This window comes from Crocodylus siamensis, chromosome 1, assembly GCF_052110815.1.
Source record: "Crocodylus siamensis isolate JL-2025a chromosome 1, ASM5211081v1, whole genome shotgun sequence".
NCBI classification, from domain to species: Eukaryota; Metazoa; Chordata; order Crocodylia; family Crocodylidae; genus Crocodylus; species Crocodylus siamensis.
The window spans coordinates 301,300,312-301,444,490 of NC_143395.1; the positions used below are offsets into that span (position 1 = coordinate 301,300,312).

Genomic DNA, 144,179 nt, shown 5'->3' on the forward strand with positions numbered 1-144,179 from the left:
GGAAGCCCACCAGTGCCTCAATCACCAATCAATTCTAAATACCTATAATGTTTGGTGTTTGATTTTGGGTTTTTTTTATCATGGAAAATCAGAGCTCTGCCTGCTTGCTTTGCTCATCAGGATGCGGATCCAGCTGCAACTATGCCCCCCTACTGCTTTGAGCCCCACACTGCCATGATGTATGGCAGCAGCAGGTGTGGTGGTGAGGGGTTGTGCACCCTGCTGTTGCCAGGTTGGCAGGGGGCACCTCACTATGGCAGCACAGGGGTTGTGGCAGCAACATCAGGCTTCCCTGCTCTGCCCTACCTTGTTGGGCCGTGGAGGCCCCAGGGGGAGACCAGCAGGGTGGGGAGCCTGAGTCTGTAGTGGGCAGCCCATCCCGCCCTGTGCACAAATCTGGGGGGCACCCCATGCCTCCCCAGGGAGTGTGTGCAGCTGCGGGGAGCCAGTTCCCCAGACTAGCCACCCGTGGCCCTGTCCCACTTCCTGCCTGGACCCTGCAGCCACATACAGCCCTGGACCTCAACCCCCTGGCTGGGCAGCAGCCCCATCCCCAGTCTTGCCCAACTCCCTCCCTCACTATGAGGGTCTCAATTCCCCCTGCCACCCAGATGTACCTGCAGGAGCTGCTCTCTAGGCTGCCTGGTGGCCTCTGCCTGACTGCCCTCCACGCTGTATGGTGCCTGATTGCCCTCTTCCTGATCCCTCCAGCCCCTGGCAGGCTGGAACTCTTCTGCATTAACCCACTTTCTTTTTTTCCTTTAAAGGAGAAAATCTGGGTTTTCCTCCTTAAGAAAGAGAAAATCCAGGTTTTTAAAATGAGAAAAATCTGGGTTTTACAATGTTTTTTCCATCATGAACAGGAAACCGGGATCCTTGGTGATTAGCAAAAGTAGTATAAGGGGGATACAGCCCAAAAGGTTGCAGTAGCATTTTCTAATTAGACACAGGAGTTCTGACTAATGAATTTGCCTAGACTCCTGCGACACTTTCCTCTGGTTTTTTTGCCCTTTGCAGTCCCTCTTTGTAGGCAACTTGCAAAGGTTGCCAGAGCATGAGACTCCACAGTGGGCATGCACTGTTACTGCTGCATAGTAATAAAAAAATACCGTGTAGTACGGGCACACATTTACATGTGCACACTCATACTGCACAGTAACTATGGCGACTTATGCTGACTTAGGACCTGCATGATGATGCAGGTAGCAAATTTACTCCTGAGTAGTTACTGCACAGCAAGTAGATGCCATACTATGCAGTAACCCTGCTTGTATGGACTGATTTGGGAGTGACTTTACTTCCAGGAACCTCAAAACTTTTGGGGTGACTTTACTTCTAAGTTGGTGCATACACAGTGTTACTGCACTGTAACACCTAAATGTGTAGGCACCAGTCTAAAAACTGTGTGCTGCACAGTAAATTACTGTGGAGTAAGTTACTGCGCAGTAAATGCATGTGTAGACATGCCCAGTATGCAGGAAGGATGGTGACCACTGTTTAGCCTCTCCATGCCTAGTCTCTATCTCTCTACTACATGCAAGACATTACAAAGCCATTACTTTGCCTGCCCTCTATCAAAAATACAGCAAGGGCAGAAGAACAGTGGATCAGATTCTGGCTTCCTTCTTCAGGAAAGAAAAGCTATAGGAAGTTCTCATTTTGAAACATCCTAAGATAAAAATGGCATTGTATGGTTTAACACTGTTCCTTCCAGAGGTAAAAGGGGTTTCTTGTTCATAGAAATCCATTTTTAACAGAATCCAACTCAAAATAACATTTATTTAAAAAATATACTACCTTTTGTTCAACATCTAGTGTTTGAGACTATTACTTCTGTTTTGTTTTTAAGCAAAGGTGCTATATTATATGGAAGAGCCATAGTAATTTCAGCAATGGTTATACACCATGAAACTAGTTTACTGAGAGCATTGAAAATAGCAGGTACTGATGGCAGAACAATATGAGTTGGTCTACAGAGTTTGCCTTCTGAAATCCATTAGGTTCAGAATAATAAGTAAAGAAACATGTTTTCAGCATTTAGCCTACAGAAGTCTGTAACATATTTATAATTCTCCAATTTGCATTGGGTTAATAGGAGCTGAGTTCTTCTGGAGTACCAAATTGGCAAAGAAGGACTGGTTAGGAGTGTCAGCTCTTTCCCTATTATGTGTTTTTTGCCCATGTGAGACATGAGGCAGATTTTGAAAGCTGAGCTGGAGGGTATCAAACCTCGAGGTAGACCAAGACAAGGATGGGAAGATGATGAATAACCCAAGATACTGGTACAACATACATGCACTTTACAAAATAAATGTGGAAACAGGCTGCATGAATTCATGTTTTCTCAGAAGATCACAAGGTTGGAAGTCTTTTTAGTGTAATTTGGCCTCACTGAAGTTCCTTTCACTGGGTATAGGTAGCATCCTGTTGAGCCAGTTATCCCATATCCGAGGCAGTCCACAGGCCTTCCATACACCAGCAGTGGAAAAGAAATTTGGCTTGCTGACAACTTCCTCATTGTGGCAATCAATATGCTGTCTAAATTGAATGTTTTTTTTCCCTAGTCTTTGTTAATGGATTATTTAAAGTGGGCTGGCCAACTTGTGGCATTCATGTCACAAGCGATATGAGCAACTTCTGTTTGGGACCCATGGCAGTTTGGGGAGGAGGCAGAATCACTGTGGCAGATTGGGCAGGGAGCAGAAAACAGAGCAGGACATAGGACAGGGAGCAGAAAACTGAGCAGCAGTTTGGCAGGGGAAAAGGTTCAAAGTACCACTTGGGGAAGGCACAGGCTTAACTTGTGGCATGCCTGCGGGCTTTAAATTTGGCTCATCAAGGGAAGGGGAAGAGAGGGCAGAGAAAGGTTTGGACCACTAAACCAAGTGTCACAAGAACAGCTCGGCCTAAACCGACGACGAGTAGAACAAATACCCAAGTAAGCAACAGGGGCCCAGGTAGTACTAAGATTAGGGGGACATTGCATGCATCTTCAGGAGGCCTCAAATGCTTCTACACTAATGCTCATAGTATGGGGAACAAGCAAGAGGAACTTACCCTCCTGCTAGCTAACACCAACCCAGACATAGTGGGGCTCACTGAAACGTGATGGGACCCAACGCATGACTGGGCAGTGAATATCAAGGGCTATAGGCTGTGCAGGAGGGATTGAACAGAGAGGAAAGGTGGGGATGTGGCGCTGTACGTCAAGGAGAAATACACATCCTCAACGAGTAGCAGTGGGTCAGAGGAGGGGCACACTGAAGTGCTCTGGGTTAGAATACAAGGAAGTCGAGGGGAAAGGGACTTAACGGTGGGGGTCTACTACAGACCACCCAACCAAGGGGGTCGAACTAGAACGAGAATTCTTAAGTCAGCTCACAGCAGTTAGGTCAAAGGATGCGGTCATCATGGGTGACCTAAACTTTCCAGACCTCTACTGGGAAGAGCAGTCAGCCAGGTCTGACCACTCATGTAGGTTACTAGCCCAAATGCAGGACTCCATCTAACCCAGGAGGTGCACAGCCCCACCAGGGGAGATGCCTTGTTGGATCTGGTCCTGGCCATGGGTGACGACTTTGTGACGGGTCTGTGGGTGCTCAACCACCTGGGCAACAGCGATCATTGCCTGCTGGAATTTACCATCCAGCGCAAGGTGGCAAAGGCCTGCAGCAAGGCAGCAGCCCTGGACTTCAGGAGGGTGAATTTCAATAAGGTAAGGAGAATAGTCAGGGAAACACTGAGGTCCCAGAGGGGAGGGGAGTTGGGTGTCCAAGAAGAGTGGTCATTCCTTAAGGAGATGATTCTCCAAGCCCAAAGGGAGGTAATCCCAACACGGATCAAAGGGGGCAAGAGTGCGCAAAAGCCCCCATGGCTCATCAAAAGCATATAGGAATATCTCTTAGCTAAAAGGGAGGCGCACACCCAATGGAAGGGAGGGGCCATCACCAGGCAGGACTATACCTTGGTTGCTCGGGGCTGTGAGGGGGCGGTCAGGAAGGCCAAGGCAGAGATGGAACTGGGACTAGCTTCCCAGATCAAGGACAAGTCCTTTTAAAATATGTAGAGGGTAAAAAGAAGGTACTGGGTAACGTGGGGCCTCTGCAGGACACGCTAGAAAATCTGGTTGTCACACCAGACAGCAAAGTTAACCTATTTAACAATTTCTTTACTTCCAGAAGGGAGGAATGGGCTGCAATCAGACCTGGACTGGTTACAGGGGTGGGCGGATGAGAACAGGATGGGTTTCAACACTGACAAGTGCAAGGTGATGCACCGGGGGAGGAAGAACCAGCAGCATACCTATAGGCTGGGGAACTCGCTTCTCATCAGGGCAGAGGCAGAAAAGGATCTTGGAGTCACTATTGATGCCAAGATGAACATGGGCCAACAGTGTGGGGATGCAGTAAGGAAGGCCAACCAGACCTTGTCATACATCCACAGATGCATTTCAAGCAGGTCCAAGGAGGTGATCCTCCCCCTCTATGTGGCACTGGTCAGGCCACAGCTGGAGTACTGTGTCCAGTTCTGGGCGCTGCACTTCAAGAGGGATGTGGACAGCACTGAGAGGGTCCAGAGGAGGGCCACTCGCATGTTCAGGGGGCAGCAGGCCAGGCCCTATGAGGAGAGGCTACGGGACCTGAACCTGTTCAGCCTCCACAAGAGAAGGCTGAGGGGGGATCTAGTGGCCTGTAAACGAAGTAGTCAGGGGGGATCAGCAGGCATTGGGAGAGTCCCTGTTCTCCGGAGCACTATCAGGAGTGACTAGAAATAATGGTCACAAGCTGGCAGAGTGCATATTCAGACTAGACATCAGGAAGCGCTACTTCACAGTCAGGGCCTCTAGGATCTGGAACCAACTTCCAAGTGAAGTGGTGCAGGCTCCTACCCTGGGGGTCTTTAAAAGGAGGCTGAATGAACACCTTGCCGTGGTCATTTGACCCCAGTACTCTTTCCTGCCATGGCAGGGCATCGGACTTGATGATCTGCTCAGGTCCCTTCTGACCTTACCAACTATGAAACTATGAAAAGGACTGGCCCCGATTGATTTAACCAAGCACTTGTTATTGCCCCTTTAATTTTCTAATAAAGATCACTACAGTACAATTAGATAGTTTAGGTGAGCAGTAACCTACCATATTTGGAGAAAAAACTTGTCAATAGATTGTTGTTGTCTGGAATGCTAAGGTGGATACAAAAGTGGTTGCTTCTGGTAAAGTATGCAGAAAAAGCTGTCCAGTATAGTTAAGGGTTTTCAAACATTAAGTTAGAGTATTTGTAAATTATTTAGAGCAGTGGTGCTCAGACTTCTGGCCCCGCAAGCTAAATGAGTCCATAGGCCAGATCTTGTGAGTGAGGTTGGTTTGCAGACCGGATTCTGCAAATGTTATCTGGCATGATGGATCCGGCTATGGCAGGACCTTGTGGACAGTCACAATTAGACACATGGAGCCATGTCATCTGGCCCGCAGGACTCCTCACAGCCTGGAAATTTGGCAGTGGGAGAGTGATGGCAGCATTAGCTGCCACAGATCTGGAAGCTGTAGCAATTAATGCTTCCAACAGTTTTTCATCAACACATTTCTAGACCCATGGGAAGCCCTATGGACTGGGTGACATGTCCATACAAGCCAGAGGTTGAGCACCACTATTTTAGAATATCTACAGTATAACTCTCATAAAATGATGTTGCTTGGAATACCATTTCAAATACGACATATTGGTACCATGGTGGTAAAGTGAAGAAAATAATCAAGATGGTTTGGTAGTATTGCAAGTGGTATGTGTGTATTTTTGCTCACATACGTAGTTGATCAAAATAAGTATGGTACAATTAAAATTGTCTCTAGAGCTGTAAATTGTTTTCACCTTCCAAAAAAACCCCCAGTTTCCTTAATCTGATGTTTTTTGTAAATAGAACTGTGCACTAACTGTATATGCATATTTAACCTGGGAAAGTTGCCTGCACAGATGTGTACTCTTATTCATTTCAGTTTTTAATGAGTCTTTGGTACAGCTGGTAAGTAATTTATGTTGGCCTGTGACACACATTACAATAAGATGCAATTAACCTGTTTCTTTAAATAGTAACCTGGCCACACATCCAGGTCAATTTACAGTGTGATAATATAGTGAACAAGCCACAAAGCTATTTCACATATAATATGTAACAACTTTGTGGCTCATTTATATTGTACCTTTAATTGAATGGGTGGCCAGCTGAGGCTGACCCATGTCAGAGCCGGTCACTCTGCTGAGTGTCAGGATCTAGCAGCACAAGGCGTGTCTGGGAATGGAACACAGCTGTCCTGAAAGCCCGGTTTTAGGACACGTAAAAAAACCCCATGTTTGTTTCCATTCTTGATTTGTTGATTATGTAAATTTAAAAACAATCAGCCTATGGCATTAGAAAAGTCACGTTTTCAGTACTGAGGCAAAAAAGTAGAGATTTTCTTATGCAGTCAGCAGTTAAAAATCCACCCACAAATACATTTGAAGACATTAGTTTGGTTTTTCACATCTCATAGCTTTCATCACTGAATCAGATAATCTGTTTTGGCATTTAAGTGATGTGTTTTCAGGAAGATTTGGGATTGAGGAGGCATTGTAATTGAAATGAAATTATATTCATTGGTAATACAAAGATAAGAGTCATTACAGATATTTCAGGGGATGATTGAATAAAGTTCAAGCTTGATAAACTGGAGAAACTGGTTGATACCAATGAAATAGGACTGAATACAAAAACATATCAAAGGCATTTATATCTCAAAAATAATCAAATGTGCCAATACAGAGTAGAAGAATACTGGCTAGATGATTAGCTCTTGGACAACTTTTAAAAGCCTTGTTATGAGAGGGACTTAGTTCTGAATCTAGTGTTGACTACATATGTTGCGTTAGGGCAATTCAGTTTAATATTTGTATCTCATCTGTAAAATGAAGAAATAGTTTTCTGAGTTCCTGGTGCACAGGCCCATTCTCAGCCCATTAAATACTGCCAACAATAGCCTCAGTATTGGTTAACCATTTTGCACGATTACAAAAAAAGAAGTGTTTTAAAGCATGCATGTATTTATAAGAGTAGTGTATAAATAAAAGAAGACAGGTAAATTGTATTATACCTGACTGCCAAGGCTGCAGTAGGCAGCTCCATTCAGCTTTTGGGAGTTATATATACCTTTTAAAAAGAAGCATTTAAAAGTATTTTTGTTCCTCTTTTTCCAGGGTTAGCAAGGCTCCCTAGTGCTGAGGAGAGTTTTATCCTATGGGAGTGCCTCTCTGGGTATTTCTGCACTACAGTTACAGAATAAAACTAGTAGATAGTAAATTTAAAACTACCTCAAGGCAGTTCTTTTTCACACAGCATGGAGTTGTGGAAGCTGACAGTTTAGTCAGATTCAAAAAGGAATTAGACAAAATTCTTGGAGGAAAGTGGCATCAGTAGCTATTATTAAGTAGCATGGGAGTTAGGGATACAGCCTCTGAATCCAAACTTCCTAGACCTTAAATGTTGGAGGCTGCAAGTGAGAGGAACAGTGAAAAAAACCCTCATCATACTAAGTTCACTCTCTGTTTCAGCATCGACCCTCTGCCAGTGACACAGAATACTGGGCAAGATGGGTCTGTGGTCTGACCCAGTACATGGCAGTTTTTATGTTTTCTGTTGTGTTGTTCTTATGTCCCTGCAGCTTATGTGGAAGTGCCTAAGCTAGCTGATAGCAGTGTACTCTTAACCATAGAGCTAAGTGCAGGCTAATTACCCAAGTGTTTGCCCAGCTTCTTGGGGTGGGTTTGCAGACTGCTGAGCTACACACTGCAGTAGCTACACTGCTAGCAGTATCTGAGCTAGCTTGTTCAAAGCTGCAGTGATGCATGGACCTGTGGTATAGTACTTCTAAGGTTGTTGGCAGAATTTGTTTTTTGCATTTGTATTTTTGTACAAATACAGAGCACTATGGAATGTGTCCATGTGCACAGCCCCCTGGCTGAAACGCAACAGAGATGCCACAGAGGTGTGCTCTCCAGCCAGGGGTTAACAGGGTACTGCTCCGTAGATCCCATCACCCCCAGGGGTGTAACAGTGCTAGGTCTTGCTGGTGCTCTGGTAGTTCTGACAAGACCAAGCAAAAAGCACTTTGGCAACCACAGAGCTAGTAGCGGGGTCCCTGCAGTGCTTCTTAACTTACTCTCTGGGTAGCCTATTGAGGAGCCAGCTGCTCTCTCTCTCCCTTCCCCTGAGATAGTGGGGGTCTGCGAGACTTGTACACATGTTCAATTTGATTTTGAAAAGTTTCACATGACAAAGACGGTTGTTTGAAACAGCAACTTTTTTTTTGTGGATTTACCACTTTTGTGGCAGATCTGCCATTTTTTTATTCAAGACAAATGGTGTGAACATAGGGATAGTAGCTTTTTGCTACACTGAGGGCATGTCTACACATGCCTCTATGGCACCATTGTTACTGTGCCATCATTTAGTACTTAGTGCTTGTACAGCCTGTACTGAGCCATGCCAGTGGCATGGTTATTTTTAGCTGCTATGTTGCTGTAGCAATGCACTATAGCAAGGGAGTGCATTGCTATGGTGATGTAGCTGTGGCATCATGGTTTGTGCCTGTTGACACTGTCACTAGCGCATTGCTATGGGAACATAGTGTCTCGGAGATGTGCCTACTAAGGAAGTATATAGTGCTACAAGTGTAACATCTGTCAACAGCTTAAGTCCAGCCATTTCATGTATTCCTTCTGCAGTTCACTTAAATTTATGCTATTTCATATGCTAATGCTGAAAGAATACCACTCTACTTATTTTAAGATGAAATAGACTTAATGTACATGCAAGCAACCACAGGATGTGTGTTAGCAGGATTTAGGAACTTGTCATGGTAAGTATATTTTAGGGGAAGCCAAAAACAAGGTCTGTAACCATGTGAAAAAGTTCATCTCCGTTTGCTCTCCCAGTTCTTTTCTAGCTCTGTAAACTGCCCTATGAGCTCTCTTTTATTGTTTCACACTAAGATTGCAGTTTTTCTTATTCTTTTCCTGTGAAGAATACTAGCTTGCAATGAATAGTTTTAGCTAACATTGAGCCCTTTGCACTATGCATTTCCAAAACAGAAACTGAAGAATAATAACTTCATACCCATGACTGCAAGCAATTAGCAAAAATTAGAGCCAAACATATTTCTTATTGAGATGTCTGCAGTGTTCACAAATACTTTATGATTGAGTCCAGATGACAAAACAAACAGACTCACCATTTTTTAGACCTAGTAAACATTTTTCTGATAAAGCCATATATATTCCAAATTGACTCCTCTCTCCACCCACCTATATACATTTTTGTTGAGGTGAACATTTCATTTTAAGAATCATTTTTATTAAAGTTTTAAATGAAGCAGAAATTGAACACACACTGTTTTATCAAGTGCCACTGTGTCAGCATACATGTAAACTATGCAAGCATTCAGTTTTAGTTTGCAGTCTTTTGCCTGTTGAAATCACTAGGAAGTTACTTGCTGCAGTGTGTTCATCTGAGGATTATTATTTGAATATGAAAACCTATTAGGCAGAAAGGGGGGTGAATTTGTACATGGTTGGCATTTGTACATGGTTTTCTAACTTTGAAAATATTCTGATAATATTCTAGAAAATGTTAACATGTGTGAAGTAATCCACAATTGCAAAGCTGTTTTTGACATTATTTTATTTTGAAAAATACCTTGTGCAGTGTGTATTCAACTAACTGTAATACTGATGCTGTTAATCAGAATTTGTAATCCACTTATTTAGTCATGCAATAACATATGTAATACATACAGAACACTCCCATTTTTAATGATTTAAAATCTCTTATTTAACGTATGGCACAAGTCCTTGTACATTGATGCACATCCTACATTCTCATAGTCTTTCTACACACTTGACAGCTCACTGCAGTTGCACAGTTCTAGAACACTGATATGAAATATTAGCCCTGCTGAAATAGAACAAAGTTGTTCCATTCATTTCAATGGTCAAGGGTTTCATCTATGAAGTTATAGTACATAACCATTGTAATTCTTCAACTATTTCACTTGCTTGTAAATTAAGTAAGATCATGAAACTCAAATATTCAATGAAGAAAAGAAAATCTTATGTCAGTTAATATCCAAAAGGTTTCATACATCTCAGCTCTTGATCTTGGTTAGCTACACACATTCAGTAACACCAACACTCCTAGAGATTTTCAAATCAGCGGTTCCTTTTCTCCCTTGCTGGATTTGGAGAGTTTGAAAAAAAAGGATAAATGATGTGAATGGCAGAGAAACACAGAACAGTAAAGCTACTATGCAACATTGCATATTTCACAAAATATATTTTGCAAGTACAGCTCTTCTCCTTGTTAGGAACTTTAAATATCTTTTCCGCACTCAGGGCAAAGGATGTCATCCCTTTCTGTAAGGAAGCCACGGCCCACTAGTGAAAGAGAACACTTCTTACAGTTAAAGCAATCGTTATGCCATTGGCGTTCTTCAAAAGAGATATACTTGGTTCCTCCAAGTCCTATGCAAAAACCAAAAAAGTCTGTTAGGGAAAAACCATGAAGGACCAACACTCAGGTAATTTAGTGGAAGAATACTGTTTGAGAGACTGCTGCTGAAAAGTTATGTAAGGGACTAAAATAAATGTTTCATGTGACAATTCTATTACTATTTAATTCAACACTGCCATCCTTATTTATGGTGAGTAGCATTTTAATCTTCAGGTGTTCCTATGTCTTTCAACTGTACTGCCCATAGAATAGTAAAATGGGCAGAATTGTACCATCAGTAACAGGCTTGGTCCTTACCTGAACTGGGAGTACAATTAGTCATACTAAAAGTAAGTAAGACTGTACTATACTAGATAGGACATACACACGTCTTGAGAAGTGTTTAATCATCGTTCAAAAGGGAATAAATGTTAACTTTTTTACAAGATATCGCCAGACTGTATTGTCAGGAGGGATCTCAGTAAGGTGAAGGAAATGGCCTAAACAAACACTTTAGAGTGGGGTTCTTCAAGAAAAGAGGCAATATAGAAGAAAGTACAAAAACATTTGAGAAACGGGGATGAAGGGCACATTGAAACTGGCATCACTGTTAGATGAAAGGAGTTGAAGGCCCAGATTTTGGGAGGAGGTACCTGATGATGCCTTGGAACTAAGGACACAGAGCTTGACTCTCCAGCATATAAAATGCAGTTCGTAGAATCATAGAAAACGAGGGTTGGAAGGGACCTCAGGAGGTCATCTAGTTCAACCCTTTGCGCAAAGCAGAACCAGCCCAAGTAGATCATTCCAGCCAAAGCTTTGTTGAGCTGGGTCTTAAAAACCTCCAGGGATGGAGAATCCACAACCTCCCTGGGTAACCTGTTTCAGCATTTTGCTACCCCATAGTGAGAAAATGCTTCCTAATATGTAACCTAAACTTCCCTTGTTGCAACTTGAAGCTGTTGCTCCTTGTTCTGTCATCTGCCACTACTGAGAACAGTCCAGCTCCATCCTCTTTTGAACCCCTCTTCAGGTAGTTAAAGGCTGCTATTAAATTCCCTCTCAGTCTTCTCTAGACTAAATAAGCCCAGTTCTCTCAGCCTCTCCTCATAAGTTATGTCCCCCAGGCTCCTAACCATTTTTGTTGCCCTCTGCTGCATTTTTTCCAATTTGTCTACATCCTTTCTGTAGTGGAGGGCCCAAAACTGAACATAGGACTCTAGATGTGGCCTCACCAGTACTAAATAGAGGGGAATAATCACTTCCCTTGGCCTGCTGGCAACACACCTACCAATGCAGCCCAGTTCTTGGCAACAAAGGCACACTGCTGGCTCATATTTAACTTATTGTCCACTGTAACCCCCAGGTCCTCTTCAGCAGAGCTGCTGCTCAGCCTGTCAGCCCCCAGCCTGTATCAGTGCATGGGATTGTTCCATCCTAAGTGCAGGGCTTTGCTGCACTTGTCCTTGTTGAACCTCATAAGATTTCTTTTGGTCCAATCCTCCAATTTGTCTTGATTACTCTGAATCCTAGCTTAACCCTCCAGTATATCCACTACTCCCCCCAGCTTGGTCTTATCTGCAAACTTACTGAGAATGCACTCTGTCATCTTCCAGGTTGTTGATGAAGATATTGAACAAAACCAGCCCAGGACCAATCCTTGGGGCACTCCACTTGATAGTGGCTGCCAACTAGACATTGAGCCATTGATTACTACCCTCTGAGCCCGATGCTCCAGCCAGCTTTTTATTCACCTTACAGTCCATTCATCCATCCTTTACTTTCTTAGCTTGCCTGTAAGAATGTTGTGGGAGACTGTATCAAAAACCTTGCTAAAAATCAAGTTATAACCACATCACTGGTCTTTCTGCATCCACAGAACCAGTTACCACATCATAGAAGGCAATCAGGTTGGTCAGGCATGACTTGCCCTTGATGAATTCATGGTGACTGTTCCTAATCACCTTCTCCAAGTGCTTACAAATGGATTCCTTGAGGATCTGCTCCATGATTTTTCCAGGGAGTAAGGTGAGGTTGACTGGTCTGTAGTTCCCTGGATCTTCCTTTTTCCCTTTTTTAAATATGGGCACTATGTTTGCCCTTTTCTAATCATCCAGGACCTCTCCTGATTGCCATGAATTTTCAAAGATGATGGCCAGTGGCTCTGCAATCACATCAGCCAACTCCCTCAGCACCGTTGGGTGCATCCCATCTGGCCCCATGGACTTCTATATGTCCAGCCTTTCTGAATAGTCCCTAACCTGTTCTTTCACTTCTGTTGGCTGCTCAAACTGCTGCCTGGGGCAGTAGTCTGGGAGCTAAACTTGCCTGTGAAGACTGAGGCAAAGAAGGAATTGAGCACTTCAGCCTTTTCTGCATCTTCTGTCACAAGGCTGCCTCCCCTCTAATACTCCTCCCTAGTTGTTTGTCCAAGTTTTTATTTCTTATAAGCTTCCTTTTTGTGATTTAGTTTACTGAAAAGTTCCCTGCTAAGCCAAGCTGGTCTTCTGTCATACTTGCTAATCTTCCTGTGCATCAGAATGGTTTGTTCTTGCACTCTTAGTAAGGCTTATTTAAAGTACAGCCAGTTCTCCTGGACTCCTCTCCTCCTCAGACAGACTTCCCAGAGGATCCTGCCTATGAGTTCCCTGAGTAAGTCAAAGTCTGCTTTTCCTTAGGCTGTTGTTCTCCAGCCTTCCTTTCCTCAGGTTCTTGAACTCAATCATCTTGTGGTTACTGCTGCCCAAGTTGCCATCTACTACTATATTCCCCACTAATTCTTCCCTGTTTGTCAGCAGCAGGCCCCTAATTGGCCTCTCTAGCATTTGTACCAGGAAGTTGTCCCCAACATTCTCCAAAAACTTCCTGGATTGTCTGTGCACTGCTGTGTTGGCCTCCTTGAAGATGTCTGGGTGATTGAATTCCTGCCCGCCCCCCCCTCCCCATGGGAACCAGGGCTTGCGATTGGGAAACTTCCACTAGCCTCACCCACCACTTCTTCCTGGTCTGGTAGTCTATAGCAGACTCCCACCATGACATCCCCCTTGCTCTCCCCTCTGACCCAGAGACTTTCAACAGGCCTATGTCCAGTTTCATACTGGAGCTCTGAGTCAGGTGGCCCCAGCGAGGTTGACTGTCTGGTCCCCTCTTGAAGATTTTCAGGGTAGGCGATTGCACCACCTCTAGAGGGAGCTTATTCCACGGTCTGGACACCCTAACTGTGAAGATTTTTTTTCTGAATTTTGAGCCTGAAATGGTCTTCCTGGAGTTTGTGGCCATTACTCCTGGTTTTCCTCAAGAGTGCTGTGGTGAACAGTTGTCTGCCAAGCCCCTGATGTACTGCCTGGATGTAGTGGTAAGCTGCTACCAAGTTCCCTCTTAGACTTCTCTTTTTTAGGCTGAAAAGTCCCAGGTCCTTCAGCATTTCCTTGTATGGCTTGTCGTGCAAGTTTCTGATTATATGGGTGGTTCTTCTGTAGACTTTCTCAAGCTTTACCATGTCCTTGTTAAAGTGTAGTGGCCAGAACTAGACACTGTACTCCAGCTGCAGTCTCACCAATGCTGAGTAAAGCAGAAGAATCACTTCCTCAGTTTTGCTGGAGATGTATCAGTTGATGCATGCCAGAGTATTATTTGCCCTTCTGGCTACAGCATTGCACTGACGGCTCATATCCATACTATGGTTTATTATTATCCTTATGCCCCTTTCATCCATGGGTCAGTTTCGTGCCACCAAGCCTATAGGTGTGTAGGGGATTGTTCACCCCCAGGTGGAGCACTTTACATTTCTTGATGTTGAACTTCATCTGGTTCCAATCCACCCAACTTGCCAGCCTGTCTAGGTCTGCCTGTATCTGTAGCCTATCTTCAAGCATGACCATGCTTCCCCATAACTTGGTGTCATCCATGAACTTGGCCAGTGAGTTTCATAGATTTCATAGACATTAGGGCTGGAAGGGACCTCGGAGGAGCATCGAGTCCAGCCCCCTGCCCAAAGGGCAGGAAGTCAGCTGGGGTCATAGGATCCCAGCAAGATAAGCATCCAATTTACTCTTGAAGGTGTTCAATGTAGGTGACTGAACCACCTCCAATGGCAGGCTGTTCCAGACCTTGGGGGCTCAGACAGTAAAGAAATTCTTTCTTATGTCCAGCCTGAAATGGTCTTGTAGTAGTTTATGACTGTTCAACCTCGTCATCCCTTGAGGCGCTCTGGTGAACAAATGTTCCCCCAGATCCTGGTGGTCACCCCTGATAAACTTACAGGTAGCCATCAGATCACCCCTGAGCCTGCCCTTTTCCAGGCTAAAGAGCCCCATGGCTCTCAGCCTGTTGTCATAAGATCTGTTTTCCTAATCTCTGATCATGTGCGTGGATCTTCTCTGGACTCTCTCAAACTTCTCCACATCCTTTTTGAATTGTGGAGCCCAAAGCTGGACGCAGTATTCCAGCTGCGGCCTCACCAAGGCCGAGTACAAGGGGAGAATGACGTCCTGGGATTTGCTTGAGAAGCATCTATGGATGCAAGCCAGCATTTTTGTTGCTTTACTAGCCGCAGCATCACATTGCAGGCTCATGTTCATCTTGTCAATGATGACCCCCCAGACTCTCGGTTTTGCTGGAGATGCATCAGTTGATGCATGCCAGAGTATTATTTGCCCTTCTGGCTACAGCACTGCATATCCATACTATGGTTTATTATTATCCTTAGGTCCCTTTCATCCATGGGTCAGTTTGGTGCCACCAAGCCTATGGGGGATGTGGACAACATTGAAAGAGTCCAGAGGAGGGCCACCCACATGATCTGGGGACAACAGGGCAGACCCTACAATGAAAGACTGAGGGACCTAAACCTGTTCAGCCTTCACAAGAGAAGGCTGAGGGGGGGACCTGGTGACCGTCTATAAACTCACTAGGGGGGACCAGAAGGGTTTGCTGGAGACACTGTTTCCCCTAGTGTCCCCTGGCATAACAAGGAATAATGGACACAAATGATTGGAGAGCAGGTTTAGATTAGACATCTGCAAAAACTACTTCACAGTTAGGGCGGCTAGGAGCTGGAACCAACTTCCAAGGGAAGTTGGCTCCTACCCTGGGGATCTTTAAGAAGAGGCTTGATGCCTACCTGGCTGGACTCATTTGAGTCCAGTTTTTCTCCCGCCCAGGCGGGGGGTTGGACTTGAAGATCTACAAGGTCCCTTCCAACCCTACTTCTATGATTCTATGATTCTCTTTCTTCCGTAGTGCTAGCCAGTGTAGCACTGCCAAGCCTATAAGGATGCTGCAGGTTTTTCTTCCCAAGGTGGAGAACCTTGCATTTTTCAGTGTTAAACACCATCAGGTTCTCATCCGCACATTTGCTGAGCCTGTCCAGGTCAGCCTGCATCATCCTCCTGTCTTCTGGTGTGGATGCTTTGCCTCAAAGTTTGGTGTCATCAGCAAACTTGGCCAGTCTGCTTCTGATTCCAATGTCCACATCATTAATGAAGATGTTGAACAATATGGGTCCAAGGACAGAGCTGTGGGGGACCCCACTGATCACAGGACACCATAATGAGTGACTTCCATCAATTACTACCCTCTGGGTCTGACCACGGAGCCAATTTTCCAGCCAGTTCTTCACCCCCACATCCAAATCATTGATAAAGATGTTCAAAAGCACTGGACCAAGCCCCAATCCCTGAGGGACACCACTGGCCACTTCTCGCCAGGACAATACAGATCTTTTCATTAGAACTCTCTGAGTCCTACCCTGTAGCCATCTCCCTACCCACCTAACTGTTGCACAGTTAAGCCCACAATCCTCCAATTTTCTTGAGAGAACATTGTGGGATACTAGATCAAAGGCTTTTTGGAAATCAAGGTATACAATGTCAAACTCCTCTTGCTTATCCAGGTGGCGAGTTACCTGATCATAAAAGGAGATGAGATTGGTAAGACAAGACTTCCCTGTGATGAAGCCATACTGGCTGTCATTCAGAATCCTACCTTCTGCAAGCCTATCGCACATAGACTAATTAATTTTTCCAGGATTTTCCCTGGGATAGAAGTTAAGCTAATTGGCCCATAGTTACCGGGGTCCTCCCTCCTTCCCTTCTTGAAGAGGTGGTGCCAAACTGACTAGCACCACAACTGAAAGGGGCCTACAGGTAATAATAGACCATAGTATGAAAATGAGCCATCTGTGTGATGCTGTAGCCAGCAGGGCAAATACTACTCTGGCATGCATCAACGGATAAATCTCAAGCAAAACCATGGAAGTGATTTTCCTGGTTTACTCAGCATTGGTGAAACTGCAGCTGGAGTACTGCATCCAGTTCTGGGGGCTGCACTTCAACAAGGATGTGGAAAAATTTGTGAGAGTCCAGAGAAAAGCCACCCATATGATCAGAGACTTGCACGGCAAGCCATATGAGGAAAGGCTGAGGGACTTGGATCCCTTCAGGCTAAAGAAGAGAAGGCTGAGAGGGGACTTGGTAGCAGTTTACTGCTATATCAGGGGAATACATCAAGGGTTCGGCAAACAGCTGTTCACCAGGGCACCCTTGGGAAAAACCAGGAATAATGGCCACAAACTCCTGGAAGACCATCTCAGGCTTAACACTAGGAAAAACTTCTTCACAGTTGGGGTGTCCACACTGAAATAAGCTTCGTCCAGAGGTGGTGCAATCACCTACTGTGGAAATCTTGAAAATTGCTGGCGTCACCTGACCCCAATTGGTTTTCCTGCCTAGTGCAGAGGGGCTGGACCAGCATTACCTCTAAGCTTCGTGGTGCGCGTGGCCATGCAGGTGCACCTGGCAGCATGGCATGAGCATGCCTGTGTGGCCACGCATGCCACAAAGATTAGAGGGAATGCTGGGCTGGATCTGATGAACTTGCAAGGTCCCTTACAATCTATGACTCTATGAATCTAAGGTGGGCACAACATTGGCCCTCTTCCAGTCCTCAGGGACCTCTCCGGAGCACCATAGGTTTCAGAAGAGTTTTGCCAGGGTTTTCGTGATGACTTTGGCCAGTATCTTCAGCACTCTCAGATGAAGTTCATCCAGGCCTGCTGACTTATATATGTCTAATTTTTAAAATTTATCACGTACCAGTTCTATGACAATAGTAGGAAGGCGGTCATTCCTACCGTGCTCATTCTGTACCCTTTCTGGCATGATTTTCCCTTTGGCCCAGTGAAATTCTGAAGCAAAGTAGTCATTCAGTTCATTTTTCTTTTGAATGCTAGTATCCAGCTGTTCTGAATTGTTGAGCAATGACCCCACACTCCCATTTGTTTTCCTTCTGTTCCCAATGTACCTAAGGAGGACTTCTTGTTGTCCTCGATTGCCATTGCTAATTTAAGTTCTGTCACCACCTTAACCTTTCTAATCTGTTCCCTACAAGTGTGGGTTGTTGCTGTATAGTCCTCCTTGGGCCTGTCCCAAGCTTCCACTGTTTGTGCACCTCTTTCTTCTTTTTTAAGAGGGCCATGATTTTCCTGTTTAGCCAAGAGGGTTCCCAGCCCTTCTGCTACCTTTTCTCAGCATGGGAATGGACTTGCTTTGTGCTTCAAGGATCATGTCTTTTAGGAACAACCTCTCTTCATGCACTCCTTTCGCCTTTGGTTTCTGGTCCCACAACACTTCCCCTACTAGTGACCTGAGCTGTTGAAATTTGCATTTTTTAAATCCAAAACTTCAACCCTGCTATCTAATTTGTCTGCCTTGTGACAGACAGTGAATGTGATGGTTTCATGGTCGCTGTTGCCCAGGCCACCCTTTATTTTTAAGTTGGTCACCTGGTCGTCAAGGTATGTAGAAAAAACATTTGAAGCCATGTCTATGGCCGAATCGCTGATTCTCCAAATCAGCATTGAATCTTCAGATTCAGATTCGGCTGAATTGAATCAGGGACAGTGATCTGAATCAATGAATTGATTTACTGTCCCTGATTTGGGCCGAATCTGATTCTGAATTGAATATGGCCTGTTTCACACACCCCTACTGCTTATCCCACCCAAGGTAACTTGCTGTGCACCAAAGTGCATGTGGCATGGGCATTCCCTGGGGACAAGTAGCGTCAGTGCAAAGTGCACTACCACTACTCGTCTCCAGGGAACCGAATGTTCACACTTGGATATTGCAGGAAAGATGCAAGCAAATAGGCAAGCAGTAAAAAGGTAAGCCTGGAATAAAGCAATGTCAGTAAGACATAAAAGAATGTGAGAAAGAGTTGTGGCCCAGAACCTCAATCGTGGACACTGTAGCTCACATGTGTAAAATGTTGGTTCAATGTTATAGTTGTATATTACCAGCATTTCCCATGAAAATCAAATGGAAAGAAAAAGAAATTAAAATTTAAAAATAATTCCAATTTTTTTCAGGGCTCCAAAGATGTAATAAGTAAGATAGTTTCAAAATTCAATATTTGATATTTTTGAGAAACATGTTGGGGCTCTTCATTAGCATTCATTTGGTCCATTGCTAACATGAATCTCTACATTTCTAAAACCGATGGCAGCAAGAAACCTACCACTGATTGGGTTGGTGCATCCAGCACACTTTTTGGCATAAAGGTTGCAGAAGCAGCTCAGGCAATATGCAAATTCATCCCGAGAGGTAAAACGCTGTCCAGACAACTGCTTCTTACATCCAGTACAAACAAAGCACTCCTTATGCCAGGGCTGCTCCCGGTAAGTAACCCCTCCTGTAGTGATGGCCTGTTTTATTGAATGTACAAAACAAAAAGTTTTGTCAGGTTCCCTTCTTACCAAGAATGACCTTCTTGTTTAAAAAAATAGTAATAGTATCTGGTTAATGCTGGCAGGAACAAATTGAAGAGCCAAGCCCTAGTTTTGGGTTAGTATTCTCCAATATTTTCCAATTATATGAGCAATCCCCCTCATTTTAGACAACTTTCTTGCTCTAGTCATTTTTAATCTTGCTCAAATATAACCTATTTGTTCCTAAAACCTTGTTTTAACCTTCCTAATATTTATTTACTTATTTATTTTCCACTCTTTTCCTTACACACATTCCAGCACTGGACTCGACAATGTTCCCTCACCCAATCTTGCTGGTGATAAAAGAACCTCTGTCTGTCCTTATCTTTCATTCTCAATATAACATTTTATTTCAAACTGAGCTGTAAATTCCACTTCTTTCTTGCATCTCCTTGTCACAGATATTTTTTACTTGCAAGAGGAGTCCTTGCTCATTCAAACAATCTCACTGAGCTCAATAAATGTCACTACATTGTGGACACAAGAACATTCATAAGACAGACTTGCAGTAGCAGCTAATAAATTTATTTCTTCCATTGGTTTTATTTTTAACTCCTTCGCATATTACACAAACAAATAGCGTGCAGACACTCACTGATAAGTGTACTGGCTTTAAGAATTTTTGTTCCAGAAAATATATACTGTATAAACACAATCCATCTTTCCTTTTACCTTAAATTTTCAGGATGAGCTATTTTAAAAGCATTCAGCATTGGACCTTTCCAAATCATAGAACCATAATAAAAAGAACTGGAAGTGGCCTCAGGAAGTCAGTAGTCCAACTTACTACTCAGGGCAGAATTGCCACTGTTTAAACAATCTTAGCCAAGTGTTCATCTAACTTGCTCTTAAAAACTTCCAAGAATAGAGATTTCACAAACCTCGGTAATCTTTCAGGGCCTAACCACCCTCACAGTTTGAAATTTCTTCCTTTTATCCAATCTAAATTTTCCTTGTAATTCAAGACTACTATTTCTTGTCCTGTCCCCTGCAGCCAGAGAGTAGTCTGGTACCACAGACCAAATCAATAGCAATGTGATTATTGATTCTGGTAGAAGAAAACTAAGTCAGTACAGAGTGCTTTTGAAATCTCTCTACATATTTTTCCTATGCTTGAGGCTAAAGGCCCCATTCTAGGAGACTTCTCATAGCAATAAATGTTTTTGCTTGCTGTGGTGTTTGCAGGATTGGGCCCTTAGGTTGTACAGTATTTTGTAGGGTAAATTGGTTTTAGCTTTTATATGACATTTCTTGCTCTCACACAGGACAAAACAAAACATTTAACTGCTTCAGAAACCTGAATTACAAAATCACTACCTTCTTGCACTGGACACACTGCATGGCAAACTGTTTTTCATAGCAGGGTACACAGAAGTTTTGATTATCTTTAGGAATGAAACTCTTTGTCCCAATAGGCTGTTGACAACGATGGCAGATAAAGCAGGTCTCATGCCAGCTGTTACCTTTGTACTCCATTTTGCGAGTACCTGTAATGAGATCAAAACACAGAATGAAGCTAAGAGCTTGGCTACTTTTACCCATAGCTTGCATGTTTGAATTGGTTCAGCTCCCTACTGCAGCATAATGGTCAGTGATTAGATATAAAATCTTACTCAGTTTTTCAGTTAGCATCACAAAGGGTTGGATACTGTTTGCAGAGTATGAGTATTGTGAGCATAAAAGAGACGAGTAGCTATTACTAAAAAAGAGAGCCTGTTACACTTTGCCTTCAAGTGGGAATGTATTCATTACAAATTCTTCTACACAGGAGGTGTAAAATATAAAGTGTTAGCTTCAACCAAGGATATAGAAGTGAAAGTAAGGTTTTTAAAATTTATTTCTTCCCTCTGAATCACCTTTGTCTTTGTCCCAGATATAGCCTCAACCAGGTAAGTCTAGTGGAAAGGGTAATGATTTGGGTTCCTGACATCACCTAGTAAAACCCTCTTTTGCAATAAAATAGAGTCACTGGTTGGGTGAGAGAGCAGACATCCTATCTGTTATGTAGTCCTGTTTCTGTCCCCTTGCAGTCAAAAGTTTAAAGTTGATTTCAAGTAGTGCAGCATCTCATCATGTGCCAAGCCATTAGCTTCATGACTCTTCACTGTTTCTCTGAGAAGGGAGGGGGTCTTCTCATTGACTTCAGTGTTATTTAAGCCATGCTTTGTGTTGAGAAGAAAAAACTTAAAGGTCTTCATTTTTGGAGTCATCCCTCTGTTAGCTAGAAGAGCATATTTGTGAAAGATAACACTGTTTTTTAAAGTGTTCTGGGTATCATAGTAAAAAGACATCGCCATGCCCCAACTAAAGCAAACATTTCAGAGGTGAGTTGTCAGCCATTCCAGATATCACAAATATTTGAGAAACAAGCAAACTTCTATAATTTTTGACAAGGTCAAAATATATCTCCAAGATAACATGCTGACAGTTTACATTGCTTTTGATGCTTGGAACAAAAATCAATGAAGCATAACATTTAAAAAAATAGCAGCTTGCAGATATCAGGCCTCTGGTTAAAGTCCAAATTCAGCTTTTAGATAGTTGGCATGAATGCCAGAAGAATATTTCCAAAGGCAAAATCTGACCAACCTCTCTAAGACATTTAGATTCTCTCTCCCTTTAGTCATCATTTCAAGTCTTTCATTTTGTCTTATTCTGTGCAATGTGCTCTGAGACATGAGATAAAGCCAGTTTAAAACATGTAAAAATAAAAGAATGATTGACATGTAGCAGCATGACAGATGTGAATGGCTAATTACCTTTCTACAATGACACACATGAATGTGGCCACATTTTAGTAATACACTATTTTAATAAGTCTAAACATACACGTAATTTTGAGAGTAGGCAAAGTAGCAAAAGGCTCACTCCTTTATGCAATGAAACACTGGTCTATAAAAGACAGGAGAACTGAAAACTGAGTAGGGTTGGAGGATAGGGTGAAAGGTTTATTTTCATCTCTCTGATGCACTGGGTTCTAATGGCAGGTGATAATGGCAGTAGTGAGGATCATTGCAGTTGTGCATCCATCTGAATGAAGTCAGTGGGAGCCAGGATAAGGAACTGCACAATCAGGTACTTAACTGCCATCATTCCACATGCATGTCAGCAGTTTTACATAATTTAAACTGAACATTCAAAGAAGAAAAGTATCAACAACCACCCTACCACCCTGACATGTTTCCAACTTCTTGTGTCTCTGTGTTAATCCATACTTCAGTCATTCAGACTACTAATCTATCCTTGCTCCTGTGCTAAGGTAGCATGTTACAGAAATGGGAAGTGATGCTTCATGTAAAGGCTTCTAGAGACAATGCTACATAGGATGGAGAGTTACTTAGTTGTCAAGTGGGACTCTGACATTAACTGCCTGCACAAGGTAGTCTTGAGTACCACTTTGTGGTTGCATAATTTTGTGATGGACTGATTTGAGTTCCTGACATCACCTTCCTTTCTGGGTCACCTTCTTTTCTGCAATTTCCTTTTTGGGTCATAAGATTGAACACCATGAGAGTACTAAAATGAAGTTAACAAAGATGGCTTCCCTTAAAAATGACAAAATTAGCTATAGTTTTCAAACAAAACCACTGCCAGTAGTATATTTACAATCCAAAACAAAAAAAAATATCTTGCTGAAGAGTGGAAAGGAGTGAGTATAGAACCTGGAACAATTTTGGACGTCTGATGTTAAATATATATTCATTATTTCTTTCCTGTTTTATCACTCAAAACTCTCTAAATATTTGACAAGACCTGTCAGGCATATAGGTTTTTAGATGAATGATATGAGAGCCAGCTTGGAAAAGATTTACCAGTGCCAATTATCATTGCCAGGCATACGTATAGATTTCTTAAATTTTTAATTCCAGGCCCAGCTTCTGCCTTTTAAACCTTTAAACTAGCAAAGTCTGCTACAGCATTGTAAAGAAGAAAGGCATATTTTATTGTTCTAGTGCTTTAAATCCATGCTTGAGGCAGCTAAAAGCCACTTGTTTCTTAGAGGCACTCGTTTTTTAAACTTGAAGGAAATATTGCACTTTTATCTTCAGAATCTTTGTTCAACAACATTTTTAAGGTGGATTGGCAGTCTTTTCACTAATAATTAAGAAGTGAAACTGGACATATCTAGCTTCCAATTTAGCATTTTAAACGAAATATTACAATTACAAATTTCTATCTGGTCTAGGGGATATCTTAAAACACAGGTTATAATATTTTCTGCTAGCCTGCCAGATCATGCCTTAGGACAGACAGTGAAGCAAAGAAATTAGTTACAAAGGTGAATTTTGATGTTTGACCTCGCCTTCTCTCTGTCTGAAAAGCAGTATCTCCTAACCTGGCATAATAGTCTTCTTGCACTCATTGCATTTAGAAGAATACTCATTGGAGTAGCATTCAGTACAGAGTAGATGTTCCTCTTTTGCAGCAAAAGGTTTGTCGACCAATGAGTTCTTGCACTGAAAGCAGTGGAAACAGGTCTCGTGCCAGTGTCGGTCCTTGTAGGACAGATCCTGTAGAAATCCAAAATCACAGAATAAACAGAATGAATAGTTTGCACAATTGGAAGCTGGGAGAATGTAAACACATCCAGGTCTGAATCTTAGCCAGGATTTAAGGCTTATTCTTACAGATCAAGAAAATAAATTGTCCTGCTAAGATGAACTGATTTTGCTCTGGTTACACAAGAGGGCTAAAGACAGCTTTATCCCTTTTTTGACAGGCTTTTTAAAATTCAAGTTCATTTCACTTTTTGTAATGCTTCAGAGAAAGAAGTAATCTCCTTTAGATATTTCTTCTCTGAATAAAGTCCTGTTTTCAAATAAGAATGCATTGACATGCTAAATATGATACATTCTCAACTTGGTTGAGAACATGGTCAGAATCATCACTGTTGCTGTCTAGAGTTTCTTTAATATGATAATTTTACCATGGGCTTACCACAAAGATGGGACATCACATCACTTCTGTAGCTACCAATCCAAAACACTCTGATGCTAGGACTGGCATGGGTATTTCAGTTCCAAAGGTAATTTGTCAGCAGAAGGAATTATTTCAAAGAGTGGTTGTTCCAGAAAAGGCCAAAAGGAAGTCCATAATAAAGATGACCCATACAATTTGTCACATCCAGCATCTTTGGATCTCAGATAAAATGGAACCCAGATCCAAGCAAACCCAATACAATAAAAAAGCTTCACACTCTTCAGTAAATGAGACAAAAACAGAAACTATTCATCTCATCTCTTCCAATTCTGGAGAGGGTATTTGGCTATTTGGAGAAAATGGACCTGAACTATTAAATCAACCCCACACAAATGGGCTTTACAAAACCCACACCACCCTTGGTTTCAGTGATTCTTATTCTACTTTAGGAAAGGACTAAATATGGGATATTTTGCTTTTCCAATTATGACAATTCTCAAAATTCCTGATTTAACCATTAGTACATCAGATGTTTTACCAATGTCATTTTCTGGGATACCTAGAAACATTCTGCTACTGTAAATACAATGTGTGTGACAGAGATACGAGTCAAATAACATATGATGCAGGGCAACATGACTTGCTCCACTCTTATGGGTGCTGTGACAGAAAAGTTTAATGTTGTTCAAAGGAAAAGGGAAGATTAAATAATCAGAATATCTAACCTAATATGTGCATTCTCAGAAATTATAGTAGGATCTGTGTAGTGAATTAGCAAATTAACCTTTTGGTTTCCATTTAAAGATTCATGGATAATTTGACTAAATTACTTGTACTAAATTATTTTGCTGATCTTAATAGAGAAGAACAAAGTCTAAGATGTCAGCATTTTTTAATCTGTGAGGCAGAACATTAACAGTAGCATTTAGTGAGTTTCATTTGAACACCTGCTCTGCCCTCCCTCCCCTCAACTCCTTCAATTTATTTTCAAGTCATGATTGAGGATGTTCGTGTTTTTCCGGCTCTGAGGTCATGCTCTGAGGTATAATACCCATTGAAGATCCTATTTCACTTTTTCAAAGACTTATTCATTCAGCTTTCTCTATTCATGTCAATCAAAACCTTCTAAAACAGCCTGATTTCTCCTCATGTATCAGATATTTTTGAACATCAAAATAAAAAAACCTCGTTGAAAAGATTAGTATTTACATTTATGTTTTTAAAGGAAGTTGAACAACCTAATCCTGATCTCAGAAGAAAAATATTTTTCATGGAAAACTGCAAGGCTAGAGTCAACTAGGAACATTCCAAAATGAAATATTTGCCTGCTGGAAAATGAAATGACAACAGATCTGTTTTTCTTGATTGCTTATGAAAGTGAAAACTATTTTAAACATAAATTATTATTTTTTCCAGTTTCCTTTTTTGCTATGTTGCTATGTTTCCTCCAAAATTAGTAATCTAATGGTTTGCTTTTTATTTGTATAGGCCTCAATAGAAGTATAAGTTTTTCATGTTTTAAGAGAAGAACTAATAGATTATGCTTATTCTTTGCTGTAACAGTTTAGCAATCTTTGGTCAGAAGCCTCTGAGTCATAAATGCTAAGCAGAGTTAAGTTTAATGTTTAAGCCTAGGTTTACAATGCAGCCATTGGTGTGATCTACAGCATGTATATTTATACCGGAGCTAGGCAGAATATGCCTAGGTTAATATTTCTAGTTTTGTAGCCACAGCACCATGGGCTACACAAGCCTACTTGTGACCCCATGTACTTACTGTCAGTACTCAAGTTGGCTGGATGAAAGCTAGCTCAGGTACATTTGTATGTACTAGTCACACCTCTGACTGCACTGTATTTAGAAACACAACTTAAACACAATCTAGACATAGCAGTCAAGAGAAGACTCTGAGTTATGCTTCAGCCTCATGTGCAAACACAATTTTATGTTAAATTATGTCCAGACATTATTGCAGTTCTTCCATAATGTACAAATCTAGGGTTAAATTATGTCCAGACCCTGACTAATTCCTAACCTAAACTTAGAGCAGCCTCTAACATGCTGTAATTTATAGTGGCTGCTCACAACCCAAAAGAACTGTTTCAGTGTTCATACTCCCTACACATACTCATACCATTGGTTCACATTAGTTCACACATATACATACTTATACTATTAGTTCACACTCCCTACATAGGTGTGCCAGAAGGAAGTGACAAAAATCACTGGGTGACTATGTGACTAAGGGATTTTCTGGTATTTTGGAAGCTACGCTTTTCCAGGCTAAAGAGTCCCATGTCTCTCAGCCTATCATCATAACATCTGTTTTCCTGACCTCTGTTCATGCACGTGGCTCTCCTCTGGACTCTCTCAAGCTTCTCCACATCCTTTTTGAATTGTGGAGCCCAAAACTGGACGCAGTACTCCAGCTGCGGCCTCACCAAGGCCGAGTACAAGGGGAGAATGACGTCCCGGGATTTGCTCGAGAAGCATCTATGGATGCAAGCCAGCATTTTGGTCACTTTATTAGCCGCAGCATCACATCGCAGGCTCATGTTCGTCTTGTGGTCAATGATGACCCCCAAGTCTCTTTCTTCTGTAGTGCTATCCAACGTAGCACTGCCGAGCCTATAAGGATGCTGCAGGTTTTTCCTCCCAAGGTGGAGAACCTTTTATTTTTCTGTGTTAAACACCATCAGGTTCTCGTCCGCCTATTTGCTGAGCCTGTCCAGGTCAGCCTGGATCACCCTCCTGTCTTCTGGTGTGGATGCTTTGCCCCAAAGTTTGGTGTCATTGGTGAACTTGGCCAGTTCGCTTCTGATTCCGATGTCCACATCATTAATGAAGATGTTGAACAGTATGGGTCCAAGGACAGAGCCTTGGGGGACCCCACTGGTCACAGGGCACCATGATGATTGACTTACATCAATTACCACCCTCTGGGTCCGACCACAGAGACAATTCCCCAGCCAGTGGACTGTGGTGGACCCAAGGCCACAATTGGCCAGTTTTGCCAAGAGGTGATCATGGGATACCTGATCGAAGGTTTTTTTGAAGTCAAGATATATGACATCAATCTCTTCTCCCTTGTCCAGGTGATAGGTCACCGGGTCATAGAAGGAAATGAGATTGGTCAAGCAAGACCTACCCGCAACAAACCCGTGCTGGCTGTCCCTCAGGATGTTAGCCTGGGCCAGTCAATCAAGGATGGCCTCTTTAATAAACTTTTCTAAGACCTTCTCTGGAATAGAAGTCAGGCTGATGGGCCTGTAGTTAGCCAGATCCACTTTCCTCCCTTTCTTGAAGATAGGCACCACACTGGCTTTCTTCCAGTCTTTGGGCACTACACCAGAGGTCCAGTAGTTTTCAAAGATCCGTGCCAGAGGCTGGGCTATAATGCTCACCAGCTCCTTGAGTACCCTGGGGTGCAGATTGTCAGGGCTGGATGACTTGAAGGTATCCAGTCTCTCAAGGTGCTCCTTCATGAGGTAAGCATTAATGGAGGGCAGTGGATCTCCCTCACCTGGACCTCCCTGTCCCGTAGCGGGCATGGGCATCCCATGGGACTAATGAAAGACCGACACAAAGTACCCATTGAATAGGTTGGCTTTTTCCTGTGCATCGGTTGTCCCATCTGGTTCAGCAGGGGTCCAATGTTGCCCTTGCTTTTCCTTTGGCTCCCCACATATCTGAAAAAGGACTTTTTGTTGTCCTTGATGCTCGAAGGTGGTTGGAGTTCAGTTGCAGCCTTAGCTTTCCTGGTTTGCTCCCTTCAGGACAAGACAAGTGCAGAATATTCCTCCTTGGAGGTGAATCCCATCCTCCATCCTTTGTAGGCCTTTCTTTTTAGCCTCAGGAGGTCTGCTTGATCTCTGGAGAGTCAGGGGTGCTGCTGTGCCCTCTTGCTGCCTTTCCTCTGAGATGGAATAGAATTTGTTTGTGCATTGAGGATCACTCCCTTGAGGAGCAAACACTCTTCCTGAACTCCCCTCCACCTAGGGTCGTGGTCCCTTAGGGCCTCATTGACAAGCCTCCTGAGCTTGTCAAAGTCAGCTTTCCTGAAGTCAAGGACTTCAGTGTTGCTGACTGACTTGCCAGCTTTACGGCGGATGGTGAAGGTGATCAGCTCATGGTCACTGTCACCCAGCTTCCCATCGATCACTAGGTCACCGATTAAGTCATCCCCAGTAGCCAGCACCAGGTCGAGCAGCGCTTTACCTCTTGTTGGCCTGTAGACTTCGTGAGTCAGGTAGAGGTCATCCACGCATGATAGGAAGCTTTGCGACCACTCAGATTTTGCTGAGTGGGCTCTAGTACAACTTAAAATATATATAATGGACAATGGCTTGCTTTTTCCTTTGAATTGGGTTTCAACAGAGACCCATAGGAAGAAGATTAGAGAGGTTTTAACTGGGACAGCAAATGCATATATTTGTGTTCATGAATTAAAGTATATTAGCCATCTTACTTGTTGTGATGATTTCCTTAGAACTTAGGGGGAATAGGGTCAAACTTTGTATATTGCATGGATTTTAGATAAACATCTCCTGTGACAGAATTCTTTGGCAGTATAGCATACTAGCATTCCTGCATCAGTAAGGCACTCCTATTGTAGGCATAACCTGAATGATTACTGCTAAAACTAAGACCCTGATGCTTTAAAAATGTACAGGTAAGTGTTCTAGGGTCTCCCCTCCATTCTTCCTCACAACACAGTATACCAGTCAGATTTTTAACACCAAAGGAAAAGAAAGGGTTGCAGCTCAGCAAAGGTATAAGGTTCATCTGAAATATTAAGTGAAGCTTTCTGTTCCAAAAAATATTAAATTTTTCCCTTTTCTGCTTACATATTACTAGGAGCTACTTACTGTGTTTTCATTGTATATTTGAGATTGACTCTGCTGATCCATTTTGGCCCACATCCTGGCACAGTAGCTTTCCACCACAGTTCCCTTTTAATTTTGTTCTTGTGTTATATAAAGACACATCCCCTCCTCCCCTCCACTAAGCCAGCTAGTGGTCTTCATTAGAAAGGTGGGCTATTATATGTATTTCCTGAATTCATAATATTCCTTGTGCCAATGAAACTCCAAAGAAACTATTAAAAATGTAAAGAATGCCAAAATCAACCCAAAGTCAAATTTAAGCAGTTAAGCAAACAAAAATATAATAGATGGATTTCCACAAGGAATGTTAAAGGTTTCAAGCAAGCAAGAATAGGAAACAAAAGTTGTACTGGGGAGACACAAGGGACTCAGGCGTTAAAATGTGAGCCCATTTCTCTTAAAGAAATTATACTCTTTCTTATGAGACAATCTTAGGAAGCTGTTGGCATATGGATAATGTGCAATGCCTCTTGAGAGAAACACCAGTGCATTTTTCTAATGTCTCCTAGCACCTCTCAGCACGCAGTAGATGAAGTTTTAATCTGCCTGTCAGGGTTTTATAAACATCAGCTAGAAGTGTTTACAGTTAACATGGTGGCGTTAGGCCAGATGAAGTATTAACACCATGTGTTACCATTTAATTAAATGTGTTTTTGTGAAAACCAATATTTAAAAAATGGAACAAATCTGTAATTTCTGAATGATAGTCATACTCACCCATGGAAGCACTGTATGGTGATTGCATTTAAAACAAAAGGTTATTTTAAAATCTTGCAAATGAGGACATTCTTCAGCTTACATCTTCTCATGTATTTACCATATACTGCCATTAATGTTGTAATTGCAATGCAGTGTAGATATATCCAAACTAAATAAATCTCATATAGCTACTGTAGCAGGATGGAGTCCTAGGGTCACCATGCTGCCCCTAGGTCCCCTCTCTGTACCATGCCAAGTGTCCCCCAAGCACCCTCAGAATCTTGCCCGCCACGTCTTTGATCTTCTAAATCATAGGAAGGCTGCCCTTCGTCCTCTTGGCCACGGTTCCTGCGGTATGCCGGACCAGTGTTTGGTATGGGTGTTCAGGTACACCCCCACCTCATGGGTTATGCGTGGCTCCAGCCACCCCTATACCATGCCCCAGGCATTGCTGATGGACCAGACGTTTGTCTGTTTCTCTTGCCCACTCTCTCTCTGGGGCCTTTCTGCTGCCCGCTACCTCTCTGGGCCTTCTGGCTGCCCGCTGCCTCTCTGGGCCCTCTGGCTACCCACTGCCTCTCTGGGCCTTCTGGCTGCCCACTGCCTCTCTGGGGCTTCTTGCTGCCCACTCTCTGGGGCTTCTTGCTGCCCACTCCCTGGGGCTTCTCGCTGCCCACTCTCTGGGGCTGGGGCTCTCACACTGTCATGGTTCCCCTATAAGGCCTCCTCTGTTCCCTTATAGCCTCACCTGGTCCTCTGGTCTAACAACATAACAAAACACAAGCCCCTGCACTATAACATACATTCAGGCCTGACAGCTAAAACATCGTCTGTGCCACACCACAAGTGCTCCCTCGCTCACCCATATCACAAGTTGCACCCACATTCAGGCTTTTCCACTCCTTCACTCAGGGCAGCGCTCCTCCCTTGGTTGCCAGCAGGCCCACTCCTGGCCTCCACCTGTGGTTTATACAAGGGCCAGGCCCTGCCCCCTTCACGTCAGCTCCACATGCAGGTGTTGGCTACTTGCTTCCCCTGGTTGCCCTGGCAACCAGCACCTGGGTCATGGTCCCGGCTCACCCAGTAGCAGGCACCTTACTGCCCTGCTACAGTTACCAAGAGCAGCCTACCTGTGGAAGCCCCAAGCTCAGCAGTGGGTGTCAAATACATTTAAGAAGCTGGGTAAATACCTGGGCATTACGTCCATGTTGAGGTCTGGGCTTCCATGGCTGTACTACTACCAGTACTTGGTGTAATTAGTTAAAGTATAGTTCAGGTATGTCTATAACATGGGCATGAAAATCATATTGCTTCACGAGCTGGATGAGTGGCACAGGGCAAGTCCGTGGTTTAGATCAAACCCACATATTTCTCCCCTCTCCCTCTCCCTCCCACCTCCATTCTCAATCTAGCACACATGGCTTATGCTCTGGGACCCATGCCACACACGGTACCCATCCCAGCCAGTCTGGGATCTGTGCCACAGACCCTCTATTCCTCCCTCACTGGCTGGTTTGGAACTGCGCTGCATGTGGTTTGCTTCTGAGACCAGACTGGCCAGGATGGGCACTACATCTGGTTTAGGTCCCAGGACAGAAACTTCATGTGGCACCTTCTTCCCTAGCTAGTCCAGGACCCACACCACATGTGGCACAGTTCTAGACTGGAGAGGTGAGGGACTGCAAGTAGTGAGGATCTCAGACTGGCTGGGGTGGAACCACATGCAGTGTGGGTCCCAGGACGCTGCATGTAGCACAGATCCCAAATCAGCCAAAGAGGGCACCACATGCAGTACACATCCCAGACCTTGTGTGTGGGTCTGCTTTGGCAGCATGTGGGTCAGCTCAGATCCAGGGGCAGCACAGAGGGCTGGATGACATGGTTCCATGGGTCATACCCAGCCCATGGGCTTTATCTTTGACATGCCTGGTCTCTCCCACGCAGTTGTAGTGAGGGGCAGTTTAATAGGTGGTGCTCTGCTTCAGTGCTAGAGACCCAAAGTCAAATTTTTCTCTCACTTACACTTTTGGCTCCAGTGGAGTTACCCCTGACATTCAACAATATAAGGGTAAGAAGAATCAGGCCTCCTTGCTTTTGCATTGTTGTGTGGTATTTTACACCTACACTCATACCTGTGGTAGTATTGTACACCTACTTTCCTCAGATGGAAAAGATTATACAATATACAAAGTGGTTTAGAATGAGGCCCTTCAGGTCTTGCTCCTGGCTCTGGTTTCTCACTATGTGGCTTAAGAATCAATATGCTGAGCCACTTGGCCATTGAGTACAGGAAAGTGCCTTGCATGAAGTAAGAGTGAAATTTTTGCTAGTTCCAGAAGCATTCCTGGTTCAGTTCCCCCAGCTTAGAAAAAAGCCAGTGTCGCTGACAAAGGGCCAACTGGGAATATTAGAAACGATAAACAAATGGATTGCCTGCAGACTACACCAGTGAGGGGGAGGGTCCTACTGGAAAATACCATACACAAGTCCTGATTCTTCCCTCATTTACAACACACCAACTTAACTTCAGTAGAGAAACTCTCATGTGGTAAGTGTACAATTTATATCAGGTAAGAGAGGAAGAAATGAGGTATAAGTGAGGAAGAACTGGGCCCATAATATGTTTATTAAATATATAATTTTTTACTTCTGAAAACCTATACCTGTATCAACACTACCTGAACATGGAGATAGGCTCCCTTTCAATTTTTATTTTACATGTAACAGATACAGCCATGAAAATCAGCTTAATTCCAAAGCCTGCAGTACAAGGCTTGTCAATATTTTTATTTTTATGTTTCAGAGGGAAAGATTACTCTTTAAAGACTATGGTCTAGTCCTACAATTAAAAAAAGCCAAAATAGCAACAATATTAGAGATTATTTATCTGTTTAATTATTCTTTTCGTTTACTTAAGAAATCTTCAGTGAAAACTCCCATTTGCTTTATATGTACTTCACAAACATAGTTTTGTATCTTTTCTTTATTGGTTAGAATATTTCAGTTAGAATATTAAAGTGCTGTTACATATTTTTGCCTGCCATTAAAGAGTGTCTTGTTTAAAAATACAGAAGAAAACTATATTGAATAATACCCTTACTCCCTAAATCCATAAATCTGAGTTGAAAAGTTCAGCCTGATTAACTCATGAATACTTTGTCTGAGATTTGTTGAATACAGTCCAAGTTTTGGGATTCTTGAATGTCAACACATGGAAATATCTTCTCAAGGGATTAGACAGAGACCTTAAAACAAAAGTACATTCTAGAATGGGTTAGAAATATGATTTTTGTTTTATCAGGTCAGGCTGTTTTCCTTTCTTATTTTGAATCTTTATGAGCTGTAGGAAAGTTGGCATGGAACATACGTCTATTGCATCCTTTCTCTGCCATGTGTAATTAAATCTTCTTACTTATTTAGAGTTTTATTAAAGGGGTTTTCCCACTTATATTCTAATGAAGTGGGGTGACAAGGGAAGGGTAGAAGAGATCAGAACTGACCTTTCCCAAATCCAGCCTCGAACCATTTTTTAAGTGCAGTCTAATCACTCCAGTCCTTACTAGGTGCTTTGACCCTTGGTTTGCTCCCATTTTCCCTCCTTCCCTCACAACATTCCTTTTTCAGAACACTAACTAGCCTTCACTTCCCTAAATCTGCTATCAGTAATGGCAGCTATCCAGACTGCTTATTACTCATATAGACATTGGGAAGACTCTTATGGTTCATGATCAGGCAGTCTGGACTGGGAAAGAGTCTATATGAATGTCTAAAGTAAGCGACATAACTGTTAAATACTAAAATAGAACTGAATAGGATCTGTGGGCCTATACCAGGGGTGGGCAAAATACGTCCCGTGGGCCAGATCTGGACCATTCTATCCAGCCCGTGGGGCCCCTAAAAAAATTTAGAAAATTTAAATTTATCTATCCTTGGTTCCTGTCATCTTTGACAGGAGGACCCAAGGGAAGCTCTGGAGAGCTCCTGCAACATCAGGGCCTACCTGGCCTCACCTCCCTGCTGGAAGCCCCAGCAGGGCCTTCTGGCCTGAGACCATGTAGCTGCCCCAGTGTGGGAAACTCAGGTAAGGGGGGCAGGTGGGGAAGGGCAGGGGACTAGCTTGTGCTGAGCGCAGGGGAAAAGTGCCCCCTTCCCGCCCCATGCCCAGAGCTCCCTGCTGCAGCCACTCATAGCCTATGCGGGGTTGCCCTGAGCAGGGACAGGCAGCCCCACATGGGCTGCAAGAGGCTGCAGCGTGGGGCACCAACCACGGGGTGGGCGAGGGACCGCTTTTCCCCCACACTCAGCACAAGCTTGTAACCCGGCCCCACACCAGCTCCGTGTTTGCCTGTTGGGGCTGCGCCACATCAGCAGCAGCTGCTCCCAAAATAATTCAGCATAGTATGGTTCTGTAGCCTTGTGACTAGGGCACTCAACTGAGAAGGAGTCGTCTTAGGTTTTGGTCCCTGTTTCGGGAATCCATTTCATAGATTTCATAGACATTAGGGCTGGAAGGGACCTCGGGAGATCATCGAGTCCAGCCCCCTGCCCAAAGGGCAGGAAGTCAGCTGGGGTCATAGGATCCCAGCAAAATAAGCATCCAATTTACTCTTGAAGGTGTTCAATGTAGGTGCTTGAACCACCTCCGCTGGCAGACTGTTCCAGACCTTGGGGGCTCGGACAGTAAAGAAATTCTTCCTTATGTCCAGCCTGAAACGGTCTTGCAGGAGTTTGTGACCGTTCGACCTCGTCATCCCTTGGGGCGCTCTGGTGAACAAACGTTCTCCCAGATCCTGGTGGTCACCCTTGATAAACTTATAGGTGGCCATCAGATCACCCCTGAGCCTACGCTTTTCCAGGCTAAAGAGTCCAATGGCTCTCAGCCTGTCATCATAAGATCTGTTTTCCTGACCTCTGATCATGCGCGTGGCTCTCCTCTGGACTCTCTCAAGCTTCTCCACATCCTTTTTGAATTGTGGAACCCAAAACTGGACTCAGTACTGCAGCTGCAGCCTCACCAAGGCCGAGTACAAGGGGAGAATGACGTCCCAGGATTTGCTCGAGAAGCATCTGTGGATGCAAGCCAGCGTTGTGGTTGCTTTACTAGCCGCAGCATTGCACTGCAGGCTCATGTTGATCTTGTGGTCAATGATGACCCCCAAGTCTCTTTCTTCTGTAGTGCTATCCAACGTAGCACTGCCGAGCCTATAAGGATGCTGCAGGTTTTTCCTCCCAAGGTAGAGAACCTTGCATTTTTCGGTGTTAAACTACCCATGCAGCCCTTTCTATAGTGTATATTAAAGTCATGGGATAAAACGTAGGAACAGGGCCAGAACACCTCCTTGCTGTGTGACTTAATCATTAAACTGCAAAGTCAAACTCATTCTCTTTTCCTCTCTCTCTGGCACCATGACTTTTGCTTTCCTTACTACCTCTTGGTGCAGTATTAACAAGAAGGTTGGAGAATTCAGTTACCTGTTCTCACATATAACATAGTGATTTGAGCATTATTGTGTAAGATCATAGAACTGTAGAAAATAAAGGTTAGGAAGGACCTCAGGAGGTCATCTAGTACAACACCCTGCTCAAAGTAGGACCATCCTCTACTGTGAAGATGTGAGATGCTAGTTTGAACCTCTTCAGGCTGAGGAAGAAACTGAACCCAAGTCTCCTACCTCATAAGCTAGTGCTCCAGCAATGGCACTATTCTATATAAAAGTTGGACGCAATTTCACCATACCCACTTCCTCTGTCTCCTGGCAATTGTGTTTTGAAAGAAAGTGACTACAACTGCATTTTGTGAGGGATCCAATCCTGTTGGTTAGGCTTGCTCTGAAATCTCTACTGGATTGACCTTTCCAGGGGAGCTAGGTATAGTTTTTGGAATCTAATTGGGCTTAGGCCTAAAATAGGGACTGAGCTATGAGACAGATAGCATGGGCAGCTACAAATAAGTGTGGGGGACTGGTAGAGATCTAGAGTACTGCAGAGGGTGAGGGAGCAGTGGGTTCAGTCTGGGCCAGCAGGGGAGGCGGGGGTGTTTATGCCAAAGTGTAGCCTAGAGTGGCTACCCATTAATGTGACATGAGCTGTGTAACATGGATCAGAGAGAATCCTGCCCTGGAGTGGCATAACTTTAAGCCACCTAACAAGTGCTTAAAACTAGTTTCAGGTGTTACTACGCAGACAATCCAGGTGTTAACAGTTCCATGAGGCACCCAAAATTACCAGGTAACAAGGCCCTAACAAGGGCCAAAGAGGAATGGGCAGTATCAAAATTCTGGGCCAAAGCACTTACCAAGGGATGGTGAGTGCCCTCAGTTCCCACTGATCTACAAGGAGGAGCTTAAATTCTCTATCAATTAATTAACTGATTAATACGATGTTATGGGGCAGACACTTTTCACACAAAGGCCATTCTGTAAATACCTGGGGAGAGCATGTATTTAGTCAGTGACTGTAGATGTAAGGAAAGCAGGAGGGGCAATGGTCCCAAGCTACTATTTCCTTGCTTCCTTTGGCACGGTACCCTCACAGGGCTTGCCCTCACCCACAGTATGTTCCCTAGGGGTGTGTGAAATGGCACCATTCCATTTTGCCTTTAGTTTCAGTGGTTCAACGGAACAGTGTTTCATCTTGAATTTCATTTGAAGTTGAAACAGCTGCTCTGTTCTGTTGAAACAGAAAGGCTATTTTGAAGCTGTTTCGAGTTTCGCAGGGGATGAGAAATCATCCCAGCTGGGCTGACTTCCCATCCCCAGTGCTAGATCGCACCGGGGATGAGAAGCAGCCCACCTGGGCTGTTTTCCCATCCCCTGTGGTACATGGCACCGGGAAGGAAGGCAGCCCAGCTGGGCTACATCGTGCTAGGGCAGGAGGCAGCCCAGCTCGGCTGCTTCCCAGTTTCCCGTGCTACATTGCACCAGGGGTGGGAGGCAGCCCAGGTGGGCTGCTTTTTGGTCACCCACGCTACATTGCTGCCTCCTGCCGGATCTTGCACTGGGGATGGGAAGTCAGCCCAGCTGGGCTAACTTCCCATCCCCAGCCTATGGTCAAAACATTTTGACTTTTGAAACATTTTGACTAGCCTCATTTTGTTTCAAGGCTATTTTGAAGGCCTTTGTTTCATTCTGATTTTGCTGTTTCAACCTCAAAATTGGTTAGAACAGAGTCAGAATGAAACGGCCAGCAAAATTTCACACAGCCCTAATATTCCCATCTCCCCCAGCTGGGCTCAACCCTACCTACAAGGGCACCTGTATACAGGTTGGGCTGCCTCAGGATTCTTCCCTGCCAGTATAAAAATCTACCTGCATTCAATGCAAGGAGCTGACTTATGCAGTCCATTCTGACAGAGGTTATATCAATGAAAACTGAGTCCAGAGTACCTTGCAATCAGCACCAATTGGTTTCTTGCATTCCTCGCAAGTGTTGGAGTAGAGGCTTTCATAACATTTCACACAGTATGGGTTCTCCTCTTTCAGTATGTACTTCTTGCCAAAAAGGGACTCCTTGCAATAGTGGCAGTCAAAGCGTTCAGTCATTTTGATGTCTGAAATCCTGGTGGCCTATCATAGAAAAAGAAAACCAGCAGATTCAGAATAAGGTCTTATTAGTACATTAACACTGGAATCCAGAACTCCATTAAAGGAACAGCTTCAGACCTACTATATAGTGCACTGCCTTTATTCAGTAATTTAATGCCAAGCAATTTCAACACCATTTCTTTTAATTTATTAAATTAACATATAAGGGAAAATGGGAATATATAGGCTGCTGTGCTGAACCAGACCTGTGGCCACCTACTCCAACACTTTCTTTGACAGTGTTTAGTACTAGGGGCTTCAGAAGAAAATGCAAGGATTCTCATAACAAATAATATAATAATCTGGGGGAGTTTGCATCAAAGATGGCATTTAGAACATTACTTTCATAAACTTTCTTCAGTTTTTGCAGAATAGCCTTGCATGGTGAACAATTTGGCTTTATTCCCAGTCCTTTTTTCCAGTAGCAGAGTTGAATGTTTCTTGCTGTGAAGAATTTTCAAATTATTTTGTGGATCTTATCACTGAGCTTTCTGCATGCATAGAAATAGTTGAGTCAGGAATGGCAGTGCAGAGGAACACGTGATCTTTTTTATGCAAGTTGTGGCCAATAGTTTTTGCGAATGCTTGTCAGGCTGCAGCCTAGGTTATGTTTCTCCTGGATGCTGGGATCTAGCAAGGAGATGCTGGTTTGTTATGAGAAATGACTATCAATGCTTTCCTGTGGGACAGAAAGATTCAGGCTCCTCTTAAAATCAGACTTCAAGGCTCTTTGAGAATAAACTTATTTTTTTTACTCTGACAATTGCACTTATAATTCACTTTCTAGTCCTTCCTTATGAAGGTGACTCTAGAGAAGATAATAGAAAATCAACCTGAGTAGGATACATAGTCCTCAGGTCTCTTAGGCTAGGGACAGACATTACACATAAACCAATTTAAATGATCAGAAACTGGTTTAAACCTGTAACAGAACAAATGTTCACTGCACATAAACCAGTTTGAAAATGGCTGAAACTAGTTTGAGATAAACCTAGTTGAATGTAGTATCAGACTTAACTGATTTGGATCAAACCAGTTTATGCAATGTCTGTCCCACACCCCTTCCTGGTTTAAGTTAAATCAGAGTCCTCCAGCATCCCAGATGTTTTGCAACTTTGGGAGGGCCCCACCCCACTGCTCCCTGGCTGCAGCTCTGGCAGACACTGCATGTACAGTGGCATCTGTCTGGATTCCTCCTGCTCCCCCCCCCCCCCACTCCCTGCTCAGGCAGGGATTTCCCCCTCCCCTCTGCCTTACACAGACACCTCTCAGCATCAGCTAGCATACCACATGCTGGCTACAGTACGTGCTGTGGGAGACAGGACAAAGGCAGATAGGACAGTGTTGGCTTAGGGCTTTTTGGAGCTAATTATCAGGTAGCTGGTAATGTCCCTCCCTTCCTTCCTTGGCTACCAGCCTCACACCGTCCACGGGCTGTGCCTCGATCAGAAGGACTTGGGCCCCCCGAGAGCGGCACCGGGGAGTGGGTCTTCTGTACGCCACATTTCCCGCGCCCCACCGCGGGACGGGGATTCGGCGCTGGGCTCTTCCCTGTTCACTCACTGTTACTGAGGGAATCCTGGTTAGTTTCTTTTCCTCTGCTGACTAATATGCTTAAATTCAGCGGGTCGCCACGTCTGATCTGAGGTCGCAGTCGGCACGCGGGGCGGGCAGGGGCTGCCTGGTGGGGGGGCCACTGCAGGCATGTATCTGCATTTCTTCAGTCCAGAGGGGATGTCCGTACAGTTACAAATTGGCTTAGCCTAGCCAGGTTAGACTAACCTGCAAAGATTGAATCAATTCAGGCCCAAGCTTTTTAAATGGGCCCTAGCCTTAATCACCAGTCGTTTTGGTTTAGGCTTGGTTATATAGACTTTGTTGAATGTTGTTGTTTTATATCGTTATTGTAAAGAGAGGCATAAAGATCATAGGTGGCATAGGGTTCATTTGACCCCTGCTGACTTCCAACGCTTTGGGCAGGGGGCTGGACCCAATGATCTTGCGAGGTCCCTTCTAGCCCTAGTGTCTATGAAATCTATGAAATCTATAACATAATAACGTAAGTATACTGTGTAGCCCAGTATCCTGCCTTGACAGTGGCAGAAGTGGATGCTAGAGAAAGAGCACTGAACTGGACAGATCTGTAATGATCTGTCCCCTATTAATTATCCACCCTGGGATTCACTGTTATTGGTTTAGAGATGACATTGGAAACATCACTAACTGTCCTGTTCAACAGCTATTAATACTTCTATTGTCCATAAATCTGTCTAGTCCGTTTTTGAACTTGGTTATGCTATCTGCTCCTGTTGCCATGAATTCCACAAGTTAACTACCATATTTACTTGAATACAAAATGAGGGTTTTTTCCCCCAATCAGCATAGAGGGAAAAGCTCCTCATCTTACATTCATATACAAGGAAATCTCACTAAATTCAGTTTCTGTCATTAAATTGCTGCCAAGAGCAATGTGTGCTCAGTAACAAAAAATAACTATAGAACTGAAATGCAGCCAACACTAAATGTGACTATAAAACACACGGCCCATATTGGACAAACTTACTGATGGGAACCTTCCTTTTTTTGGCCTTTAAAAAAAATGGGCAGGTGTTCCTGTCACAGGGAACTGGCACCAAGCCTGAAGGTACTAGAATATCAAGCCAGCACTGGGAGAGCCAGAGCCAGCCCTGACACCTTTCCCTTGGTGCCAAAAATGCTTGATTTTAACCAGAAGGCCAAGATACTGATCACAAGGGTAAGTTAGTGCAGCTCATCTGAACAAGACATATGATAGGGCCTATTGTGCTCATTCCCTCCCAGCACCAACTCTTTTTCACTCAATGGTGAGCCACTACATGGAATACATTTTAGGTGTATCTACATGAGACATTTACTGCACAGTTGACTAATTAACTATGCAATAAATATCTTGGTATCTACACTAATAAACACCACAGCAGGGTAGTACTTGTAAATACAAGTAAAACCCTGCTATGGAGTTTTTTTCATGTGCAGCAGCACATGTGTAGATGCTTCCCCAGTTGGCTGGAGCACAGGGTGCTCGCTTCCCCAGTTGACTGAAGCACAGGGTGTTTCAGTGCAGGGCTAGCTGGCATGCAGCCCTTGTGCTAAAGGACCTTTCTGCCTCAGCCAGCCAAGCTGCAGCACATGGAGCCCAGTTGGAGCCTCACTGGCCTGGCAGGCTGACCCTTGGGACTCTGCCAACCTGTGCTGCTTCAACTGGGTTGCATGTGCTATGCATGAATAAATTCTGAAACAATATGCATCAGAGTTTATTGTGGGTGTTAATTGCATGTGTACTTGTGTAAGTGGTTATGCCAAAATAGGCTGTGCTGCCACACTCTGGAGGTCCTGTCTCTGGTGGAACACCACCTATGGCCATGCAGATTTAGTCTTGGAGAGCTCTGCTCATGGGGTATACCCCTCGACTCACCTGCCATGCTTTGATCTTTACAATTAGAGGGAGGGTCCTGAAGTGTCAGAAACAATCCTTGTAAGACACTGGTATGGCAAGTGTTCTTTGGGTCCTCCTCCCCTTTCACCTCTTCCATATGCCAACTGGGCATCAAATTGTAGTTCTAGCCAGGAGTGCTTGATGCACGGGATCTGGGCCACTAGCTGACTCCTGGAGCAGCTTAGGTGACCATGCTTGTCACATATGCACCAAGTGCCTTTTTTGGTATCACAACTACAGGTTCACGAAAATTATCATTAATTCATAGAGACATCACCCCATGCACATCTGTCATGGGAATTCATTAACTTTCTCAACATATAAATAAATCAATTCTTCAACCCCTGACGAATTCATATACTTCTAAATCAATACTGCCTGTAGCAGTAACTGATTGGGGGTGCCAATTGATTAGTAGGTCCACCCTCTCCCTGATCAGGGTACTTGTACAATTTCCAACTTAACTTCAAGCAACAGAAAAGAAATGGTGTCTTCTAAGTGCCTAGGTCTCCGAGTCACTCATGCCTTCTGACTCACTTGCACCTTCTTTTCCTATGGGTCTGTGTATAGGGGTCCATGCAGAGCCTCTGCCATAGCTTGCTCCTGCTGCCCCACTCCTGGGAGTTGGAGCTAACCAGGCGGCTGAAGTTGGTCCCATCTCCTGCTTGCCTCATGGGAGCTGAAGTCTCGCTGCTGCAGAGCCCCTGAAGCTACTTCTGTGTTGCCCCGTTCTTTCCTGCTCACCTGCTCAGGGCACAGGCTTATGATGTCAGCCATGATGTGTGCACCAATCCACATCAAGCACGAATTTATGAAATGGGGCTGCTGCTGTGCATGCTGCTCTGTTGCTGGCATCACTGCTCTTGCAGGTAGGGAACATCCATTTCTTGCCCTTACTGGGCTTATGGTTGCTCTTCTCAAGCAGTCAAGCATGCCTCCCAGGGTTCTCCCGTGCCAGTATCAGGATGTCTGGCATTGCCCAGTATCACACATCCCCACATTTACATCACCTTGTGGCATATTCAAGACTGTGTTGCCACCTTTACCTCATTCTCGGTCTTCACCCACAGGTTGTTTCTCCATGTTCTGGGCGGTGTCCAGACCTTTGCACTTGGACAAGAACTCAGCAACTTTGTTAGCAAGTCCTGATCTGTACCCAATTGTAAATCTGAAAGGTTGTAACTGGCACACACCTGTTTAGGCTACACTTCTCTTCCCTTTTCTTCATTTCCTCCTGGCAGATCCCACAGTATTGAGCAACTACTCACTAGCCCTGAGCCATGGGGTTGCTTCAGCCTCCTCTCCAGTCTCTTCTCTTAAAAGGATGTAAAAAGGATTGGCAAAGTAGTCCGAGCTGCAGAGTCTTTGATCTGAAGCTTTAATCAGCCAGCCCTATCTCTTCTTATCTTATCTAGCTGAGCAATTTATCTGTGATTGTAGAGATCATATCAGCTTGTTGAACAAGAAGCATTGACTCTTTATTACTCAAGTTCACAACCAATGGTTCTTGTTGGATGTCCAGCACCTTCTGGACCTGCAGTAACACCAGCTGATGAGAATGCTTTGTATGTTACTCTGGGCCAGAGGTCTGAGCATATGAGCTTCTCAATGGGCATCATCCTCTTTCCTGCTTTGACTTTTAATTAGTGCAGGGTGATCACACCTTAACACCATACAGAAATACAGTTTAAATATGTACAGTTGCCTGTTTATGAAGTACTGTTTATCCATAAGAAGCACATTACCCCCATGCTTCTTAATTTGCAGTGTTTATCAATTGTTCTGGAATGAAAATTAAACTGGATTTGACCTGTAAAGCCCTAAATGGTTCGGGTCCTAATAACAACTGTGGCCTTCTCTCTCTCATGTGTACACCCAAGCAGCAGCAGTCAGCTGAGGTTCTCAAACTTGGAGGCTTCTGCTTTAAACAAAAGGAGGCTGATCATAGGGTATTTTTGGCAGTGGCCCCATAAGGCTGGAGTTCATTTCCCTCCACAATTCATATAGTCTGCAAGAGCCACTTCGGGGGTTTGCTGTGAGATTCCAAGTTTTACTTCTGGTAGGGAAAATCTTAAGGAGGACTGAAGGGGAAAAGTTTGTTTTGGTGGATACAAAGGGTTGTTTATGCTGTTTCTGATCTACTGAACTGTCTGTTGTAAATTGCTATGTGGACGTCTTTATGAATGCAAACAGATTAACAATGGGTTAGCTCCTAAAGACTTTTACAGACCCGTGGCAGAAGAAATGGAAGACTACACTTGGAAGAAGGTTTTTGTTTAGAATAAGCCTACAGCCATTAACAGTAAGGAGCACCAGATCAGCTGTTTTGCCTTTGCAGAAGAGAGAGGACCTCTTGTTTCAAAAGACAACTGGAGTGGATACATCTGTGAAGGATGCAGCCTTCTTCAAGGAAATAGGACCTCTCTGAGAAACGGTCACAAGGCCTCAATTACTACCTTAAGTACAGTGGGGAGTTAAGATAGTAGAGAAAAGGAGGGCTGAACATTTTTGTCTTTCCTTGTGCTGATTCTCTTCACATTTACACCCATGTAAATAGGGAATCATTGCACTGAAAGTAATGGAATTACACCAACACAAAACTGATGAATGCAGAGAATCAGACTGGAGCTGTGCAAGACCTATATCCAATTTGAGACAGAAGTTCGTAGAGTTTTACCCTTTTACCTATTAGTTTCTCATAGCCCTCAGAATTCTAGCACAGATGTGGGCTATAAAAAAGTGAACAGCTTCCCTAGGACTACCAAGTACCAGAGACAAAGTGCAGCTCCAGAATCTTGCAAAGCTGAGGTTTGGGTTCAAGCAGGATTCACATCCCCAAAGCTCAGGAAAGATAGTTTATGTAGATCCCATTTTTACTCAGTGGCATTACAAAATTATTTGCAGCTTTTCCTATTAAAGGAAAAATTAAAAGTATGGGCCTATCCAGTGATAGGGTAGTAATGCAAAGGAAACTGTTTGTTTGCAATGAAAAATAATACTCTCAAGCTTAGCCTGTGGACTGAGTTTCTGCTGGTGAAGAGGCCCTACGCTGTGGGTGGGCTGAGACCACTTTGAAGTAAGTTAATGAAATTGCTTCACTGTTTATCTAGCTCTCACTCTTTCCATCTCATCACTGAATGTATGGTCACTGACACATTATTGTTCACTTACTACTATCTCAATGGTAATTGTAATAACAAAGTTTACATTCAATAAAAATTAGTCTCTTCCTTATCCTAGTAGTAAACCAGAAATTGTTCATCCCATTATAAGAACTTCACATTTACAATAGGTCAAATATCACATCATGCTTCAAAAGAGAATAGAAATTCTCAGACAACCTTTTTCCTTTTCCACCTGCAAAAGACATAGTCAGTGCAGCATGTCCAGAATGTAACTGCAATTTCTGCCCTTCTCTTGCCAGCAGGGAAGTGATTACACAAAATCATCAAAGGATGGTCCACTAAATTAGCTTCAAAATTTGCTTCCTTTCCATTTTGCCTCTAATGAGTTCATCTGAATATAAGTAGTTACTAAAAATTAGACCACCACATTGAAACTCCCCCCCCCCAAAAAAAAAAAAAGAATACTGATGAAAGGCAGCAGGGGAAATGTCCTTACCATAAAAGGCAGGAGTCCAATTATATTTGAAGAACAAAAGCTGCTAACTCTTGCTGAAGTGGTGCACACAGGTATGAAACAAAATCTTAGTCTCCCTAGAGTCAATGGGAGTTTTTTTCATAGGGGCCATTTTCTTCATAGGGGCCAGGATTTCACCCTCAATCTGTAAATTATGCTATCAACCAGCTGCACAGAAATTAAGTGGTCCTCAGACACATGCCTACGAGGAAGCACACACTTACAACGGACATGCCTTTGGATGGGACGTGTGTGTACGTAGAATTTTTTCACTCTGTTTATTTTTCTTTAACTCAAGAAAGAAAGATTTGTGTCTGGCAGCTCCACTAACATAAGCCATGCAGGTCTACAGCATTTGGAAACAATTTATGTTAATTTTCTGAAGGCTAAAGTGTGAAGATTTATGTTGTCCTTTGTAGTTTTGAACTAATGGTTTGAGCTGTGAATCTTACTGACAAGAGATGTTTATTTTCCTGTAACTGAGCAGTTATTGCTACAATCATTATCTATCATCTTGTTGCAGCAACTGCAAGCAACCCTTCCAAGTTCTAATAATGTTTCCAATCAAGGCCATAATGCCATGCAGGCAACCAGCTAATGTAATTTATTTTTATTTTACTTGAAGGAGAGATTAAATATCCTTTTGTCCATAAGCATTAGCATGGAAAAAAGTGCCCAGGATAAATGGGAATCCACCTGCAGTGCAGTGAGAGGAACTAATATGATGTATATTTACAGTACAAAACTCAGGGGGGGAGTTTCTATGGAGATGACAAAATGATGGGTAACAGGAGATAAGAACCTACATGGCTTGGAGTTCTGACTGCCTATGGCATGGCAAGGGCTGCTTTGCCATGCCTAATTCTCAGGAAGACTCCTTTGACCAGGAGTCAAATATATATCAGACCAGGCAGATTTGTACTAGCAATAGATCTGTATTTCTGTATTTTCTGGGTTTTCATGGGACTAATAGTAGTATTGCTTCATTCAGCCTGGTTCTAGGGCTTTCTGTATCAGCTGGATGGCCCTACCAGGAAAGTTAGTCTGGTCTTCAAATCTGCAATCATGAATGGCTCAAATGTGGTTACATTAACTACATCATGCCATACATCTTACCAAAAAAAATCCCCACACACACTGCCATGGTCCCACACTAAAATCCATGTCTTGGAGATGTATGTGCATGTTTGCAATTAATTAATTGTGTGGAATTTACAGCAGTTACCTGTTCCTGCTTCCACTGTCCTGTAGTGTCATTTTAATAGGATTCCTTTTCTCATGTGACAATCAGTGCCCTATAGTTTTCCACTGAATCTAGCAAGAGCATCAGAAGAGTTAAACTACTTTGGGCTAAACTGTGCCCTTCCATATGTGGGGAGAGGGTGGAAGTGTCCTTTTCTGCTTGATTTACCTGCACCAGCAACTCTGGCACTACCACACTGAGCAGCTATGTCCGGAGCCACTTAAGGATCAAGGTGCCAACTAAGGTCAGAAACAATGAGCAGACAAGCCAGGTCAGAAAGCCAGGAAGCTGGGGGACGAGGAAGAGAACAGAATCAGAGAGTAACCCAGACTGAGAAGGTCATGTAGACTATATAATTCCTCCTGTCCTGGATTGTTACTGGGGATGGTGGAGGCTGGGTACAGTGTGGGAAATAATTCTTTATGAACGAGCTTGAATAATGACATGTGAATTACTGGGTAGAACTTCTTGGGGAGTTGTAATTCAAAGGCTACCAGGTTTACTTGTTGGGTTATGTGGAAGAAGGGGTTGAGGAAGTGCTAATTCAGTTTCTGTGAAGTCCAGTCTGTATGGAGGTGTTCAGTCAACAGCCACATTTTCTGCTCCACAGAGTAGGCAGGCCCTGGCTGGTGGTGCTGGTTTGCTTTCTGCCCTTAGGCCTTTTTGCCTTTTTCAGGTGTTGCTTTGATAGCCCCTGGACTTTCTGAAATATGGCATATGGTTGTCAGAGTTTGTGGGTAAAGTGGGATGCAACTGGGGGTGGAACCCATAATTAGCAAAGAAAGGGCTTTGCTTGGTTGAGTCCAAGTTGCTTTAAGAGAATTCTGAAAGTGTTAAGAGTGAGACCAAGTGTCTTGGTGAAAAATAGGGCAACAGCAAAGGCATTGTTCTAAGAGCAGATTGGTCCCTCAGCCCATTTGTCTGGGGATGGTAGGCGATGCAAGATGGTAGGTGCAGATTATAGTAGGAGTAACTGGACACTCTAGTTATGGTTTGTGTGTGGTTTGTTTTGTTTGGCAACCAACAAGTTTCTGCTCCAATTCAAAATCATCCAAAAGTTGTTCAGTAAGCACCAGGGTAACTTGTAAAGACAGAAGCCACAGAAGATATAAACACAGCCAGTTCAATACCGTATCCAGCACAATTTACAATATAATTAACTGAGATTTGTTATAAGAATGACTAGATTATATGCAGATTTACATATATTTCTACCACTGCAAAAGAAACCTATTTACATAACCCAGACTATGAAACTTAATTTTACAGTGGCAAGAAAATTCACAGGTAAGTTAAAGGGTCTAGGATGATGCCCTTATTTAATGCCTCCTGATGCTTTCCCTGGATAAATAAGGCTGCAGTTTATCTAAGGTGAGGATATCAACTTCTCAGCAACTTAAATTTAGAAACCTGTATATATTAAGGATACATTTAAACAGAAAATCAAGGGGAAAAAGAAAACAAATGGTACAAAATGAATAAAATCCATCATCATCTCTTGGCCGTACCAGGCAGTGGTACCACACAAACAAAGAAATGAATGGTTACAGATTTAATTACACCCTTACCAACAGATGTATGTTCCTCGAGAAATAGATTGATTTATTTTATTGTTATGCAGACAACCAGTATAGTCCCCAAGCAAACAGATTCAAGGATATAACCAGACACCAAGAGAATGCCATGTGGTACCACACACTGAGAATTCTAGCTTTTCCCATGGTTCCCATAACACAGTCCATGAACTAGGAGCAGAACAGTTTCTTACATACTTCCTAGCTCATCCTTTCCAGAGAAGAATAGAGGCATACTAAGAAGCAGGCATGGAGGAGATGCACATTATTACTCAGCCTGTCCTACAGAAAAGTCCATCTGGGTTTCTCAATTTGATACTTTTTAATGAGTTCACAATGGCCCTGGCTACCTAAGTTGCTTACACCAGTAGTCTCCAAAGTGGGGTGCACAAGATGATCCATTGGGGTGCAGGAAGAAAACTGCTTGCATCCATAGATGCTTCTCGAGCAAATCCCAAGACGTCATTCTCCCCTTGTACTCGGCCTTGGTGAGGCCGCAGCTGGAGTACTGCGTCCAGTTTTGGGCTCCACAATTCAAAAAGGATGTGGAGAAGCTTGAGAGAGTCCAGAGGAGAGCCACACGCATGATCAGAGGTCAGGAAAACAGATCTTATGATGACAGGCTGAGAGCCATGGGACTCTTTAGCCTGGAAAAGCGCAGGCTCAGGGGTGATCTGATGGTCGCCTATAAGTTTATCAAGGGTGACCACCAGGATCTGGGGGAACGTTTGTTCACCAGAGCGCCCCAAGGGATGACGAGGTCGAACGGTCACAAACTCCTGCAAGACCGTTTCAGGCTGGACATAAGGAAGAATTTCTTTACTGTCCGAGCCCCCAAGGTCTGGAACAGTCTGCCAGCGGAGGTGGTTCAAGCACCTACATTGAACACCTTCAAGAGCAAACTGGATGCTTATCTTGCTGGGATCCTATGACCCCAGCTGACTTCCTGCCCTTTGGGCAGGGGGCTGGACTCGATGATCTCCCAAGGTCCCTTCCAGCCCTAATGTCTATGAAATCTGTGAAATTAGAACTTCTATTTATATTTATTTTTTATCTAAAAAAATAAGAAAGAAATTAAGCTTTACTAATATTTAATATACGGATTGACACTGGTGTCCTCACTCGATCCATATGTCAGATGGTCACATGTCACGTAGTACACGAGTAGTACATGTATATAATTTACAAATAAATAAATATACATATATTGGGGGTGCATGCTCAAAAATTTTTTACTGATAGGGGTGTGCGATCAAAAAAGTTTGGAGACCACTGGCTTACGCAACTCTCCTGATAATCTGGGAATCAGCAAGCACAGCATTATGTACATTTTTTATGAATGCTGGTTATTTTGCTGTATCAGTGAATGCTTGAATATCTGTGGAATCCACCAACTGCTATCTAGACTTCCAGAGCAGATCAGGGAGAATGGAGCGCTGCAACATCTTGATTGCTTATGGTCAAATGGAAGACTACAGCTTGAATGAAACCAGTTTTACTATAGCTTCTTGGGAGCAGGGGGAGGAAGGGACAGTGAAGGGGGTCAGAAAGCAGAAGCAAGACAACAGAGATAAGAGATACACAGTTTGGTCTTAAAATCCAGAAAATTTAAGGCCTGGTCTATTTGAGTTCTGCTGCCAAAAAAAACGAATGCATCAACACTCAAAGTTGTTCTAGGGTGCTGGAACCCCATCTTTATGGTGGCAGACTCTCACTTCTCTGTAAAACGAGTCCCCTACTACCCTTTCCCTGGCAGCTGGTAAGTGTACACTTGCCCATTTTGCAGCTACAGCAGTCCCTTAAGTAGCTCTTGCCATTCTGGGGTGCACTTTCCTGGCACGGCTGCTGTAGTGGATAAGCCAGTAGCTGTGCAAATATGATGGGCTCTGGTGGCTTCTCTGGTGGCTGCTGTCCACTGCTTGACCTGGTGGCAGACAGTATAGTGGAGAAGAGGCCTGAAAGATTTGGGAGTGAACTGAAAATGACTCGGACAAAGGGAGCATGGACCAGGGAGAGGAACAGAGGTGCCATCTTCTATAGCAGAGGCTTTCTTTTTAAATGAAGAAAAAAAGATTTTGCCCACACAACAAGGAGAGACTTAGATGCCAAGGTTCAGAGGAAAAGCCATGTGAAGGAATGAGGTTCCTGAACTCAGAGGACTCTGACTTAATACAAAAGAACTCTCTAGGAAACTGCAAAAGATAACTGCAGGAAAATGTTATCTTATCTTGGGTAGATCTGTATAGTTCTTGTAATAGCTAAAGAGTAATCACTCTTTTAGATCTCTTACAAAATTGTGCATCTCTGCTTCTGCTATGAAGTGTCCTTGACAAGCTGAACTACAAATGAATAAGCCACCCAAAGGCTTGTTGTGTTCATGTTGCTGAAGTGTTAAGGTTTCAAGCTTACACATATAAACCCTGCAATGAAGAGATTAAGGTTATTTCATTGTTACAGCCACTTACACTGCTCTTACCGTTTTTGAATGTATGTACTGTTACTTAACACCCCAATCAGTACTAGGTTATAAAACATCATATGAAGTCTAGGGGGATATGCAAATTAACAATGCATGAGAATCATAGCTTTTTATTTTTCCAATATGAGTATTTAACTATTTAGCTTTAAAGGAAACCTCCAGCAGTTCTTAATCAAGCCTCATCTTCTACATGTCGCTAATTAATATTTCTGAAAGTTTAACATCTCTGTGGATGTTAATAATGTACCTGAGCTTTATTCTGTGGAGACTGTCATTATTCTGCTGTCTCCTACCCTCATATGGATGAATCTGCATTGCAAATAACTGTGTTTATGTAAATGCAGCATTAACACTGCACAAGTAAAATTAATCCATCTAAAAATGTAAATGATCACGTTCCTAATCCTTGAGGACTGAGCTCTCTTTGATTCAGGATGCCAGTGGGGGAGGGAGAAAAGGGGCCTGTTGACCATCTTTATACCCTTCAGCCATTGTCTGAAGATGGAAGAGGCTCAGGCCTGCTCTAAGCCTGGGCCTGATGGGTCTAAGGACCCAGCCTGTGGAGGCCAGGAAGGGGTGGCACTGAGTTGGCCAGCAACAGCCATTAAAGGTACAAAGTATGAACAACAAGCATCAGCAGCTAGGAGGTATTTATGACTCATTTGCAGAAAAAGAAACTTTCTTTGTTTAGTAATTCTAAAATGTATAGTCTTCAATCAGGCTTTGAAGTTTGAAGCTCTGACTTGGGCATGCTTATTGGTGCACACTCAGGCCTGCTTTATGACAGACACAGTCAGGGGTGGATCCAGGAGGGATGCTGTGGCATGGATACACTTTCCTCCTCCCTCCCTCCTTCCCCCGCCCCCAGCCTTTTCTGCAGGAGAAGCATCCCTTCCACCCCTCCATGTTCAATGGCATCTCCCCTATCCTCCACTCCTCCCCACTCCCTTATCCACCACTGCTGCTGTCTTTGGCTGCCTGGGGTAGGGGTGGGGGGAAAGGCAGGGATGGGTAGAGAGCTCTAGAGCAGCAGATGCCCTCCCCTCCCATTCTCACCCCACTCCCTGCTCCTGCCTAATCCAATCAGGCTCCCCCAGAGCTAGACTTAACCAGAGACAGTGGCAGCAGCAGGTGGGTTCCCCCACTCTGTCCAGTCCCCATGGTGTTCCCTTTTAGTATGAGAGCAGTTGCAGGGAAGGGAATCTGCTCACTGTCTCTTATCTCTAGCCAAGCCTAGCTTCGCAATGCAGCTTACCTGCAGTGGGGTGGGAGTGGCTCTGGAGTGCCCCTGCCCCAAGCTCAGCTGGGGACAGTGGCAGTAGTGGGTAGGGGGTGGACTGGGAAAGGAGGGCACCTGTCACTGAGCACAGAGGGGAAGGGAGAGGGGAAAGAAGAATCTTACCTCTTTGAGGAACTTTAAAAAGTTCCCACTGCTGCTTCTGTAGCAACAGAAGGGATGCTCTAAGATGCAGTGCAGGTTGCTGCTCCTGCATCACCCTTTCAAAGAAACTGAATTCACCCATGGACCCATTGCCTCATTTCTGGGATCTGGCAGGCCCAGAACAGCAGTAGGTGTGCAGGTCTTGCATCTGGGTGGCTTTCCTTGGCGTGGCACAACAGTGGGCGGTATAGACATGCGCTACTTTGCCCCTCAAACTGTTCCAGCAGCACTGCCTGTGTTGCTGCACCTGTCTGTGTTGGTGGGAAGGACATTTATGCTAATTTCAAGGAAGAAGGCTGGGCTTCATGTTATTTCTTAAAAATCACAGCATCCTAGTTAGGAACCAAGAAAGTCAGGAAGAGAGGATCTGGTTGTGTCTGGGATCCTAACAAAGAATCATAGCTGTAAACTCTTCTGTGACAAGTGGTGTTTCACCATGTCAAATAAGTGTCTGGTACACCATAGTGCTACTGAGTAATGAATAATAACTAATTTACTAAAATAAATAGGAGTAGTTACAAAACAAAACACATATTTTCTGCTGACCACATTACTTTCTGCATGACTTTGAGATGATGATATATATAGGATGATATATATACCATATATATAATGTTATAGACCTATGGTTGTTAAAACCTAATGTAAAATACCAGTAAGATAGGATATTTCAGCAACAACTTTTCTGGATCATCCTAACTACCCAATTCCAGGACGTTGATTCTGAAGCCTAATGATAAAATAAATATTAGCATTGTCAGCTATTTTACTACTAAGAACTTTAGTACAAATAATATAATTATCATGAGATTATTGGCAGATCTTGGATGGTGTTCTATCATTTCTTCCTCCCTTATATCTCCTCAGAAGTGATCTTTCATTTTTTTCTTAATTTTGGCATCCTGCTAATTGTTGTTTCAAATGTGAATTCTAAAATGAACTCAGTTTACAGAGAAGCTTTCAAAGCTCAGCCTTTTAAGCTGTCTACCTGGGGATGAGAAACTGACAATAATGTTTAGGGTTTTTTTCAGTTTTTCAAATCCAAGTCCCTGAAGCAATTTTCCTTAGGCTTTCATTGATTAAAAATGTACTATTTGGCTGAGAAAAAATAGAGAAAACAGCCTGAAAAGAGAAAGCTTCTTTATCTGTGAACAAATAAAAATAAAGGATCATAATAGAAACTGAAATTTTAACTTTAATTATAGAATTCCCTAACAAGTCGATGCAATAAGGTTTCTTCTTTTGAATGCCTAAGCCAGCTCCACAGAAGGCAGTAAAAGCTTCATATGCATAAGCAAGGGAAGAATTTAGCTATAAATGTGTCACATTATCATTATAAATAATAAATAAATGTTATAACTATTCAACTTGGATCTAGTAATAAATCAGATCTTTAATATACCTCTAGACAATAGTTGTTAAATAAATAGCAACAATAAGAACAGTGAAATGACTTACATATATTTTTACTACAGGCTTGTGTCTCTGTACAACAAGGTTCATACAGAGAAATGTGCAGGGACCTAGGGAACTATATTTAAACCAAACCATTATCTCTCTGTAGAAAAAAAAAGTGTATTACAGTAATTAAAGGAAAAAAACTATTAAGTAAAATCTTTTCTGCTCTGCCATGAATACAGACTCATGAATGATATACACCATAGATTAAGCACCTATATGATTGTGTTTTCATGTGAGTGCACACATACACACTGTCCCTCTCAGGCAGAGTAAGGAAGAATTCAGAGCTATTTATTGAGACCAGCATTCCATTTTAATCTCTGAAAATAAGAATAAATGTGCTTCAAAGGCTTCCCTTTTCCTGTGTACAGTTTGTCCCTACTGCATGACAGCAAACAAGCAAGGCTACCTTTGTTTCATGTGCATCTGCGACTGCTATAGCACAAAAAAATCTCTTTTGTTGAGCTAGGGAGCAGGAAGTGTGCCCAGAGGAGTAAAAAACTTAAACCTTGAGCTCCTACTTTTTACAACCTCTCCAGTAAATTAGCCAAAACGTACAAGACAGTAGTACAGAGTAGTCAAAATACAAATAAATCAAATGCCTCATCACCTTTCTGTGAATTTGCTTATAGATGGACCTGCAGAAAGATTTCTTGGGATATAAACCCTTCTTCATCCTCATTGTATGTTCAGGAGAGAGGGGAATTAGCTCTCCCCTTGTTATCTGCCCCCAGTAACAATAAACCCTTCCTGGAGTCAACCTCTCTCATTCTATACCCTTTGTTATTTAAAGCAATACCTTCTGAGGTATACTGAAGGTGTACTGGGGAAAAAAAGGGGGTATCTACTTACAGAGCAGTAGCGGGCAGTTAATGTTACTCCCTGGACCAGAGACAGGGAGTCACATCCATTAACAAATATGTAAAGAGCACAACGGCCTGCTTGAAGAGTAGAGCTGTACTGCTAGCCAGGGACTTCTCCTGCCTGTGAAGGGCAGCTCTTCTGATTTCTGTTCTGCCGTCAGTGTTGTGTGGAAACAGGCTGCTGCCTTCACAGCCTAGTGAAACCCCTCTGTATCATTTTACCATATAAGGAGACAAAAGCATCAGAGACACTCATTTTTTTCAGCTCCGTGCAGCTGGCATTCAACACTTTCTCTTTTCCAAGGGTGTAGATTTTTTCCCCTTCTAAACAGAGTCTTCATTGGACCCCATCCTAGACTAAGACTCTTTACCCCCCCCCCACACACACTTGTTTTTCTAACCCCCGTTGCTTATTAATAATGTAGCTTTGTTCAATTTGAGTGATCTCAGTTTACAGAAGGAAAGCTTACAGCAATTCAGGCACAAACACTTCTAAATCTCTTCACCTGGCTGAGAAAATAAAGAACTTGGCTAGATTTAGTATGAGAATCGGTCCACACTGGCTATTTTGCCAACTATAAATCATTCCATTGTCTGGAGAAGAGTAAAACAAGCTGTCTCTTTGTAGTGACTTGATGTATATATAAAGTGCATGGTTTTATGATGAGCAAGTGTGTGGGGTGCATCTGGGTGTGTATTCTGAATGTGTGTATCTTTTCATTTCCCCCCTCTAGTGTGCAAAAAGCAGGTAAAGCTAGAGAAACACAAAGTCCCTCCTGATGTCTTCAGAAGGTAAAGGAACTGTCTCAATGCAGACTCAAGACCAAGCAACAGAACCCTCCCTACTGGCACACATTAAATTAAGGGGGAACCATTCATTCCTATCTAACCAGGAACTAATTTCTCTGTTGTAAAGTCTCGTTTCATATTTCCTCATTCTTGCAGAAACACATTCTGTTAATAAAAATAGCAGGGGTCCTCAGAAACCTCATGAGAAGAGAGAAATGTGGCTTCAAGTATATTGGATGTGTTTGCTCTCCACTAGTTGGGGTAGTTCTAGCTGCTAGTATTTCATTAATGACAGACACTTGCCAAGAAGCGTAAGTTGATGATTTTCTTTCAACTTAAAGAAAATCTGCCAGGATGAACATAAAATCCACAAACCTGCTGCTGATAGATATTCCTGGTAGCTCTACAGGCTTTGCATATGCATAGCGTATATAATGGTGAAAAGCAATTCAGCATGCTCTCCTTGAAGAGCCTTGGCATGTGTCCATGCATGTATGTCTTCAGACTACTCAAATGCAAAACCCTCTTTCCTAACTATTACTGTAGGCCCATCCCTGTCCTGATCTTGCCCAGCGCTCAGCACAGGAACTAGAATAAAATGTATTAGTATACATCTTCCTTAAGAAAAACCTACCTAGATCCTGATCTTGTGCTGCTAATGCAGGCAAAACCCCATTAGATAAAATGAAAGTACTGGGCCTTTCATAGCTCTTTAATTGGGAATAACCCACTGCCCAAATGGCATTAATTTTGATTCATAGGAAGGCTGAGATGGTTATTAGTTCTCAAACTTTGGGTTTCCTAATCACCCTGAAAGCATAGTAGTCGACCGGATAGAGTACTGCTCTAAGACCCTGATGATCAGGCCTCTGCTCTCAGTTCTGACACTAACCTTCTGGGGGACCTTGAACTAGTTATTTTACCTTCTCTGCTTCTGTAAAAATGGGGTTAATGATACTGACCTCTTCTGTAAAGTGCTTTGAGATCAACAAATGAAAAGTACTGCTGGGGTGAAAAGGATTTGTTATTAATTTTATCTTAACTGAAACATCTTACCATAACTCACCATAAATCTCGCTCCCTGTTGAAGAATTTTCCTCAGTTTCCATTTTCAAATACCCGAGTAAAAAGATGGACTTGAAAGTGGCCAGATTTGGGTTTTTTGAGTCACATTATCTCCATTCTCTCTAATCTTAGCATTTTAGTGGTTCTCTTCACTACCCTACCCCTTCCCTATTTTCATTTTGCTAGTTCTCCTAATCCATTCATGGCAAAAGCAGTGACGGCAATCTTTTGGGTGAGTTTCTGACCTGCTGGACTGTAATATAATGTTGTTTAAAAATGGATCTGGGGGAAGGTTTGTTCACCAGAGCGCCCCAAGGGATGACGAGGTTGAATGGTCACAAACTCCTGCAAGACCATTTCAGGCTGGACATAAGGAAGAATTTCTTTACTGTCCGAGCCCCCAAGGTCTGGAACAGTCTGCCAGCGGAGGTGGTTCAAGCACCTACATTGAACACCTTCAAGAGTAAATTGGATGCTTATCTTGCTGGGATCCTATGACCCCAGCTGACTTCCTGCCCTTTGCGCAGGGGGCTGGACTCGATGATCTCCCGAGGTCCCTTCCAGCTCTAATGTCTATGAAATCTATGAAATCTAAATTACAGCATATACTGGCTGCCATTGAACTATATAATTAAGTATTTGGGGTCCTGTGCTGTCCTTAGGAAGAAAAGGACATGTAATAAGATGCAAGGACCAAGAGTATAATGAGATCCCTGCAGGTTTTGAGAGAAGAACCTCTACCAGATTATACCCCATGATTTGGGGGACTTTTTGTTTAAACATGTGATTGAGGGACACAAACGATCACTGGTTACCTCATCTTTTTTTGATGCAAGTCAGTGAAGAGGCAAAAACACATGTCTTTCCCCTCTACCACTACCCAAACCACTGGAAAACCCCCAAACATTCCTCTTCAAAGGACAATTTCTTATTATTTTCCTTCCACAAAACTAGTTTCTCAGCTATATTCTTGTATCATTCTTTCTTGTTTATTGTTATTATTCAGACCTTGCTATAAGTCAGTTAGGCTCTGGAGTGGTGAGAGACGCGCGGGTGAAGCCCACTGCACTCCCGCTCCCCCGAAGCCCCCCAGACACCCCCTCAGCAGCCGCCGAGCCCCCTGCCGACCCCCAGCACAGCTGGAGGTAAGCGGGCTCGTGGTGGGAAGGGGTTAACTCCTTGCTCCCTGGGAGGAGGTGGCTGCGTGGAGCCAGGCAGGGTCAAGCCCCCGCCCAGGCCCCTATTTGGCCCAGCCCCCCAGGGAGCCACGCGACCGGAGCCGCCGAACAGGCTGCATAAACAGGCGCTCAAGTTAGTAAAGAGTTCACACAGGAGAGGGCGTGGGAGGGCACGAGACCCTGCCTGCAAACCCCCCCAGAGTAGCCAGCCCCAGCCGTAGCCAGCCTACCAGAGGCATGACACGGATGGGCACGTGCCACATCCCAAGGGTCCCCTCGGGCTCTGCGGCCCCCCCATTGGGCACCTCAGAGACAGCCGCCCAGACGGAGCCCATGGTTCCGGGCTCCACGCAAACGGAGCCCCTGGCTCTTGGCTGCGGGGGCTGCCTGTCCCTTTTTCAGGCTCTGGGGCCTGGGAGCAACGCCACCTCCCCTTGCGGGGTCTGCTCCCTACTGGGGTCTCTGGCGCGCCAGCTGGAGGAGCTCCAGGCCACAGTCCAGAGACTGCGTGCCATCAGGGACTGTGAGCAGGAGATAGACTCTTACTGCCAGGCCCTTCTCCCCCGGGAGCCGCAGGGTAGAGCACCGTCTCCCTCCAGGACTAAGGAGGACTCTGGGACCTCCTGCTCTGCCCAGTCAGGGGCATGGACCAAGGTGGTCAAGGGACCTAAGGCCCGCTGCACCAAGGCCCCTCCCTCACCGGAGCTTAGCAACTGGTTTGCACCTCTTGCAGCCCCAGCAAAGCCTGCTCAGTTGCCAGCTCCCACAGGCAACCCAGGCTCAACCACAGCTACTGCCCCCGCTCTTCCCAAGACAAAACGAAAGGTGTTTGTTGTGGGAGACTCCATCCTGTGGGGGACTGAAGGGGCAATCTGCCGCCCCGACCCCTTAGCCCAGGAAGTCTGCTGCTTCCCGGGGGCCCACATCCGAGACATTGTGGAGAGGATCCCACAGCTCCTCTGGCCCACAGACCACTATCCCATGCTCCTTATTCATGTGGGCACCAATGACACGGCTCGGAGCAACCCCAGCCAGGTCATGAGGCGCTACAGGGATTTGGGAGCAGGGTTTAGGGGTCTGGGAGCTCAGGTGGTGTTTTCGTCAATCCTCCCAGTCTTGGGCTATGGCTGAGGAGGGAGAGGAGGATCCACGCTGTGAACCAAAGACTGCGGAGCTGGTATCATTGGGAAGGCTTTGGCTTCCGTGACCACAGCCTGCTCTTTGGAGAGAGAGGCAGCGAGCTGCTGGGAAGAGATGGCCTCCACCTCTCCCCCCTGGGGAGGAGGCTCTTCTCAGCCAGGCTGGCTGACCTGCTCCACCAGGCTTTCAACTAAGCCTGCTGGGGGATGGGGGGACTACTGCCACTGCTGGCCCGCGGAGCAACCCTTGCAAAGCCAGCAGACCAAGGCACTTAAGGGAGCCCACCCCTTCCCCAGCCCTGGCACAATCTGTGGGCAAGGCAAGAGCCCCCTAAGGGGACACTTGCCTGCCTGTACACTAATGCCAGGAGCCTGGGCAACAAGCAGGAGGAGCTCATCCTCCTGCTCAGTGCAAAGAATTATGACGTCATTGGGATAACGGAGACCTGGTGGGACTCCAGCCATGACTGGACCACGGGTATAGAGGGCTATACCCTGTACAGGAGGGATCGTGTTGACAAAAGGGGCGGGGGTGTAGCTCTCTATGTGGAGGAAAGCTACATGTCCCTCCAAGCTGATATTGGCGACCAGCATGGACAGCTAGAGACCCTCTGGGTAAAAATTCGTGGGGAATACGGCACAGGGGACACAACGGTGGGAGTCTACTACAGACCTCCCACTCAAAGTCCTGAGCTTGACCAGGAGTTTGCCCGGGAACTGACTGAGGCCGCTTGCTCCAGGAACTTGGTTGTCATGGGTGACTTCAATTACCCAGACATCTCGTGGGAAGATCACTCAGCAAAATCCGAGCGGTCGCAAAGCTTTCTCTCATGCGTGGATGACCTCTGCCTGACTCAAGAAGTCTATGGGCCAACTAAAGGCAAAGCGCTGCTCGACCTGGTACTGGCTACAGGGGACAACCTAATCAGCGACCTAGTGATCGATGGGAAGCTGGGTGACAGCGACCACGAGCTGATCACCTTCACCATCTACCGTAAAGCTGGCAAGTCAGTCAGCAACACTGAAGTCCTTGACTTCAGAAAAGCCGACTTTGACAAGCTCAAGAGGCTTGTCGGTCAGGCCCTTAGAGACCATGACCCCAGGGATAGGGGAGTTCAAGAAGAATGGTTGCTTCTCAAGGAAGCGATCCTCAATGCACAAGCCAAATCTATTCTAACATGGAGGAAAGGCAGCAAGAAGGCACAGGAGCCCTCCTGGCTCTCCAGGGACCTAGCGGACCTCCTGCGGCTAAAAAGGAAAGCCTAAAAAGGATGGAGGATGGGATTCACCTCCAAGGAGGATTATTCTGCGCTGGTCCGGTCCTGCAGGGAGCAAACCAGGAAAGCCAAGGCTGCAACTGAACTCCAACTAGCTTCAAGCATCAAGGACAACAAAAAGTCCTTTTTCAGATATGTGGAGAGCTGGAGGAAAAGCAAGGGCAACGTTGGACCCCTGCGAAACCAGATGGAGCAACTGACAACTGAGGCCCAGGAAAAAGCCAACCTATTAAATAGGTACTTTGCGTCAGTCTTTCATCGGTCCCATGGGACGCCCATGCCTGCTATAGGACAGGGAGATCCAGGTGATGGGGATCCCCTACCCTCCATAAATGCTGACCTCGTGAAGGAACACCTTGAGAAGCTGGATACCTTCAAGTCAGCCGGCCCTTACAATCTGCACCCCAGGGTACTCAAGGAGCTGGCGAGTGTCCCTGGCACGGATCTTTGAAAACTCCTGGCACTCTGGTGTAGTACCCGAAGACTGGAAGAAGGCCAATGTGGTGCCGATCTTCAAGAAAGGGAGGAGAGTGGATCTGGCTAACTACAGGCCCATTAGCCTGACTTCTATCCTGGGGAAGATCTTAGAAAAGTTTATTAAGGAGGCCATCCTTGAGGGACTGGTCCAGGCTAACATCCTAAGGGATAGCCAGCACGGGTTTGTTGCGGGTAGGTCTTGTTTGACCAATCTCATTTCCTTCTATGACCCGGTGACCTATCATCTGGACAAGGGAGAAGAGATTGATGTCATATATCTTGACTTCAAAAAAGCTTTTGATCTGGTATCCCATGATCACCTCTTGGCCAAACTGGCCAGCTGTGGCCTTGGCTCCACCACGATCCGCTGGCTGGGAAATTGGCTTCGTGGTCGGACCCAGAGGGTTGTAATTGACGGCAGTCACTCATCGTGGTGCCCTGTGACCAGTGGGGTCCCTCAAGGCTCTGTCCTTGGACCCATACTGTTCAACATTTTCATTAATGAAGTGGACATTGGAGTCAGGAGTGGACTGGCCAAGTTCGCCGATGACACCAAACTTTGGGGCAAAGCATCCACGCCAGAAGATAGGCGGGTGATCCAGGCTGACCTGGACAAGCTCAGCAAATGGGTGGACGAGAACCTGATGGTGTTTAACACAGAAAAATAAAAGGTTCTCCACCTTGGGAGGAAAAACCTGCAGCATCCTTATAGGCTCGGCAGTGCTACGTTGGATAGCACTACAGAAGAAAGAGACTTGGGGGTCATCATTGACCACAAGACGAACATGAGCCTGCGATGTGATGCTGCGGCTAATAAAGTGACCAAAATGCTGGCTTGCATCCATAGATGCTTCTCGAGCAAATCCCGGGACGTCATTCTCCCCTTGTACTCGGCCTTGGTGAGGCCGCAGCTGGAGTACTGCGTCCAGTTTTGGGCTCCACAATTCAAAAAGGATGTGGAGAAGCTTGAGAGAGTCCAGAGGAGAGCCACGTGCATGAACAGAGGTCAGGAAAACAGATGTTATGATGATAGGCTGAGAGACATGGGACTCTTTAGCCTGGAAAAGCGTAGGCTCAGGGGTGATCTGATGGCCACCTATAAGTTGATCAGGGTGACAACCAGGATCTGGGGGAACGTCTGTTCACCAGAGCGCCCCAAGGGATGACGAGGTCGAACGGTCACAAACTCCTGCAAGACCGTTTCAGGCTGGACATAAGGAAGAATTTCTTTACTGTCCGAGCCCCCAAGGTCTGGAACAGTCTGCCAGCGGAGGTGGTTCAAGCACCTACATTTAACACCTTCAAGAGTAAATTGGATGCTTATCTTGCTGGGATCCTATGACCCCAGCTGACTTCCTGCCCTTTGGGCAGGGGGCTGGACTCGATGATCTCCCGAGGTCCCTTCCAGCCCTGATGTCTATGAAATCTAAGAAATCTATGAAATAATGCAAATTACAAAACCACAATATAATATCCTTGGTAGTTAGGACATTGCAGGCCACTTCAAGAATATTTTTGCAACTTTAGCTATATATTTATGTAGCTTTCAGTTTACTAAATGCTTTACATCTTATAAATTTGTGTCCAGTACTGTTCTCACTGAAGGCATTGCAGACTTCAATGGCAATGCAGTTTTGCTATTGGTGTTCCATGAAAGAAAGATCAGGTTTGTTATTTCCATTGATTTTTCCTGTATAGCACTAATAATAAAGTAAATTTAAGAAAGAAATAAAATGTAGTGTAGGATTTCTTAATGACCTAAACCAGGGGCAGGCAATTATTTTGAGCAGAGGGCCACTTACCCAGTTTTGGCAGGCTGTCGAGGGCCATATGGGTAACCCCACCCTTTGACAGGTGCCCTTCCCCCTGGTCACCATCTTGGGACCAATGTTCCAGGGCCAGCACCCATGGGGCCCAAAGTGGGGTGTAGGCTGGCAGAGGTCTGTGGAGCTGGGAGGAGGGGGCTGGCTCGACTCTATACAGCCCCTGCATCTGGGACCCTGTGCTCCTGCAAACCTGTTCTGGGCCCCACCAGCACTGGCTCCAGGACACCGGTGCAGGCTCTGTGCTCCCACTGGCTCCCCACCCACTCACACCCAGTAGCCCCCAGCCCTGTGGTACATGAGAGGGGCTGCGCACAGCCCCAACCTCCTGCTCGCTATCAGGGAAGAAGCTGGTGCTTCATGGGGAAAACTGGCCCCTCAACTGCCCCATGGCCGGTGCCCTGCATTGCAGGTGCTCACAACCCACACTGGGCTGTCCAGAGTGGGCACAGACAGCCCCACATGGGCTGCAAGCAGCTGCAGCGAGGCACCAGGCATGGGTGGGGAGGGGCCACTTCCCCCCCCCGCGCTCCTTCCTTGCCCGGGGTCACCCCCCACTTACCTGAGCTTCCCATGCCAGGGCAGCCATGTGCTCCCAGCCGAGAAACCCAGGCTGGGGCTTCCAGCTGGGGGATGGGGCCAGGTGGGCCCTGCTGTTGTTGGAGTCCACTGGTCTTCCCCTGGGTCCTACTGCTCTTGGTTCCTGTCATTTTTTACAGGAACCAAGGGCAGAGAAATATTAATTTTCCAAATTTTTTAAGGGGCCCCATGGGCTGGTTAAAATGGACTTGCAGGCCGAATCTGGCCCGCAGGCCGTATTTTGCCCACCCCTGACCTAAACTGTGTAATTATATTCAGAACCAGCTTAAAATTAAATGGCAGTGCCAAATCCTGATAGATCATAGAATCATAGAAAAGTAGGGCCGGCAGGCATCTAGAGGTCATCTTGTGTTAGATGAACACCTTCAACTCCTTTGGTTCAGAGGGCTTTCTTGAGCTCACACTGAGCACGTCCCCATGAACAGGAACATGCATTTCCCCTGGGACAACTAGCCGTGGCACATATTTGTCCCACGGCTAGTTGTTCCTGAACACACACCTGCATGCACACTGGTACACAGCAAATTGTGCTGGGTGGGGTAGGGGAGGTTGGGGCCAGCACCTGGTCTGGCCCCAACAGCCTTACTTAGTGTCTTGGGGGCCTCCAAGGGCTGCAGCAATGATGAGCCAGGTGCATGGAGCCTTACCAGCACCCAGTCTGTGCCTCTGACTGCCCTGGCTCTGGTTTTGGGTAGTGCACGCTACAGCCACATGTGCCACCCTGCTTTTTTTTTAGTGTGGGTTTTTTTTTTTTTACACGGGGATCTCCTGGTGTCAAAAAAAACCGCACCATGCTGCAAATTAATAGAGCAGCAAACACATGCATGTGCAGCACATGCAGTTTGTGGTGCCACAGACAGGTTTGCGGTGCTGCAAATTATACACGCATGCTCATGGCACACATCCATTGAGGTGACTGAATAATGAGCCAGTGCTTAATGGAGTAATACAATGTATATATACCAAATTCTATACTATTAGTTTAGATTTTTTATGTTTCTTTTCTGAATGGATGCTTCAGCATGTCGAGAACGCCTTAGATCCAGCATATGAACACACTGAGCTTACAGTGGCTTCTGACATGTACTGCAAGTCTTTCCAACCACATCTTCCTTTGAGTGTCATGAGGTCCACTGGGGTCATGCAACCCCTGGTTACACACCGGGGTAGGGACAGACATTCCAAAACCCTGAACCTGAATTGATTCAATCTTTGCAGGTTAGTGTAACCTGGCTAGGCTAAATCATTTTGTAATTGCACAGACATTCCAGACATGCAGGAAAATACCTACAATGGCTCAGGCTAAAAGCTGGGGGGCGGTACTAGAGCAGCTCTACCTTCCCTTCCACAGGGCTGAGCTGAGGGAGCCGTGGGTATGGCTGAGGATGTTGTGATTAGGGAGGGGTCTGTCCCCCCTCCCCTGTCCTTGATAACAGAGCATTTATCAGCTCTGTTATCAGTATTTAGGGCCCCATCAGAAAACAAAGCCTAACTCAGTTCAAGCTCTTCTTAAACAGCTTTTTTTCCAAAGGAAGGAATGCAGGGACATTACCAGCTGAGCTCTTAATTATCTCCAAAAGCCCTAAGTGAACACTTGTCCTATCTGCTTTACATATGCTAGTATACCATATGTTGGCTGTGGTCAGTGCTGTGAGACAGAGGAGGGAAGGGATCTTTGCTTAAGTAACAAGTGGTGAGAGGGGGAAAGAGGGTGGCACAGGGAAGCCAGCAGAACCTGCTGTGCCTGCAAGTCTCTGCCAGAACTCCAGCCAGGGAGCAGAGAGCCCCATCCAGCCCAGAGAGCATGCCAGGATGCTGGGGGAATCAGCAACAGGTCTGGGACAGACATGGTATAGACCGGTTTGAGCCAAATCAGTTAAGTCTGATACTACATTTAATCAGATTTATCTCAAACTGGTTTCAGGCATTTTCAAACTCGTTTATGTGCACTGAACAGCTGTTACAGGTTTAAACCAGTTTCTGGTCACTTAAACCAGTTTATGTGTAAAGCCTGTCCCTAGCCCTGAGGAAGCATCGAGGACATAGGATACATTAACTTGCTCCTGGTTCATTTAGGGAATGCTACAAGCAGAATTCTGATTGGCTCTTTTATAGTTATGTTGCAAGTATTTAGGAAAATGGCTCTTTTCTCCCTCTCCCCCTCCACTCCAGCTGATATATATAACTGGGACAATAGGAATTTAGCCCTGAAACTATCTGTAGTATTAATTTACATCATATTATCTGTAAATATTTGCTATAATTCATATTCATACATGCATCAAACTGTATGTTTTCAGCCTTATGCATATTGTAAGAATTTTCCATTCCTTGATTTTGGCAGGTATACAAAGAGCTGTAAACTGGCACATTTTTCAGTTGTGGATTTAAAAAAGACAACAGGAAAAAGGTTGAAAAAACATGGTTGGGAGGTGAGTGTATTATTCCTCTCAGTTTGAGTAATGCAATAATTGCATGTCTTTGAAAAAAATGCTGCTAAGTTTAAAAACTGCCGAGCTTCTGGCACCTTCCATGAGCTAATACTGTATCCTGGAAAGTTTCATGCTACTTTATCAGAATTCAGTAAATCCCATTCCGAAGCCGGAACTCATGTAATACAAGCTGCCATTGGAGACAAGAGGGTTCATTTGAGAGAACTGCTATTTTTGGCATTAATACTAAGGAAGTCGTATGGAATCATGCAAACCTTTCATTTTAGTGCAATAAAGCTAAAATAACAGTCAGGCATTATTAAATCTTTCTGAAATTTTAGCTTTATGTGAGATGTTTTGAGATATTTAAATATTCCCCAAACAGATCTGGCATATGCAATAAAAAACAGATATTTCAGTGTATTTCTTATCTTTCCTCTTCAGCGTCCACAACTGCACCTCCTATTTGCAATAATAACATTTCCCCCCAATGAGTTGACTTAGCATACTGAGACAATCCTTCACTTCATATAAACTGTAAATTGTCTCTTGACTTCATGAAAAATGTACCTCAGCTGAGAATCCACTTCTCAGAATTAATGGAGGGAGGCAACCTGTTTTACCAGCTGAGAACTGGTTAGGTTTAGAAACACCCAAGACTTTTCCCTTTTCTGGGAAAGAAATATGCTGCATTTTTCCTTAACCAAAATAGAAATGTTGGATTTTTTAGGAACTCTAAGCAAAACTGGAAATCATATTCCTGTTTAATGATGTTTGCTTTCTTACTACGTTTGAATAGTTTTCACTCATGGTCTTCAGTGATTACTCTTTTAGCTTACTGAAACAGCTTCTCATGGCTCAGCAGCTTTCAAAAATACTTATTTTAATACAGGAAAATTGCCATCTCATTGGGGTATTTCATAAATATCAAATCTTTCCTCAAGAGATCTCTGTAGTGTTGTTATATTATTAACAATAATATGATAATCAGTCTCCAGTAGAGAAAGGTGACATCTGAAAGTGAACAGGCCAGTGCAATGCAGTTCAAGATGTTGTTTATGGGTTTGTATGAAATTACGCATTTGACTTCATCCTTGAGGTGTCATCAGGGTATACAGATGGTCTAGAACAGATGAAGCAAGAAGGAAGACAGCTAGAGCACTGCTGGTGGAAGTCTTGCTATGACTTGCCAACTGTGACAAAGACTTCTTGGCATTGAAGGGTTGTAGGCTCAGGCTGAAGAGTCACACAGGATAAGGGCATCAGTGCTGGCATGAAGTGAGGAGAGAGCATTAGGGTGAACAAGAGTAAGCAGCAAGGAGTCTTGAACCTCCCAGCCAATGAACTTGTCTGATTCAGTTGATGTCTGACCCTTTTGCAGCCAGGGAGGCTGAGGCACCATGGTACAGCAGTGGGCAGCTCCCACACTGCCCAGGGAATGACTTCAGCTCTGCTGGGAACAGAAGGAGCTGAGTCCTCATGCTTCCACTCTCATCAGAGCCATAAAAGTACCTAGAAAGACCATCAAAATGTATCCTGAACAGCAACTATTCTGTGCAGGGTATGACTGACAGCAGAGAGGCATTTCCAGCATGGGCTGCAGGCTGTCAGGGAGAAACCAGGAAGATCAGGGATGCTAGAGAGAAGTGGAACAAAAATATTTTGAGAAATAATGCATTCTAGCAGATGGTTTGTAAACCTCATGCCAATAAAGGGAGGTAAGGCTGCCTACAGCAGGTAAGGTAGAGTTGGCTACTTAAGAGCCAACTAACAGACTGTCTTGGTTCTGCTTACTTAGGCACAGTAAAAGACTAAGAACAAGGAACAAGAGTCAGAGTGGGCTCATAAACCTGAGGGTGAAGAGGTCCTAAGTGGGTGGGCTTGATAGATCTCAGGGAGAAAAGGTATTCAAGGTAGGAAGTTGCTCCAAAGGCACCTAAAAGTTCTGTCTACAGGAGAAGATAAAGGGTAGTACCCCCAGAAAGTGTGATAAGATGTAGCAAGGGGCCCCTGTCCCTCCTACTAGAAGTGATGGAGTGCATCACTACAGAGAGGCTAGCAGCAGAGCAGTCAGCCTGTTGCCAGGAGAAATAGGCAGCAGGTGAGGGGAGGTAAAGGGGTAGGCCAGAGCAATAAGCAAGTTAATTAAGGCAGAAGAGGAAACCCCTGGGCCTGGCCTTCAAGACCAGATGTCAGGTTCCTGGAAGGCGAAGGTGGAAGGGCTGCATAAGCCTATCTCAGAGCCAGAGCCTTAGACTGACACTGACACTGACTCTGACTCTGAAGGAGCTGTAGGATACCTCTGAGTTGAGTTTTTTATAGCCAACTTAGGATGGATGGGAAGCCAAGGGCAGGGCATCTGGGAGGCACCTGATAGGAAAGGCTATGGTGGTAGGAAAGGCTAAGGCCCAGGGAAAGAGCCCTGGTAGGGGTCTGGGACCCAGGGCCTGTTTGGAGCTAAAGCTGAATGAAGTAAAGTGGGTGGCGGCAGGACCAGGGGCCTTATATTAGAGGGAGAGGGTGTTCTGACCAGCATTAGGGAGCTAGTGGGCCAGGGAGCCTAAAACCCAGGAAGAGAGCCCTGCAAAGGTTTGGGACCCAGGAGGCTGCGTGGGGCTAACAGTTGAGCAGAGAAGTGAGAGAAAGAGAGAGGCAGGGCCAGGTCCCAACATTAGAGGGAGAGGCTAAAGCCCAGGGAAAGAGTGCTGCAAGAGTCCGGGACCCAGGAGGCTATGTGTGGCTGAAGTCAAGTGTAGGAGAGAGGCAGGGCTGGGGCCCAGCATTAGATGGAGCAAGTGAACTGGCTAGTGGGCAGGGGCCAAGCCCTGCAAGGGCCAGGGGCCTGTAGGACAGACAGCCCTTAGGACAGGCAGTCAAGGCCTAGAGGGCCACAATTAGGGCCCATGGAGCCACAGTCACTGCTGTTAGGGCCCAGGTGGCACTTGCCATGCATGAGGGGGCAGATCAGAGGGTCCAGGGCATGTAACCCTGAGGCAGGGCTGGCATGCCCAGAGACAAGGAGGCAGGGGCAGGGAGCATAATATTTTGTGCAGGTGAAGATTGGGGCCAGATTAAGGCTGCTCAGGGATGAATGAAAGGGTGAAGAACCTAGGGCTTGCTCTGGTCTCTATGGTCAGCCTGTCATGTGTTATTGGGACATCAGGGCATGGCAGGTGAGCATAGAGCAGACCAGTGGGCAGGACAAGGCCAGAGCATCCACTAAAAGTTGCTGCAGCTGTCCTCTGGAGGTAGATCCCATTGAGACCAGAGGACTGGGATAGGAAATGATCCAATGATTTGTTCTGCGAGAAGAATGAGATTTACAGGTTGATTATCGCAGCAGTCCAGGGACCTCTCCTGGGACTTAATGGAGTCTGGTGGGTTAAGGTCTTTCTACCTCAACTACCATCTTCTGGTGGGAAAGTGGTATTTGTTACAGTCTTAGGAGTTTAGAATAACTCTGTCAGGTCAATGTGTTTACACGTGGAACCCATGATGCTTAGGAAAAGATAAAGACTGCAGGGCTGTGATAGCCTGGGACAGCAGGACTTTGTGAACAGCCTGATACATTAGAGGGACATTACCCTACAGCCAATGTAAAGGCCATGAGACAGAGACATGTTTAATGCCTTGTCCTTCTGCTTGAAAACAAACCAGTGTAAAATGGTTTAGGCTTTGTTCCTCCCGAGCCTTTGCTAGTCTTGACTGCTAACCATGCTAGTCTACTCTGGTATGAAGTGGTATGAACTTGACTAACAAGACTTGGTCATAGGCTAAAGTAAGTTTCCAATTTACTTTGCCTTGTGGGAATTTTCTTGGTCTGCACCTGACTCGTCATGTGGCATTGGGAGGTCCCCTTACCTCTCTACGTCATCAGCGGTGAAACAGGGGTGATAAGAAACACTGGTAAGATAAATCCAATGACTATGGTGAAGGGCTTCCGGATCCATGGGTGAGGTTCTTTGAAGATACAAAAGTCCTTTCTGACTGACTGACACCTTTAGAACCAGCCACAAATCCAAGCTGTGACACCAGCATAGGTTCTTCAAAGGTATGGCCTGCAAATAAGTCACTCCCTTCTTTCAGATGGTTTGTTAGCATTGACCAGGCTATTTTAGGCAGCTTTTTGAAAATAAGGATTAGGAGTCTGAAATTATTGCCTCAGTAATGTTCTCCCATGCTTTTCTGACCATGGAAAAAGGTACAGACATACATAGGAGGAAGGAAACTGTCACCTCCAGGATACTCCCTCCTTCCTTCCCTTCAGAGAAATTTTCTCCCAAGTTTTAGTTTGGCTATGTTGGCATTAAATATGATGGAGGGGAAGAAATAGGTCTCTGATTCTTCCATCTTTAACCACCAGGGAGAAGCAGAGTTGTTAAAGGTACTGTTTGTATCACATGTACTATAGACAGTTTGAAAACATTGCCTTTTTGATTAATAAAGAGCAGTTCATTTAAAATAACTTCTGAAATGCAAAAAATGTCTGTCAGCATGCCTCCATTATTTTCAGCCTCAGGTTTTCTGCAGCTGCTACTTCTCCAAGAAGGGAGTTGGATCAATCTTTTATATTATCCTTGCTGGTATTAATTTATCCCTAGAATTAAAAAATACTAAAGGATAAATTTTTACCATTGGAATGCATCAAATTTTCAGGTTTAAAAAAATCTTCCCCCAATTACTGTACATTAAGTGTACATTTAAAGAAACAGTTTCTCTAATTCACTGTATGGGTGCTGTGATTGTTTTCTCTGTTACATATTCTGAACTTGATTCAGATTCCCGTAGTTATCCATATAGAAGTCATATTTGATATCTGCATGTCATAGAACTCTTAGCCATTGCTCAGATCGCTACAGAGTAGGTTCAAGAACAAAATGTTGTTCATAGTAATGATATACAACCTCATACACGCTTTTGTCTCTCAACTTGGAGTTACATTATTTTTGTTTCCCTGGTTCAAGTTTTGGACAAAACTGTGGAAAAAATGGAAAAACTGAAAAGGGAATAAAAAGTAAAAAGCAACTGTAGGAAAAGTTAGAAAAAGTACTACCATAAAACAATGAAAGGGAACACTGAACGAAAATAAAATGGGAAAAACTTCGTCAGAGATCCATGTGAAGTGTACAGCTAAAAAGGAAAAAAAAACAAAACTAAATGAGGACTGGGGGTCAGGGTGCTATTGCTGTTGTTGAGACTGATTTTGCTACCATGCTGCTCTGGTACAGTTCCACCAGTTATTGCACTGTTGCGCTTGGGGTCCACCACACTAGAGCCATGCATGCTTAGGCTTCCCTTGAAGCTGCAGCAACTGGCTCTCCCTATCTGTGGTGTACTTGGTCACAAGCTTGGAGACTTTTAGCCCTATAGAAGCCTATAGGACCAGTACCAACACTCCCCCTCTAGTCCTCTGACTTCCCAGACCTCTGGTCCTAGATTCATAGATGTTAGGGGCTGGAAGGGATCTTACAGGATCATCGTGTCTAGCTCCCCTACCCTTGGGCAGGAAAGACTGCTGGGGTCAAGTGACCCAAACAAGGTGGGCATTAAGACATGTTTTGAAGATCGCTAGGGTGGGTGACTATACCACCTCTGGGGGGAGCCTGTTCCAGACCCTCGGCACTTGACTCGTAAAGAAGTTTTTCCTTATGTCCAGTCTGAAGCGAGCTTTGATCAGTTTGTGCCCATTGTTTCTTGTCTTCCCTTGGGCCCTGATGTATACTCCTAATATACTTATAGGCTGCTACCAAGTCCCCTCTGAGTCTTTTCTTTTCCAGGCTGAACAGTCCCAAGCCTTCCAGCCTCTCCTCATATGACCTGCTCTCTAGACCTCTAGTCATGTGCATGGCAAAGGGCCCTTAGTTTATAGATCACCTCCTTGGGGACTGAACAGTGAAAGCAAGCAGGAGCAGACCTTATGGGTTCCAAAATAAATAACTAAAGTACTACTTGTATTTCACCTTGAACAACAAACACAGATGTCACCAAAACAACAAGCCTCTGCATAATTTTCCTGCCGCAGTTTCCCTGCCACTCTGGAGCACTTCTTGTGCATAGGTGAGAACTTTCTAAAACAAGGCTGGTCCACCTGTAGCATAGGTCCCACAGATAACTATAGCAGCCTCTGTATGCAGCATGCAGCAGATCAGAGAGAGGACAGGCAGCCCAATGGCAGATTGGGCAGGAAGCAAAGCAGCAAATGGGGCAGGAGGCACAGGGTAGAAAGCAGATCAGGCAAGGAGCACAGGACTAGGAACAGAGAGTGGAAAAGCAGGTCAAGCAGTGAACAAGGACTGGAATGGTGCTTGAGGAGGGTGGGGGGGCTAATTTATGGCATGCCTGCTGAAAAGGTTGACACTTTCTGCTCTCAAAGATCCAAGATCTTTCCTCGCTCACTCCCATCCTATGCCTAGCTCTTCCTCTGGGACACAAGAGTATCTCTTCCTTTCTCCTACATTATCAATTTCCTTCTGTTCTCCCACCCAACCGTTCTCTCTCCCCTGACCCCATTGCTGTGTTGTTCTCTGTAAAGCCAGCAAGCAACTCTTGTAAACTTAACTCTTTATTCCAAGGTGACCCTGCAATCACGCTAATCTGGTGATCAAACCTCCACTAGATAATCCATTTAGCTATTCCCCCAGCTCTTTCCTCATGGGCTTTTAAAATGGATTTTCCAGTTGAGATAGATATACATAGCAAGCCTCCAGTATCAATCCAGGATTCACAAATTGTAGAGACAGAGTCTCCAAATTATCACACCTGCATTGCTTTCAAAGGCAGCTTACCCTGTGTGTAGACTGCAGGAACTTCTTCCAACTTTCCTCTGAATGCTGCTGCTTCTGACGATACGATGTGAAAAGCAATGCTCTCTCTTTGTAAACTGAGTATGTCTGGGGGCTCACTATGTTAAACAGAAATCCTTCTGTGTGGCAACAATTATTTTTCTTCTCAGGAACATTGTTTGTATATTCCATACATAATGTGAGAGGTTCTGAGACGGAGGCTCAGACATGTTATGATTAAAAATACTAGTTCAAGCTGTGCACTTTGAAGTAGAGACCTTGCTGTTGATCCCAATAGCCCCATGGTCTTTTTGAACTCTATAAATGTCCAGTCCCTTTTATATAATAGGATTAAATGCATTCATTTGTTCCTGATGTGAATTCTGATGTCTGAGCCAATATTACGTGGCATAAAATTCAGAACGTCTAGTTGTCAATTAAAAAATGTCATCTTAAATTTACTGTACATGCGTAACTGTGTCTCTCCCTGACATAAATAGGGACTGTCTTAACTGTGTTTCAGTCTGTGTGGGAATGAAAATTCAAGTATCTTGGTTTAAAATAAAATCAAGTTGTCCTCTTCATTAAACTTTTACAATTAATAACACAACATGCCTTGGAGGAGAAATGACTGATGCCAAAGAGTAAGTCATTAAATAAAAATATTAGTGAAAGGGTGTTGGGCCCCTATTTGGCATAAACAGTAATGGTACTTTTCATCTGTAGGTTGCAAAGTTCTTTACAAGTATTAGCCTATTTTAAGTGAGGTATCTGAAGCACAGAAACTTTGAGTGACTTCTCTGTTGTGGATCAATGACAATCACTTTATTATACTGTAAGAGTGATGGTGTAGCCATAATGGTCCAGAAATTGTGCAAGAGGTAAGGATTTCTTAGGGTTGTATCTTTTATAGGACCAGCTATGTAATTGGGATACTACATAGTTGGTCCAATAAAGATATCACATGAAGAAGTCCTTGCCAATCAGTTTATCCAAATCCTGAATCTGAATCCTGTACTCACTAACTCAAACCAGCACTTCTCAAACTTTTCATGTCCTCCAGATCTGTCTGGCCATCATGCTACCTTTTCCCTTTTTTCCAGCAGTTCTTAGGGATATTCACATTTTCCGTTGCAGAGAGCCTCAACCTCTGTGAAAACAGCAGGAAAAATATGGCAGCCTACTTGCTTCTGACAGGCAGCAGACCCTCTGGCTGCAGGCAAGGCAATGAGAGGAGGACAGGAAGGCAGCCAGTTCTGTGCATGTATACAGTTATATGTGTTGGGTTGTTTTTTTGTAATGTTACCTATACTATACATTTGTAATTATAAACACAGGGAAGAGGACAGCAAGACTACAGAAGAAGGGGTCCCAATTAAGTAGTCTACAAGTGGAGTGAATACAAAGAGGAAGAATCAGGAGGTACCTTATGGAACTGGAACCATCAGTTAGTGTTGTAGCTACCAGCCACCAGCTGATGAGAAATATCAAGGTAGAACAAGGAAAGTGTCAGCCAAGCACAGTGTCCTAGTAAGCAAAGTGCAGGATGGCTGGGAGTTGTGTGTACAGGAGCAGGGAATTAAGCAGCAGGGAAACTTGTAAGGGGAGAAAGAACAGAAAACAGATCAGAGAGGAGAAGATGGAAGAGAGCAGGAAGCTGCCATTTCCTCAGCGCATCTCCATGTTCTCTGGGCAGGATTCCAACCTAGCACTGTCTTGTGCAGGAAGTCATCTGTCTTGCCTGGTGGGAAACCAAGGAGGCCACGTCTGACATGTGAAGTCACAATCAGACACAGTCACATGCTGCCACGGGCAAGCAGAGACAGAGCTTCTCTCTTGAAACTGCAACATTTTGGAAAAAAGGGTGCCTTATCTGTGAAGAGGATAATACGATGCAGTGCATTTGAAGTATACACTGGGACAATCTTATTTGGGGCCTCATGCATAAAATATGGAACTAAGTTGTGAAGGGGCAACTTTTGCTTTCACTGCAGAAAATAGACAACACCTTAAGGTGCACCTACAGAGATGCAGCTGAAGGTGCAGTTTATTTCTGATGATTTCTCATAAAACAGAGAAGCTTGATATTCAGATCCCAGTTTGAGTTTGCAGGGGTTGCACGTAGACATTTCTCATTTTACAGGTAAGTTAAGCATGCTTTGTGAGAAGTAAACATAGAACTATGCCAGACCCGTTTTACGGTAACTTTTCAACAGACAACTTCATTTTCAGCCTTGATTCAGTGGAAATGATTAAGCCTCACAGTGGAAATACAAAGAAACACAGGTGGCTGGAAGAGGAAAAATATTCTAGAAGACAAGAAAGGGCATATTCTGTTTAGCAGTAAGAAGAGTTCTCTTTATTTTTTTAAGTATGTTTTTGCTTAATTTCTTTATCAGTTCAAGTAGTGCCATATAAAATGGTAAAATCCTGTGTTCTGGTTGGACAATATTCATTATTACTGGAATTGCATTGATATTTTTGAGAAACAACTCAACAAAAAAGAAACAGTATGGATCCAATTCATAGAATCATGCTGGAATAGCACCACTGAGATCTCCACTGAGAAGAACTACTAGCACTCTACCAGCAGCTCCATTTTTTCAGAGATGTATAATTTGGCACAAAAAATATATGCAAGGCTTAGACCTATTAAGAAAATTTTGGCCTAAAGGTTTGTTGCTCTTACATATTTAAAGTAAATCAGTGGTGATCCTCCTAAGGCTATTTCTTTTACATTGGCTTGCTTTCCATTTGTCTAATTTTAAAGTATTTTTTGTTGAACAAATAAAGTTGGCCATTAATTAGCCCAGAGGTGGTCAATCTGCATGGGCAACCTGTGTGTGTGACCTGCAGCAGATCAGGGAGAGGACAGTACAGTGGCAGATAGGGCAAAAAGTAAAGCAGCAGATTGGCAAGAGAAAGGGATTGAAGTTGCACTTGGGGAGGGTGCAGGGCTAATTTGTGGCACACCTGCCAAAAAGTTGGCCCCTGCTGGATTAGACAGTGAACATTATTTGTAGTCATTGCAAGACAGGAAAACTATAATGAAATTCTATGAGTTGAATTTCTACCGACTGCATTATTTTATAAACTAAGACAATTTAGAGAAATGTATTAGATTGTCAGCTCCAAAGACTGGTACCTCTAGCTAATCCAAAGAATGGGTATGGCAGCCTACCTGAGCCCTGAACTTGAACAGGCATATGTGGAGCAGTTAGAATAATCCAGTCTCCTGTCCATTCATTTCTTTGCCCTCTTGAGAGGACTGACAAGTTGTAATAAGGGTATTCAAGAGGTGAACACTTATGCTGGACTGTGCCAACCAACTTACTTGCTGTGTCACAGAACAAGTATCAGATGCAGGTTTCAGGTATTACCTTTCCGGCAGGGGTGAAAACCCCAGTTGACTGGAGCTAAAGTTCTTTTATTCTGCAAACTGTCAGTCATGCAGACAATCGTTAAGAGGGCCCACTTGGTCACAGGAAAACCTGCCCGAGTCAGTTTCTCTCTTGTATCAATTCCTTGCCTCGCTTCATTTTCCTTTGAAAGGTGGACTGGTTTCTGCAGACTATTGTTTTCTCTTTCGATGTACAGTACCATCAAATGAGAAGTAAGGATCCTTAGTGGAATATTTACCCTACCTAGCCCAATGCATTTCCCCACTAAAACTACCTTTGTTTGACTCAATATGTTCCTTTCTGGCCTGGATCTAGCTTGGATCACCTGACCTGCAGCTTGAAACCAGCCTTTAAGTACTGGCTGCAACATGGGGAAACAGAGCTAGAATGTTAGAGAGGGCCCATATCACCACACACACACACACAAAAATAAAAAATATCAGGATCAAAAAAGGAGAGGTGAGAAGAAGCTTGTCAGACTTCTGTTATTACTTAGGAGGTTGCTTGCTGCACTTGACATCAGGAACCAGTGAAGAGACCAGCAAACAAGGGGGGTTGACTGGAACTGGAGATTCCTGCTTGGGAGAGGAGCAGGAAGCCTTGGCTGCCTAGGGAAAAGTTTTGTGGCCTACATTCAGTTTGGTTGCTTCTTTGCATAGTTGTTTGGGACAGTGAACAAAGAGGTCCTCTCCGCAGCCAAGCCCAGCCACTGATAGCAGTATGATTGAGGCTAGAAAGGCCTGAGATCATGAGAGCCTCAAGGTAATAAAAGAAGTTGGGTCTACCTTGGGTTCCACTGTCCTAGGCTTAAACTCTCATCAAAACAGGCAAGAGGACAGTCATTCATGCCTGCAGTTTGAATGGCAATTTACTGGGATTAGCCCTGATCATTCTGGGAAAAAGTGTTAATTTGTACGCTTCACAGGTACTTGAAGTGGGACAATGAGCTTGTACATCTGTAGGATCCCAAAATAAAAGGCTTTGTCCGTGGGAGAAGTCCACCATCTGTTTTTAGCCTCTGACATGAGGAATGAGTGAGCAGACTAGCTAATAAAAGAGTTTGAGTGGGAGTTTGCCGGGGCAATTTGTCCCAGCCACTTTTTAACCTTTCTTCACTATAATCTTGGTGAGCAGAAGCAGGCTAGGGAGAAAGAAGAAATATTTTAATAGGTACCAGCAGTAGCAGAAGAATAAAAAGGTCACAGAAGAAACAGTAAGGTGCCATTGAAGCATCACAATACTAAAGCCACAGCCACTGCTGACTCTTCTTCTGCCTGTTCCTGCATGGGCTCTGTCTGGGGAAGCAGTGCTTCCATTCGGGTCTTTGTTTGGCTTTGTGGGGACTGCAGCCTACACGTCGCTGTTAAAGACAGCCAGCCTGTGGTGTGAGAGGTGCTTCCTGGTGGATTTGCTCAGGAACCAAGTATGGGAGTTGCAGGAAGAGGTGCAGAAGCATCCATGAGCACGAGGACTTAATTTACTCAATGTACAGAGACTCCCACATCAGCCAGAGAAGGTGTTGGGGGACAAAAAAGACCTGGATTCCTGGATGAAGGCATCTATCTGCTGGCCTGTTCTCTTAGCTTGGCAGGTCTGCGGCCTTCCAGGAAGCTCCATCCAACACATCATGGAAAGGTTGCTAAGATTCGTCCAGCCCTCTGACTACTACTCCATACTGCTCATCCATGTGGGCACTCACAATATTGCCAGGGTCAACCATGAATAGATCAGAAATGACTACAACGCTCTGAGTGCAAGGGTGAAGGGGACAAGGGCTCAGATGGTGTTCCTTCTAGTACTTTAAAGAAACCTTACTAAGGGTGCAGGGATGAACCATCCTGATGCACAGAAAGACTAGCAAGTATGGCAGAGGACCAGGTTGGCTTCAGTAAGTTAAAACACAAAAAGGAAGATTACAAGAAGTGGAAACTTGGACAAACAACTAGGGCTAAATATAAGAGTATTGCTTGGGCATGCTGGGATGACATCAGGAAGGCCAAAGCACAGCTGGAGTTGCCACTAGCCAGGGATATGAAGGGTAACAAGGAGGGTTTCTGCAAGTATGTCAGCAACAAGAGGAAGATCAGGGAAAGTGTGGGTCCCTTAAAATGGGGGAGGCAACCTAGTGATAGATGATGCGGAAAAGGCCGAAGTACTCGATGCCTTTTTTTACCTCAGTCTTCATAGACTACTACACTTGGCGGAACAGTTTGGGGAACAATTGAGCAGATGACAGTGGTGAAAGAACAGGTTAGGGACAATTTCAAAAAGCTGGATGTGTACAAGCCTATGGGGCCAGATGCAATGCACCTAAGGGTGCTGGGGGAGTTGGCCAATGCAATTGCAGAGCCACTGGCCATTATCTTTGAAAAATTGTGGTGATTGGGAGAAGTTCTAGATTATTTGAAAAGGGCAAATATAGTGCTTGTTTTAAGAAAGGGAAGGAGGAGGATCTGGGGAACTACATAGCAGTCAGCCTCATCTTGGTTCCCGGAAAATAGAGCAGGCGCTCAAGGAATCCACATATTGCTCCAGCTGCAACAGCAGCTGAAGGCTCTGGGCTCCTCCTTTCTTCTCTGGTTTCTGTGTTGTGTACCGGCCCCAGGAGGCAGTAGAGCTTGGCATGGCACAGCATGGTGCAGGGAGCTCAAGATGAGGCTAGGGCAGCATGGTGTGGTGGTGGTGGTCCACACAGGATCATTGCAATGGGTGAAGAGGAGCAATGTCCATGCAGCATGCATCCTAGGGGCCTGGGACCACTGCTAGTGTGACCCACAGGGTATGTGTTCTCTAACCACTTAGAACCTGGACAGCACAGTCACGGTGCACTTCCTCAGATTGTTAGAAATGGAGTATTGTTAGAAATGCGCAGCTTGCATCTTGCACTTGATAAGAAAGAAACACTGCCAAGGACTTTTTCCCTTGCCCAGCCTTGCCACAGCTCTTCTTATACTAAATCGCGGACTCTCCCCCAGCTTCTCCCTAGCCTTTCTCATGCAGATTACAGAAGCTGGAATTCAACTGACTGTGTCCTTGAAAGGGGGGGGGTTTAAACTCTTGGTGACCTATAGTACTTTCTGAGTATGCTCAATTAGCTGATGCATATTTACCTCTCCGCCCTGCATACTTAAGTAGTTAATTATAATATACATGCGATGGATGTAGTGATGTAACCACATGTATGTTTGTATGAAACGGAAATGAGCTGTAAGAGTTCCTGTTTCTGCACACGTGCCCAGGAGGAAAAAGATAAATACAGCCTGCAAAAATTCCTTGGTGGGTTCAGAGTAATCTGAGTTTTTGACTCTGCTCTGATCCTATTTGCAAATACACCTTTTGTGCCATCTAATGAGTTTGTGTCTGTGATTTTAGTGGCCTCCAAGAAACGGACCGCAATTTTTTGCATCAAGATCATGTGGGCATATTTTACTTACCTAATACTTTGCCATTGCAGGTACCTAGAGGCATTGGTAGCTCCTTTCAGTCTCTCTCATTATTTTCTTTGTTTTAGGATTATGGTCTTTTGTACTATAGCAAACTCCTTTGGATTTATTTTTCTCTGACATGCATGGGGCGGAACAAAGTTAGGGAGACCAAGAGGATTTTCCCCTTGTATCCTGTTGGATACAAACCCCTTCATATTCCAAACACTATTAATTTCTAATAAGGCATGTCTCATGCCTCTTCCTTTCTAAACCTACCCCAATAGCAGGGGCTGCAGAGGTAATTACACTGAGGTAATGTTCTGCAGTATCTGTCACTGTTCTGCATTTATCAAGGTGAGGGATACCATCAGTAATGTTGGTGCTCTGAAGAGATATTATTTCTGATGCGTTCTCATTTGATGCAAGTGTGACTTTGCTTTGTTAGATGTGAACTATTAATAAGACGCACACAAAAGTTAAATTTGAATAGTCCTATTTTCCTGCATGGGTAGATGCAGAAACTCCCAGTAAGACCTTCATGAAAATTCACTGTAGGCCTTAAAGGGAAAGTGACAACCTGAAGCCCCGTGGCTTTTTTTTTTAGTGTTTAAAGTAGATGTGGGTATTTGGTAAAATAAAGTTCTGTCAATTGACTGGTCAAATATCAGTCAAAAATTGTAAAAAAATATGCACAGAAAAAGTACAATTTTTCCATTATGGAATGTATCAAAAACAATTAAAAAACCCCATATTTCTGTCAAGAAAACTGAAAAAACCAACAAAAAAGTTGTTTTGGTATAATTGCAATAATCTTTGACCTGTCAAAAAATGCAGTTAATTGACAATTTTTGACCAGTCAATTGTTTGGCTTGTCAACCCTAGTTTAAAGTAATTTAAGGTTTTGCATCTATCCCCATGGCCAAGTAAGAGACCCATGTAGACATCAGAAAAAAAAACAAGCATAAAGGGAAAGCAGTTAAATGGACTAATTATGCACAAAGTCCTATCAAAAGCAGAAGGCAAAATAGAGAAAAAACATGCTTCTTTTTAACCACTCCTGCATTTAGTAAAGTTAGGTGATATTTGTAACAATAATGACTAAACCAATCTGAACAGAAGTGTGACTTGTTTTTTAAATGGTCAATATCTTTTGAAATATAGATTTTTGTTCTTTCCAAATTTATGCAGTTGATAGAAAACATGCAAAGATGGTCACCCCACTTTTAAAAAAACTGGAAAGTATGTGTAATATGCAGCCGGGCCTCCTGGACCTAATCAGCATTGTATGATGAACTGACATTGTTGAAATTGCCCTGGATTTATCAGCATGAAACTGAACTTGCCATGGTATAAAGCTAGAGATAAAATATTACAGCCAGTAAAAAGTAATCCAAGTTAAAAAATAACTCTCAGGCAGTTAAGATACAAGCTGCCTGTGAGTAGACTTTTTTTAGTTAGCCCCCCCAAAAGAAAATTGGTATGGAAAAATCCTGTACTGTTATAAAACTACACAAACTCAGTGTCATTTAAAATAAAAGGGAAAGGGAATATCTTGGCCTCCTTGAAATCAATGGAAGTTTTGGGCAAAATTCCCACTGATTTCAACAGGGCCAAGATTTCTCTCAAAGTATGTGTTCATATTCCTTTCCCTCTCTGTGTTTTCTTCCTTAGAAACAGCCTTTTAGACTTTCTGTGTAAAACAGCCATTTTAATGGATCTGCTTCTCTAAGCTTATTGCCAATTTTTATCAAAGGTTTTTCTTGTTCTGATGTTTTGATATTTTGAAGGGAAAAAATAAAGTTATTTATCTATTTAATCATATATTTCAAATGCTAGTTGTTAACAAAGAACTGTTGTTAGTTTTAAAATTGAGCAGTTTTGGTCTTTTTCAAATTTGACTTTTAAATTCAATGCAGCAAAGAGTGCTGCTTTAAAATATATAAATATTCCTGCATTACACTAGCATTTTTTCCAAGGTAAAATAAAATGTAACCTAATTTTTGGCATAACATTTATAGAAAGCATCTGTGAAAACCTAATTCCTTCCCACAGATGCCTGCTCAGTTTTTAAAGGAGAATAAAAAAATCTCATCATAGTGTCCTATACAAAGCTGATGAATAGGTTGGTTTAATTTAATAGTAGGCTACTGGAAGAAACAAGAAGGAAATGGACAATGGCTCCAAATAAGATGCCTAGTAATGACTTCAGGTCTGTAAAGATATGAGGCAGTGCTTTTAGGTATAAAGATGCTACTTCTAGACACCAGCCAAATTAAAAATATATTTTGCAAATTCTGTGAGCCAAAAGACTGAATATAAGGATTTGAACAGAGAGTCTCTAGCTTGAAGGGGAACAGTAACTATTGAAAAACAGACGGATGCATACTGACAGCCTCTGGGAGAGCTGAAGACATTAACCTTTCCTAGGAATCCACCAGGGATGGTAATTCTTTACATAAGACAGACATGCTTGTGCACTGCTGCTTGTTTTTAAACTCCTTTTGCTCTTGTATTATGCAATATTCCTCCTATTAGGATTAAACAAGATTTGGCTTAAAAAGGTCGTCTGGTCACTGACTCACAAATAACTGCTCAACTTGCACCCAGTTAGATCTCCTGAGTAAGCATGGTGGGTGTTGAATCAAGACCTGCTGTAAAAGTAGAACTGCATATTTCCACCCTATGAGAGATAAAGGCACAAGACCTAACACCTGCATGTGTGTGTGCTCAGCAAGAAGAGACAGAGGTGCTGCTGGCACTATGCCATGACAGCTGGCTCTAAAACTTCCAAGCTTAGGGGCAACATCCTCAGTGGGTGACAGTTTGCACCTGCTGAGGATTTGTCTCCAGGTGTCTAAAGTTAGGTACCTGAATCCACATTTAGAAACTGAACTCAATCCAAATCTGTTGGAGCCAGCTGAAGCATTCCAGCAGACTTCACTAGACTTTCAGACTCTCGGGGCCTGTCTGTACTGCCTTAGGACCACAACAGGGAGCGTCGCAGTTACCCATACCACCCCGCTCTGCGCATGTTACATGCCAAAACTGATGTCATAGTGCTGCATGAAGGTGGCTACATTACATCTGATTTGTGATGCGCCATATGGAGAAGAGATATGGCTCTCTCTTCCACTTTCCCCAAAAAGGGTAGAAAACAGCATTCCAACCTACATTTGGAAAAGTAGAAAATGTTCATTTCAGTCCCATAGTATTAGCGTAATAAATAACCTTAGACACAGTGTGAAAGTATTGGCTTTAATCCTCATCTATGCAAAATGATTCTTTTCCACTTTTGGGGAGTTTTGAGGTATTTGCTGAAGAATCCTTCTAACATAGGCACTATATATAAAGTGAATACACAAGCGAGCACAAATTCCATCCAAACAATCTTATTTCCCAAAGAGGTTTTCTTTTATTAGGCTTCATTTGAAAATCTTCACTCTGAGATCAGGTTAAAAATAATTCATTAAACTGATAGTAATTGCCTGCAAGTTCTGGCTATTTCACGCACTGGTTATGAAGAATTCCTGCTCTCACACTGCATAACATATCAGTACTTTTTCTTCTTTCGCACAGCTGCCATAATCCATAATAAGTAGTTGTTTAAACATGACATCAGTAAATGTCATCTGTACTTTCTTTCTCCCAAGGCCATCAGGAAATGGTGTCAAGGAGAAATAGCTAAATAGCAATATGTTTCATCTTTCTTTTGTTTCTGTATACACATTCTGTTTCCAGATATTCATCAGTAAGAGAGAAAAAGCTAATAGAGGGAAAAAAACCTAATCAAAAGCTTTCTGCCTGAAGTCACTTGCTTTCCTGTTCATACCCAGAGTCCAGGGAAGTGATTATAGTTATACATGGTTGTATTCTCTGAGAACGTGAAAACATGACAGTATATTATTAGTGCAGACACATAAGGAACAGCTGTTACTTAGTGTTTGGCTTCCAGCATTAGGCTGGAACTATAAAGTGAAATGGTACTTCTGTAGGAGGAGATGAACAAATCACTAAGAATGCCCTCTTCTGTAGGGCACACAATCTGCATGTAGAGCATTTTGGAAGTCTGCCTTTCAAAATGAGGCAGAAGGAGAGTAAAAACACCAATGATTTGTGCTTACCTTGATGCAACTTGGTGGCGCCTCTGCTCTCTGGTCTGAGAATGAGAGGACAGGACAAGTGCAGAAGCTTACTGCTTTATTAGATTACTCAAACTATGTATTTAGCAATTAGACAAGCATTGGTTTACCAGATGAGCTATAAATACAATATCTACAAAGTACCAGCCATCCAAAAGAGATAAGAACCATAGCACCTCTGTTCTGCTAGCCTTTTAAGGAATCATACTTACAGTAGCATAAGATCTGTAATGGAAAGGAGCTGCACTGCTCTTAGCAACCACAAACCTTTGTTCTGTTTAATTTGAGGATGCCTCAGCTTTATATATACTTGCCCACCCTGTGCAGTACTATGGCATCATTAAGGCATTACCTTAACTACTGCTCCCGTTCTATTATAACTAACTGAACAATAACAGATCTTCATTTTAAGTTAGTTTTTGTGTATCAAGTGAAAACTTAGACTTTACTAAAAACACCTAAGACATTTCTGTGGATGTGATGTTAGACTGAAGTCTAAGATGATGCAGCACTACGGAAGTATATTTATTGATGGGTTTTCAGGGACTCAGCAGGATGTAATGGAGCACCAAATGCACTTAGGCTCCTAATAGGAGGAATAAGATCTGGTGCTAAGTGGCTTTGCCCAAGGTCACACAACAAGTTTGTGGCATTTGAGCTGAACCTGGATCTCCCAAATTCCAGGCTATGGGCTTAACTTCTAGACCATTCTTCCTCTTTGATGACACTGTTACATCAGCACACAGGAAGCAACATACATTTAAGCAACTTTAGCATGAAATCAGAAAGGTTACAAATGGAAACCTCTGACTGCATGCCATATTGATCCTAACTGTACATAAGCACAGCAGTGAAGTCATCCAGAGACTGGCTGACATCAATGGAAGATCTGCCTGGACTACTCTTGGCCATCATCAGTCAGAGTTATAGCATATCCTGTTGTCAATACAGGGTTGTTCATTGCAGTTTAGCTACATTACTGTCGGGATACTGGAATTGCTCCAGATTGGGAGTTAGCTTCCCACTTTAAACCTGAAATTTGGAACCTCACCCTAACTTGCCTAAAGAGAAATGAACCCTCTTCAGTTCTCACATGCATCTCATTATCCCAGGGCTCTCCCTTCTTGCTAAATTTAGAAATATCAAAATGAGTATGCTAAGTGTGGGTGCTTAGAGAAATACCCACTTGCTGACTTCTCGGATGTGGCGCTAGCCATCTCACTCTCCAATTAAACGGATTTATCAATCTACATAGTTTTACAGAGGAGCAATGCCCCTTAAAATTCTTTTGAGGGAATAGGGGGTATTATAATGAAATGTAATTTAGGAAAGGTTTGTGATGGGATATCGAGCACACACACTAAGGTAGTCAGGGAAGGGATAAAGTATGAGGCTAAAGGGGAGAAAGACAAAGTTCCCTTTCTGGCATTTCCAGCCCATGGAGGAAATGGGATCAGGAAACTCCCAGAAATAGTATTCTGACTCTCTTCCTATGCTGCTCAGAAGAGATTTTATAAATAAGAGCTGCTCTTTTTTTTTTCCTAGACTCCAGCAAGCTGTTCTTTGTTTGCTCAGTTTTATTGTTGGCTGTTTTTCCAGGCACTGTGATGGATACCTGGTATCCTTGCACACCAGATTTCAAGTGTATCTTAAAGTGGCAGGAGGCAATATTTATTTCTTTTTTGGTTTTCCATGTTCTTGTTACCTGCAGTTATTCTTAATGTTAATGCAGCAAAATGAACAAATTGAGTCAAATTGTCCAACTGGAAACTGAGTTCAGTGACTGTCTCAGTGCAATTTCCCAGAATAAATGCTTTCAAAGCTATTCTCTCCTTTTCTGTTTTCCAAACTCCAAAGAACATCAATCCCAAATGGACATCTTTTTTGTTTCTCTCTCACAAGTCTTACTCAATGTTGGCATGCATACAGACTTTAAGTATGCATAATTTCTTTTTCTGCACCATATGCACTTTTGTGTTTTTAGCTTCACAGAAAAATAAATTTTGCTCTGGACTTCCTCCCGGGATATCTTCCCAGACTGGATGATGGTAAAGACTCAAATGACAAATAATATGAATAGTGGAAATGACCAGCAGCAAGGATTTCAGGGTAACTCAAAAAATGGGTCAGGTGTTCTGAAATCTTGACTCTAAGGTCAGTAATGAATAATATTGTCTCAATTTGTGCTTAGGGTGGAGCCATTACAGAAGGTGTGGTTGTGGCTCCCAAACCAATTAGGACTTGACATTTTGAGAATTCATAGTAGCACAGAGCATCCCTAGATGGTTCAAAGGCAGTACAAATTGACAGTTGAATGAAATTTGATAAAACAGCTGATGGCATAGCTCTGGCTGATGGGAGTTTTCTGTATGAATCCCCAGTCTCCAGACATCATGGCAGTGTGCCTGATCTGATAGATTAGATTAGGGAGGTTGGAGAAATAGCTCATAATTTTTTGATGAAAATATTCCTTCTTACAGAGTTAGCATGTCACATGCATCTGTAGCTATTGTGTAAACTGTCTTTTCTCATTTCTCAGAACAAAATCCAATTAAATAAGTAGTTTAAAACTAAATGTCATGGGTTGGTGTCCCCAGGATTGGCTGTGATGCCCTGGCAGCTCTGGAACTGTGCCAGCTCTGCCCTAAGGGTGCCCTCTTGCCTCTCCTGCCATGTCTTGATGGTAAAATAATGAATCAGGAGGCTGCCCATGGGCTTTTGTGTGGCCCTGGTCTGCTGAACCCCACAAGAACTCACTGGTCCTTGGGCCCTTCACAGGATCTCACTCTAGTACTGTGCTGCACAGGGCACCTCAAGCCTTATGTGCTAAATGTGTGGCTCCAATATCTTTCCTAGACCATACCCCATGCCTGTTTTGCTTAGCACTATTTTGCTATTAATGCTATAATGCTCATTCTAAAATTGATACCTGATTCCACTTAGTGGTCAGTGAGTTTCATTATAATGCTCATGGTTGCCATCTTGGGTAACTAAAAACACTTGCAGTCATCATCTTGGGTCAGTAAAAACTTTCAGTTTTGCTTAATGCTCATTTTGCTTAATGCTCGGTTTTCCAGGAACCAATTAACAGCGCCAAGCGGGCCGTAACAGGGAACCCTAGTCCTGTTACTAAGAGGCAGGGCTGCTCCTTTAAGACCCAAGTCTACAGGAACACAAAGCACCAGGAGGGTAGGGGTTAATAGTCCAACCACCCAGCTCACAGGAAGGGGATAGGCCTCTGGGCACATATAAACCCCAGGGCCAAGGCTGGTGGGAGGAGGTCTCTAGCAAGTGGCCAGGGGAAGAGAGCTCCTGCATGGCAGAACTACCCAGGAACTCTGTGGCTGCTGGCCAGACTGTTGCTGTAGCTAATGAGGCACCAGGAGTCTACAAGGTACCCAGAGCTGGAGAGTGCTCAACATGTGAGGAGCAGTTTAGGGTTTTTAAGGAGCTGGAGTGTGGCTTGTATGACTTGTATTATGTTATAGCCCAGGGGCTCATATTTATGTTATTGTTTTATCCATTGGCGAAGGGTATTTGGGGAGGAGGAGGCCTTATTGGGGAACACTACTGTGCAAAGCCCCTGTGCCAGGGGGGTGCAGTGACAGGGGATGATCAGACCCCTAGAGCCAGGGGGGCACAGCAACAGGGGGCAGACTCTAGTGCCAAGAGGCACAGTGACAGGGAGTAAGCTGACCCAGCTCCCTAGGGCACAGGTCACCATTTATATACCATCTGCAAGGCATGGGTCACCATGTAGGAGAGGTTTGGAACAGTGAATAGTAACCTCTAGCACTGGGGTAGTAAATGGACAGCCTCCCACCTGAGTAACATCATAATTGTTCCATCAAGGCATGGCAGGAGAGATAGGTGGCTGGGTATCCCAGAGACAGAGGGTCAGGTCTACAGACCCGGGGATGGACATCTGTCACACAGGGGTTTCCTGTAGTCCCTAACCTGTTCTTTCACCACTGTTGGCTGCTCAGCTAGGTGCAGCAGTCTGGGAGCTGATCTTGCCTATGAAGACAGGTAAAAAAAGCCACTGAAAATCTCAGACTTTTCTGCATCATTTATTACTAGGCTGCCTCCTCCATTCAGTAAAGGACCCACATTTTCCATGATCTTCTTCTTGTTGCTGACCTACATGTAGAAACCATTCTTGTTACTCTTCACATCCCTTGTTCTCTCTGTGGTCCCCAAAGCTCCAGTTATACTTTGGCCTTTCTGATTCATTCCTGCATACCCAAGAAATACTCTTATACTCCTCCCTAGTTGTTTGTCCATGTTTCCACTTCTTGTATGCCTCCTTTTTGTGTTTTAGCTCATTGAAGAGTTCTCTACTAAGTCCAGCTAGTCTTCTGCCATACTTGTGAGTCTTCCTGAGCACTTCCTGCACTCTCAGTAGAGTTTCATTAAAGTACAATCAGCGGTGCTGGACTTCTTTCCCCCTCAGCCTGACTTCCCAGGGGATCCTGCCCATCAGTTCCCTGCACAAGTCACCTTCCTGCCATTCCTTAGGATCCTGAGCTCTATTATCTTGTGGTTGCTGCTGCCCAAGTTGCCATCGACTCCACTACCACATTTCTCACCACTTCTTCCCCGTTTATGAGCAGCAGATCAAGCAGACCATGGCTGCTAGTTGGCTTCCAACTCTTGTACCAGGAAGTTGTCCCTGTCACGGGATGGGGTCCCTAAGGATGGCTGTGTTACTCCTAAAGCCCCTTGATAGTGCAAATTCAGCTCAATGGGCACCCTCTATTCTCACCCGCCATGTTTTGATGGATTTATAATATAGGGAGGCTGCCTTCACATCCCATTGGACACGGTCCTGATGGATATCCTTAACCCCATGGGTTTCCGGACCTCTTGTGGGTCCCGTTCCAAAATAGATGTCACAGGACACCCCAGCCTTATGGGCTATATGCGTGGCTCCAAACCATCACTTTACCATACCCCAAGCCTCACAGATGGTACTTCCACAGTGTCCCTCTGAAGCCTTGGTTTCCCTTGGCCTCAGGTTGTCACTGGGCTCTCCGCACCCACGTCTCTCATGGCGCCCACACTGGTGCCAGCATCTGGGCACCCCTGTCTCTCACGGCGCCCACACTATAGTGGGGCCCTAATGAGGCCTCCTCCTTCCCCAATAGCCTCTCTCAAACCACCAGTTGTATACAGGAGCAAACAAAACATAAGCCCCTGGGCTGTAACATAATACAAAAGATCTGGGTGTGCTCTGACCCTTTAAGAGAATCAGATTTCATCCCTAGCACTAAGTGTAGGCAAGGGTACCTGTGGAGCTCATAGAGCCCCCTTAGCCCTAGGTGCAGTGTATCAGGCAGTTGCAGCATCACTAGGCACTTCTTCCCTGGAGGCTCCTTCCCCTCTGGCTGCTAGCAGGGAACTGCCCTCCTGGCCTCAGCCCTGGGGTTTATTATATATGAGCCAGGCCCTGCCCCTTCTGGTCAGCTGACCACTGCCAGGTGTGGGCCAACTAACTCGTTCTGGCTGCCCTGATAACCAGCAGCTGGGGCTCCCAACTGACTGCTAGGGCTCTCTCCCTAGTAGTTCTAGCCCTTAAAAGGAGCAGGACACCCTAATGCCCTTCAACAGTCCCTAACACTCTCCAAAATATTCCTGGATTGCCTGTGCCTTCCAGCACCTGCCCCCTCTGCATTGCCTGCACCCATGCTACCTGTGCCCCTTTCCTGCCCTCCATAACCTCTGCCATCACTTGCCCTCCTGAAACCTCCGCCACCTATCTGCATCCCACGGCCTCTTCCCCTCTGCAGCCTCCCCACAGTTTCAGATTGCTTACTCTCAAGTGTGGCTTCAGCTCCATTCCCTCCCCAGGACTTGGAGTATATGGAAGGGGCTGAACTTGCATGTGTTTTGTGCCCTGGGAGAAAAGCCAGACCCATGCCTAACAGAAAGGGGCAGGGTGTAAGAGGGCGAGTAGAGGCTGCAAGGCCAGGTAGAGGGAGGGGAAGTCAGCTACTATAGTTCTGACTGGCCTTGACTCAGGCTTGGGGCCAGAATTGGAGCCACAGCAGTTGCTGCAGCAGCTGCTCTGCCTCTTACTCGAATCCAAGATGAGGGCCTTTCTCCCTTTGATGAATGGGGGAAAAAAACCTTACCTTGTATTTGAGTAAATGCAGTACTGTTAGGAGGTAACATTCAAGGGAAATCAACATGCAAATATATGCTAAGTACCTGTGTTAAGGCAACAGCAAGTTTCTCTCTTACAATTTGTGCTTTGTGCAGTCTGAATGCAGAAATAAAGTATAGTTTGTAGCACTGTAACCCTGCTGCAAGCAGGAGAAATGGGAAGTTTTCCCTGGTTTTATATCTTAAGGCCTTACATATCTGTGGAAGTCAGTTGGGAGTTTTGTCATTCACCTCCATAAAAGCAGACTTCTGTCCTTATTTTGTATAAATTATTGAAACTTATAGAGGTTGGGCATATAGGAAGGGGTAAATCTGGTATAAGCAGCTTGACAAAAAAGTCATACCAGACTGCATTGATACAGTATTTTCTAAGGAAAGAGTTTTTCTCTAAGATATTCATGGGAATTTAACCTCACCGTCCTGACATTTGTGTTCGTAGTAGGTAGCATAGAGGATTAAAAACTGTATTATGATGTTGCTGAGCCTTTAATCTAATTTTGTGTAGTTAGAGATAGGTACCATACATGTGATCGTGACTGGCAGAGACTTGACAACAAAGCTAGCAGGAAGGAGGGAAGCTGCTGAGATTTCACTGGCCATGAACCTGCTGCATTCAGTTCCACATATCAAGGAAGATGAGATTAGTCCTTTCGGAAATGAACTGGGGATTCAGAGGTGTTAGAAAGCCATCAGTGTATCTCATTGTTTGTATCTCTTTACTCCTTGTAATCATAGCTCTAATGCTTGGTTATCAGTATTTCAAATCCAAACAAGATTTTTATTTTTTTTTTACTTAAAAACATTCCAAACAGCTTCTTGTAGCTGGAATAAGAATATTAACAGAGACTGATCCCCATGCCCACTGACTTTTTCATGCCACCTTTCACCATGATACAAGTAAGGGGTTAAGCGAGTTTTCAGATATTTAGGACCAGCTCAGCTGTTCACACCTGAAAAACACTTGGGCATTCTCTAAAATCTGTTCTTGGGGGGGGCTGCTGAACACTGAACTGATGCCCTGGCCCTATCTGACAGCTCCAGCAGTTGGGCCTGTGGAGCTGTCTTCTGCCACCAATACAGTGTTCAGTTGGGCTTATTGTTATATAAAAACAATAAACAGCTAAGATTACAGAGCCCTTTCTTTATTTTATGGTTCCCCTCTCCTGCTCTATAGTTTGGGTCAACATCCCCTTGGGGTGTTGGCCCTCTGAAATCCTTATATATGCAAATCATTGGCATAAATTAGACCTTTTTGCATGAGGAAGGATCTTTTGCCTCAGGATTTGGCCATATACGTTTGTAATGACCAGGGATAGATATCTCTCTATATATATTATTGGTGTTTAATTTTAATCACAGAAAAATGTGGATTTGGGGTTACTCTCTTTTAACTGAAAATTGGGGATGTTTTTATATTGGAGAAAACCAGGATCCCTAGTAATGTGACTAGCTTATATTTGACATGGCCACAGCTCAGTAACACCACTGCTTTCTTGGCCCAGCCAACTCTTGCCACCCATTCCAAGACAGGCCAGTTCCCAAATCTATGGCCAGATCATGCTCCTAAGGTGCATAGAGGAGCAAAGGGTTTTGTGCATGGACCTCACCCTTCCCATGTACAAGTGGGTGGGACAGGTGGGGATCAATCCAGGGGAAAGTACATGGGGGCAGTGCTGGGTGTGAGAAGGTTTATATATGGAGCTGTACTATATTTTCTCCCTAGATTATTAATGCTGGGGAACAGAGCTGGGCTTAGGGGCAGGCAATGTGGGTGACCGCCCAGGATGCCATGGGCAGAGAGGCACCACACACGCACACATTAGCTCTCCCCCAATCCTGCCCCACCTCGGCTGACCCCACCCCATGCAGGAGGAGTGGTGCCCAGCTGCCTGCTCCCCGCCTCCAGCCACTGCTCAGAAGGACCTGGGTTGGGCAGTGTGGGTGGCTCCACTTTGCTGCTGGACTTTGCCTTGTGCCCCTGCCTACTAGCCTCTGTCTGAAACAGTGCTACTGACTTGGGGTGGGAGGGAGCATCAGGAGGTGGGAGTCAGGGGTCGGTATGGCACCAACATACAAATTTTCCCTAAGGCCAGCTTTGCTGGGAAACCTCACCCTTAGCTTCTCTGCAGTGCTTAGGGGACATCCTGCAGGTTGGCTCTATTGTACATGCACTGCTGTGAGCTGGAGGGAACATGAAGGGAGATGGCTATCACCTCCTGTGGACCCTTAGGAACCCATGTCTGGGGTCTGGAACCCTGCCCCTTGTGCATGGTAGTTGCAAATCCTGCTATTCCTCTTCATCAAGCCAACTCTGCCTGGGAAATCTGATATAATTGCCCTCCTGTTTCAGCACTCTTCTCCCCTTCCTTCCATCAGTGACATGCTCAACTATGGAAGGAGACGACCAAACCCTCAGTTCTGCATTGCTGCATTCAAATGAGTTCTCATACTTAATGTATATCACTAGATGCCAGTGACTTTTCCACAAACAGATGTCTCATTTCATGTGCACAGTGATAGAAGAATCTCAACATGGGCCAAGAAGTGACAGGACAGGGTGGCAGTGCCAGGGCCAAAGAGATGGTTCCAGAAACATTGTCAGACACAAACAAAGATGGAAGGGCAGATGTAATTTCTTCCTTATTTCTGGGTTTAACTTCCCAGCAAATGTTGTGACCTCTAAAGGTCACTGATCAGCAGCTGTCTCTTGGCCCTCACTCTGTCCTTAACTATGTTGACTGAAATAATTATTCATTCTAGTGTAGTAGCTGTTTTTGGATCATGCTAATACTTCTTCAGTCTGCATCTAAATCCATCCTCATAATCCACCAAACACTAAATCCTGATAAATCTAGACAGGTTTCTTTTAACAACATGCTTATATATAATTATCTGTTGGTTGCAAGAGCAAAAATATCCAAGTAACTGACTGAATCCTAAACAGAGAGGGGAAGTCAAGTCAGTAAATTTCAATTCAGACAGTCCATTTATACTCCCATGCTGCTGCTAGTCACTAGCTGTTTTCATTTATGAGAGTATATTACACTAACTTCTTTATTGCTTGGCATAAATGTATGTACACCAGAGACTTTCTGCCTCTGGGGACTCTTTAAGAGACTATAAATCTTAGTAGCTTGTAAATTTTAATATACAGAATCATAGCATGAGACCAAGATCACAAATTGATTCCTAAACCAAATTGAACTAGAATGGGGCCTTGTTTTATTTGACATAAGTAAAGTACAGCACTCCCTTAAAAATGAAATTTTAGCTTGAATAGCAGGTTCTTATAATAGGAAGTGTTAGGCTGTGGTAAGCATGAGCATCCTACAGCCAGCCTGTCTACAATAAATAATAATAATAATCCCCACTTTGCTGCTGATGTGACCTTGGGCATGACAATTATGGACAAATTTTCTTAAATGGGGGATGTCTGCAACTCTCATAGAGGCTTGGGAATTGAAAAAAAAAAACAAATCAATCTACCTGGAATTTAAGCATTCCATTTACAAAATAGGGATAACTCGAGGACATGGCAAAAGCTAATTAGCACTAGACATAGAGGGCTATCGGTTGTTTAGAAGAGATAGGAAGGGGAAAAAAGGTGATAGGTTACGCTCTATATTAGGGAACAGTATACCAGTTCTAACTTCAAAATGGGACCAGAGGAAGGCTTAACTGAGACCCTGTGGGTCAAATTTCAAAGAGGGCGGCGGGAGAGGGATCTGGTGGTAGGGGTTTACTACAGGCCACCACATCAGGAGGAAGAGCTGGATCTGGAATTCTCCAGGCAGCTGGGGGAGGCTGTGCATGGAAAGGATGTTGTGTTCATGCGTGATATGAATTACCCTGACATCAACTGGGAGGAGCAGTCGGCTAGGTCTAGCCACTCACGAAGGTTCCTGATGTGCGTACAGGACCTACACCTCGTACAGGAGGTACTCATCCCCACTAGGGAAAACACCATACTGGATATGGTGTTAGCCTCAGGGGATGACCTGGTGGGGGAGGTGCTAGTACAAGGGAGGCTATGGGACAGTAATCATGAAATGATCCAGTTTGCTATTCAGAGAAAGGTGGGGAAGGTAACTAGCACAGCGCAAATGCTTGACTTTAGGAAAGCCAACTTCGATGTGCTCAGGGCAGTAGTCAGGGAGGCACTTGGAGCCCAGGGGGTAGCTAATATGGGGGTCCAGCAAAGGTGGTCCTTCCTCAAGGAGGCTATCCTTGGGGCTCAGCAGGACACAATTCCTCTGTGCAGGAAGGCGGGAAAAGGGTCCAAGAAACCTTCATGGCTAGGCATGGATATCCAGGCTGGCCTGAAGGCAAAGAAAAAAGTGTACTGGCGGTAGAAGCAGGGGGCAGGGACAAAGGAGAGTATACCTCCCTGACCCGAGCTTGTAGGGATTTGGTGAGGAAGGCTAAAGCAGCACTGGAGCTTAGATTAGCTTCAGGGATTAAGGATAACAAAAAGTCTCAGGGTAACATTGGACCCCTACGAGGCAGGGCAGAGCAGGTGGTGACGGACATGCGAGAGAAGGCAGAACTCTTCAACAAGTTCTTTGTCTCTGTGTTCCTGTCCGCTGGCAATGGGGTGCTCTCAGGTGATAGTGTAGAGAGGCCCAGAAAGGATGGGAGTCCTCCGACTGTTAGTTCAGACCTAGTTAAGGACTACCTGGAGGGCTGAGATGTGTCCAAGTCAGCAGGCCTGGATGACCTTCATCCATGGGTGCTGAGGGAATTGGCTGGTGTCACTGTGGAGACATTGGCACAGCTGTTCGAGGACTCTTGGTGCTCGGGCCAAGTCCCTAAGGACTGGAAAAGGGCCAATGTGGTCCCTATTTTCAAGAAGGGGAGGAAGGAAGAGCCTGGCAACTATAGGCCAGTCAGTCTCACTTCTATCCTGGGGAAGGTCTTTGAAAAAATTATCAAGGGCCACATTTGTGAGAGCCCTGCAGGGGAAGTGATGTTGAGGGGTAACCAGCATGGGTTCGTGCAAGGCCGATCCTGCCTGACTAACCTGGTCTCTTTCTATGACCAGGTAACAAAGAGCTTAGATGGGAAGGAGGAAGTCAATATCATCTTCTTGGACTTTCAGAAGGCCTTCGACACAGTGTCCCACCCAATTCTGGTGGGCAAACTGAGGGACTGCAGCATCGATGAATGCACGGTCACATGGGTAGCAAACTGGCTCCAGGGGCGAGACCAGAGGGTGGTGGTGGATGGGTCCATGTCAAGCTGGGATGGTGTAGGCAGTGGAGTCCCCCAGGGCTCGGTCCTTGGGCCGGTGCTGTTCAACATCTTTGTTAGCGACCTGGATGAGGGTGTAGAGAGCACCCTGTTCAAGTTTGCTGATGACACCAAGCTGTGGGGTAAAGTGAATACAGTGGCAGGCAGGGATCGCATCCAGGTAGACCTGGATAGGTTAGAGAAGTGGGCGGATCTGAACAGGATCAGAACAAGGACAAGTGCAGGATGCTGCACCTGGGGAGAGGGAACCAGCATTATGGTTATAGGTTAGGGGCTGACCCTCTCAGCAGCACAGAGGCAGAGGGGGATCTTGGAGTCAGGATTGACTCCAGGGTGAAAATGAGTCGCCAATGCGACAAAGCAATAGGCAGAGCCAACCGCACCCTGTCATGCATCAACAGGGGCATCACTAACAGGTCCAGAGAGGTCTTGTTCCCCCTCTATGCAGCACTGGTCAGGCCGCAACTGGAGTACTGTGTCCAGTTCTGGGCACCGCATTTCAAGAAGGATGTGGAGAACCTGGAGAGGGTCCAGAGGAAGGCCACTCGTATGGTTGACTGCCCTATGAGGAGAGGCTGTGGGACCTGAATCTCTTCAGTCTCTGCAAGAGGAGACTGAGGGGGGATTTTGTGGCTGCCTACAACTTTATCAGGGGCCACCAGCAGGGACTCGGGGAAAGTCTGTTCACCAGGGCCCCCCTTGGGGTCACCAGGAGCAATGGCCACAAGCTGAGGGAGGATAGGTTTAGGTTAGATATTAGGAAGAACTACTTCACTGTAAGGGTGGCCAGAGCCTGGAATAGGCTTCCCAGGGAGGTGGTGCTCTCACCTTCCCTGGAGATCTTCAAGAGGAGACTGGATAGGCCCCTGGCTGCGGTCTTATGACCCCTCCCACCCCCAGTGCTCATTCCTGCCCATGGCAGGGAGTTGGACTAGATGATCTGTCTAGGTCCCTTCCGACTCATTGATTCTATGATTCTAGCAAGGGGCAGATTTTATGGCCTTTGTGCTGCTGGGGAATAGAAGTTTCCCATAGCTCCTCACCTTAGAAATCCTTCTGGGATTCAGGAATCCTGGCAGGAAACAAACCAGTAGAGCTGGCTCTTTCAGAACCTTCCCTGCACTTACTGACAGAAGAGGAGTTTTGGAATAGAGAGGGGCACTAGGCAGAACACTCATAGTACTCAGCTAATACAAGACTCCAAGGAAACCTCACTGAGTATGGATATGTTAGAGCAGAAGGCTGTTGCAAACAGTGCCAGGTGAGAGAATCAGAGAGTTGCAACCAACTCCTTGAAAGCTCTCCAGGGTTGGGGACAGACATTACACACAAACTCATTTAAGTGATCAGAAACTGGTTTAAACCTGTAACAGAACAGATGTTCAATGCACATAAACCAGTTTGAAAAAAAACCTGGTTGAATGTAGTATTAGGCTTAACTGCTTTGTGTCAAATAAATAGGTTGTGTTAAATAAATAGGTTTATTTAATGTCTGTCCTAGACTCCTTCCTGGTTTAAGTTAAACCAGACTCCCCCAACATCCTGGCATGTTCTCTGGGCTGAGCAAGTCTCTCTGCTCCACAGCAGAGCTGGCCCCTCCCCTCTGCTCCTTGGCTGGAGCTCCATCAGAGACTGCAGGTATCTGCCTGGCTTCCCCCTGCTCCCCCCACTCCCTCCCCCTGTCTTACACAGACTACTCTAAGCATTAGCTAGCATACCACATGCTGGCTACAGTCAGTACTAAGGCAGGCAGGACTGTGTCTGCTTAGGGCTTTTTGCAGCTAATCAACATGTAGCTGGTAACCTCCCTCCTCCTTCCTTGGAAAAGGTTGTTTAAGAGCTTGAACTAATGAGAGAGGCTTTGTTTTCTGATGGGGTGATAAATGCTGATAACAGAGCTGATAAATGCTCTGCTCTCCAGGAGAGGAGGGAACCCCACTTTAATCAGAGCATCCTGCTGGGGCCTGGCCACACCCCCACTCAGCTCAGTACTGTAGCAGGGAAGGTAGGGATGCTCTAGTGCCCCTGCCCCCTCCAGCTTCTAGCCTGAGCCACTGCAGGCATGTGCCTGCATTTCTGGGATGTCTGTATGGTTACAGGCCAGTTTAGCCCAGCCAGGTTAGATTAACCTGCAAGGATTTAATCACCTGAGACTCAGGCTTTTTGAATGTCTGTCCCTAGCCCTGGTGTTGCACTCCAGGTAAACTACACACAGCAGAGTCTGACCTGCCATATTTTAGAATGAAAAAATGATGGATTGTGTGATTTCATCAGAATTGTATGAGCTGAGCAACATTTGTTCAGTTTGTCCAGCACAAAGTTCATCCTATCTACGAACATGACACTGTTGACATGATACTTGTTATCCCAAGAACATTTTAGGGAAGAGTTACTTTCCAGAAATTAAGTAAAATTCAGTAAACTTACAGTGGCCATAATTTCTTTCAAAAGTTCTTCTTAAAAGGATCCTTGTCTAGAAGATTTAAAGGGCTGGAGAGATTTGGAGGACTCATGATGGACATGGCTTCCGGCAAATATTAACATAAAATCCTCAGCGAAATGTGTAAGCATAGCATCATCTTTGCACAGAATGAAACAGAACAATGCAGTCAGGAAGGTCAGTGGTCTCCTTGTGCTGCTATAACCTTGACATAAGTGCAGTGCTTCAGTTCCATTGACTGCCATCGCATACAAGCAGAGCAGTATGAAAAAGTTATGTCTGTAAGCAGCTGCTGTTGACTTTTGTGTCCAAATTTTTTTTTATGCTCCCTCCCTCCCCACCCTGGAGACGCAATTGATCATATAACTAGTAATCCAATCCCTGGCAGTGATTTGTTGTAATGCTGATACAAGAGCAGGCCAGCCTGTGCTTGTATGGCGCTGTGTGATTTTTAGCCCATTTAGCACAATCCAAGGAATTTCATTTGGGAGTCTGAATTAGTTCCATAAGCAAGGGATACAATGAGCTACAAACTTCAGTTTACACTAAGTGCCTACTACTTCTCAACTCTAAGTATAATATTGAGGCTCAAGGTTCATTTTTGAGGTTCATTCACTTGAGGTGCATTTTTTTCCCTTTTTAATCAAATGCTTAGCCTCTTTTCTTAAATGTTTCTGGCAATTTCTTTATTAAACAATGTCAAGGTTTCTCTTAATGGGGCTCAGAATTATTTTGTTTGGGAATATACATATAAATTATTACACTGTGTATACAAATGTATTTTTTCTACTGTTTCAGAGAGAAAACTATTCATTGAAGTTTAATAAAGTATTTGTTTTGTAACAGCACAATTAGTCCACAAAAATATCATATTTAAAACTGCTTGGAAAGTCAATGAATTTATGCTTCCTAATGTATTAAATAAATAAACAGGTCAAAGTTCAAGGATTCATTTAAATAGCTTGATGGATTCATTCAGCTGTTGATTAAGTTCAATATAGAGAAAGCAATACTAATGGCAGTCTCTAGGCAAGATAATGTTGACAGCCTAATGTTGACAGCCTTTTCCTACATCGTCTTGTAAACTGAAAATAAAGCCTATATAGATAAAAGTATGCACAAATCTTTCTGCCTTTCATATTTCTGGGAAAGAATTGCATTGTTTATTTGGGTATGCAATAATTTAGGAGGAATACTACATATTTTAGGAGGAAAGTGAAATAGGATTTTTACTTCTCAAGACCAGAATTCTGCTTTCAAATGGGTCATGTTTGAATATGAATGTGATAGATTTATCCCAATTCCTATCTCTGCATACCACAAAACTATCACTTAGTCATCAATATCCCATTTAAAATTAGTTTTTAGGCCATTTTAGTATCATAATTCTTTCCTTGGGTTTTTCCAGGTTTCATCACTACTGTTGTTTTCTCATATAATCTTGTTCACTGGATGCTCAGTTATCCACATTTATCTTTCCTTGAACTTGTTTTCCATCGTGCATGTCTTTGTGTCTCACAATGTGTCAACTCTCCCACATACTCCAGCTCTCATCTTCTCCACCTATTCCTTTCACATTTCTTTTGTTATCTTTGCCACTCGTTTCTCTAATATTGTGGTAACCCCTTGCTGTTTCACTACCATTTTTCTCCATCTTTACTATGACTCCGAAACAATTGGCATCTCTCAAATGTCAGTTATAATTTTGTCTCTCTTTTGCTCTTATTTGTCTCGCCCCATACAATCATGTAACATCATATTGTTTTGGTATGGTTGTCCAAACCAATGCTGGAACTGAAGCCACCTGCTGCAGCTGTTGTTTAACAGCTCTCCGTGGTACCAGCACTTGCTTGTGGTATGGAAACAGATGTCCTTCAGAACACTATTCAAAGCAATAAATCTCCAATGTATGTAAGGTACACTCAGCACCAAAGAATAAAGATAATTGCTGCGCATGGCTGTACCATCTCCACCAGAAAATGTGCTCTAAACCAAACGCATTTAATTTTGGGACACTAGTATTTAATAGCTCAGTTAACACCCCATTAAGAGAGTAAAAATTCACACCTCACTTTTGAGCTGTTTTTTTCATTTCTTCATTCTCAACAAATGGCAGTATCTGTACCTCAGAAAGGTTTTACTCACAACCGGAAGGCTTTCAGGTTTTTAAGATGAAGAACTTAGACTCTGTAGATTTCTTCAAAATTTACCAAAATATTCACAGTTGTAGGCATCACAGCCCCACATTTGGGTTGTGACTAAACTGAAAGGACAACAGAATCCTCTAGTTGTACCTGCAGGCCCCAGGTTGAACACATCACTAATGACCTCCAACTGCATCTTAGAAAAGATGACTGTGTCAGGGTAGCCATGTGGGATGAACCTATCCCAGCTGAAAAACAGCACCCCCAACCTCAAAAGGCAGGTAGCCTATTGCTTGAGATAACTCCTCACTGAGGCATCAGGCCTGGTAAGAGACCCAGATGCAAGCAGTGACCCCCTCATTCACTGGACCAAATAACACACTTTATAATAGGTTCATTCATCTGAACCTCTACCAATGTCATATATGCCATCACCTTACAATGCCCCCTGCTGTCTACATTGGACAGACGGAGCAATCCCTATGTGTAAGAATGAATGAACATCTGACATCAGCTCCAGAAAGACACAAGGCCTGTGACAAAACACCTTATTTTCCATGAACATGCCATTGCTGACCTCAGGGTAGCTGTTCTTAGACAAAAAAAACCCCTTGGAAATGAATTTGAACATGGAATTGCAGAGCACGAAATCATCCACAGATTGGATTGTGTTACTTACGGTCTAAACAAGGGCAGCTCCTGGCCATCTCCCAGCTGCACAGGGATTTCCCGGAGTGCCCAGCGCTGGCCGGGAGCTGTCCCACTTCTGGGGCAGCTTCTGGCCAGTCCCCGGCCAGGCAGGGATTTCCCCAAGCAGCCTGGGGCTGGCTGGGAGCTGTCCTGAAGTGGAGCAGCTCCCAGGCAGCCCCAGGCTGCTTGGGGATTTCCCTGGCTAACGGGGGGCTGGCTGGGAGCTGCTTCAGAAGCAGGCCAGGTCTCAGACAGCCCCCAGCTTTGCAGGGAAGCCCTGCTGGACACAGGGGTTGTCCCCATGTGCACAAGGCCAGGAGAGTTCTGCAGCAGCAGCTGTCTCCCAGCCCCAAGCACATCAGGATCCTTTTCAATGTGCACAGGGCCAGGAGATGGCTGCCACTGCAGCCAGCAGAGATCTTCTGGCCCTGCCCCTGTGCTCCCTGCCCCTGAGCATCCCCAGGGACCAGAGCAAGGAAAGAGCAGCCCTGTACCAGGCTGTACAGATCTGTTCCCAACATGGAGTGCATATAGATGTGCTTCCAGGGAATGCTTACTGCATAGTATTTACTGTTCAGTAAGCCTTTATAACATTAATAACAAGTGTAGAGACGCCGAGTATTTGCACAGACCCACAGAACATTGCCATTTTCTTTTCAGTTGTAGCAATAAGAACCTAGGTAAATGATAATCTAGGACAGTCAGTCAGTTAAGGTGTACTTAACTATTTGATTCCTCTGAAAGTACAGCAATGGGTTTTCTTGGTAACAGAAAAACAGGCCATCTTCCACAGAATATTTCTCCCTTATTTTCAGCGCCTGAATGGCAGGTTCTTCTAATGCAGTGATTCCTTCATCAAGGCCAGTCTAAAACACAAAATTAAATTTGTGGGCTTACTTGACCCAAGGCAAACTAGTTCACAGAGATGAAAGTCAGCTAATAACAAACAGCCATGGGTATCTCAAATTACATTAGCATGTCAAAGGTCCCACAAATGCTGGGGGACCAGTGTCAGGGCCCAAACTGTATCTTCATGTTCTTTATAAAAATGTTAGACCTCTTTGCCTAGTTTTGAAAAACTGCAACTGAGGATAAACACTTCAGTCACATACAGAACAAATGGTGAACACCTATACCATACCTAGGGGTAAAGAACTAAAGAAACTAAGTGTCTAGTAAGAGAATACAAAGTAGGAAAACATATTTTGGATTTGCACCAATGTGCAACTGCTTTCAGTAAAAGCAAATGGGACAATTTGTGTTGCTAACAAAAGCCTTGTAAACTAGTCCCTTTACACTGGAAAGCCAAAATCACCCATGATACCTGACAGCAAGAGAGGCCAAGTGATTAAAGAATTTATTGTATTGTTTGGAGCAGCTGGACTCCTATCATGTACAAGAATGTTTGGATTGACATTTTTCCTAGTGGACGTAGGTCAAGATACTTAAGTCTAATGTTTTTGCTTGCCTCTGATTTTGCCCCGTTTGAAATGAAAGGGGCCTGATTTTATTTTATTTTTCAGTATTCAACTTCTGAAATTCAGGTCTTTTCAAAGTGTTTCTAAATGCCCCCCAAAACTAAAGTAATTCATAAAGTTAAATATTGTATTAATCACAAACACCCTTTCCAGAACAAAAAGCAAAACTCCTAAATACCCCAGGAACTGAAGTAAGCCTAGTTATTACCATTTAATTAAACTATCAGTTCAAAAAATCTGAGTTTAGCATTCAGACTTTGGAAAATATGAGCACAGATAATTGCATTAGCTAATAATAATGAGCCAAATTGCAATGTAAAACTAGAAAGACAGAATGTCTGGTGAGAGCCAAGCTGCCAAATCCTGGGATTATGGCACTATGCTCATGCTCTCATGAACTGCTGAAGAATTCAGACTGCCAACGTTTATTTTAAAATGAGAATCCAAAGGCACTCCATGGATCATGTGTTACTGTTGATGATGACTATGTGTATTCCCATAATATCCCCCATTATTATTTTTGTACAGGTTGCCCAAAAACCATTTTGCAAGAGGGAAGAATGCAAAACTGGACTACTACTTATAAAATCCAGTGTGCTAAACACACACTGGATGTGTTCAAGAGCAACGAGACCTCAGGACACCTTAGTTATACTCGGGGTGGAATATATTAACACATATATATTAGTACATCTTCCTAAGTTAAAAGATCTCATATGATCACCATCAGGCTACGAGCCTGATCCTGAAAATGAGCTGCATTATCAGACTCAATGGGTGTGTATACACATATGATGTTAACTGAAAATAAGGCAACTTAACTAAGTTGCCTTAAATTAAGCCATGTCAGAGTGTACATAAATGCAGCTCCTTGATATTGTGGCAGCCATCTTGTGAGCCAAGTTAACTAATGCAACTCAAGATGATATCCCTCAGAAATGTATTATCTTGCACCTAACTTAAGTCAACTCTGCTGTACATACATGTAAAAAAGTTAAGTCAGCCTAACTGTCAGAAAGTATGGGTACACACCCAATAAGAGCCCTGGCTCTGAAATGACTGGTGCCTAACAGGGATCTTTAAGATAAGATCATGGTAAATGTACAGTATTCTCTGAATGAAGGACACTACGTAGCCATACTGTCCCAGGCCAAACTGGAAAATGAACTGTGACTGTCAAATTCACTGTTTTCCCATGGAAAATATAGTAGTTCCACAATGCTGCTCACCCTGACCATGTCTACATGAGACACTAACTGCAGCCATTACTGTGCAGTCATTTACTATTTGTATGTGTTACAAGATGGAGTCTGTAAGGATGGCCGTGATCACCTAACGCCCCTCGACCATACCAATTTGGCTCGATGGGCACAATCAGTTCTCGCCCGCCATGTCTTTGATGTAAGTATAAAAATAGGGAGGCTGCCTTTAAGTCCTTTTGGACACGGTTTGATGGACTCTCTGAACCCTGTGGGTTCCCGGACCCCTTGTGGGTTCCGTTTTCACAATGGGTATTTCAGGGGTACCCTAGCCTTATGGGCTATATGCATGGCTCCAACCACTCCTTTACCATGCCCCAAACCTTGCAGATGGCATTGATGTTGTTTGATCTGGGCCTTGGTATGAATTGGCCCCCTTGTCCTCTCTAGACTCTCTCCAGTCCCGTCTCTGCGCCTAACAGGCACCTGGGCTCTCCGAAGCCCCTAGTGCCATGCCCTCTCTGGTGCCAGGGTCTGTGCATCCCAAATACTGTGCCCTCTCTGACGCCGGGGTCCCCACGCTGCAGTGGGCCCCCAATGAGGCCTCCTCCTTCCCCGAATAGCCTCACCCAAACCACCGGCCTTTTAAAACTACAACCAAAACATAGGCCGCTGGGCTATAACATAACACAAATGGAGTAAGGTGTGCTCTGCCCCTTTACATACTAGGAGTAGAACTTAGTCAGGCCTCTTCCCTTCACTTACTCTATGAGGGCTCCTTCCCTCTTGGTGGCTGGCAGAGAACTGCCCTCCCTAGGTCCAGCCTGGGGTTTATATGGGCCCAGGGCCCTGCCCCTTCCAGCTAGCTGACCAGGCGCAGATGCAGACTAATTTCCTCATCAGGTGGTTGCCACAGCAACCTGCACCTGGGCTTCTGCCTGGCTCTTTGGGCTCTCTCCAGGCAGTTCCTGCTCTTCTAGGAGCAGGGCACCTCAGTGCCCTGCAACAGTATGAACAAGTATGAAATAACTGGGCAATAACTGGAGTTACTGTGTAGTCGCATTGAGGAACGGCTTTTCCGTGACACTGACTGTACAGTAGCTTGTGTTACGTCGTGTTTCCTGCCACACAACACTACTGCTCAGTAGTCATGGGCTACTGTGCAGTCAATGTCTTGTGTAGACATGGCCCCTGTGTCTTAGATTCAAGCAGCACGTGTTAGGAGTAAAGGAGTGCTGTTAAAATAAATTACTGCCCTGTTCACATGCTTGGAATGATGGAACATTTTGCTTGACAAACTCAGGTTTAGTGTCAACATTTTTCAATAGAAGAGACTACTGTCAATCCTAAATTAGAATTATAGAAAAGATGGTAGAGAAATATCCAGTCACATACAGAAATCAAATAAAAAATGTACATTTTTCAGTTCTCTTAAAGAGGCCAGACCTTGGTATATGTTCCTTTGAAATGTTGCTGTGCGTTTCTGTAGAGAGAAAACAATACATGCATGGAAGGGAAAAGATTTGTTATTTCTAAAACATCCATAAGCCAGCTGACATGGCTTTTGTACCTACAATAGGCACTCTGGAGTTTATTCCAAACAAGAGAATGAGACTTACTACAGCCATATTCAAAACAGAGTGATAAAATGTGCAGAACCCAAACCAAACAAAAATAAGGCTTTCTTTAGCCAAAGTTTAGAGACTAGGCAGCTCAGATAAGTGGTCTATCCTCTACCTTCCCTGTGGACCATTCCTTTCCCTCAGCTTCTGGGGAATAAACTGTAGCTTGCCAGTGAGGTCATCAATGGTATTCCCCTGCAGGAGTGAACTCCTGCTGCTCATTTAGTCCATCTGATGGACTTCAGTAGCCAGAGCCCCTGCAGACTGTTCCCTTCAGAAATTACAAGGAGAAGAATGTAACATTAAAAATAATCCCAGCATTAGTAGTTGCTCTGGAAGAAAACATGCTCCCACATCTCTCTGTCTGTTTGTAGGTGGACAAATTAATTTAAATTGTTTTTCCCCTCCAAGCTCATATGGTAAAAATTCCAGAAACAAGAGTCTGAAGACAGGCTGTTTAATAGATTTAAGATATCCTCCAAAGCTCTCAGATCAGTGGAAAGACTTAGACTGATTTCAAAAGGCTTTGAATCAGGAATTTAATGTAGCCTTGGGCTAAACCAATATTTTTTCTAGTTCTTCCTAGTTTTTTTTGTAGGTAACTCTAATGAATGCTCACTTGCCATGCAACTTAAGTGTCTTAAAAATGCTACATTGCAGCATACAATGTATGCACTGTAATAATAATCACTTAATATTTATCCCATGAATTGGTTTCCTTGATGGTGCTATTTGTTACCTTCCCTTCATTTCAAGGATCAGCCCACAAGCAGTAGTCATTATTTAGGAGGATAGTGACCACAGATGATTTTTGGTTTTATATTTTTTGAGGAGTAATCTACACCCTAATGGGGTTGCACTATCTCATAGAACATCCAAAGTGACATGATATTACCTGGTGGGTGACATTGTAAAACTTGCTGTTTTCTTTATCAGAGCTGCATAAAGATTACCACACAGTTTTCTGTGGAGCACTCAGTAGCATGAAAGTATTTGGGCTGTGTTCAGACCTTTAATATTTCATTCTGTCTGTTCAAGATGTTGAATATTAATTGCGTAAATACTGAAGATGTACATTTTATCTTTGTGTGCTTGAGTACGTTCAGGCATTGACATTTTGACCCCCTCTACATGTTTACAGGTATTGCACAATTAACTGGCTAATTGTTCAATCACCTGGAGACCAATGACATGTGCAAAGTAGCGATCACATGATAAAAAGCTCTAACTAGCTATAAAGTTAGACCTTGAAAGTGTGTACTAACTTTATAGCTGGTGGCTATCAAGCTTTAATTTGCATGTGTAACAGGATCTCCCCTATGGCTGGGAGCCCTGTCAGCTGGTAGGGCTCCCAGCTGCAGGAGCGTGTCATGCCCAGCATGAAACCCCCAAGCCCTATGGATCACAGCTGCCATGATCCCCAAGGCTTGGGAATGCATGAAACCACATGGGTCCTGGCTGCACCACACACCCAACCAGGCCTGAGAGTCCTGTACCTGATGGGACTACCAGGCTGCACCTTCTTGCAGCTGCCAAGAGACATCAGAAACCACAACAGACAGCCCAGCCTGAGCTAATTGCCTAGGTGGCCATACCTGCCTTGTGGCTGTGACTACCCCAGCTACTTAACCAGCCAGCCACTGACTGGCTGCTAGAAAGAACACCCTCCTGTTTAGTGCCACCTGCAGCAGCAGGCTGTAGATCAGCAAACAATTCCTTTGAAGGTCTGCTCTTGTAAGCCTCCTGGATGCTCTGGTTTCTGACCCTACTTGCTTCTTCCTGGACTCCAGCTTTTTTTGGATTTACCTTTGGATCTGGTAAGTTGGTCTCTGACTTAGGAACCCTGACTTGGCTTGTGTTCTGGACTCTGCCCTGGATTTTCCTTTGGATGTGGTAACTTGAGATCTGCCACGGGCCATGTCTCTGGCTTCCCTCTGGTGGTCTACCACTAGGCTAGACTGCCTACGACCCTGTCCCTGAGATATCCTCAAGATCACCTTCAGAGTGATCGTTCCCATGCAGCTGTAGGGCCTGCAGAGCGACACACACAGGCAGTGACACACGAACCTCCTCAGAATCAGCCCTATTTAACCCTTTCAGTCACTCCACTTCTGTCAATCTTCCATTCAACCAATCACTCAGAAAGGAAAACTATCTATCACATGCCAATCCTCCCATGACCAATCCAAGGGTCAATAAGTGTCTGGCCCTTTTCCAAGACTGGCAACATTTTTCTGCCACATGTGGGTTACATAACGTAGGGTTGACTGTGCATGACCATATGCTCAAAAGTAGGTCATGGTCCTACAAGGTTCAAAAGTTTACTGTAAGTGACTCTGCAGTTGGTGCCAACACCATTCCCAGCCTGGGACAGGCCAGGCTCCATGCAGCACCTCCTGCCACGGCTTCCAACCCCGCTGCCCCCCTTTCTCCTCCTGCAGGCCAGCCAGTCTCCTGTGCTGCTGCCAAGCCCACAGTGCCCGGGCTCGGGGGCTGCAGAGCTCCCAGATGACTGAGACACGGAGCTGCCTGCACCCCCACCCTCCCTGCAGGGGGCCTCTCTGGAGAGGCACCCTGTGGCCAGCACCCCTGCCCCCCATACCAGTGCTGCACCCTGAGTGTGCCCCTGCTGCCTGTGTCCTAGGCACTGCATAAAGAGCTGTTTGTACAGACCAAGAGGTGCCCAACCTACTGTGCCCTGCTGCTGCTAATCGCAATGGTTTTCTGGGCAAACCTGCACACCTAGCATGGGACCCTGAATTTGGACAGTATTGAGGGCAAGCCTGGGCTGCCTCGCAACCTCCAACCCCTGGAGGTCTACTTGTAGCTGTGCTACATTTCCTTGCCCTCCACAGCCAAGGAGGACATCGCCACTGGCATTAACACATTGCTTGGCATGAGAGACCCGTGCCTGCCTAGTTGCGGGGGCACAGGCTGCTCAATAAAGTTTTACACTGACTCCCACTTCCGTGTGTGCTGGGGGGAGTGCAGCCAGGCTGGGTGGTGAGAGGGAGCAGGGAGCGGGGGCCAGGGTGGGCAGGGGCCCTCCCCCGAGTGCAGGTCTTAGCATGTGGAGCTGTTATGCCCGGTGGTTCTGGTTGGACTCAGCTGGCAGTGATAGCATGTGGCTTCTGGTACATTTGTTGGGCGGTGGGGTGCAGCATGCAGCTGCCCAGGCAGGGCCCCCCTCATGGTGCTACTGGTAGCTGGCAGTGACATGGCTGGCCCTGCCTCATGGCTAAGGCTGAGGCGCTGCTGCCTTCCCCCAGCTGCTGGTGGAGGCTGGGAGCTCAGTGGAACCAGCTGCTGGTGCTGAGGGGCCCTCCCCTGGTGACACATCACTGCAGGTGCCAGGCCAGAACAGGGACTTGGCCAGGCCACCTGTGCTATTGTATATAGCATGACTGTGGTCTGAGTCCCAGGGCATAAAAATGTCATCCAGTTGCCACATAATGGGCATGGACTTGCGGGCACTCCCTGACTAATGATTGTGGTCAGTGATGCTGACCCGCTATGCCTGGAAGGCCTTAACCTTTATGTGGTAACACCATGCAGAGCAGTCATAACTACGCTCCCACATCTGGTCTGACAGCCCCTTATAGATGTGAGCATTGGAGTGTCCACCCTGTGTGAACTGCCACTGCACCTCTGCCTCTCCCCACAGTGCTATGTCCAGTCTCCCTGGAGGCCTTGGGTGGTGGCATATGGTGCTGATGGTGCCATCGGGGCTCTCATGCCAGCTCTCTAGGTCTCTCTGCGGCTGTCCCTATACTGCTGGGCCTGGGCAGCTGCCTGCAGTGCCCAGCACAGGACTAGGAGCTGCATGGCAAGGCAATGCCTCATAGCACCTGCAGGGTACAGGCAGGCTGCTAGGGGCTGGCTGTAGGCTGCAGGCAACTGGCGCTGGGCAGGGCTGGATGGCATGGGCCTGGCAGATGTGCAGCACTGCAGTGTCAGACAGTGGCACTGGGGTGCAGGCAGACTGGCAGAGGTAGCCTGTGCAGGGGCAGTGGAGGTCAAGAGTCCGTCCTCCTCCCCCACCTCCCCCAGGCTCCCTGCTGTTATGCCCCAAGGCTCAAATTGCCTGCAGGCTTTTAAAGGTCCTGGGGCTGGGACTGGGACTGCTATAGGAGAAGCTATTTCACATGGAGAAATGGGTGAAGCTCTCCACCACCCAGGGCTCCAGTGATACAGGTCCAGCGCAACCTATAAATATTTCCAGCAAAATAGCTTCTCTCATCCTCATGGTCTGTAATCGGCACTGATCACCACACATTTGAAACACTGTCCTTTGGTCAGGTCCAGAAGCAGTGCTTCAGTGAATAAAGCCATCAAGGAAACCAGAGAAGTCAGTGCCCAGTTTCATTCTCCTCTGGCTAGATTCACAAAGTATTGTGTTGGTTAAGAGATCTTATGGCGTGATTGCCATTACATTTGCAACACAATTTGCATTAGCAATAGTTGTTAGGACCATTGTATTTAACAGAGCCAATTCCTCACTGCCTAACTACAGTCTGAAAATTCAACTGAACCCAAGCAGTCAAGATGGTGCTAGCTGGCAAATATCAGACAAATTATGGGATATTATGTGAAAGTGTGCTACTGTGTGGATCCTTGAATTCTCAGGGAAGTCATATTAGTCCTATGATTTGCAACTATGGTACCACAGCAGATCCCCTGGGGGTGCCTTGAGATCTTTTCAAGGGTGCCCAAAGGTACACAATGGTAGCACTGTTAGGTGCTCAAACATAATTTGCAAGATAAACCCAGAGGTGGCAAATCGAAATCCACCGTGTTAAAAACATTCTAACCTGTTATGATCTTTGTCTTCTTTGCAACAGAAAATTTGCTGTACTATTTTTCCCTGGTCAAAAAATGAGTGAAAAACTAAGAGCTGGCATTTTCTGGGGGTACGTCGAACCTGATGTGGGGTGCCTCAAGTCTAAAAACGTGAAGAACCACTGTGTTAGTCACTTTAGACAAAGCAATAGGGGTACATGTCTTGGATGTAGCTCTGTACCTGTATAATTATAGAATAACAATGTTGAAATAACTTTCCCACGTAGACCAAGCCAAAAGGGAGGAGTTTGGAGTGTAGTCTCTGGATTAGCCTGACCTCCCCTGGAAGCTGGTTGTATTGTACAGGGTCTTACTTAAATAAACATTCCGTGCTCATAAGTAATTGTGGTGTATACATAATTTCCAGAACAAAAACACTAAGTCAGCATGTGGGTACAGAAAAACAGAAACAATATGTCAACAGCGAGAATGTAGGCCTCTTGAGAAATGGACCATTTTTCTTTCTGCATCCCTCTGGCAGAAAGCCGCTGCCTCCAACTATTGTTTCTGGCTTTAACTTTATCATCATGTATTCAAGGTGGCTTTCCTTTTTCTATGTTGGGTGTGTATGTTTCCTTAGCCTATACCTCTATTTCAGTGGCCCTAAAAATATGCAGCGTTGCACATTTGAGCAGGGAAGCTTTCAAAATATGTGGTGCCTTTTACAACTCCCCACAATGTGCAGCAGAATAAATCAACGTGGGAGACCGCGGTACGCTCAGCCTGCTGCGGCTGTCCAGTCCTGCATTCTTTGACATAGGCGACATATTCCTGGGATTCTGGCAGCACTGACTTATGTTAAAATCACAATGATAAACAAATAAGAACAGCAGCTGTTTTAAGCTAGATCTTACCAATGTTTGTTCTGTTCCAGCCAGTTCCTTGCTAAAGTGATTCCCGATTCAAGAGCTCATTCCTAATCACTCTTAGGACTGTTTCCAGCTATTCCAACTTGCCAGGCACTGTTTGGAAATGTCTAGTGCTTCATTTAGTCAGGATCTTCTGTATTTTATCCATAGATTTGTACCCCAAGCACATACTTGGCAGGCTTACTGATAAATTTGCCAATGGGGTTCCAGCACCTTTGGAAAGCAAAGAAATTAATGGGCATGGGTAGCAGCAGAAGGGAGGGAATCAGCATTGCAACAGGCATATTTTGTGTTTTTAGGTATGTGTGGCTTATAATCACAATAAGCAACTGTCGTGTCTCAGTAGTTGTGATGCAGATAAAAAGAAAGGGAAGACTAATCATTTATGAAACCAGGATGCCCACCTATCCAAAGTGGTCACAGATATATTACCTTTAAGAAGCACCCCAGAATTAGCAGTCTTAAAACATCCATTTCCTTACCCTTATACAGATATATTTTTGATATGTCACCATAATTTTTGAAGCAACCCTTTTCCTTCAATGTGAAAGGTCTGGCTCTGGGACAATTCTCTGAGTTCCAGCAGTATCAACATGTGATCTCACAGCATTCGGTAAACACATGTGGCTACCTGGACGAGAGCTGGATTAAGCAGTTAGGATTAATTTAGATTTATAACTGGTGATACATTACTGTATTGCCCCAGTTGAGCTTTGGAAAGGACACATGCTTCAGACAGGTATAATGCTTCTCCTTATTCTCACGGGAAAGTGTCTTTAAACCTTTTAGGTTGCAGATTACTGTATCCAGTAAGGAGGGTTGGAGCTCTCTTCTAGCCATCTCTATCCATCTGCTTGGAGCAGGAAGTAGCAAATAAGCAGATCCCAACCTGCCCCACCCCTCCCAACATTTGCACCCAGCACTGCAAATTGAGTGGCCCTTACCTAGGAAGAACACGAGGTCTTCACATCTCCCATGATGCTGATTAAGGGCTAGGGGTAATCTATCCCTCAGTCATTTTGAAATACAAAATAGCCCCTGGTTTAAACTCCTAGACTGCTAAGTAGGGCCCTTAATATACAGTTTGATTGCACAATCACACTGCATGCTGATGTTGGTGTCAACACTTCCAAGTAAGAAACGTGCACAGATGTATTGAGTATAAGGGTAGAAGCAGCAATAATTTTCAGGTATGTGGCCAAAAAAGTTTGAAATCCTTGCATAAATACCTTAGAGTAGTGATTTTCAGTTCCTGCTGCTGTATGCTTAGAAATTTGTATCCAATACTTCATCTCTAGCCTATTTTCTACAGTTATCATGGCAGATCTTATTACCTCTCCCTCCCTAGTCAATGAACTAGAGTACACCTAGGGATTTCTAGACTGTGGGTGGTAGTTGTGGAGAGGAGTCTGGATGACAGGGGTGGGGAGGGTTAGGGTCTACATAGAATAAATAAATCTTTAAATAATATAGTGTATTTGAAGATAAAAGGTGGTTATGTAATGAAGGCCTTGTAGATTAAAGCACTCATAAAGAATCCCTGGTTCAACGTATGAAACACAGCTAAGGGGTCAGATAAAACTAGTGCAGGAGGCGCTTACAGCCTTGGCTATTAGTTCATTATTGAACCTGCACCTGCGTGTGTACACATGGATTTACCTCATCCAGACAGTACAAGGCCCACTACAAACTTGTACAATGCCATGCACAAGTATCTGCATGTGCACTACTGTCCTGTGAATGCTATGAATCTTCCTTTAGACCTGATCTACAATGGATGAATCAATACCATCCATAGCTCTGGCCTGTTAGTTCAAGCAATAAAGAGGCTTTCCCTTCTGAAGGGCCTGGTTTCTTTTCCCTTTACCGGTTGCTGTCACAGAGCAAACAGACAAGCAGATTAGAACACCAGACCTCACGGGCCATGTAAAACACAGATGAAGTGTGCCCGTCATGGTGTGGGGTCCCCTAGGGCTCCATGACCAGGCCTGCTGCACCCTGCAGGCACCTTCTAATCTCGCCTACCATGTCTTGTTGGTTGAAATAAGTTGGGAGGCTGCCCACAAATTTGTGGTCACAGTCCTGCTGATCTTGGATCCCTTGCCAGGTCTTACTCAAAGTCAGTGCCTTGAGACACCCTAAGCTTTATGGGCTAGATGCATGGCTCCAAAACTGCCCCTTTACCACACCCAATGCCTCACAGATGGTCTTCACACATTGTCCCTAGCTTGGCCTCCTACCATCAGTGGGTCCTAGGCCCCTGTCTCTTCACCCTCACTGGTGCTGGTTTCTCCACAGCTTGTCACTACACCCTCACTGGCACGGTGGCGCTACACAGTAGTGTGCCCCAATGAGGCCTCCTCCTCCCCAAAAGCCTCAGTCCAGTCCACTAGATTCAACTAACAACATAAATACAAGCCCCTGGGTTATAAGATAACAACAGTAACATTGGAGGTCACACCCTGCTCCTTTAAACAGTCAAGCTTTTCCCTCAGCAATGTGTGCCTCCAAATCCCAGATACTTTAGGAGCTCCTAGAGCCCCTTAGTCTTACCAGCAGCAGAATAGGCAACCAAGCATCTCAGAGTAGCATTTCTACAAGAGCTCCTTCCCCCAGCTACTAACAGCAAACTAACCTCCAGCCAGCCTCCAGCCCTAGGGCTTATATACGCCCAGGGCCCTATTTTCTTCCGGTCAGCTGACTGGGTGCAGGTGCCAGCTAATACCGATTAGCTTACTGCCAAGGCAACCTGCAGACGTGCAGCCCTGCCTAGCTCTCAGGGCTAAATAAGCTGCCTCTGCTCTTGAAGGCGCAGGTACACCTTAGTGCCCTGTGACAGTGCCCTAACTTACTAAAGCACTCTGTAATGAATCCAGCCATTAACTTGAGTGGATGATTCATAAAACAATACCCAACCCCAAACACAAATGGTTGCTTCCTTCTATTCTTGTAACTTAACTATTACAAGTTATTGTTCCCAACCTCAGGACGTGACTGAAATCAGGGTCATGCAAGGTCCTCAGTAGGATTGCGAAGAGCCTGCACACACGTGTACACTCACATGTGTGGCCCGGAAGCAGCGGGTGGAGGGGGCAGGGCCACCATGCACAAACGGGGCAATGGTAGCTCCCCTGCCCCAGGGGCCATGGCTGCTGCTGCCACACTCCACTTCCAGCAGCCCCCACAGTGCTGGGTCAGGAGGTCCTGTTGGTGGCCAGTTTAGGATCACAACAAAAAAGGATTGGGAACCACTGGTGCAGAGAAACTGAAGGGGTTCAGAGCTAAAGTAAATGATGATAAAGAGGTTTGCAAAGCAAAGTTGTGGGGTCAGAGGTAAGAAATAACTAGTTTTAGAATTTAGTTTGACAAAAGGATATGTAAGAGAGGGATGTAATAGTAGTTTTCAAATATCTGAAAAGCTACCATGAAGATGGAGAAACACTGTTCTTCCTTCCCACAGAGATCAGTACACATGGGAGTAGGTTTAAATCTAGTGTGCAAAAAGCAGGTAAAGCTAGAGAAACACAAAGTCCCTCCTGATGTCTTCAGAAGGTAAAGGAACTGTCTCAATGCAGACTCAAGACCAAGCAACAGAACCCTCCCTACTGGTACACATTAAATTAAGGGGGAACCATTCATTCCTATCTAACCAGGAACTAAATTCTCTGTTGAAGCAGTCCTGTAGGCAAACTTCCAGCTTTAGACCACGTGTGTGGGGCAAGCTTAGTCCTTCCCTTTTTGGGATCTTTTGCTGATACAGTATAGACAAAGCTTATGTGCATAAATTGGAGTGAGGATAGGTTTGAAGGTGGGACTGCAGGGGAAGGTTTGCAAGTTATGCTGTAAATATTTTCTAGTTTGAAGGTCACTAGTGACGGCAGGGCTGCTTGTATATCAGAAAACATTCCTTCAAGACAGCAGCAGCCATAAAATACTGAGCACACAAAAGCGCATTCTTACTGCTCAAACAACATTATGGTTGAGCATGTGGAAGACGCACTTCTTTCCTCCGCATAATAGAAGAATCAGTGCAATAGTGACTATTAAAACTATTTGGACCAGAGTCATTAGCCTTATCTTAATAACTTACAAAATTATATAGCCATATAATTTCAAGTCAGATGAAAATGTTTTAATGAAAACACAAACTCATCTTTTGCAGTAAGATTAAACTGGAATGCATGTGTTATAACAGTGTAGGAGCATTACATTTGGTACAAACATTTGGCTCTGAAAGCAAAGGTAAACATAATTTGGTGCACTTCAAAGCAGTTTTATACCACCAAAATAGTGGAAAGAGGCCTTAATATAATAGAGAATCTGGAACTTTATGTCCAAAGAGGCTTAAACTCAGAATGAAGTTAGTGGGTACACCTACATGTGTGCTTTAATGTGAATTAGCCTATTTTAATACTCATTAAAGCGTTACCAAAAAAGTGTGCTTTCACTAATGTGCATTAATATATGCTAATCCAACTTCTTCTAGTACCTCAGAATGGAGATACTAAATTTAATGGACATGTAGACACATCCAGTGACTAGTAAAGCACTGAAACAGGTTACTCAAAGAGGTGGTGGAATTTCCATCCTTGGAGGTTTTCAAGACTTGGGTAGACAAAGCCTTAGCTAGGATGATCTAGTCGGAGTTTGTCCTGCTTTGAGCAGGGGGTTGGACTAGATGACCTCCTGAGGTCCCTTCCAGCCCTAACTTTTTATGATTCTATGACTGGTTAATGCTAACAGTCTAATATTAATTTGCACAAATGACAAAACAGTCAATGATGATGATTTTTGCTGGCATTTATTATATATCAGGCCACAGCTGGAGTACTTCAGGCCACAGCTGGAGTACTGTGTCCAGTTCTGTGCGCCCTACTTCAGGAGGGATGTGGACAACATTGAGAGGGTCCAGAGGAGGGCCACCCGCATGATCTGGGGACTACAGAGCAGACCCTACAATGAAAGACTGCAGGACCTGAACCTGTTCAGCCTTCACAAGAGAAGGCTGAGGGGGGACCTGGTGACCATCTAGAAACTCACTAGGGGGGACCACGAGGGTTTAGGAGAGACCTTGTTTCCCCTAGCGCCCCCTGGCATAACAAGGAATAACGGCCACAAATTGTTGGAGAGTACGTTTAGATTAGACATCCGTAAGAACTACTTCACAGTTAGGGCAGCTAGGATCTGGAACCAACTTTCAAGGGAAGTGGTGCTGGCTCCTACCCTGGGGGTCTTTAAGAAGAGGCTTGATGGCTACCTGGCTGGAGTCATTTGAGCCCGGTTTTTCTCCTGCCCAGGCAGGGGGTCGGACTTGAAGATCTACAAGGTCCCTTCCGACCCGACTTCTATGATCCTATGACTTCTATGATTTTAGAGCTAACCTAAATTATGTTATTTCAAGATAGTCTTTATTGTTATTTAACTTATTTGTAAGTTATTTTATTATTTACTTGATCTTCTAGAAAGAGACTTTGTATATCACATGTATGCCTGGCCAGAACTTTTAAGGCTAAATTGAAACAGCCTTTACAAACCTGCTGAGAATAAGCTTTTCCTTTCTACTCTATCAGCACTGGTGCCTTTGAATCATAGAGAAGCAGGCCGAGAAGAGACTTCATAGGTAATCTTGTTCAAACCCCGTGCCTGAGGCAGAATTAGCCTTATCCAAGGTATTCTTTACAAATCCATAATCTAACCTCTTAGTAAACATACTGTCAACCCAGCCACAAGTCATAACACCCTAGCTCACCACAAGTAAAGCAATGGGACCATGGCAGCCAATATCCTGCTTTTGTAAAATGTTGTTAATATATGCTCAACAGATCCCAGATAGACCCTCCCCCCCCCCCCACACACACTCCCCAGCTACAAAGGAAGGCAAAAAATCGCCATAGTCTATACCAACATAACCATGGGGGAAATTCCTGACCCCAAATAAGGTGATCGGTCTGATCCTGAGCAGAAGGGCAAGATCCTGTAGCCAGGAACTTCCAGCTTTAAGTCTCAGCAGGACCACTGATACACCCCAGTTGAAATCCACAACAGCAACAGCCAACATCCAATGCCTCTGAGGAAGGTTTAAAAAAAACACACCTGACACATAGCAGAAAGAGGTTGTGGGGGTGGGAGCAGGGACAGGAATCCCTCCCAGCCCCATGCAGCAATCAGCAAAGCCCAGAAGCATGAGAAATACTAGTAGAACAGTGGCTGTCCAAACTTTCCTTGAACATGTGCTTGACTCGTTCCTCAGTGCAACAGCCCAGTCGGCGGGGCCCCTCCACCAATCAGGGGCAGTGGGGCAAGTGGCAAACGGAAAGAAATTAAAGGAGCCACTGGTGGGGGAGAGCGGCTGCCTTTCCTCTGCTATTTAGAGATCCCTAACTATTGTAGTTAACTGATGACTCTCAAAGCCTGCATTTTGAGGCTGGCAGATGGGAGCAGTGTATTTTTTGAAGTTCCTTTTGACATTTTTACATTTGGTCTCTTCTCTTTCTCTCAGTCTGTAATTTAAGGATAAGTTTTTGCCTATGTCCCTGAGTTAAAAAGGGCGTTTTTCTTCCATGAGTCAGCTCTTGTACTAAGATGCAGCTCAGGGGAAGCAAGCATGGCAGAATGTTGCCCATTGTCAAACAAAGTAACACTTATTTCTCCTTTTACAATTTTGGGCATGGATTATACTCAAAAGATCCACTGTTTGGTAGATTACACTAGGAATGAAGATTTAGTTTTTAAAAAGCTGGAATCTGTGTTAGAGATTTTTGGCCTTGTATTTTGGGATGAATAATATCTTTTTTGAGGCATTTTATATTGTAATAAGTAGGATCCTGTTTTTCTCTGATTTAAAAAAAATCCCCAATTTTCAGTTTAACCCCCCCAACTCACATTTTCCCATGATTAAAATGAAACACCACTAATATATATATATAGTGTATAGTGTATATATATATCTTAGTAGGGTTTCAGTTCAATCACAGAAAAATGTGAATTTTGGGTTAGGAAATGTATATGATATTATTTCTTTTCAAATTTCAAAATACATTTTTAACTACCTTATATAAGTTATTGCTATGTTGATATTTAAAACCTTTAGAAAATCTTACTTCCCTATCATAATGCCAATGAGCCTGGTCTTGCAAAAGGAACCACCAGTGGACCCTGCTGCCCATGGAGCCTCTTTGTTTAATCAGGCCCTGTGACACTTTCAGTGCTTACACAAGTGCAGGCAGCCTGTCAGGAAGGCACTCTAACTCATGGCGCTTTACACAAAGTGCCATGCATTAGAGCACCATTGAACCCAACAGGCATTCACCTGTTGGGTGTGGGGAGGAGCTCTAAACCTGCCTCAGGCCAGTCCATGGGGGCACTCCAGCAATGTCCCAGGAGTCTGCCTTCTCCCCAGCCTCCCACCCACATGCCTACCACCCCTGTCAGCAGTGGCTCAGGGAGAGAGGCCAGAGCCCACTCTGCTATATGTGCCCCTCCCTGCTGGGGTCTTGGGGGAGCTGGGTTGGGCTTGGATGGTGTGTGTATGGGGTGGGGGGGGGGCTCCTCGCTCCTTCCTTGTGAGCATCCTGAGAAGAGCAGAGGCTGCCATGCCCATAGCTGAGATGAGGAGGGAAACAGCTTGGAACTCTTCCTGCCTCTCCCGACACAGGATGGGCAGGGGAGCTTAGTGATGGATAGCAGGGACAAGGCAGAGCTCTTCAATGAGTTTTTTGCCTCTGTCTTCTTAAATAGGAATCTAGACGAACCCTCAATACGTATCATGGACATCAACAAGGGGAACATCAGCCGACCAATGGTCAGTGCTGATACAGTAAAAGAACACTTGGAGGGACTGGATGTGTTCATATCACCAGGACCGGAGGGACTCCATCCACAGGTAATGAAGGAATTAGCATGTGTCATAGTCGAACCACTAGCAAGGATATATGAGCACTCATAGTGCTCGGGTCAGGTCCTGGAGGATTGGAAGAGGGCCAATGTCATCCCAATCTTTAAGAAGGGGAGGAAGGAGGATCCAGAAAACTATAGACCGGTCAGCCTTACCTCTATCCCAAGGAAAATCCTAGAAAAAATTATCAAGGAACACATCTGTGGGAGCCCACTGGCTAATGTGATGCGGAGGGGCAACCAACATGGGTTTATAGTGGACGGGTCCTGCCTGACTAACCTAGTTTCTTTTTATGACAAAGCCACCAAATGTTTAGATGTAGGAGTCGAGGTGGGTGTTATCTATCTGGACTTCAAGAAGGCCTTTGACACGGTATCCCATTAATCCTTATTAATAAACTGAGGAGATTTGACATGGATGATTACAGGGTAGACTGGGTAGAAAACTGGCTCAGAGGTCACACTCAGAGGGTGGTGGTGGATGGGTTAGTGTCAACTTGGAAAGATGTGTGCAGTGGAGTCCCTCAGGGCTCAGTTCTGGGGCCGATGCTGTTCAATATCTTCATCAGTGATCTGGATGAAGGGGTGGAAAGCACCCTGCCCAAATTCAATTACACTAAAATATGGGGTGAAGCTAACACCGTGGAGAGGAGGAACCAGATCCAGGCTGACCTCGACAGGTTGGGGAAGTGGGCACAGAACAACAAGGTGCAATTCGATAAGGACAAGTGCAAGGTGCTGCATCTAGGGAATAAAAACTGCCATTATACCTATAGGCTGGGAGAGTGGACCTTCTCAGTACCACTGAGGCAGAAGAAGATCTTGGAATCACTGTTGACTCCAGGATGAACGTGAGTCGTCAATGTGATGAAGTAGTCGGCAGAGCCAATCACACCTTGTTGTGCTTCCGTAGGTACTTCACAAACAGGTCCAGGGAGGTGATTCTCCCTCTCTACGCAGTACTGGTCAGGCCGCAGCTGGAGTACTGTGTCCAGTGCTGGAGGCCACAGTTCAAACAAGATGCAGACAACCTGGAGAGGGTCCAAAGAAGAGCCAATTGTCTGACTGGAGGCCTGCAGGGAAGGCCCTACGAGCTAAAGCTAAGAGACCTTCACCTTTTCAGCTTCTCCAAGAGAAGGTTGAGAGGGGACCTTGTGGCAGTGTACAAATTCATAAGGGGGGAGCAACATGAAGTAGGCGATGATCTGTTTACCAGGGCACCCCCTGGAATAACAAGGAACAATGGCCATAAGCTATTGGAGTGTGGGTTTAGACTGGACATTAGAAAAAAGTTCTTCATGGTCAGCATTGTCAGGATCTGGAATGGGCTCCCAAGGGAGGTGGTGCTCGCCCAATCTTTGGGGGTCTTCAAGAGGAGACTGGACAGATATGGTTTGGTGACCCTTTTCTTGCCTGCCAGGGGCAGGGGATCGGACTAGATGGCCCACTGAAGTCCCTTCTGACCCTGGAATCTATGACTCTATGACACTCTGCAGAGAGGAGGATTTTCTGGGTCAGCCGCCAAGTGCCTGTTCAGCTCCACCACTTCCCTCTCAAGCTGCTCTCTAGTGCCTCCTGCTGTCGGGCGCACCCCCAGGTGTAGCAGCGACAGTACTGTCTGACACACACCTTCCCCACATTCCAGCATCTCTGGGCCAAGGAAAAGGCCTGCCACTGCCCACAGCAGGCCAGCCAAAACTCCTGGAAGGTGGTCACAAAGACCATGTCCTGCAGCAGGCTGTTGTTGTAGTGCCGGTAGGTGGTCCCAGACACTCAGGCTGCAGCATGACCCAAGCATTTATTAGATGGTGGTTGCTGAAGGGGGCCAGCCTGTTACCAGAGGTATAGACCTGGGTGGTGTTTAGCATAGACAGTAGATTTGGTTCAACCGGGAGTGATGTGCCCGCTGCTCCTCCACCCTGACAAAGGTGAAGGTGGTGATGTCATCAGGGTGGTGGGCATGCCAGATGCCCACCAGGGAGTGGTGAGTGATGATCTTCCTGAGGACATCTGCAGCAGCTTGGCTCCACTCCGTGCCAGTACAGTGCTGCACCTTGAGGGTGACATTAAAGACTACACTGAGGACTAGGCACTTGTGAGGGCTCAGGGTCCCGAGGTAGGTAGCCACCTGCTGATAGAAATGCGCCATCTCTGAGTCATGCACAGGGCCATAGAAGTTTACCAAGTAGAGGATAAGCCCCTGTACTTGGACCCAGGGATGAAGCAGGCAGCTTGGCACTACCTCAGTGGCAAGAAAAACCTCTGGCTACAGGCTCGGGAAGAACAGGGTCACCACCCTACAGGATGCCTCCATGAGGTGGCTAAAGTAGACCCTGTCTCCCTAATCCAGCTGGCAATGGGCTTTGGTGGCTGGAGTTGTGTGGGTCTCCTATGGGAAAAGCACAGTGCACACCCTGTTCTGAAGAAAAGAAAGTACTTGGCACCTGCAGATACCTGTCCTGCAGCTGCATACTTTGAGAGAAACCACCATGAATGCTGCGTGCCCCCAGTGGCTGGTGGGGCACAGCGAGCTCCCACAGGTGGTGGCAGCAGTGTTGGCAGCAGGAGCACGGCAGCGGCAAGCGGGGAGCTCCCTCAGGTAGCCACAGTGCTGTTGGTGGGGCGTGGAGGGGACAACAGCGGTTGGCAACCAGATACTGCTGGTAGCATGGGCAGCGGCCAGCAGCCAGCAGCAATTGTGGACCTCCTGCAGACACCGCTGGTGGTGTCAGTGATGGCGGGGGTGAGTGGTGACCACCCACAGGCGTTGCCAGCAGAGCACTCACCAAGATGGGGACTTGGTGAAAATCTCTCCAGTGATACAGGGCGAGCTCCACCTTCTTCCCAGAGCATCACATGCTCTCCAGGAATTGGAAATGCTCCTGCCTGGGTACTGCCAGGGCAGAGAGGTCTGCAGGCTCTGTGGAGCTCACAGACTCCCAGTCTTCCTGGTCCTGGTCCTGTGGTTTGGCAGGCTTCTTCTGCCTGCCAGGTGGGCTGGGTGTTTCCCCAACCTTCACCCCCTTGGGGACAGAGGCCTACCAGAGTGCCACCTTACTACCCGTCTGCTACATCCACTGACACTGGATGGGGAAGGGGATAGCATGGACAGTGACAGGGCAAATGGCAGGGGTGCCTTTGCAGGGTCCCCCTCAGGGTTGGGAAGGTGTTTGGTGGGAGACCCTGCTTCTTCCCTCTCTGTACTGGGGCCACAAGACACGTAGGGGTCTGTGCCAGGGATGGTTTCGATCAGGGTTGGGTTCAATAGAGTTCCGGCATGACCCTAGGGCTCCCACCTCCCCTAAGTGGTTGAAGAGGGAGAGCTCCACTGCCAGACCCACCCCTGTAGTAGGGGGATGCGAGGCCAGGTTGCAGCTGGCAGAGTTGGCAGGTCTCCTCCATAAGCTCTTCTACCACAGGGCAGCTGCATCATCCTGGGCCCTCATCTGTGGTTGTGACAGTTATCTTTTTTATTTTTTCTGGGAATGGGATTCCTGGCACAGCTCAGGAGGTGGTGGGCTTGATGTCAATATCAACCTCCTTCTTGGGTGGTGGGAGGGGAGCCTCCTCCATATCAGAGGCTCCAAATTGTGCCTGGGCCTTATGCTTCACTTTACTCTAGGAAGTAGATTGATACCCGTATGGGACCTGCACCCACCCAGCCTTGCAGTGGCTTAGGAAGGGGTCTTCCTAGGGTACCAGGAGTGATGTGGGGCTAGGAAGGGGTGGTGTCAGGGTGGTGGGAGCAGGTTTGCCCCCCCCCCACCATGCTTCCCTATCTCTGCTGCCCCTGCTTTGGAATTCCACCAGTGGCTGTGACACAGGAGCCCCTGAGCTTGCAGGGGGATGGACGCTGGGACAGGGGTACCAGTGGTGGTGGCACCCCTCTCCTTGGTGGGGGCCTGCAGTGCCCCCCATTGCTGACTGAGGAGGCACTCTTGGTGGAGGAGCCCTAGTGCCCAGCACTTCACCTCCCCTGCCATGTAGTGACACCCTAGTGGGAGGGTGGTGACTGGGTAGAGGAAAAGAAAAGTTCCACCAGTCATATGGCAGAAAGTCAGAAGACAAAACACCACCACTCATAAGCAGAGGAAACCATAGAGTTTTGAGGATCTGTACCATATCTATTTAGCTTTCACCAAAAACTTCTTTCTTGGCCAGTATATCATTAACACCATGCACAGCCGAACACTTGCATCTGAGATCAATGTTATCTACAGTGGGCAGGCGGCCAAATGACTAAAATAAACAGGACAGCTCAACAAAAGCCTCCTACCACACTTGGGCTGTCACAAGGTCCCCTTTCTCCTTTTTGTCTGGATAAGAGGGTGTCTCTGTCCATGAGACTAAAATGATAAGGAGCATTCAATCTCATGATTAAAAGGAACAAAGCACTGGAAATTATCTTGGTGTGGGGAGCTATTTTTGAAGTATGTTTGTACTGGTAAATAGATAAACATTTCAATCTACAAGGGTTCACATGTGACTTTGATCTGCTTTTCAAACAGTTCATATTCATCTGTGGATCAAGAGTCCAGGCCAGGCACGGCAGGTGAACTTGGGGACAGGTGGGGCAGGTGGCAAAGGTGGAGGGGAAACATTTTTTTTGTGGGGAGGCTGGACATGTGCACACATGCACGCATGCAGTGCTCCCCACCCCCAAAAAGTCTGCAGGGGGAGAGGGAAGGGCCATGGAGGGGAATGGGGCTGGGACCGGGCAGGAATCAGAGCAGAGCTAGGGCAAGGATCAAAGCCAGGGCCTGCTGCACTCATCCCATCCCATCCCATCCCCTGTGCCCTGGGTCATTGCCCGGCACTGCTGGCTCCTGTAAATTCATCACCCCACACCACCTGGGGCGGGGGGCCCAAAATGGGGCCAGCCTTGGCTGCACCACCAGGCCAGAAGATACACAGGACCCCTGCACCCGCCCCGCAACATCCCCAGGAAGAGCCCAGCAGCTCCTCCAGGGGTGTGGCGCCAGTCAGCTAAGGGGGACCCGTGGCCTCCTGATCTTTGCATGGGGCATGGGCGGGCTGCAGCTGTGAGCTGTGTTCTGCCTGCTCCATGCCTCTTCTTTGAAAGTGGTGCAGCATGGTGCCATGTGAGTCCCACCACTGAACGGGCCGCACCATGCCATTTTCAAAGGCAGCAGAGAGGCACAGAGCAAGCAGAGCAGTTCACAGTTGCCCCGTTGCCTGCTCAAACAAGTAGCTATTTCAATTATTCAAACTAGTTAAGTGTTTTCACTGCACATGCACCATTAGGGTGGTAAGGAGATCACCCAAAGGTGCCTTTCTGCACATATGCATAGTGGACTGGGCCAATCTGCATAATCATGACATGATTAATCATGTTGTTTTGAAACTGGTGGGGCTGCGCCCAGTGCTCGCTATTGACCAGCCACCACTGGTCCAGGCATTTTGGTTTAACATACATTTGTTTTATTTATAATGTTAGATAAAGAAAAACAGCAGAGACTTTCCAAAAAGTGGATGAAAATCAAATTTGAAGCTGATTACCAATAACAGAACCCAGGACTGGACACTTTCTATAGAACCTTGTAGTTAGATGGTGAGCTCTTCTGAACAGGGACCATGTTTTTTTTCTGTTTGTACAGCATGTACCCCCCCAAATGGAAGGGGCTTAAGCCCTACAGTAATACAAGTTGTCATTTAAAAGTAAATAAAATGTAATTTTTCCTTCAAATAATAGAATCATAGAAAAGAAGGACTGGAAGAGACCTCAGTAGGTCATCTAATCTAACCCACTGATCAAGGCTAGCTATCATCCTTGTCTAGACTATCCCAGGCAAGTGTTTAATCTGTTCTTACAAACTTCCTGGGATGGAGTTTCCACCACCTCTCTTGGTAACTTATTCCAATGCTTAACCACTCACATAGTGAAAAAAATCTTCCTAACATTTTTCTAACAGCTTCCTAACATCCAATCTCTGCAACAGTTTAAGACAAGAATTCTCAGAAGAGGAGTCTAATTTTCATTGATAATTTCTGCACATTTTTATGTATCCTACAGCAATGAAAATCAGAAAAAAAGGGGTGATTATTCTTCAGGAGTTGCAAGGATCAAGGACTGTTGCTTTAGGCTGTGAAGCAATTACAAAACTGGTTTCAAAGAGGAATCATAGCTTAGAAACAAGAATGCCGTTATACCTTGGGAATATTTTCTGTGAAACTGAAATCCTGCTACATATAGGAAGCTCTCTGATGCTCCTTGTATCTCAATTGAATGTTTCATGTGTTTTTAAACACCTGAAAGCCAGAAAATTTGAATACAACAGTGTCAATTGCACTAGTGGGGTATGTGGAAATACACAAATAAGATTCATCCTAGTGAAGGCAATTAGTTGTCTACATTAGTAGTCCAGGAACTGTGACAACAGTCTTTTTCCATGTCCCATCTAACTAAGGTTGGGGAGAGTTGCAGTTCAGCAGTTCTGTTGTTTTGACCATTGCCATGGTATCTGGGTGCTACTTTCTCATGCCAGTTCTCAGGTTTTTAAAGATTCCCAGAAAACCAACAGTCAAGAGCTAATGTCACTAATGAGAAACAAAAGCCAAAGCATGATTTGTTTAAGGATCTTCTGAAACTGTCTTTATGCATCAGAAAAGAACACCAGAGAATAAAACGATTGCTTGACATGGGCAATGTATCTCCAAGAAATGGTGTGTGATTCCTGTCCACTTTAAGACAGTGGGATGCAGTGTTCTTACCAGGCTTACATCTGATATTTTGCCTAATCCTAGGAATACTTGAATGGCTACTACTGCTGATCATATCCACCTTGTGCAGTCCCATCACAAGAGAGGAGATGCTGAAGAATTCTCTCTAATGCTTGTAAATGTTGCTTAAAGGTGAGGAATTGCTTCTGACAGTCTTCTTCAAGTGAATCTAATAGTCCGTAAGGAGCCATGTAGATCTAGGCAATTCATTCTGGGTTCTCCATAATTGTCCACAATCCTGTGTATGTATAATGAATAATTAGTTAAATATGCTAGTTCAGGTTAACAAATTTAGTTTATAAGACAGACACTTTTTGTGTAACAGCAGAGGGTTAACAATTGCTTTTATTTTGTATGTGTATTATACTGCTTTGCAATGTGAGGAATGAAATAACTCTTAATTTCAGTGGAGATGCATGCCATCACAAGCATTACTTATTCTTAATTCTAGATACTATTTGTCGTATTCTTCTTGCATAGCTGAAATTTTATACTACTGCTGGATTTTTATCAGCCTGGGTACTGTCACCAGTCACCAAGGACAGCAGTCAGCAGTTACCAGGGACATCAAGTGAAGCTGTCTGTAAGAACCATCTGTGAGTATGACAAAGATTTCCAGAAACATTCTTCCACTGAATTAGACAGTGTTGTCATGTAGGTGAAACTGAGAGCCTTTACACCAAATTGCTTTTGTGAAATCTAATTTTCCTTTCTGAAACCTAACTTAATTGGCGTCATGGCTGAGTATCTTAGATTTTGTGCTTCTAAGTACATTGGTTAACCCGTGTGTTATTTTTACCAAAAAGAGGCTGATTTATGTATTCAGTCTTGCATACTATCAGTAATGTAGAACACAAGCACAGAGAGTATGTCCAAAGAAGGTCAGGAGAAGAACATATCTAGTCTCAAAAGCAGACTCTTGGACTGGTCTCTTGTTGACTGAAATTCAGACTGCAAACAAGGAAGGCATTAACTTGGATTTAAGCTGTCTTTTTGACAAACGAGTTCTTGGAAAATCCAAATTTGAAGAATTCCCAGAAAGAGGAAATAACAAACAGTTAAATGTATTCAAATAAGAGAAGAGAGTTATATCCCCTGATGTCCAATGAAGGACAGGGACATATCCTTAAAACCTTGTCATTCCAGATAGGATGCAATGGAGTCCTCCTCTGAATAACATTTCAGAATGCACTTTAATGCTGCCTTAAATAAAGGATAGCATTTGTTTTCCCTACAGCATCTGTGTTTTGTTCATTCTTTCCTCCCATTTCGTTTTCATATTCATCAATTATTTTCCTAAATGTATTACCACAATAATTCCAGTAAGTCTGAAATGGAAACTTCAAGAGATTCCTATTTGGCAGTATCCCTTCTCTTGATATTTCCAAGCCACCTAATTCACCTAATAGATGTAAAAAAAGAAGAAACAATCAAAACTGAAGCACATTTTGTTCAAATTATTTTAAAACAAAAATCAGCTTGGTTTGGATGTTGAGGCTAATGGACTCCGTGGAAGTTTTTCAGGTGGTAGCTTCTTACCTCAGGAACACCTTAAATTTCCTATCACCTTCCATTGGTTCTAGCAAAACTGGACCTATCCACTATAAAGGCACTCTGAGCTATAACGTCATGCTGCAATAGTAATGTACATTTCTTCCAGCTAATAATCCTGAGCTGAAAGACATCAGAGTTTTTGAGCTAGCACTAACAGAAAATACAGCCATTCTGAAGATCTAGTACAAGACCTACATTAGAAATGAATGAGCATTTGGAATATTTTAACTTGGGGTTGGATTAACAATGTAAAAATGTATATATCCTTATACCGGGTGTTATTAATAATACCGTATTAAGTGTTTAAATTGAACAAATTTTAAAAATCTACCTTCTAGTATTTCACTCTGCTTAGACAAACTGTTCAGATCTTGCTTTCTGGTTCTAGGTATATCTCAAGGCTGTTATATTTACTTTAATTATAATTCTCTTTTTAGTTTTGCTTACACAGCCCCTTCTGAACAGTTCCTTCCTAGAGAGTGAGGTACTTTGTGGGAGGCACTCTGCTTGCATGCCTGGTTTTCCACAAGTGTCACCTTGTCTAGCACTTGTTCTTCATGTGCAAGTGAAACAGAGGCAAACATTATACCCATCATCTTCCAATGTCTATATTTTTAGGGTATATACAACTGGAGGGTATCTGGTACATTGTGGGTTATCAAGCAAATCCCAGGACGTCATTCTCCAGTCATACTTGGCCTCGGTGAGGCTGCAGCTGAAGTACTGCTTCCAGTTTTGGGCTCCGCAATTCAAAAAGGATGTGGAGAAGCTTGAGAGAGTCCAGAGAAGAGCCACGCACATGATCAGAGGTCAGGAAAACAGACCTTACGACGACAGGATGAGAGCCATGGGGCTCTTTAGCTTGTAAAAGCGCAGGCTCGGGGGTGATCTGGTGGCTGCCTATAAGTTTATCAGGGGTGCTCTCCAGGATCTGGGGGGATGTCTTGTTCTCCAGAGCGCCCCAAGGGACAACAAGATCGAATGGTCACAAACTCCTCCATGACCGTTTCAGGCTGGACATAAGGAAAAACTTCTTCACTGTCCGAGCCCCCAAGGTTTGGAATAGACTGCTGCCAGAGGTGGTTCAAGCACCTACATTAAACACCTTCAAGAGACATTTAGATGTTTTTCTTGCTGGGATCCTATGACCCCTGCTGACTTCCTGCCCCTTGGGGCAGGGAGCTGGACTCAAAGACCTTCTGAGGTCCCTTCCAGCCTGAATGTCTATGAAATTTTCTGATAATGCTCTTCTTAATATGAATAACTTAAAAGCTTCAGTCTGCTAGCATTTTAGCATTATATCTATCCAGAAAGCTTCATTTCTGGGGGGGCTAGACTTGCGAGCCAGTCGTATTGGTAACTTACCACTTTGGAAAAGCTAATACCTAAGCTGTCATTACTTCAGCAACTTTAAATCAGAAAGTAGGGTAACATGCTATTAGAACACAGGTAGATGGTGAGCCATTGAGGAGTCTAATAGACTCAATCATAGCATTAAGTTCTTAATAACAATTGTAACATAATGTCTGAACAACATTTTTCCACAGTAAATAATCTGATAGTGCTGATCCCATGTAGGAGCTGAATATTTTAATTGTTAATCTTGGTATAGGACTAAGATATTAAGGATCACAATAAGAGATCATAGCAAGGAAAATTATTTTTAATATCATCCAATTTACCTAGGGATTCCAGTGTTGGCTCTTTTTATTTTCCAGTCTATTTTTTTAAACAGGTCTTCATTGGCACATGGCAAAACTCTTCAAAAATCTCTTTCTGAGCTCTTAGACTGTTCTTCTGATTTCCACTTCTGTGTGTCATTTAAAAATACACAGATAAAGAACAGAACCGTCTATTAGAAAAGGGAAGGTAGTGGTACTATGTGGTCATTTTGAAATCAAATCATTCTAAATCCCAACAGTACATGTTTTTGCTATTGTTGACTGACAACTGGTAGCAGAATATTTGGGCTGCAGCCTGTTCCCTTCAATACTTGCAGCAGAATTGCATTCAGTTGGGCTATCAAAAACTTCATACATGGAAACCAAATCAGGCACTGGGGATGACTGATAATAGCACTCAAGAAGTATGACCTCACTGAACAGTTGTTAGCAATAGGCAAGAAATATCTGAAAGACAGGCTGCTCAAAATCAGAAACAAGTTAGAGCTCGAGACAACTTAAAGGCACAAACTGATACCATATGTCTCATCTTTGCTCAGAGCAATGACAAAGTTGCCAGCTAACTCATGTTATCTCCTTATAGGGTACTGTAGCAGATGCTATGCTGTTGGGAAATTGTTTTCATGTTTGGTAAAACATCCAACCTATAAGCTGTTGACAGGTGAAGAGGGTACTTTCTTATCTTTGGGATGGTATTAAAAATAATGAGCCAGATTCTCAATTCTAATCTGGATACTTTGCTGCTCCTCAGGAGGGCAAAAAGGAGTTGGAATATGACTCTAAATAAAGAACCAGACCACGGCACAAGTCAGAAGGCCTGTGGTAGACAACCATAAGGGCAGGTGGATATAAGCCCCAGTATACTGATATTCAGCTGATATGCGGTCTCTGGGTTACTCTAACTCAAGCTGAGGATGGGACCGGCACAAAATGTTCCTGCTCCTTGCACATCACAGAGCTGGACCTAGTTCTCTGACAAGCTTGCACTTTGCAGAACTCAGCAAAAAAAGAGTATCAGCCCTGAAATACTGGGGCAGGAAGAAAGATTAATTGAATTTTTTAGTTAAATTAAGGTTCCTAGGTTAGTGGGTTTGCTCCATTTCACCATAAATCATCTGACAGTCATTACTCATCCCTAAATAAGTCTTTCCACTATCTCCATGAACTAGCAGTGAAGCTGACCTAGTCAGGCAACTTAAACTCAATTTCGCTATGAAATATAATTGAAAAGTTGGTTTTGTTTAGCTTGAAGTTATTCTTGGCAGTGATGAAACTACTAAGAGGTAAAGGTCTCACATTAAGGTGCTATCCAAAAGAAGAAGAGCAGGACAAGAAACAGCAGAAGATGCCTAGATCCCTACTACATATTAAAATTAAAGCTGGATAGAAACCAGCCAACCATAGAGTTGTTACACATTTTCAAGCACTAACTTTATAGCTAGTTGATTCTTTTTATACTTGGATAGTCATTACTGTGTAATAATTACTTTGCACTTGTGGTCAGTATTATTTTGGCTGGCCTTACTTTGCATGTGTATTTGCTCCTTTCTCACACCACTCCTTTCTCACACCTAACCAAATCTTATTTAAGTTCATTTTAACTACCATTTGACTTTTCATGTCAAAGATCATGTTCATGGATCATAGACACACAAACACACATATGACCATATATTTCAATCATTGGGTTTGGTTAGCTGTGGGAGAGAACTGGTCACAGTCCATAGATTACTTCTTTAAGTCATTAGTTCATCCTCAATTTAGATCGGTAATAACTGAGCATTACTGCTAACTCACGGTTGTTCAGTAGTTAATGCTTTAAATGTCATAGTCCGCTTCCAAAAAAAATGTGTCCACACCATAAACAGCACAGTGTTGCTATGGTCCCCAAATCAGTCTGATAAGAAAGTACAGTGAGAGAAAGGATAGACAAATTCTGTGTTGAGACTTCTAAAGATGCCAGCATTGGAGAATGGGATTACGCTTAATATTTCTGATCTATTCACAGTCACAGTTAACTGACATTTAGGAAACTTCTTTGTTTATTTTGGAAGAAAGTTACTTTTGTTATATCAGCCCTGTTAAAGGCAAATATCACGGGGCTAGGCCAAAAAAAAATAAAGATGATGTAAATATGGAGTGACTGCTGAAGTTGTAGAAGAGAGAACTTCAGCCAAAATGACTGCCATGATCTCTGAGTTCATATACTGCTGATTATGGATTATGAGAAGCGTAGTGGTTTGATGTCCAATGACATGGCATGTCAAGTTGTAAAACTGGTTTTATAATGTCTGGTCTTCTGGAAACAGAATGAGAGCATAATTTATATTAAAAACCTGATAAATTAACATGGAAAACCCAAGAAAATTCCTAGGATCGTTGGCTAAGCAAGAGGTTACATATTACATCTACTACATTTAGATTGCAAAATGGGTAAATTAAGTCATATTAGCCAGATCCTTCAGGTGCCAGATGAGAGTTCAGGTGAGATTAACAATTCACATTAGCATCTGACACCTGCCAAATGCTTTTACCACCTTTCCTTAACTACCAGACTATGCTATAACTTGAACTAGGGGTAGAAGGATCCACGTCTTCTGAACTGCCCAATCCTTCAAAGATCTTGATCTTAAGAGGCCAAGGGCTTCAGATAAACTGTTTCCAGGTCAAGGATAAAACTTGCCATCAAATGTCTTGTTTACTGTTGCATTCTCTATTCTTTGACTTCTTTTTCCCCTGAAGTGTTTGTTTTTTATTTTCAACACCTGTAAACATCCGCATAGCTGATCTCCTGAGCAAGCCCTTTTACCAGTCTCTCCCATTCATTCCTCTGTTGATGATAATTCTGACATGATAATAACTTTATTTGGCCAATATTAACCCTACGTTTTGTGGACAATTAGGCATCTCATGGGATGAAGATATTTTTTAATAGTGGTGGGAACAGAGAGGGCATCTTGGTGGGTGTTTTATCCCTGGCACAACTCTAGATCTGGATATTTGTATAATGGATTTCTTCATGATAAAAGAGAGGGAAAACAAGGTCTGATAATGTTTCTCTTTAGCAAGTCTCAGCTAAATTATAAATTGTCTCCTCCTGCCAAATAATAATGAGGCTGAAGGACTGCTTTTGTTTTGAGGGCTTTGTATGAATTTTTCTACTTTTGGGTTATTGCCCCAGGGTGTTGACTCTGATTTGAATGACTGTACAAACTGTCTTTGTTTTGACTTTAGACAGAATTTGTTTTAACTGTTATGAATAAGAAGAAAAATGTACCAAACAAATACAGGCACATCTGCGTCCGTTCCAAACAGGGTAAGTTTTCTGTATCTAACAGTGAAGTGTTCAGTGGAAGAGAGACTTGTCTATATTTTAAACAAGACATTAAAAGGCTATTGTAAGCCTGTATGCTTGTCATACAGAGGGTTTGTGCATTTCTTTACTCTTTCTTTCTATAATGACGTAACAAGGAAGCAGCTTGCTTGCATTTATGTTGTGATTAATCCTGAGACTGAAGGACAAGATAGTGGCTGTGGGGATGGATTGGATGTCACACAGGGATGCCTGGGAGGCACTCTGGGTTTTGATCCCACAGGGGGGTGACACAGGCAGGATGACATGTAATGGCCAGAGCCTGTTCCATATGGGAGACATAGGGATGGGCTAAAGGCTGCGAGGGCAAGAGACGGGGCAAGTGAGAGGCAAGAGGGCTAAAGCCTGCCCCATGAGGAAAAAGTAACATGTAACCAAGAAGAGGCTGGGACTGAGAAGCCAGGCCAGAGCCTCTCCAGGCTGGTGTCTGGATTGAAAATAACACCAGTGAGGCCTGGATATGGCTACAGGGCAGGATGGAGACCACAAATCCAGTCCATAATGTAACAGGAGCCCTGAGATACTAATAGGGCCAGGAGGGCCACAATTTAGTGTCCAAGGATCAAGACAAGCCCAGCTGGGCATGGGAAGGACCAGCTGGCTGAGGAACTTAGGCTCACTTTGGGCTTCTGGGAGCAGCCTCTCCGTATTCTATAAGGTACATCAAGGGAGGTGAGGTACCCTCCCTTCTACCCTGAGGAGCTGAAATGGGGGCAGGAGTCACATGGCCACTGGGGGGTGTCATGGCTGCCCCTGAGGACCAGGTCCTGGTACAAATGGATTTAATAATAGTGCAAATAATGGATACCTGGAATCTTGATGCAGAAGAAGTATGAGTACCTAAGCCCCAACAAGCTTTGTACACTGTTACTCACTGGTCCATACTACCCAGAAAAATATTGAACTAATGAGGACTGAGGAAAGGATAACCTAGACTGACCTGATGGATGCAAAATGTGGCATAGCTCTGGAGTCTGTGAGCTGAGGCAAAAGAGGTAGTTTCATAGTTTCTAGGGTTGGAAGGGACCTGAGCAGATCATCAAGTCCAACCCCCTGCCAAAGCAGGAAAAAGTACTGGGGTCAAACAACCCCGGCTAAGTGATTATCTAGCCTCCTTTTGAAGACCCCCAGGGTAGGAGTGAGCACCACTTCCCTTGGAAGTTGGTTCCAGATCCTAGCCCCCCTGACTGTGAAGTAGCGCCTCCTGATGTCTACCCTGAATCTACTCTTGGTCAACTTATGGCCATTATTCCTCATTACTCCCAGTAGTGCTCGGGGGAACAGGGACTCTCCCATAGCCTGCTGGTCCCCCTTGGCCAGTTTGTAGACAGACACCAGATCCCCCCTCAGCCTTCTCTTGTGGAGGTTGAACAGGTTCAGGTCCCATAGCCTCTGCTCATAGGACCTGCCTTGCTGCACTCTGATCATGTGAGTGGCGCTCCTCTGGACCCTCTCCATGTTGTCCACATCCCTCCTGAAGTGCAGCACCCAGAGCTGGACACAGTACTCCAACTGCAGCCTGACCAGTATCATATAGAGTGGGGGGGATCACCTCCTTGGACCTGCTCGTGATGCATCTGTGGATGCACGACAAGGTGCAGTTAGCCTTCCTGACTGCATCCTCACATTGTCGGTACATGTTCATTTTGGAGTCAATAATGACACCAAGATCCTTTTCTGCCTCTGTGCTGACTAGAAGGGAGTTCCCCAGCCTGTAGGTATGCTTCTGGTTCTTTCTCCACACCTTCAGTACCTTGCACTTGTCAGTAATGAATCCCATCCTGTTCTTACCCGCCCACCCCGTAGCCTGTCTTGATCTAGTTGCAGCCTGTCCCTCTCCTCCAGTGTGTCCACTTCTCCACACATTTTAGTGTCATTCACATTTTGAACAAAGTGCTTTTCACCCCCTCATCCAAGTTGCTGATGAAGATGTTGAACAGTACAGGCCTGAGGATCGAGCCCTGGGGGACCCCACTGCCCACATCCCTCCAGGTCAAAAAAGGCCCATCCACCACCACTCTCTGGGTGCAGCCCTCCAGCCAATTTGTGACCCATCTGACTGTGTAGGCATTGATGCCACAGTGGTCTAATTTCTTAATGAGAATGGGGTGAGAGACAGTGTCAAAGGCCTTCCTAAAGTCCAGAAAGACTACATCCACTGCGACACCTGCGTCAAAGGATTTTGTGACCTGCTCATAGAAGGCCACCAGATTGGTCTGACAGGACCTGCCTTGAATGAACCCATGTTGGTTGCCTCTAAACATAATCTGCTGGTCCCTTGCAGATGTGCTCCTGGATAATTTTCTCAAAGAGCTTTCCCAGGACTGAGGTAAGACTAATGGGCCTATAGTTTCCTGGGTCCTCCTTCCTCCCTTTTTTGAAAATGGGGACCACATTGGCCCTTTTCCAGTCCTCCAGCACCTCACCAGAGTACCATGAGTGGTCATAAAGCCATGCCAGGGGTCCCGCAATGACCTCTGCTAATTCCCTCAGCACTCGGGGTGGAGATCGTCAGAACCTGCTGACTTGAACACATCTAGACCCACCAGAAGTTCCCTGACTAGGTTCTCACTGACCCTGGGCCTGGCAGCACCTCCCCTGGGCCCATCGGGGAGCCCATTGGGGGGGAAGCCCAGGTCCCTGCTCAAAAAGATGGAGGCAAAGAAGTTGTTGAAGAGGTTAGCTTTGTGGTCTGGTGTGACCACCAGATTTCCTAGCATATCCTGCAGAGGCCCAACCTTACCCAGTACCTTCTTTTTACTCCCTATGTATTTAAAAAAGGACTAATTGTTATCCTTGATCCAGGTCACTAGTCCCAGATCCATATGCCACAAGTAAACCAATTACATTTTTAATTCAGGGAAGCATGAGGTAGCTCAGGAGGAAACTTCTCCCCTTCTTGCCATTTCAGCTTGACTGATGGGTGCTATCATTCTGGCCTACACATAATTCTGATTCTAATAGTCCTGAGGAGATTGCAGTCCTAGGGACAGAGATAGAGGATCAATGCTGGGTTCTGCAGTAGTTGATGGGACACTTGGATTCTAAGAGACTCTTTTTCATCTTCCCTAACATACCTAGATGGTACCTGGTTTAGCTCCATGTCAGAGCTCCTGGTTCCTGCTCATGCTCAATCCTTATTGTACTGTCAGGCAACAAGAGAAGCCCACTAACTGGTGCTACTTTGGATGCCACTGAAGAGGCATTGCTCTGACATTACAGCACCCTTATTTACCACATAGATTAAATGAGCCGATAATATTTTTAGGAGGAGGGTAGAATTGCATGGCTGCATACCTCCTGTGACTATACCAAGGGAAAACTTTCAAAGTTCCTTTCTCAGAGTTTGCATTAGGCTTGGCAGCTGCAATTCTCAAACAGGCTATGGCATTCCCACAGGCTTTGGGCTGAAGACATTGTTTGGCCCATTGTATTATGAAACCAAATAATAACTGTGATGTGAGTGTTATAGTGATGTGTAAGAGCTAGGGACTCAAATGACCAGCTAGAAATTGCTTGGCTAATGCAACTGAAGTGTAGGTGCATTACTCAAACTGAGGGGAAAGAAAGGTTAAGCAAACAGCCAAAAGCATAGTCATTCAATGCACTAAATGTTCTTGATGGAAAATATGTAGGAGAAACCAAACAACAAATATATACCAGAATGAACGCACACCAAAAATCTATCAAAGACAAGAATACCCAGTTACCTGTGGGGGTACATTTCTCTCAAGAAAACCACTCTCTCTCCAATCTCTCAGTTCTAATTCTCAAAGGAAATTTACAAAACACCTTTCGCAGACAAGCTTATGAAGTTCACTTCATCAATCTACTGGATACAAAAAATCATGGACTAAATATAAACATTGGATTTATGACACATTATAACCTGCCTAATATCTGATACCTCAGGTAACCTCTCTACTAGTTACTAGCTATATTTTTATCACCAGGGATCCTGGATTTCTCTAATTAAAAAAATCCCCAATTTTTGGATTAAAAATAAATAACCCAAAATCCAAATTTTTTCATGATTAAAATGAAACACCACTAATATATAGATATAGATATATAGTGGTGTTTCATTTAATCATGGAAAAATGACTTTTTTGGTTACCTTTTTTAATACAATAATTGGGGATTTTTTCATAGATTTCATAGACATTAGGGCTGCAAGGGACCTTGGAAGATCATTGAGTCCAGCCCCCCCTGCCCCAGGGGCAGGAAGTCAGCTAGGGCCAAAAGATCCTAGCAAGATAAGTGTCCAAATGTTTCTTAAAAATGCCCAGAGTAGGTGCTTGCACAACCTCTGGAGGGAGTCTATTCCAGGCCTTGGGGGGCGGGGGGAGGCTCGGACACTAAAGAAGTTTGTCCTTATGTCCAGCCTAAAATGGTCTTGGAGGAGTTTGTGACTGTTGAATCTTCTCATCCCTTGGGGTGCTCTGGTGAACAGACATGCTCCCCGATCCTAATGAACACCCCTTGTGTACTTATACCCCTTGTGTTATCAATACACCTAATTGCTTAAATTACAAGAGAGACTTTGAAAAGGGGGATAAGACAGAATGGCATGTTTACTGATTACATGAGTTAGACATAGAGGTTCTGATATACCATTCATACAAACATACACAAATCATCATGCACATCAGCACACACGAATATACACACACAGAACAACCATTCCATGCAGACAGACAGATACCAGATATACTTACCAGCAATAGTTGCTCAGTGTTAACACAAGCTGGCCAACCCTGTGTTCACTAAGTAGCTGGGATGTTGAAGCTGATGATGGTGGTGAAAGACAGTAGCTGGAGTGAGGTGAAAAGCAGATGCATCTGTGCTCCGGAAGGGAAGACAAAAGATTTCACCCACTTAGCATTATTTGGGTTCTTTTTATATATGGTTTTCAGTCCTTGTTTCGCTTCTTGGGGTTTTTCCATGCTTAGTCTATGTTTTACCAGCTGCTTCGCATCCCTCTTCTTCTTACCCTAAATTGAGGTCACTTTAGGTGTAAAAATGAGTCTCAGCCTTGAAGTGCTCCTGTTGCCCCCATGGCAGCATTTCCTCTTCTGTTATCTCCTTTGTGCCCTCGAGCTTCAAAGGGATTCTTTAGCCATTTGTTAGTTAGTTACTGGCTGGTAATTTACACATCTGGCATCTTGTTGCTTACATAAACAATTACATCCTCTCTCCTTCTTATCATGCAAAAACTCCCATTCACTCTTCACTCGCCCCTTGCCCATATCTCGCTCATGCCCAAGGCATACAAAGTTCATTCACTTGTGTCAAGTTGGAAACATTATATGATAGAGGCAAGCAGCTACTTTCTAGAAGACAGAAATCAAATCATTAAATTCATGCTAGATTCAACTAAACTTTAAAAAAAGTGTAACCAAATGCTACATAGGCAGCTACCAGGTCTCCCCTGAGCCTGCACTTTTCCAGACTGAAGAGTCCCATGGCTCTCAGCATCTCTTCATAAGGCCTATTCTCTGGTCCTCTGATCATTCGCGTGGCTCTCCTCTGGACTCTCTCAAGCTTCTTGAACTCCTTCTTGAATTATGGAGCCTGGAACTGGATGCAATACTCCAGCTGTGGCCTCACCAAGGCCAAGTACAGTGGGAGGATGACATCCTGAGATTTACTTGAGAAGCATCTATGGATGCAAGCCAGAGTATTGTTTGCTTTACCAATTGCGACATCACATTGGTGGCTCATGTTTATCTTGTGGTCAGTCATGACCCCCAAGTCTTTTTCAGCCATCGTGCTAGTGAACATAGCACTGCTGAGCCTATAAGCATGCTGTGGGGTTTTTTTCCCTGAGGTGGAGCACCTTACATTTGTCAGTATTAAATGCCATCAGGATTATATCCGCCCACTTTCTAAGCCTATCCAGGTCAGCCTGGGTCACCAGTCTATCCTCTTTAACCCAAAGTTTAGTGTGATTTAGATGTGTGAACTTGGCCAATCCACTTCTGACACCAGTGTCCACATCATTAATAAAGATGTTAAAGAGTACAGGTCCAAGGATAGAGCCTTGGGAGACACCACTGGTCATGGAGCACCACGATGATTCGCTTCTGTTGATTACCACTGTCTGGGTCCAACCTCAGAGCCAATTCCCCAGCCATCAGACTGTGATGTAGCCGAAGCCACAGTTGGCCAATTTTTCTATGAGGAGATCATGGGAAACCAGATCAAAGGCTTTTTTAAAGGCCAGATATATGATGTCAGTCTCTTCTCCCTTATCCAGGTGATATGTCACTTGGTCATAGAGGGAGATGAGATTGGTCAGGCAAGACCTACCTACAACAAACCCATGTCCCTCAGGATGTTGCCATCAGCCAGCTTGTCAAGCATGGTTTATTTGATGATTTTTTCCAGAATCTTTTCAGGGATCAAGGTCAAGCTGAATGGCCTGTAGTTCCCTGGATCTACTTGCCTCCCTTTCTTGAAGATGGGCACCACATCAGCCTTTGTCCAATCTTCAGGTACTTCGCCTGAGCACCACAAGTTTTTTAATATCTTTGCCAGTGGCTGGGCTATGATGCCTGCCAGCTCCTTAAGTACTCTGGGGTGCAATCCGTCAGGACCAGCTGACTTGAAGGTGTCCAGCCTCTCAAGGTGTTCCTTTACAAGGTCCACACCAATGATGGGTATAAATTCATCCTCACCTTGGCCATCCCCCCTCATGCTAGGCAGGGTGGTCCCTTTGGGCTCATGAAAAGCTGACATAAAGTACCCATTAAGCAGGTTGGCTTTTTCCTGGGTGTCGGTTGTCAGTTGCCCCATTTAGTTTAGCAGGGGTCCAATGTTACCCTTGCTTTTCTTCTGACTCCCCACATATCTGAAAAAGGACTTTTTATTGTCCTTGATACATGTAGCCAGTTGGAGTTCAATTGCAACCTTGGCTTTCCTGGTTCACTCCCTACAGGTACAGACCAGTGCAGAATACTCCTCCTTTGTGGTGATTCCTGTCTTCCATCCTTTAAAAGCCTCTCTTTGTAGGCAAAGGAGGTCCAAAAGTTCCCTGTAGAGTCAAAGGGGTTGTTGTGCCGTTTTGCTACCTTTCCTCCAAGATGGGATAGAGAATAGTCAGGGAGTCACTGAGGTCCTGGAAGGGAGGGGAGTTGGGTGTCCGAGAAGAGTGGTTGCTCCTCAAGGAGACAATCCTCCAAGCCCAAAGGGAGATAATCCCAGCATGGATAAAAGGGGAAAAGAGGGCACAAAAGCCCTCATGGCTCACCAAAAGAATCCAGGAATGTCTTCTAGCTAAAAGGGAGGTGTACACCCAATGGAAGGGAGGGGCCATCACCAGAGAGGATTATACCTTGATTGCTTGGGGCTGCAAGGGGGCAGTCAGGAAGGCCAAGGTGGAGATGGAACTGGAACTAGCTATCCAGATCAAGAACAATAAGAAGTCCTTTTTTAAATACATAGGGGGTAAAAAGAAAGTACCGGGTAATGTGGGGCCCCTGCAAGACATGCTAGGAAATCTGGTCATTACACCAGATGACAAAGATAACCTATTTAACAATTTCTTTGCTTCCATTTTCCTGAGCAGGGATCAAATTAACCCCCCACCAAGACCCCCTCAGGCTTCGGGGAGGTGCACCCCGACCAAGGGTCAGTGAGGATCTAGTCAGGAAACTTCTGGAGGGACTGGATGTATTTAAAACATCAGGTCCTGATGATCTCCACCCCAGAGTGCTGAGGGAATTAGCTGAGGTCATTGCGGGACCCCCGGCATGGCTTTATGAGCACTTGTGGTGCTCTGATGTGGTGCCAGAGAACTGAAAGAGGGCCAACATGGTTCCCATTTTCAAAAAAGGGAGGAAGGAGGACCAAGTAAACTATAGGCCAGTTAGTCTTACCTCAATCCTGGGTAAGCTTTTTGAGGGAATTATCCTGGTGCATGTCCACGAGGGACCAGCGGGGGAGGTTATGCTTAGGGGCAACCAACACAGGTTCATTAGAGACAGGTCCTATCTCAGTCTTAACCTGGTGGCCTTCTACGACCAGGTCACAAAATCCTTAGATGCAGGGGTAGCAGTGGACGTAGTCTTTCTGGACTTTAGGAAGGCCTTAGACACTGTCTTTCACCTCATTCTCATTAAAAAACTAGGGGACTGTGGCATCGACTCCTACACAGCCAGATGAGTTGCTAATTGGCTGGAGGGTCACACCCAGAAAGTGGTGGTGGATGGGTCATTTTTGAATGACCCTACATAGGACAGTCAAAGATAATAAAGGGGAGTCAAAGATAATAAAAAGTCCTTTTTCAAATATATTGGGAGGATAAAGAAGGCACCGGGAAACATGGGGCTCCTGCAAGATACTCTGGCCAATCTGGTGGTTGCGCCAGAGGAGAAAGCAGACCTCTTTAACCAATTCTTCACCTCCGTTTTCTTGTGCAGGGACCGGGACTTCCCCACCATGATGCAAGAGGGACTAGAGGGGAACGCCTCCAGACCTGAGGTTGGGGAGGACCGGGTTAGAGAGCTTCTGGAGGGGCTGGACATGTTGAAATCAGCGGGTCCAGATGCTCTCCACCCCAGGGTGTTGAGGGAGCTAGCAGGGGTTTTTGCAGGGCCCTTGGCACGGCTTTATGAGTGCTCGTGGTGCTTGGGCCAGGTGCCAGATGATTGGAAGATAACCAATGTAGTCCCCATCTTTAAAAAAGGGAGGAGGGAGGACCTGGGCAACTATAGGCCCATCAGTCTTACCTCAATCCTAGGGAAACTCTTTAAGAAGATCATCAAGGAGCACATCTGTGATGGGCCGGCTTCAGGGATGATGCTCAAAGGCAACCATTACAGTTTCATTGGGGGCAGGTCACGTTATACCAACCTGATTGCCTTTCATGATCAGGTCACAAAAGCATTGGATGCAGGTGTCACTGTGGATGTAGTCTTTCTGAACTTTAGCAAGGCCTTTGACACTGTCTCCCACCCTATCCTCATTAAAACACTAGGCGACTGTGGTATTGATGCCTACACAGTCAGATGGACTGCAGATTGGCTGAAGGGTTGCACTCAGAGGGTGGTGGTGAATGGGTCATATTCAACCTAGGGGGAAGTGGGCAGCGCATCCCCCAGGGCTCGGGCTTTGGGCCCGCACTGTTCAATTTCTTTATCAGCGATTTGGATGACAGGGTGAAAAGCACCCTGTTTAAATTTGCTGATGATACCAAAATTTGGGGTGAGATGAGCGCACTAGTAGGGAGGAAAAGACTGCAGCAAGACCTGGATAGGTTACAGGGGTGGGCTAACAAAAACAGGATGCGTTTCAATACTGACAAGTGCAGGGTGCTGCACTTGGGCAGTGGTAACCAGCAGCACACTTATAGAATGGGAAACTCCCTTCTTGAGAGCACAGAGGCAGAAAGGGATCTTGGAGTCATTATTGACTCCAAGATGAACATGGGCCGACAATGCGAGGTCACGGTTGGAAGGGCTAACCGCACCTTGTTGTGCATCCACAGATGCATCTTAAGCAGGGCCAAGGAAGTGATCTTCCCCCTCTACGCGACACTGGTCAGGCCACAGCTGGAGTACTGTGTCCAGTTCTGTGTACCCCACTTCAAGAGGGATGTGGACAACACTGAGAGGGTCCAGAGGAGGGCCAACCGCATGATCCGGGGACTACAGGGCAGACTCTACGAGGAGAGGCTACAGGACCTTAACCTGTTCAGCCTCTACAAGAGAAGGCTGAGGGGGGATCTAGTGGCCTGTTAAAAACTAGTCAGAGGGGACCAGCAGGCACTGGGGAGTCCCTGTTCCCCCGAGCACTACCAGGAGTGACTAGAAATAATGGTCACAAGCTGGCAGAGGGTAGATTCAGGCTAGATATCAGGAGGCACTACTTCACTGTCAGGGTGGCTAGGATCTGGAACCAACTTCCAAGCGAAGTGGTGCTGGCTCCTACCCTGGGGGTCTTTAGAGGAGGCTGGATGAACACCTTGCTGGGGTTGTTTTACCCCAGTACTTTTTCCTGCCATGGCAGGGTGTTGAGCTAGATGATCTGCTCAGGTCCCTTCTGACCCTACCAACTATGAAACTATGATAAACCTTGTTCTTTCAGTATTGCTCCCTTAAGGAGCAACCACTCCTCTTGGACTCTCCTCCCTGTTGAGTTGTGGCCCCTTAAGACCTTGACAACAAGCCTCCTGAGCTTATCAAAGTTAGCCTTCCTAAAGTTGAAAACTTCTGCATTGTTGACTGACTTGCCAGCTTTGCGATGGATGGTAAGAGTGATCATCTGATGATCACTGTCTCCCAGCTTTCCTTCAATTCTTAGGTTGCTGATTAGATCATTCCCTTTAGCCAGTACCAGATCCAGAAGCGCTTTACCTCTTGTCAGTCCATAGACTACTTGAGTCAGGTAGAGCTTGTCCAGGCATGTGAGGAAGCTTTGTGACTGTTTGGATTTGCCCAAGTGCTCTTCCCATGAGATGTCTGGGTAGCTGAAGTCTCTCATGACAACCCTGGCCTGAGAGCATACAGCCTCAGCCAGTTCCCTGGGAAATTCCTGGTCTAGCTCTTGTTCCTGGTTTAGAGGTCTGTAGTAGACTCCTACCATTGTGTCTCCTGTGCCATGTTCCCCATGTATTTTAACCCAGAGGGTCTCCAATCATCCTCCCTGGGTGCCAATGCCAGCTTTTTATCAGAGAAAACCAGGATCCCTGCTTATCACTAGGTCTACATTCCCCCCCACTCCCTCCCACACCTGTTTCTCACCCATTGACTGCCTCAATTTGCATTTTCATTGACTGGCATTCTTGCATACTGGCTTCTGGCTTCTATACTGTTCCATCCAGGAAGAGTACAGACCAACTGCAGATGCTTTCTCAGCCTGACAAAGGGTGTTTGCACCCAAAAGCTTGCAAATAAGAACTTTTCCAGCTATTTTAGTTGGTTTAATTGCCTGCCTAGGCAATAAGTAATATTTTAAACATTCTTTCAGCTTAAACTACACAGCTAAGAAAATGTTTTGAATGTTATCATTATTATCTCCACAATGTCTCTTTGAAAAATCTGTGGACATATTTATGAACTGCTGAAGATATTGTGGAAACACATTTCCAGCAACATCTTAGCAAAAGATTTTAGCAACATCTTAGCAAGATGTTATCTTGTTGATCTGTTCCCGTGACTTCTATGATTGCTGTTGTTACAACAGATTCAGTCAAACTACCCCAGTTTCCAACTGAATTTAGGATTAACAGCTCACTTTAATGCCTTCCCTTTATCTGTCATATGTTCCACACAAGTTATAGCTGAAGCTTTGTTTAGGACATTGTATAAAGGAAGGAAATGTTGAGTTTTCAGAAGCAGTAACTTTCTACAAACACTTTACTTTTCCCTCTATTGTCAGTATCCAAAAGGAGGAGAAATATGCATACAGAATATTCTACTGTCTCTCCCCAGCTACCCATGGTTATTTATTCCTATTTTTTTCAGAATGTTTACACTTGGAACTCAGTTAGATAAATGGGAAATTTAGAATTCACAAACAGAACTGCAAATCACACTAGCAGTTAAATACTCCAGAGCCATAATGTTCCCTAATTGTCATGCAATCTGCTGTACGAATACGAAATATTCACTGTGTTAAATGGCATTTGCAAATGAGAGGTAAAAATACTCAGAGAAATTACTCCTGTTAAACAAGTTCACCTTTTCCAAAAGAGCCTACTTAATCATTTGCAATTTTAATATCTGGTTCAAGTGAGAGAAAAACACTCCATCAAAAGTAATTCAGAGAAGCATAGAGGCATTCCAGTCATTGTCCATACACAACAGGTGGGTTGTGACATGGGATTGTTATGTGGAAGCTGCACTAAGGCATTCAATTTCTGATAGTGCTGGAGTGAATAGGTTAGAGGAGCACTTATGTTTAATCAGTTGCTTACCATTGCCTATTGCAGCCAGGAACACCTCTCCGACCCTTTATCAAGTTTTAATTATCCATAGTTTTCACATCCCCTGCCAGGGCTAGTCCAGTTATAAACAACCTGCTCCTAAAATAATCTCCCCTTAATGAGTGAAAGTCCCACGAAAGTAATTCCTTTTAAAGAAGCAACTTGTCACTGTTTGGAGCTACGACTCCAGATCCACAAGCATCTTGTACAGGAGAAAGGAGACAAACCGAGAGCAGTATAATGAAGTTAACTTACTATTTCTTTATTATTTAGACTCTCATCCTTAGTATTCCCTTCATGTCATCCTGACATCTGATGTCTCTTCCAGCTGACTGTTTCGATACACAAAGAATGATTTCTAAGCTCAAAGGGCACATTAGGGTGCAATTCTGTTATCCTTTCTGTGCCTAAGTGGCAGTTTTCCATCCATGTAAGTGGTCTTTTTGGCACTTCTGCACAGTTTATAGCTCTACTACTCCTGCAGCCTGGATGCATAAGAGCCTACAAGGCTATGGTGCATACCCAATAGCCTCACTGGCCAAGCAGTTAAGTGATGACTTACACATGTCCATTGTATACGCGTAAGTCATGAAGGGATACAACCCTATCAGGTGTTCGATGAAGGCAGATCCCATATTCTAGTGTCAGTGGCTGATTTGTTATGGCAGTTGCACAAGAAGTAGAAGTCCCAGGTTCTAATCCCTTGCAGCAGTATAGTGATGCAGCACAAGGGCAGTGATAACTTTCAGTTCCCTTTCCCCAAGTAGGCACTCAAGGTAGTTGCTCTTCCGAGTTACACCATTGCTCCTTCCTCACTCAGAGGGAGTTTGAACCTGCATCTATCTGACTTTTGGCACAGTGCCCTAACCAGCACACATCACAGAACCTAAGGCAGTTCCCAGCATACTGAGTCACAGATCCATGCTCCTGCTGGCTTGTTTTCTTTCTCACCTCACCAGTCTTCTGGTCTTGGCCATCTGGTGGGTCAACTTCAACAGACAGGGCTGAGGAGATATTCTCAACCATTCCTAGCCCATGGCCTGATGGTTATATTACTTGCCTGGGAAATGTGGGTTCAAACCCACTCTGGCTTAAGGAGCTAGAGCCTAGGTCTCTCCCTCCTTGAGCAAGCAACCTGGACTGTTGGACTACAAGGTAGAAGGGCTTATCCCTTTCCCTCCCAGTTACTAGTGTTGGTTTGAATAAACCCGGTGTGCTGTTCTGAAAGGCTGCCATCTTCTTTTCATTATTTACCCCTCTTCCAGTCTTTGTCACACACAGTTTTTATCACCAGTGGTTTTGTTATTTATTTCCAGATCTGTGATTAAATAATCAGCATAATACCAGTCCTAAAACTGTTCCCTACAGAACTGAAAACACAGCGCTTCACTGATGATCCCCAATTGACAAGTACTTCCTGAAATCTGTCTATTAGCCTGTTCTTAATCCATTCCATGTCTTATATTGAAAGTGCTGATTTTTAATCAGTATGTCATGTGATCCTAAGTCAATCACTTTACCAGGGTCTAAACATATTATATTACATACATGCAGTTAATCCTTTTGTCACCTAAGCTTGTAATCTCATCAAAAATGAAATGAGACTTGTTTGATTAGATCTATTTGTCATAAAACCATGGTGATCAGGATTGATTATATTTCCATGCTGTAAGCCTTCGTTGATAGTTTCATAGTTTCTAGGGTCAGAAGGAACCTGAACATCAAGTCCGACCCCCTACCCTGGGCAGGAATGAGTGCTGGGATCATAATACCCCAGCCAGCTATCTATCCAACTGCCTCTTGAAGACCTCAAAGGTAAGGGAGAGCACCACCTCCCTTGGGAGACCATTTCAGATCCTGACAGCCTTAGCCATAAAGTAATGCCTCCTGATATCAAGCCTGAACCTGCTCTAAATCAATTTGTGGCCGTTATTCCTTGTTGTCCCAGGTAGTGCCCAGTGGAACAGAGCCTCACCTATTTTTCGCTGGTCTCCCCTGGTGAGTTTATAGATGGCCACCAGATTCCCCTCTCAGTCTTCTCTCATGGAGGCTGAATAGATTCAGGCCTTTTAGTCTATCTTCGTAGGGCCTGGCCTGCTGCCCCCTGACCATGCGAGTGGCCCTCCTCTGAACCCTCTCAAGGTTAGCCACATCCCTCTTGAAGTGCGGCGCCCAGAACTGGATGCAGTACTCCAGCTGTGGCCTGACCAGTGCTGCATAGAGGGTAAGGATCACCTC

General features: G+C 44.6%; 1 protein-coding gene and 1 long non-coding RNA gene across 8 annotated transcripts; one reads left to right on the forward strand and one right to left on the reverse strand.

Annotated features, from left to right (window-relative positions):
• Positions 1 to 9,692: 9,692 nt before the first annotated feature.
• FHL2 (four and a half LIM domains 2) lies at positions 9,693 to 109,811 on the reverse strand. Of its 7 annotated transcripts, XM_090021023.1 has the most exons (8): positions 109,714 to 109,811; positions 108,755 to 108,982; positions 99,488 to 99,628; positions 37,174 to 37,353; positions 23,620 to 23,794; positions 20,601 to 20,770; positions 19,034 to 19,220; positions 9,693 to 10,548 (listed from the first exon to the last, which is right to left on the reverse strand). In XM_090021023.1, the coding sequence occupies exons 4-8, from the start codon at positions 37,327 to 37,329 to the stop codon at positions 10,397 to 10,399; spliced, it is 840 nt and encodes a 279-aa protein (XP_089877149.1). In that variant the 5' UTR covers positions 37,330 to 37,353; positions 99,488 to 99,628; positions 108,755 to 108,982; positions 109,714 to 109,811; the 3' UTR covers positions 9,693 to 10,396. The 7 variants fall into 7 exon arrangements, with proteins under 7 accessions (XP_089877149.1, XP_089877154.1, XP_089877165.1 ...); XM_090021028.1 differs by lacking the exon at positions 99,488 to 99,628; XM_090021039.1 differs by lacking the exons at positions 99,488 to 99,628; positions 108,755 to 108,982; positions 109,714 to 109,811 and adding an exon at positions 82,286 to 82,344.
• Positions 109,812 to 123,463: 13,652 nt separating this feature from the next.
• LOC149874703 (uncharacterized) lies at positions 123,464 to 126,257 on the forward strand. The gene is made up of 3 exons (XR_016438416.1): positions 123,464 to 123,535; positions 123,884 to 123,999; positions 125,576 to 126,257. It is a non-coding gene; the product is annotated as an uncharacterized LOC149874703 (long non-coding RNA).
• Positions 126,258 to 144,179: the final 17,922 nt, after the last annotated feature.

Excerpts from the sequence above, each read along its gene's own strand:
- FHL2 (XM_090021028.1), bottom strand. The coding sequence starts at position 37,329 with ATGACTGAACGCTTTGACTGCCACTATTGCAAGGAGTCCCTTTTTGGC. Across the intron at positions 19,221-20,600 it reads AGTGTGTCCAGTGCAAGAAG|GCCATCACTACAGGAGGGGT; the intron begins GTAGTGATTTTG and ends TCAATAAAACAG. Across the intron at positions 10,549-19,033 it reads ATGCACCAACCCAATCAGTG|GACTTGGAGGAACCAAGTAT; the intron begins GTAGGTTTCTTG and ends GTTTTTGCATAG.